The sequence below is a fragment of the Xyrauchen texanus genome, chromosome 48, assembly GCF_025860055.1.
Source record: "Xyrauchen texanus isolate HMW12.3.18 chromosome 48, RBS_HiC_50CHRs, whole genome shotgun sequence".
Lineage (NCBI taxonomy): Eukaryota > Metazoa > Chordata > Actinopteri > Cypriniformes > Catostomidae > Xyrauchen > Xyrauchen texanus.
In genome coordinates this window covers 16,699,873-16,844,051 of record NC_068323.1, presented here as the reverse complement: position 1 = coordinate 16,844,051, position 144,179 = coordinate 16,699,873, and the positions used below count along the sequence as shown (strand labels likewise).

Below are 144,179 nucleotides of genomic sequence, written 5' to 3'. Positions count from 1 at the left end.
CAAAGAAAGGTCACTAGCTGGCTGTGGTTACATACTAGATAGATCCCAAATCTGATATGTTAGTGCCATTGAAGGTGAGCAGTTGTGTATGTACAGTATCTCGGGGTACCATTTGGAAATTGATTTATCTACTTCAAAATGAGCTTACTTTAACAAAGTATGGTATGGTAATTGTAGAACCATTTTATATACAATTTTTAAGCCCTATTTGGAGTGGATTCGTTTTCTAGACATACATCTGTAAAATAATGGTTACTGTGGATATCTGTAAGGTTTATGTCAATTTGTATGGGATTAGCAATGTCTGATAGCCTTGTCTAAGTAATTGATACATTGCCAAGATGATCAAATGGATTACTTTTACAGCAATTTGTTTATTAGATATTTACATTATGAGTCATGTATGTAGGAGGTGCATATGTACGAAGCAAGGATAGTTACCTAAATGTTACCTAAATTTGCTACAAGCCTAAATCCTCTGATAAGTGGTTTGCGTTTTCTTAATATTTAGCTTCTTGATAGGCAGCGTTTAAACGTATGAGTTCAGTTTTAGTAAGTTGTATATAACACTATTGTATGATGTCCTCTATTTAATATTATTATTTGTATATAATTAATAAGAATAATTATATGCAATAATAATAATAACAATAACAACAACAACGTGTCATTGAAGTGGGTAGTTTCTGCAAAGCTCTTTTGGAGCGCTTTGTTCGCCACGATTCTCTGATTGGAGGATTTTTCCACTCAGGAACATGGGTAGTGTAGTTCTTCACCAGTAATTTCAATTTTAAAAATGATAATAATAAAATAATAATAATAACTTGAAATTACATGGGCTGATGTCTTTGGCAGAAGCATATGCCATCTGAATAACAACCTCAGAGCTCACGGTAGGTCTGTCTTTAAGGGTTTATAAGTTATTGTTAAAAACGTATTCCTCTTTGGATAAAATTAATAATTTATTTCTTTCCAGAACCAGACTGTTGCATTCTATTGCAATGTGTAATATTTAAAATCTCATTTCCATCAACATCTTTTCTACCGCAAAATGAATGATACAGTAGATGTGTAGGAAATTTAATTTGTTCATGATGGTTGACAATACAAATGGCAAATATGAAACATATTATCCTGTGGTGCATGTATATCCACTTGGACATTGTTAGTATATAAATAAAACATACCAGTGCAGGTGTAAAAAGTTTATTATCTTGAACTCAACAAGGCCAAAAGTTTTGTTGTATTTACTTAAATGACTAAATATGTCACTAATCTTAGGGCCATCAGTGCCTGGCAATGGCTCCTTTAATTTTCCAAGGCCAAAAATCAGTCGCCTCATTGGGGAAGGTGATTAAGTTCCATTTCTGAGCCCTATCACACCCCAGTAAGACCCAACACTATACTTTCCTCTCTTCTCCGACTGGCTCATCTCTCTGCTTATGGGGCATATGCTTCCAAACCCCATCTGAGGTGCAGCAGCTAATGAGCCATGTGGAAAAACCAAGTACAGTCATTCATTTAGAAATGAAATTACAGAAGCACTGCGCATACACTGCCTAGTCATTGCCTTTTCTACTAATAGAACCAAAATGTGCCTTTCATTTCCATAATTGGATTATTCCCCTACATATTCACACCCACTTCCCCAATGTGATATTACATTTGAGCTTATGGTCACTGCAGAACTGCAGGTTGCATTTGGAGAATGTGAAAGGAGTAGGTCAGCCAGCCCAACATAAACATTTTGCCATAATTTACTCAATCCAAGCTCTGATGCTGTATGTTTCCTTTGGAACACAAAAGGAGAATATTTTGAAGAATCATTCTGCAACTAAGTAAATAATGACAGAATTTTCATTTTTGGGCGAACTATTCCTTTAAAGTAGAGATGCTTGGTTTGATCCATTTCTAAAGTGCAACAGTGGTGGTGGGAAGGACAAAAGTGACAGTCTGGCATTGTATGTGACATCGCCATAGGTTTTCGAATCCAGTGCTGAAATAAAAAGATATTTATGTTGTTGTTGTTGTTGTTATTTTCCTCTTTTCAAATCAGAACATGATATTTGTTTTTATTGATGTGTTTCTTTCCGAATTGCTATGCTCCCATTGACTTCACAGTGGCAACAGTCAAATTTCATCTGAATAATTCAAATAGAGCAGCTCGGAAGGCCCTAAAGAGGTTTGCTTGAGATTAAATGTGTCCATGACACACTGTGTTCAGATAATGACCTGTAGCATAATTGTGGCCATATTTGATGTTGCACACATTGATGTGCTAATAGCAACACTTAGTAACTTACAATTTGGGAAATTGGGATTTAATATACACACAGAAATCAAAATAGTGTTAAAGACCACAATGAAAACAAACAAGCAGAAAAAACATAAAACTGAAATTTCAAGACTAAGGCAGAAAATTGCCATTTACTCCGAATTCATCGGAAGATGTGAATGGATTATGATCACTTTTCTACATCGTTATTGGGTTAAAGTCAAATAAAAGCAAGATTGCCTGTGGTTTATAGTCACATCGTTCCAAGGAATGAACTGTGATGAGAAGTGTGTGATTTATCCCATTTTCAGTATATTCCGAGTCTGGTGCTAAATGCAAGAGCCTGTCTTCTCCCTCAAAGATAGGGTTGCCAGGTCTGCATTACAAACATATTCCAATGACCAATCAAAACTGGCCCAAAACAAGCCCATATCAGAATTCAAAATATGCCACTCTTCTACCTAATATTTTATTTTTTTACAGTCCCTATAATGCACTTTTAGGGTTCCCTTTATTTGTAGGCCTATACAGTGCACAAATTCAGAACTTAAAAAATAGACCTGGCAACCCTGTTAATGACTGACAATAACACTTAAAACTGAGGTATTATTTATATATATGTATGGATACATTAGAAGCATGCCATGCACACTACCTAAATCCTTAGTGAAACTTTTTGTAATGCATATACGTCAAATGCGTCCATATGCATTTTAAAATCAAAAGATTAACCTAGGTAAATCAACCTACAAATAGCTTACTCATAGTCAACCGCAGGCGCATGTACTGATGACACATAAATGCGGACTGTACGTGCTTCTAGAAAAACTAGGGTTCTCTGGCCAGGGTACCTCAGCGAGTACTACCACTCCTGGAGTCATAAGTTTGAATCCAGGGTGTGCTGAGTGACTCCAGCCAGATCTCCTAAGCAAACAAATTGGTCCGGTTGCTAGGGAGGGTAGAGTCACATTGGGTAACCTCCTTGTGGTCGCTATAACGTGTGGTTCTCGCTCTTGGTTGGGCATGTGGTGAGTTGTGCGTGGATGCCGTGGGCCTCCATACGCCCTACATCTCCGCGGTAACGCGCTCAACGTGATAAGATGCGTGGATTGACGGTCTCAGATTCTGAGGCAACTGAGATTTGTCCTCCGCCACCCGGATTGAGGACTACAAGGACCTAGAGCGCATTGGGAATTGGGCATTCCAAATTGGGGAGAAAAAGGGGAGGGGGACAAAAAACTAGGCTTCATGCCCATAGTCCATAATTACTGTGCTGATGACGGAATTTGCAGCACGTGTACTTTGTGCAAGACGTACCAACATGCAGGATACCAAAGTATACTTGGACTGTAAAACTGTCTCTGTGCAGCTGTGTTTGTCTAAGCGGCCCATTTAGCCTTACACAGCAACACTGACTCAACCAATGCTGTAAGTTTGGTGTGGGACTATCTGTTTGTACAACCAATGGTAGACCAGGGAAGTTTTTTTGAATCTGTTTGAAAACAGTGATTATTTTTACAATTCCATTTAGTGACACTAGTGGCACAGAAATTACACACTTCACCTTGAACCAGCATCTAAGTAGCCTGATTAACTACCCCCAGTTACAATTGCTGATAACTTTAATTTTCTGATATCAGATCACACACATCAAGCTATATGGAAACCAGAGGTTTTCATATGGCTTTCGCCTTCATTTTAGTTATGTTTGGTAGCATTAGTGTTGCTTTCTTGTACACATTTCCTAAACAAGTCACACAATTTGAGGTTTCATTCGACATGGGAGGTATCAAATGGTTCATAATGTGTAGAGGTTTAATTCTTAATTTTGGGATTTGGTTCCGGCAGCTGGACTGGCAGAGTATGGTGACGCCAAGGTCATAGCTTTTATTCACAGGGAATGCATGTAGGCTGCTGTTAAATGTATACCTTGCATAAATTTGACCCCTATCCCTAAGTTTTAAAATTCAGAACATAACACCTCTAATCATGCCTCTTACTTGTTCTTACTCCACCATTTTAACTGGCTGTTTGATGAAATGGGTGAAATACTTCATAGATTTACATTGAAGGAGGGACCCAAGATACATTTAGTGACCAGAATATCATAGAGACTTGGGGGTGGGCTCTTTTGACTTGGTTCAGAAAGTAACCAATGCCTCAGACTCCACACTTAGCACCGTAGCATACGCATAACAATACCCCTAGAAACCAACTTTTCGTAATGAAAAAACTGGACGCTTTAGCATGTTGACCACTGAAATATGGGACAGAGGTCCCCCTCAAGTGGTTAGCCATCTGACTTAGTGCATCTTGGCGCAGAAATACAGGACAGTAGGCATCCTGTTTGGGGCGTCTTCATTTTGTCCAAAATATGAGATGTTCTGGCTAATATTGGACAGTTGGCCCAAGCTCTAAATTAATGTGAACCTTAGTACTCAACAAATACGTAAATGACCTTCACATTCAATCATTCAAGAAACACCCATCGACAAAAAACCACAGCAACACAGCCGTGAGGGGATTGGCTCAGATCTCAATTAGGTCAGTTCTTGAAAAGGTTTCAGCAAACCATTGTGAAAATAAGCTAGTGGATATTCATATATTCTCTTTGATGTGCAACCCTTGGGGAGACGCAAACCCCATGATGGCATATTTTGAGTTCACTGATGGAATGTTGTGTGTGTTTTCTGTAACCCTGGAAGCTTATTGCTGATGAGTCACAGGTGAGCTCATCCCCAAGCACCTACACCGTCGCACGTTACCATGGTTATTTCGGGAGGTTAGGGCACAGAGCTGTACGCAGTCATTCCTGAATTCTCACACACACACACACACACACACTGCAAAAAAAGAAAGAAAATGTTTTCTTAATTAGTATTTTGATGAGAGTAACATTTTTAAATAATAAGTAAAAATGAAGTAAAAGCATACATACATTTTTAAAAAGCTACGTTGTAGATTGTGTTTTCAAAAAACACCTCTTTAATTTCTTTAATCTTTCATTTGATTGTCTTACCCCATTGGCAAATTGTTCTTTCTTCTTTTGATCTTAAATCTAACACAATTCAGTTAGGTATAACAATTACAGAAACATTTTTGCATTTTTAGATTTTCATAAGACAATATTTTGTATGTTTATGAGGACAATTTCATCATGGCTGCATGAATTCAATTGCAGCAGGTAGTTCTTCAACTGAAATCGGTCTGTGCTGACTGAAATTTGATTAATTGCCCTCCAGTGGCCGAAAGGGTAAGTGTTTTAGAACGTGTTTCTGGGTGTAACAGAAGCCAGATGTTACATGATAGCTGCACGGTATTTGTAAACCTCACTCCCCTGGCCTTATAAGGTGCTCTAGCGACTGATGCTAGAGGCTATAGCTTTTAGCCTTCTCATTAGTGAACCCGCCTCCCATGCTGGCTGATGGCAGTTCAAATCAGCTCGGAGCGTGTCAAACAGGACTGGTTACAGTGGTGCCATGACCTGGACGGGAGTGAGGTTATGGGGTGAATGTAAAAGGAGCCAGCTGGTACGTGATAGCTGAGCAGTTAAACCTCACTCCCCTGGCCTCAAGAGGTGCACCTGCGACTGACGTTAGAGGCTGTAGCCTTTAGCCTCCTCGTTAGCCCGCCCGCCTCCCGTGCCAGCTGACGCCGGTTCGAATCATGGACACCAGAAAAGCAGCTTATTGTGAGAAAGTGGCAGTCCTGTTTACATGCACTGTAAAAGTTCTGTACACTTTAATCCCATATACATGCGGCTCAGTCAGTAAGCAGCTTTATCCACAGCAACATAATTTCCCCACAACGCTTGTGTAAACAACAAACATAGCATCCGAGGAAGACTTCACTATTTTATTCTCCATTGCTTCACTATATTTCCAGATATTCCAGAGTTTCTCACACAAAAATGTAGAGTTCTGTAACCAGCTTTAACCAGCACTACATATACACTCACATAATGCTGTTTAATTACTCTAACATGACTGGCTATTGAATCTTCAGACATCATTACAAGGTGCCTTTTGTAAAGTTGTCTCACGTTTCAAACCAGGCTAATTGATTTTCAGGTGCAAAGAGAGACATCTCAGATCCCTTTCACAGAATTCTACCCACAAATTCATATTTCAAGAGCATTCGGAAAGCATAAAACTTGCTGTAATGATTTTCACATCGACCTCTCTGCTTTTTTAACTTTTTAAAAACCTCTCAATGACTTGTGTATTTGTAGCTAGTATTGCCTTGTTCTTTCAGATCTCACAGAGCATAGGTGTAGATTTACTGAAGGTCATCAATTTTGGACACCACATTTTCTTTAGATATGTATTTACATATGTTTGTATATTAAATACAGTATGAACTATAAATGTTCAAATCAAACCTATGATCTTGTCACAAAGAGTTTATTTTCTTTTTAATAGGCCCACTTGTTTGAGTTTTGGCATTCATTTAGTTTATTTAGAATAACCAAGATGTTCTAAGCTTGCTAGTGTACAGTATGTTTCACAATGAGTTTCCCTCACTTCTGAGCAACATTGAGTAATATCAAATCAAAGTGTCTGGTGTTACTTTGTGACTAGCAGAATCGTCTAGGTTACGTATGTAACCTCCGTTCCCCGATGGAGGGAACGAGACGTTGTGTCAGAGAAGCGACACTAGGGGTCTCTCTTGAGCGCCGATACCTCTGAACTATGAAAAAAGGCCAATGAGAGCTGGCAACCAGTATTTGCATGTCCCGCCCCCGGACATACGGCTATTTAAGCGGCGAAAATACGGGAGTTCATTCAGGATTTTTCTGAGGAGCCGGAAATGGAGCTCGGCTCAGCGATGTGGCAGGGGAGACACAACGTCTCGTTCCCTCCATCGGGGAACGGAGGTTACATACGTAACCTAGACGTTCCCCTTCTGTCGCTCTCTCCACGTTGTGTCAGAGAAGCGACACTAGGGGTCCACTTATAAAAGCGCCACGCGCTGAGCCGTGTACGTGAACTGCTGATACAGGAGCGAGCAGGTATTCTTACGTGCAGGACGACCAGCTGTATCAGGCCGCACGTACCCTTCCCCAATGCCCCATTTAAGCCATCAGGATTCCTTATCGTTACCCTGGAGGGGGGAACAAGGTGCTGGCCGCCAACCTGGGAACGGGCCAAGCCTGGCCGGGCCTCTTTTCTCTCTATGTTTCTCGCATAGAGCAACTTAGGCCAGGGCCCTTACACACATTGAGGGAAGGGGGTCTTAGCCCTTATTCAGGGCGGAGAAGACCCTGCGGAGGCCACGCCTACCCGAGAGGGGAGGCAAGTTTAAGTGGCAAAACCATCAGAGGCCTGACTTGGAAACCACATAGGGCCTATGTGGAAAAGTCGGTGCGGTGGTGGATCCAGCCTATACAGGGGGGAACATACAGCACAGCAACCGAGGCAGCCGTGGCTGCCTAAGGGAAGCACGGGAGTCCACTCGCCAGAGGGGACAGAACCGTGGCGTTACACACAGGGGGAGTCCGAAGGAGGCCTTACCTGTGGAGCACCTATACCAGTGCAGGGTAGCTTGCGGTACCCGCAGTGGCTTGGGTCGGCGAGTTCCTCTGCTGAACTGCGACCCACGAGGGCTAGGGAGGAATCAACCAGTGTCAACATGCGATTCACCTGGTCAGATCGTGGGCGTGCCACCGAGTTCTACGGGCTCGGTACCTGAGAGAACACAGGATGATACTGACTCAACTCGGAGATTGTAGAATCTCGTGAAAGTGTTAGGTGTTGCCCAGCCCGCTGCTCTACAAATGTCTGCTAGGGCAGTGCCCCTAGCCAGTGCCCATGAGGACGCAACACTCCTGGTGGAGTGGGCTCGGACCCGCAAAGGTGGGGGCACGGCCTGGGTGTGATAAGCCAGGGAAATGGCGTCGACAACCCGGTGGGCGAGTCTCTGCTTGGAGACAGCATTTCCTTTCTGCTGTCCCCCAAAGCAGACGAAGAGCTGCTCAGAGCGTCTAATGCTCTTTGTGCGGTCCAGGTAGATACGTAAGGCACGTACTGGACACAGCAGTGAAAGGGCTGGATCTGCCTCCTCCTGGGGCAGCGCTTGCAGGTTCACTACCTGATCCCTGAAGGGTGTGGTAGGAACCTTGGGCACATAGCCCAGTCACGGTTTTAGGATCACGAAAGTGTCTGCCGGACCGAACTCCAGGCAAGCGTCGCTAACAGAGAATGCATGCAGGTCCCTGACCCTCTTGATGGAAGCGAGCGCGATCAGCAGGGCGGTCTTGCTGAGCCCTGAGTCCAACTGAGTCAAGTGGCTCGAAGGGGGGTCTCTGGAGTCCCGTAAGGACGACCGAGAGATCCCAGGAGGGGAACAGGTTAGGCCGGGAGGGAGCTATCCTCCGGGCACCTTTTAGGAACCTGACGATTAAGTCGTGCTTACCAAGAGACTTTCCGTCTACCGTGTTGTGGTGGGCCGCGATAGCGGCGACATACACCTTGAGGGTGGAGGGGGACAGCCTCCTCTCCAGCCTCTCCTGAAGAAACACGAGCACTGACCTAACTGCGCACTTCTGCGGGTCTTCAGCTCGGGAAGAACACCAGACGCCACTTTAGGGTGTAAAGATGCCTGGTAGAGGGGGCTCTGGCTTGATTGATTACATCTACAACGGCAGATGGTAGACCGGCTAGATCTTCCGCATCCCGTCCAGGGGCCAGACGTGGAGGTTCCAGAGGTCTGGGTGTGGGTGCCAGAGCGTGCCCCGTCCCTGAGAAAGAAGGTCCTTCCTCAGGGGAATTTCGCCAGGGAGGGGCTGTCGTGAGGAGTGTGAGGTCCGAAAACCAAGTCCGGGTAGGCCAGTAGGGGGCTACCAGAATGACTTGCTCCTCGTCCTCCCTGACCTTGCATAGCACCTGTGCAAGAAGGCTCACTGGGGAAATGCGTGCTTGCGCAGCCCGTGGGCCAGCTGTGTGCCAGCGCATCTGCCCCGAGGGAGCCTCTGTCGGGCATACCAATGCGGGCAGTGGGAGGTTTCTTGGGAGGCAAACAGGTCTACCTGGGCCTTGCCAAACCGGTCCCAAATCAGCTGGACCGACTGGGGGTGGAGTCTCCACTCTCCGCCGGGCAAGCTTTGTCTTGACAGCGCGTCCGCCATCACATTGAGGTTGCGGGGATGTGAGTGGCGCGCAGTGACTCCAGTCGCTGCTGACTCCATAGGAGGAGGCGGCCAGGCGAGCTGTGACATGTGGAGGGAGCGTACTCCGCCTTGGCGGTTTATGTAGGCTACGACCATGGTGCTGTCTGTCCTGACTAAGACGTGTTTGTGCCGAATTAACAGAAGAAACTTCTGCAGGGCCAGAAAAACAGCCAGCAGCTCTAGGCAGTTGATGTGCCAGCGCAGCGGGCCTCGGTTCCACCGGCCTGCGGCTGCGCGCCCATTGCACACGGCACCCCAACCCAATTTGGAGGCGTCGGTCGTGACCAGAACGCGTCGGGACACCTGCTGCAAGGGTACTCCAGCCCTTAGAAATCCAATCCAAGCCCACGCTGTTGGCTGCTCGGGAAAGCATGTCGGACATCTGTGCATCAGCCTCAGCCTGGGCGTGCAAGCCCGAAGGCGGCAGCCCAGGGGAGTCCTCTGCATCAGATGCCGCGCCCTCCGATGCCGCAGCGAGCTCATCGGCTTCCATCACAAGAGGGTCGGCTGACTGGCTGTGAGGCGAGTCGCCGGCACCTCGAGCACGGACGGGAATCAACGAGCGTGCTGGGGTGCGGGTGGTCCGAGGGGACGTACCCGGCGGAGCTGCACCCGCTGCCATCCCCAAATCACCTCCATCTCCAGCCGCATCGTCCTCAATCCCGTGGGAAAAAGGAGCAACACGGGGGGCGGCTGGAGTGGCTTGCTCATGGTTGTAAGCAAGCCGCGACCGCAACGTTGCCATGGTCATGTTCTCACAGTGAGAACATGAACCATCCACAAACGCAGCCTCGGTGTGATCGCTACCCAGACACACGAGACAACGCCTGTGGCCGTCTGAAGCGGAGAGCACTCTACCGCATCCAGGAACAACACAGGTGCGGAAGGGCATCTTTATAAAGACGCGTCCTTAAAAGGACGTTCAACGCCGCTGTGTTTTGTTCTTTTAGTGAAATTTACTCTTAATAAAAGTCACTCTTTTGTGAAAAAAACTCGTGAGAGCTTTTTAATTCTGCACTGTCGATACGCCCAGGGGCAGGAATGCACAGTCGTGCAAACAGGAGAAAGCCGCTGTTGTACGCCGTGGAATCCAACAGTTATGCAGCAGAGGGATGACAGGAACTCGGTGTGTAGTATGCAGCAGTTGCAGACACGACCATCGGCTCCGAATAAATTTTCTGAATGAACTCCTGTATTTGCGCCGCTTAAATACCCGTATGTCCGGGGGCGGGACATGCAAATACTGGTTGCCAACTCTCATTGGCCTTTTTTCATAGTTCAGAGGTGAATATCGGCGCTCAAGAGAGACCCCTAGTGTCGCTTCTCTGACACAACGTGGAGAGAGCGACAGAAGGGGAAGGATAATTATTTGTAAAAAATATAAAAATACAGCCCTGGTAAAGGTGCAGATTATGCAGCTCATCAGCGCCGCCAGCGCTGCTTGTCTGGCATCTCGGTCAAATGTGTGTTAGGCCCATACGTTACACCATGTGTAATGAGTGGTTCTCAATGATTTTTTATTTCATGGCCCCCCGTTTTTCACAGCCTGATCTCACAGTGAATTTGTCTACAGTTGGTCAATAGTTCTGCTGAAATCGGTCTGTGCTTACTAAAATTTTAACCACTGCTCCCAGTGGCCAAAGCTGGAAGTGTTTTTGAACCTGTTGGCAAGTGTTAGTTTCAGTTTATGGGTGGAATGTCCACAAAGTGGCACAAAAATCGAGTTGTATTTTAGTTGTAAATGATCAAATTCAGTCTACAGGAATGCATATTATATTAACTCTATCCCCTAACTCAAACCCCCACCAAGGAATGTATTAACCACCAGGCCAATTGGGCCGTTGCCCAGGGGCCTGTAAACCCAAAAGGCCCAAGATCTAAATTAATTAATTATTTATATTTTTATTTTGAGATATTTATGTAAATGTCAGCCTTATGTGAAATACCATTTGTTCGGCCTAATGCGTGCTGGACTACAGCAGCGCAAACACAGACACTCGTGTGCACGCTCAGGAAATCTGCATCTCACAGGTGCAGCGCGTTTATTTGAAGGACTACAAAGAACAGTGCCTGATTTACAAAATGCTTCTAAAGACAAAGATAAGGTGAAGTTTACCTTGGCTGTGTACCAACTGATGGTTTAAAATATATATAATTCACAGAATTCATGCAACAGTATGGAGGACTTTAAACTGTTTAAGTCCTGCATGCATTTACTGTTTAAATCTAAAGTGAAATATGGTAAATGGTCTGCACTTATATAGTGCCTTTTTAAAATTTAGGTTATACAAATTTCTTACATTGTGTCTCATTCACCCACACACTCACCAATGACAGCAGAGCTGCCATGCAAGGAGCTAGCCTGCCATTGGGAGAAACTTGGTGTTCAGTGTCTTGCCCAAGGACACTTCGGCATGTGGAGTCATGTGGGCTCTACATGCCGAACCGCTAACCCTGCGATTAGTGGACAACCCACTCAACCACCTGAGCCACAGCCACCCAAATACACCTTAATGCAGGTGGACTCTGGAACTGCCAGTCAGCTGTGAACAAAGCTGACTTCATTCCAGCCTTTGCCACACAGTCCACCCTCAGCATCCTGGCACTGACACAGACATGGACCTGCTTCTGTCTCCAACAACTTCTCCTTCTCTTACACCCCTCGACACACCAGTAGGGATGGGGGATCAGGTTTGCTCATTCAACAACTGGAGTTTTTCACCACACTTTTCTCTATGTAGTAATACTGCTTTTGAATTAAATGCTATTACTACAATGCAACCCACAGAAATACATGTTGTTGTCATCTATCTTCCTCCAGGCCAGCCTGCAAACGTTCTTGAGGAGTTGGATGTCCTGCTGTCTTCCTTCCCAGAGGATGATAAGCCACCCAGCCCTTGGCTCTCTGATGTCCTTTATGAACATCGGACTGACCTCAGGGCAGCTGAGAGGAGATGACAGAAATCTAAAGATCCAGCAGATCTAGGTAAGTATCAGTCTCTGCTTGCAACTTTTTGAGATAACGTTAAATCTTCAAAAACTTCCTACTACCACAACAAGATCAACAGCACCACAGACACTTGCACTTGTTTAGAACATTCAACACACTTCTCTGTCCTCCCCCTCCACCACCTGACTCATCACTTACAGCAGATGTCTTTGCAACATTTTTTACTAATAAAGTTACAACCATCAGCAATACATTCTTGGCATTTCACCCTGTCAAACACCCATCTCCTGTATGCAACTCCTCTATCTCTATGTTCTCTCTGACTGACACTGAGGTCTTTAAACTCCTCCTCTCCAACCACCCCACCACCTGTTCCCTTGACCCCATTCCAACTCACCTTCTCCTGGCCATCTCTCCATCCATCCTACCTGAACTCACACACATAGTTAACACATCTCTACTTACAGGCACTTTTCCCACTACATTTAAGCAGGCTTGAGTAACCCCTCTGCTGAAGAAACCTGCACTTAACCACATACAAGTAGAACACTACAGACCAGTCTCTCTCATCCCATTCATGGCTAAAATACTTGAAAGGGCAGTTTTCAATCAAATCTCTCATAGAACAAGCTGCTGGATGACAATCAGTCAGGCTTCATAAGTGGACACTCCACCGAGACTGCCCTGCTGTCTGTCACTGTCACTGAGACAGGCGAAAGCTGAATCCAGATCATCCGTACTGATTCTGCTAGACCTTTCTGCAGCATTAGACACAGTCAACCATCAGATCATTCTCTCCACCCTCTCTTCGCTGGGTATCACAGGAACTGTGCTTGATTGGTTTAATTCCTATCTCTCTGGTAGGTTCTTCAAGGTAGCCTGGAGAGGTGAGGTCGCCAAGCCACATCAGCTGCTTACTGGGGTACCTCAGGGTTTGGTGCTTGGGCCACTTTTCTTCTCTATATACACAACATCACTGGGAGCCATCATTCAGGCACATGGTTTCTCTTACCACTGCTATGCTGATGACACGCAACTCTACTTGTCTTTCCAGCCTAACGACACCACAGAATCGGCTTGAATCTCTGCCTGCCTGGATGAAGGAACAGCACCTGCAACTTAATCCAGCCAAGACTGAACTTCTTGTATTTCCACCAAACCCTGCTGTTGAACACAACATCACTGTTCAGCTGGGTTCAACTACAGTAACGCCTTCTAAAACGGTCAGAAATCTAGGGGTAACTAACGATAACAAACTTAATTTCTCAGACCACATCTCAAAGACTGCAAGATCATGTAGATTTACTCTCTACAATATTAGGTAGATAAAATCCTTCCTCTCTGAAAATGCCACACAACTTCAGTCACTTGTCATAACTAGATTGGACTACTGTAACATTATCATTGCAGGCCTCCCTGCATGTGCAATTAGACTCCTGCAAATTATCCAGAATGCAGCAGCACGTCTGGTCTTTAATCAACCAAAGAGAGCGCATGTTACAGCACTCCTTGTCTGTCTTCACTGGCTGCCGGTTGATGCACGTATCTAGTTCAAGGCTCTGCTGCTGGCATACAGAACAGTCACTGGGTCTGCTCCAGCATACATAAAATCATTTCTGCAGAGCTATGCTCCCACTAGAAGCCTGTGGTCGGTTAAGGAACGTCACCTTGTTGTACCAACACAAAGAGGCATCAAAACACTTTCACTGATGTTCGGCTTCCCAATGACCTTCCCAACTCCACCCGTGATTCTGACTCACTTTCTGTCTTCAAAAAAACAGCTAAAAACACATCTTTTCCATGAGCACTTAACCAGTCACAAAAAATTACATTAAAATTACAAAAATTCTTGTTGCACTTTAATCTGTTTTTAATACTATCTGATGCTAGTGAAATTTTGTAATATGGCACTTTTCATACTGTCTCCCTAAGATTATTCACGTATGTTTTCCTATTTTGTAAGTTGCTTTGGATAAAAGCATCGGCCAAATGAATAAATGTAAATGTGAATAAAGAATGTTTATTATTGTTTATTCAAATGATAAAATCACTTAAAAGTCAAACAAAAATAATCTCTGTCTCTGCCTGCATCATAGTAGGCCTATTCTTAATCAATGGAAAATGCTTAATTCTGCCCAGGCAGGTTCACATTCCATGTGGCAGCAAACGCTATGGATTATAAGACTTCTTTGGGATGCTTTGATTTTTAAATTATTCAGCATTTAACTTGTGTAATTATTGTCTGCACACCAGAGCAAAAGGGGGAAAATAAATTGGCTTACCTTTTATCAAGCACTGAAACTTTACCAGGGGAAGAACAATCTGAAATCATGTGTAACATTCACATAAAGTCTTCTTTGCAGCCCGAACTTCATCAGAATGTTGATTTGTGACACCAGTGCTGAAAAAGCTTGATGCAGCAAAACAAATGATGAAACAGAACACAGTTGTCACATAGCCTTCTTGAAAAACTGACCCTAACCTGGTTCATAATTAAAACGTATGCATATTTGGCCATGTAAGACATAGCACCAAACTTTTCTTCAGTCAATTTTAAAAATCCAACCAAATCTACCAAGCGTCCTGCAGCGTATAAAGGTAAACGTAGTCATGTCATGGGGGGGCCTCCATGGTATTCTGGCCCATGGGCCTCACAGTTCTTAATCTGTCCTTTCCCCCACTCTAAACCTAACCATCAGTGGAGGAAACATTTACTTTCAGAGCAAAAATGAAGCCTCAGAATAATGCTAACGTTTGAATAACACCAGACCCGATGTCTCTGAGACTGCTCACATAACACGCTATCAGTGGCAACACAGGAAAAGGTAGACATTTGAATTAATGCAGAAATGTCTGATGGGAGATGACACTTGTCAGTAACTCAGCAGGAAAGGGTTGATGCAAGGGAACTGGAACATTCGGTAGCAACATATCAATTTCACGTGTGATCATATTGTTTTCCAATTCAACAAGTTTTAATGTGGCAGTTTAATGTAAAAATTTTACTATTTTAAACAGAAATTTGTTCTGCATGTGTTTCATAAATGTGGCACATCAATTCAAATTCACATAGTAAAGAGGATTAGTAATTTATATATATATATATATATATATATATATATATATATATATATATATATATATATATTTATTTATTTATTTATTTATTTTTTTTTTTTTTTTTTTTTTGCCAGAAATACTGTTCTTTATTTATTTTTTATTTCTTTATTTTTTATTTTTTATTTGACTGTGAAGTTTATAAAATGATCAACCACCTTCTAAAAAACACTTTAAACTTACTATAAAATTTCACATTCCAAAATTTGTATTTGCTATTGGGTGTTTTATGCTAAATCTGTTTAGGAGAAGGTGGGTTCGCTCTTCACAGTACATCATTCGCTCAGTATGCCCACATTCACTACATGACTTACATGATTATTAGGTTAAATAAAATTTCTGTTTTCCATTTTTTACTCATCATGCCCATGAATCATAATAAGGCGAGACTTTACTCAGAGCCAAACCCTCACAAATTCATTTTCAAAGGAAATTGGACCAGCTGTTTAGGTTTTCAATTGCAATGCTATAAATAATTCATGAGACATGAGTTTTTTCATGAGATTTGCTATCTATATGCTGTCTGTTTGCATGCACAGTATGTGTGTGGGAGAGTGTATTACAAGAAAGGACCCATAATGAAAGGAAAGTGTTCAATGCTGATGAAGAAAAAACAACAAATATAACAGTGACAGAATTGACTGTAATAACTGGTTTTGCACCAGGGAACTGTTTGAAATGGTATGCTGTTTCTCGCATGGTAATGTGTTCAACTGAGTCAAGTTATGAGTGACGGAGCAGTCACACTTTCACATTTCTGCACCGAATGGCAATAACGCACTGATTATGCTAAATAATCAAATGATGTATTCAACAACCAACCGCTATTGGCAGCAGATATGTTTTTGTGTACCATAAGGATACAGCCTTGGGCAAGGTTACATATTTGTGGACTAATCACATGATTATAGAGTATATGCAATGAGATGATATGAACAATCAAGCTTTGGTAGCTGACACATAACTTGTCCAAATGAGATATTCATTCGGAAAGTTAGTATTCAAATGCTATTACTACTGCTACTCATAATAATAATAATAAAATAGTTATTAATATGAAATAGCTATTTATGTACAATTACATTAGGTACATTATGTGCTGAAACTAATCACTATTTCTTTTATGTTCTTTACTACATTTTAGTACTATTTTAGTAGTCCTGCAGTGTGATTTAAGGGAAGAAATATGCCATGATGTATCTCAATTAATATGAGGTGTTAAAAGATGCATGCATAATGGTTATAAAAGACAAAATGCTAACAAATTATGTTTATCACAAAATACTGTTTAAAATAGTGTTATATGGAGTATAGGACATGCCAATTTCAAAAGTATTTCATAGCTACCCACTGATAACTTTTCAAGGTATTAAAACTTAACATGCAAAAACAATAATAACAATAATGTTGTCTAACTAAATCCATTATTTATTCTCTAATCCTGAGGGTACATATTGGAAGCTAAATTTAATTTGCATTTCTCTCAAGTCTCCAGTGAGTCCTGTACTTTTTACTGATCAGTAAAAAGTATTTAATTGTACACCTTTTACAGTGCCAAGAATACAGCCAAGGACCCATTTCCTCATTTTGCAGCTTCACATGTCTGCTTTTGAATTTCTGTGAGTTCATTGTGGCTTTCCCTATTCAAGTGTTTGTTCATTTTGAAGGCACTTTCTCCAGGCAGACTGGATGCTTGGATGGTGCCATCTGTTGATTCAGCAGCACAAAACACTGAAAATGCAGAGGTTGCAGCTCACAGCTCATCAAGTGGAAAGCTGGGAAGCTAGGCAACATTACATCAGTATGATTAGTTTAGAATAATTTCCTTTGGTAAATGTGGGACACCCCGAATGATTTACCTTTCATTGCTCTGTAATGAGAAAACAAGGTTTTCTCTGCCTGAAAGGGAATGTGAATGAAACCTTACTAAATCCCTCAGTATCGCAGTGCATTTTCAGACTACATTTGATCTTATATTTTCTTCTAATGTCATTTTACTCAGGTGGTTAAGTGGGTCATGTGTAGTAGCCTTCATATTAGTGGTCAAGGTTTATCTGGTTAGTATGGGCCAATTAGCTGGTACTCTAGTTGCCATATATGGGGCATCTGGATCTAAATAGCATCTTTCTCCATCGATTTCTCCATTAAGAAGCAGCTGTGTATTCAGATGTAATCATTTTGTTAGCAATTTATTATATTCCATTACTTAATATAAAATAACTAGCCTCCTTTGGGAATAAGGTATTCAAAGGCCAAAAACCCATTCTGGCAAATTACATTTCAGAGTTTATTTTGGTGCTAAAATGCTAATGGTAGCAAAATGAATAAAGGACCGAACCCCATTGCATGTGTGAATATCAGATGTGGGATTTTATTGGTTTCATGAAGCAAAGATGAGATTTCAAATTGATTCCAAGGGGTCCTACTTGCAAATGTCTGAAACATGGATGGCTGAAGAAGTCTCATTCATATTAATGAGGAAAGCCTTAGCTGATTGGACGAATCAGTAATATCAGGAAAAATCTTGGTTAGAGAAACTGTAATGCAACCCTTACCATACCCATTAACCCATCCTACCCATAACCCTAACCAATCAAGCAGTGCTGTCCTTAAATCTGCATCCTGCACCAGCCGAGCAACTGCCAACAGTCCCTCTAAAAATACATTGATTTTTTGAAACAACAAAAAAAAAAAATAGTTCTTCTTTCTCATGCTGAACACTCATATGCCACTGTGTGTACACACACAGTCCATCTCCCCATTGCTGGTCTACAGGTTATTTATAATTCATTGAAAAAGCCCACAGTTGTTCATTAATTCATATGTTGTTGTCATGGCATGATAAACAGAAATATATGGTATGTCTTGTGTGATCAAAATTTAGATTTTTGAAGTGGCTCCATCATGCATCGTGGACATTTCCAAGTGAAACATATATACGTATACACTCACCTAAAGGATTATTCGGAACACCTGTTCAATTTCTCATTAATGCAATTATCTAATCAACCAATAACATGGCAGTTGCTTCAATGCATTTAGGGGTGTGGTCCTGGTCAAGACAATCTCCTGAACTCCAAACTGAATGTCAGAATGGGAAAGAAAGGTGATTTAAGCAATTTTGAGCGTGGCATGGTTGTTGGTGCCAGACGGGCCGGTCTGAGTATTTCACAATCTGCTCAGTTACTGGGATTTTCACGCACAACCATTTCTAGGGTTTACAAAGAATGGTGTGAAAAGGGAAAATTATACAGTATGCGGCAGTCCTGTGGGCGAAAATACCTTGTTGATGCTAGAGGTCAGAGGAGAATGGGCCGACTGATTCAAGCTGATAGAAGAGCAACTTTGCCTGAAATAACCACTCCTTACAACCGAGGTATGCATTTGTGAAGCCACAACACGCACAACCTTGAGGCGGATGGGCTACAACAGCAGAAGACCCCACCGGGTACCACTCATCTCCACTACAAATAGGAAAAAGAGGCTACAATTTGCAAGAGATCACCAAAATTGGACAGTTGAAGACTGGAAAAATGTTGCCTGGTCTGATGAGTCTCGATTTCTGTTGAGACATTCAGATGGTAGAGTCAGAATTTGGCATAAACAGAATGAGAACATGGATCCATCATGCCTTGTTACTACTGTGCAGGCTGGTGGTGGTGGTGGTGGTGGTGTAATGGTGTGGGGGATGTTTTCTTGGCACACTTTAGGCCCCTTAGTGCCAATTGGGCATCGTTTAAATGCCACGGCCTACCTGAGCATTGTTTCTGACCATGTCCATCCCTTTATGGCCACCATGTACCCATCCACTGATGGCTACTTCCAGCAGGATAATGCACCATGCCACAAAGCTCGAATCATTTCAAATTGGTTTCTTGAACATGACAATGAGTTCACTGTACTAAAATGGCCCCCACAGTCACCAGATCTCAACCCAATAGAGCATCTTTGGGATGTGGTGGAACAGGAGCTTCGTGCCCTGGATGTGCATCCCACAAATCTCCATCAACTGCAAGATGCTATCCTATCAATATGGGCCAACATTTCTAAAGAATGCTTTCAGCACCTTGTTGAATCAATGCCACGTAGAATTAAGGCAGTTCTGAAGGCGAAAGGGGGTCAAACACAGTATTAGTATGGTGCTCCTAATAATCCTTTAGGTGAGTGTACATACAGTATATAGAAATTAGGTGCAGTTATTTTTATTCATGTTTTTAAATACAATTGGTGATGATCTGATGATCCATGTTATCCATGCATGATTTGAGAATGTTCTAAGGAGCATCCTGTGTGCTTAATAGAGAGCAAAGAAATCTGACCTGTCATATAAAGGTCACAGTCACAAATGTGCTTTTTTTATTTCTAAACTAGAAAAGGTGCAGAATATTAAATATTTTGTATTTATTTTACATCACTTTTTTCTTTGTTTTAAATTCGTTCTATTTCCAGGTTTAAATTAGATCTTAAATCTTAAGATTTTCAAAGTGAGCTGAGACTATTGAGCCCCACTCTATAATGGTCTCTAAACCTAAGATGTTCTTATCTGTGTTAGCAATACGTTTAAATAACTCTGCTTCATAGTTAACCAATTGAATGTTGTTTAGAGCTGCTTCTCTGAAGTAATTACAGTTCTGTCTGCAGGTTTATCTCTGTGCTTCACCGTTTGTAGCATTAACTATGTTTTTAATTACCCTGATACTTTCATTCTACATCGCTTAAAAAGCTTGCATTAAATAAGTCTTCACTGCAGTTATTCATAAACAAATCATGAGACCATTTTATATTCATAAGAAAATATACAACAAAGCTACTGAATATAGAAAACGAGCCAAAATAACTTGACAGGTACTGAACTCAGTAGATAACCCTGTGTGATTAGACTAGAGGTATATTTTATTATGTGGCAGGTTGAGCGTTATGTATATCTCCATTTTTATGACTCCATGACATAAAAACATAACTTCAACATCAGTATGTTGTCTTGACTTAACCTCTTAATGAGGGGTGGGTCAAAAATGACCCAACTGAGCATTTATTTAAATGTATGTTTAATGCATGTTTAAACTGAAATTGTAAACTATTGTCATCCAATATATCATTAGAAATATCTGGGTCTGGATTTGATATTTTAAAGAGATTTTGATGATCACAAAGTTACAACAAGAAGGTTTTATTAAACGTGTCAGGAGTGAAAAATGAAAACATATAAAATTATGTTTGACCTTTATTGTCAACAAGCCAAACACAGATTAACTCCTTACATTTATATTGCACTTTTCTAATCACTGAACCACCACCAGTGGGCAGCAGCCACCTGTATGATGCGACAGCAATCATAGCGCCACGCACACACACACACACACACACACACACACACACACACACACACACACACACGATGGAGAGGAGAGAGATGTAGCCAATTCAGGCATAGGGATTAGGAGGCCATGATAGATAAGGGCCAATGGGGTGAATTTGGCCAGGACACTGGGGTACACCCCTACTCTTTACGAGAATTGCCCTGGGATTTGTTTTAATTACCACAGAGAGCCAGTACCCCGGTTTAACATCTCATCCAAAAGACAGTGTCTTTTTACATTATACTGCCCCCATCACTATACAGGGTGAGCACCCCCTTCTGGCCTCCCTAATACCTCTTCTAGCAGCAACTTTGTTTTCAGAGGAGGTCTTCCATCCAGATACTGGCCAAACTCAAACCTGCTTAGCTTTAGTGGGCAACCAGGCAAGAGCTGCAGGGTGATATGGCTGCTATATATGAGCACAATCATCCAAACTTCAGTATGGTCCAATATATAATATCCATTAGAGATTTTAGTCCAACAATTTACAAATATAAAGAAATATTGATCAATCTGTCTTTGTTCAGGTTTTATATATTCAACACAAGTTATCATTCATGTACATTCTCTGCTAAATGTTGCACTCTGTGTAGTGTTTCAGTAGCAAAACACCCAAACATGATATTTGGGAGGGTCTTAATAACATAATGAGGCCTCCCTCAAAATTGTATGTGCAGTTGTGATTGGGTAGTCATTCAAAATGGCCAAACAGGACAGTCAACATGAGTGACGTAAAGATTTGCGTCGTCCATATTTGTCTCTGGATAAAGCCGGCCAGTGAAAAGCTAGATCACTTTTGACAAATGTGTCGTGTAGCTAATGAAAAGATGGAAACAACGATATGAGGGTTGTATATATCCCTGATGCCGATTCGTGAAAGTTCTGACTGTGTTCGTGTGGGTTTTGTGCTTTTACGCATGGTGTGCAGTTATACTGTGTTACTGCTGTACTGTTGACAAAGAACTCAGCATTTGGACCCCCATTCTGATCCACCCTCCTCAGCTTCATTCACCATCAGAACAGAAGCATCATTATTGTATTTAAAAGTTTATTTCCATTGCAACATTTCAAATGAAGAACACTTACATAAATCTTTATGGAACAAAGGTTTTTAGTCATATCAACTTCAAAATTGTGTCAGATCTTCATCAGACATGTGGCTTTGTATCAGATGTGTTTTTGGGGCACTGCACAAAGTCTTGCATATAAAAAGAAAAGGATTTTATAAATAATATTTGTGGTCACTATTCAAAATATTTGAATAGCTTTAACTATTTGTTTTTATACCAGAATGATACATTTTTAATCTTAAACAACAAATGTCTAAGTGTCTACTTTCAAATGAGAAAGAGGTTATTTTCCATTGATTTCAGTTTGCTGTTGAACACAAACCTCAAATTCAGGAAAAAGTGAGGCTTTCTAAAAGTCCTAGACTTCGTATCTGGGCATAGACCCATAATGGTACCTCCGGCTCCACTATTCCTATACTGAAGTACCCCAGGGCTTAGTTCTGAGTCTAGTGGTATTTATTTTCTGACCTTGACTGCATTGCTCAACATTAAAGCCGTTACATTTGACTTGAAGCATAAAATCTGGTCCTTATTGCTGCTTATTCTGGACAAATGCATCTTTCATTGTCTTAGTGAACAAAGTTAATTTTCTTCACCTCCGTTGACCCTCATTCCCTCTTTCCCCTAGGTGTAACATGTGCTAATTAACAACTGCATGCAGCCCTCAAGAGATCTACAGGTGTACACTTTTGACTTCACACACTTGTTTTTGCCTGATTTATTGGTGGTGGGGAACAGGCTTTAGGTGGGTCCGGCAAATTAGAAATCCTCTGTAAGCTTAATAATTAGCTGTGCACCCTTGAACCTGAGGAAAGCTCCTCTGTGACATGACTAAATTGATGTTATTTCCAGAATTCCTCCCCAAAGAGTGTGAGGCATTGGAGAGGGAACAGATGCCAGTCAAGATTGAGCTCACTGAAACATTTCAAGGGCATCACAACAGCTTAGAGACGGTATATAGAACACATTGTCTTGTTCACCAGCATGAAAATTGTCATTCTTGTGTAAATAGAAAGGAGGAAAGTGTATTAGAACTAATCGGATAAATGGGCCTGTAATCTAAAATTAATCTTTCCAAATGGTAAGTGGGGCAACCAAAAGTGGTTTACATGTTTACATTCTAAATTAGATTCCAAAGAAATGATGTAACTAAGGGTAGGTTCAGGGTTGTATTTTTATTAATAGGCTCTAAAATCTTCAATATCTCTGCAATAAAATGCACTAATGGTTGACAACTGTAAATTGATAACTTGATTTGTTTAATCCTTAAAGGAACGTTCCGGGTTCAATACAAGTCAAGCTCAATCGACAGCACTTGTGGGATAATGTTGATTACCACAATAATTAATTTAGACTCATACTGCCTTTTGTTTAAAAAAGATGAAATCGAGGTTACAGTGAGGCGCTTACAATGGAAGTAATAGAGGCCATTTATTTTTATAAAAGCACTTACATACATTTTTCTGTTAAAACTTGTGTATTATTTTAGCTGTAAAGTTGTTTAATTTGTAAATTTGACAGTAATTTTAAGGTTTTAGGGTTTGTTGGCATTAAGTCATGACAGCGAAGAGGTAAAATTGGCAATAACTTTACACAGAAAAGGTTGGTAAGAGATTTTATCACACTAAAATCATGTTTACATGCACATTCTTTATGTTTTGTAGATATACTTTTGTAAACAATGATTAAAAAATTGGCCCCCATTCACTTCCATTGTAAGTGGAACCAAGATTTATGCTTTTTTTTTTATGAAATGGAGGGACTTGTGGTAATCATGTACATTTGTGGTAATCAGTATTATGCCACATATGCTGTTGATTGAGCATAACTTGTATTGAACCTGAAATATTCCATTAAAGTAATAGTTCACCCAAAAATGAAAATTTCATTTTCGGGTGAACTATTCCTTTAAACAAGAAGTGTGTAATTGCTGTGCTCCTTCAATCACCAAATGGAATAGCATTTCATGAATAATCTAGCCATTTTCCATTGGTTGGACAAAGGGATAGTCCCGCTTCAAACTCATGCCATTGGCTGATCCAATGACCCTGTTTACATCTGGTAATAAGATGCATCAAAAATGCACCAAAAAAATCACATATGGTCAGGAGAGACACATCGCTGTTAACACCTGGTCACTTAAATGTGTCTCCTGTGACCACTTGTGTTCGAATTTCGAGAACATACCTCAATCACATAAAATTTAGTATGTTACTGCATGATAACAAACCGTAAAATAGTTTCTTGAGGATGCAGTTGATCTTTAATCTAAGCACAAACGCAATATTTCAAGCAGAATCATCAGTTGTTTAAGTAGATTACCTGTAATAAAGGAGATTCAGATGTTCGTGCTTATCATCTCTGTTCGTGAATATTGAGATCAGACACACTGATGAAGATCCATGAAGTTCTCGAAGTAGTCGAGTAGTCTAACCCACAAAAAACAAATACTCGATTGCTCCTAAATAAAGGTAAACAGGTAAAACACGTATGCAAAATTTATATTTATGTTTTAAAAAGCAACCTGCAGCTGAATTGTGCTACAATAGTGGGGTTTCCCTCTTATGTCAAACTCTGGGATTCTCCCCATTGTGTGCATATATACAAACACACACTCTGCAAGAACATGCTTATGTGTTTACATGACAACATAAACTGTTCTCCGGGAGAAACTCAGGTGTGTTAAACCACTTTCTCTGAATCCCTTAAGCGGTGTAAAGAAAACGGCATTCTTGTTTACATGATTTTTCACAACACTGCTTTCTACAAAAAGGTGAAAATATTTGAACCTCGAAAAACTGCATCACCTTTAAAGGTCTTAATGTTCAGTTTGTTGTTGGAAATCACTTTCCTAGATTACCAAAATGCCACTGAGGTGTGCTTAGAGTTTTATTTTAGTTCTTCATCAATGTTGTCACAGGATGCTCCCCAGGTACTTGACAGTCATTACTGTGGACGTGGACAACGGCTAAGTTTCAGACTTGGTTGTGGATGGACAGGCCCATTCTGTAGCAGATACATGTACTGTAGTGTCAGAGAGATCCAATGCCAAGGAGGTGGGATTTGTTATGTGTGGCCATATGGTGGCATAGTAAGACACTTAACGCTTGGTTTAATTTTCAGTTGAAAATCCTTGAAAATGGTCACAATACACATCTGTGAAAGAGACGTTTATTATTGTAGGATCAATCTCTTGTGTAGAAAAATGTATATATATATATATATATATATATATATATATATATATATATATATATATATACAGTACATACCTATACATGCAACATATATGGCATTTAAAAAATAATAAAGAGCAATTTAATTGTTACATATATTTTCAGAAATAATAGAGGAATTTAAATAAATGACAAAATACTACATTTTAACTAAGCGTGTGTGTGTGTGTGTGTGTGTGTGTGTGTGTGTGTATACCAAATATGTGTACATGTACATTTCAGATATATATATATATATATATATATATATATATATATATATATATATATATATGCACAAATTTCATATGTATATTTTGCATGCCTACATTGGTGAATATCTCATTTCTCTACCTGTTAGTAAAGGTCCTGTTACAGCCCTCTTATGATCATTATATACTGTATATTTTCTACCAACAGCTGAAGAAATATATATACAGTACATATATATTTGTGTGTTCCACTACAGATTACAGAATACATGCTGTAAAATGTAATTTTTAATGTATTTCATTAGATTACTCAAGGTCAATAATGTATTCTAAATACTTTGGATTACTTCTTCAGCACTGGTAGATTTCTTTAATTGTTTTGACAGTAAAATCTCTTCCAGTACAGTCAGACAAAATACACATGTTAAAAATACATTCTCTGAAAAACCGAAATATCATATTCAGTGTTGTTTCTAAAACAAGATTAATCTAATTTATCCTGTTTTAAGGATTTTTTGTTATTTTTACAGGAAAGCAATTCAAAAAATATTATCAAGAATATGATTGTGCCCTAATATCAAAGATCTTACTAGAATCATAAAATAATGATCTAACGTGAATATTCTTGACAATTTACACAAGGTTTATTACTATTTCTTCTGCTCCAAACATACATCAAACGTACTTCTCTGTCTGCTCGTATGAATGTAACACATCATAAGAAAGTGTTTCACCGCTGTTCAAATGCACTTTGGATCACATCATTTATATGTATTAATGTTTTCCATCTGAAAGGACTAAATATTAAATAAAAAAGACAATAAAATGCTAAGTAATCTCTTCAGTAATCAAAATACTTTTTGAATGTAACTGTATTCTAATTACCAATTATGTAAATTGTAACTGTAGTGGAATACAGTTACTTATATTTTTATTTTAAATATGTAATCCCATTACATGTATTCCGTTACTCACCAACCCTATATATATATAAACATTATGTAGCCTCTTGCCAAGTTTACGCATATTGTGCATTTTTAGATGCAGCAAATTATAACTATTTTCCTTGTGCTAATCTCTTAATTCAAAGAACAGACTTTCAAAATTCACTGAAAATTATTCAATTTAACACTATTCGTCCACTAATGAAGGCAACATTATGCATTTGACTCTTTATCAAGAACAGTTATAATGTTCAGTGTATCAGTCTTGAATGATTCTTTATATATCATTTGTTAGTTACACAGATGGGTCTCTGACTCTAATCAGTCAGAAGTTTCATAAATTGTCAGCTTACAAATATAATGCAATAAAATGTGTGTGCAATAATTGTGCAATATTTTAAGGAATCACTCTGTTGCCAACCAGATTAAGTAAATAAATAAGCAACAATTATTATTATTATCATTTGTATTATTATTTTTATTATTGTATTGTTATTATTACTACTACTATTAGTAGCAGTAGTGTACTCTTGATGATGATTGCATAAAAAGTTAGATTGTCATGCTTCCATTTAAGCGCATAAGATGCTTTTTTGGGAAAATTCTAAAATCCTGCTTGGTGGCATGATCATCAGGTTTTGCACAAACTTCTGGGGTTCATGCCAGCTTGAGTGCATGCTGTCATTAAAGCTGTAATTAAATTCTATTAAACGTTGTTATTAAAAAAAGATATATTAATTTAGAAAATAATGCATATAGAAACATTTTTACTGGTGCTCTCAGACTTTCAGACCCCATTGTGTATGATAAAAAATAAAAAATAAAACCGTTAGGATACTGAAAATCAAAAAATCCAGACCTCATCGCTTTATATTCTGTATGAGACAGATAAAGTAGCAGGCTGCCATTTGCACCACTGTTTTGTTCTGGGTCTGCTGGACCTTTTCATCTGATGCCATAAAATTCTAAATTGCCATGGCAATAATGGCAGCAGATACAGCAGTTATTTTCAAGTAGACTTCCACTTTTTAGGGATGGTGATGCTTGCTAGGAATGTGACTACTCAAATAGTCATTCAACTCACGATTCTGGAGGGCTTTTGATCGCTAGGCTGTGGGCTTGCAGGTCACAGTGTGATTTAAAATCTCTTTCATAGTTTAAAACCTCCCGGCACATTTGAATTTAGTTCGCTGAGTGTTGCTTGAGGTCATCTGTGTGAGAATGGCCTGTGAGCTGATTTGTGTCAAATATGCAACAAACACACATCATATCGAAATCCAGTTTACATCTCATGGATGAACTTTCATACTTACTTGAGGTAAAATTCAAATTAAAGTGGCTCATGGCTTTTAAAAAATAGAAGCAATGGCAAGATAATGAAAGACAGCAACATTTATTTCAATACTAATCACAATAAACAATTCTTCTGCCAAGTAATGAAGAACATAAGCCTAATCCAGGCTACTTACGGTTACCAGGCAATGTAGCAAAATGTCCCATTACTGAGCTAAAAATGATTTATATATTTTCTGTCTGGGGCTTAAAGGGAAAAGTATAATGTGGTGTAATTATCTGGAGACATTAAGTCTCATTAAAACCTGAAATTCTTAAAAAAAACAATGTTGGCATGAATAGAGCAGAATAAACGGTTGTCCATCAAATCAACAAACATGTAGGTTGCTATTTTGTTGTCATGTTGCAGGAGGAAAGGGTGTGCCCTAACTGTGTAAATCATGTTTATTTATGTGTAAATCTATGTTTTTGCCTACTTCTTTGAATGGAAGTGAGTAGTGATAACACTAATATAACCTAAACTAAACCCTAACTCTAACAGTACTAAGACAACAACAGTCTTATTTCACTTACTTCCTTGCAAATGTAATATGTCACTAGCCGCACGTCAAAATGGATGTAATGTCAAAGATACAGCATGGGCGTGAACATTCGTCACATTGTGATATTTCAGCACATCTCTGAATTTAGATGGAACATTGAACTAACACGCCAATTTCCCGTTATCATATTTTCCCAATAACGATCATTACAACATGATATCAAGGTTGCACGTGACCCGGACAGTTTTAATGAAATTCCTCAAGTCTAAAATATAATTGACATTGTTGTTTATTTTATTGATAAAACCGTGGGAAGCACTTTAATGGAAGAGCCAGGAGAAGAGGGCCTCTGTAGTGACAGAGATGTGAAAAAGTCCCTGACAGCTTATGATGATTTTTGTCACACTACAGAACATAAAGCTCATGGGACTGGAAGCCCACTGAAGTGCTCAGCAGGCCAGCATCACGTTCAAGGAGCAGTTATCTCACTTGTGTTCTGTAACATGCTGTAAGTAGACACTTAGCTGTCATCTAGTTTGACAGTAATCCCTTATAAGAGCCAATGTGTTTGTGTTTGTATGTTTATCTGCCACTACATGTGTCAAATTGTAGAAACTCCCACCATGTATGTTTATGTTGCTGTAGCTCTTTTTAGGGATTCTACCTTGACTTCTGCAGCGAAACCAGTTGTCAGGACATAAAAGTCTGCTGGAAAATATTTGAATGACATCCACAAGGCACATACTCCACATCACAAATTTCCTCATATTTTTTCACCTCTTGAAAACAGTGATTTAGCATTTTGTCACGCTACACAACTACTCATTGGGAAAAGTTGCTGGTCACACTTTATATTAGGTGGCCTTAACTACTAGGTACTAACATTAAATACATATAAGACTTTGTATTTACTGTGTAGCTTCATGTTGTTCTGCAAAGTTCCCACATTTGCTGCTACTGGTTGAGGTAGGTTTGGCGTAAGGGTAGGGTCAGGATTAGGTGTTAGTGGTTAGAGTTAGGTTTTGGGTTAGGGTTGGGTTAGGGGTAAAGTTAACAAAGTGGTACAGTAATGTTATGTGTACTAGAAATGTTATGTAGATTTACAGTATAGAGTGGTACAGTAATGTTGTGTACTAGAAATGTTATGTGGACTTACAGTATAGAGTGGTACAGTAATGTTATGTGTACTAGAAATGTTATATGGATGTATATAGTGGTACAATGAAATGATGTTATGTGGACAAGAGCACTTAATACTGACAAACTGTAATAAAATTACTTTAACACCACCTACTATGTGGCCTTTTTACCCTAAACTGATAATATTTTTTTAAACCAATATCACTAAGTAAATAAAAGTAAATTAGGTAATCAACCCTCTCTGGTCTCGGTCTCGACTCGGACTCGACCCTCTCTGGTCTCGGTCTCGACTCGGACTCGACCCTCTCTGGTCTCGGTCTCGACTCGGACTCGACTCTCTCTGGTCTCGGTCTCGACTCGGACTCGAGTGAGTTGGTCTCGACTACAACTTTGTTATTTCAGATGGTTAAGTACATAGTAGTTAAGGCCACCTAATATAAAGTGGGTCCAAGTTGCTAGTTACAGGAAAATCTTTTCTCTTACCAACTTATGTTACTATATCTATATTTTTGCCAAATCCCTTCATGGCTCTTTGTATATTTTGCGGCAGTTCCATTGTGAAATGAACACTAGAGGCGCTAAAACAATTTATTTTCACAAAAGCACGAGTAAAACGGCACATTATACACATTTCCTCACGTAATGCTATCTTATGACATTAACACACTTTTACTATGAATGTGGATGACTTGTACAGCAACATTTTAATGTTTACATTACATAACTAACTACATGTATAAGCTTATTCAAGTGTAATCAAACTGCATGGTAGCTCAACTGATAGAGTGTTGCACTTGCGAAAGGACTGAGATACGAGTCCTGAAGAGCACGTAAGTCGACACAGAAGCCTGTATATGTCATATCAGCGCCAAAATATTTTGTAGTTGGGGGTTTGGATTAAGTTGTAGGTAATTTTTGTTGATTTAAAACTCAATAGAGCATTAACCTTTAAAACCTCATCTGTTTTGTAGAAAATGTAACTCGCATTTAGCGCCACTCAGTGGACATTTTACCTTTGGAACTACCGTGACCCATATAAGGAGCCACGCAATATAATTTTGTTGAAATGTCCAGCCTGGTCTCATAGAATCACACCACTATACTTACATTTTTGCAAAAAAAAAAGCTTTTTACGTGCATCGATCTTCGTATCACAGCAGTTTCTTGGTGGAATCTCCAATGAGTGGCACTAAAAACAAGTGTAATTTTCTCCAAAACAGATTTTTGAGAAGGCACAGGTTAAGGTTAAAGCTCTATCAAGTCACTTAATTTAACTTAATCGCTCTGTTTTTCACACAATGTTATCTTATGACATCAAAACACTTTTACAAAAGCACATAACGAGTGGACATGTGAGCTGAAAGTATTATAGAAGCACCATGAAATTATGTTTTTGCTTTAGCAATTGCCCCTTTGCTAAGCTCCGCCCCCTCTTGGCTACCATTATGCAGTCTAATGAGCTCTGCAGAACTACCCATAGGAATAAATGAGAGATTGCTGTGAATGGAACGGTATTTGGCTAAATATTCTCATAAACGGAATGGATAATATTATTACATGGGCTGGAATGAAGAGTGACAATGTAATGCGTATTTATCAGACGTTTTTTGTCAACTAAATTATTCAGTTACACAGTAATTTGATTGAAAACTCTGTAGACAGAATTGAGGCAAACGATCATCACAATCACATAAAAAGATAAAATCGTCACTTGATAGCGATTACAAACCTCATAACATTAGTGTAAGTGAAAAGTCTTATAACACACTCATTTTGATGCTGTTAACTTTTTATTTACTATCACCTGTACTAAGAACTCAATCAATATATAAATTAATTAATGTTAGGTTGTTAACTTTAGTTGTCCTCGTTGATGTTATACATGCTCATTTGGGAAAGAGGAATGACACTTAAAGTCATAGCATGCTCTTCGCAATGTTTATTTAAAGATTTCGTTTTAAAAGAAAGAAAAAGCACTGCATGTATCCTCTCTAAGTGCCTCGTATCACTATTACAAGTGACCCAGCCACAACGTTTTTTACATTTGTTGGTTAATTTCGATAAAATCCCTCTTAAAACTACTCCAACACACATTACTCCCATAGGCTCTTATTGTAAAATGGCAAATGCTTGTCATAGTAATGGCGGCAGGGCAACAGTTGCTAAGACAGGATGCTCTATCTGTCACATATCCACTGGAATCCCTCTCCCTCATGTCAGTCACCTGCTCTCACTCACCCGAGTTTCAATCACACACACCTGCAGCTCATTATCACCTCATTTGGACCTGCACTTAAATAGCACTCTCACCCTCAGTCAGCGTTTAGCCTTGTTGTAGGTACCAAGGACTCGCCATCTGTGCTGACACGGTGACTTTCTGCTTCTCTGTGTGTTGTCAGCCTGTTTACCTACGTTCTGTTCAGAATTTGCAAGATAAGTGACTTTGAATATTCAGAGTGTATGGCATGCAGACTTACCAATATTAACCCCACTTGTGTTTTGAGGAGCTGTTCTGGATATGCAAGATTTACAATTAATGTGAAGCCCGAGTTACCCCTATGTATGTGAATATCTCCTCGCCCAAGTGATACTTCACCCCACTGTGTCTGTGCTGGAAATGTGACTTTGTGAACACAGCCTGAACTTCATGTCTTGTGATGCAGACCTGCTCCCCTGTAAAAGGAATGCACCTTTATACCTGTTTGCAGCTTACGTTTCCTGTTTTGGCAAGTGTTGTGTAAGATTTGAACATTTATGGATCTGTGCCTTCAGCCATTGTTCTGTGTTTAACTGAGGATTGGGATCGAGGACTTAATGCCTAACCTGTAATACACCGAGCACTCTACTCGCCTGTTTTACCAGCGTTTCTTTGAAATAAACTGGGTCCATCACTGCTCCCAAGTTGGTGTTACACTATCATCTCTCATTTGCTTTTATGACACTATTGGTTTGGTTTAGGTTAGCGACATAGATTTTGTTCATTTTAAATGATGGATCATTAACCTGAAAGCTAACGTGTGTAATTTGAGTACTGTTTTCAATTAAACCTGTTTGGGTGTAAAAGAGTTCTTTTTTTTTTGCTCAAGTAAATACATCAAGTCCATCCATATATGTGGGTTTCGGAATATTATTCCCTCAAAAGTTGAATTCTTTTTCAACTAATTTTGCTTCATTTTAATACATTTTGTAATTTTATTTTGTTAGAACTGTACAATAGTTCTTTTAACATTTACTAGTACGCATTCCTGTATTTGGCATCATTATTCTCATTTAGAATCAATGGGTTCATCCAAAAGCTGAATGTTGCTTTCAGAGGCTTAATATGGAGTTCGAATTAAATTGAGGTGCATTTCAATCTGTTCTGAGACCAGTGTAGACAGACAGCACACTGGAGGTTGTCAATCACTAAATAGGGATCAAGGGCATATCCTATAGCTTTCCTATGCAATAAGTGCAAACAGGATGATATTTGGATTACTCCATGTGTTTGGCAGACCTGGGACAATGATAATCAATGCATGGATTCAGTATTTGTAATGTACAGTTTTACTTTAACATGGTTGGCAGTGATTGGATGATGCTGGCCATTAATTTACACCGCTTTACAGAGAATCAGCTGTACAGTTTCTATAGCTTATTATGAAACATTCCACTACATAGTCCTGCTGTCCACAAGGACAATTTCTTTTTTAGGAAAATGATTTGCTCTAGAATGTGTTTATCTATTTGTGCTTGTTTATTAGGTGCTGCTAGTTACAAATCAAAAAGGGAAATGGAAAATTCAACACAGTAGGTAGTAAAAAACTATGGAAACGGTAGCTTGTATACTCCACGTCTGTGGCATGTCAAATGGCTCTCTCTCAGATCGGTTTGAAGGAGACTGCTGGGAAAACGACAGTGGTGTTAACTGTTTTAGCATAAAAAATTGCCCCAAATGACATTGTCATAGCAAGACAGCAGTATATTGCCTTGCTCTCATAGGTAGTGCTTATCTTGTGTTCCTGAAGCCTCACTGAATGTTGATGCCGTATTGTAAATCTGACATTCGCAGTGAAATGGTTTAGATCATACCGCAAAAAAATAAATAAACATTTTCAATTCCCACATGATTGGATTCTGTCATCAAACAGCCAGGCAAACTGCACACCTTCAAAACCCTTGTAACTTTAAAAATATTTCTCTTTTCTTTTACCTGTCAAGCTGTTTTACGTGAACCCTGGGTTCTCTTACGAGAGGTTCTCTCGTATTGCGTAAGCTAGCTTACGCTACGGGAAAGATTCATCTTTTCTGAGATATTGAAGCCAAAAAATTATCCTTAATTTTGTATCCATTGTCAACGCAGTGCGGCAGCTGCAGACCTTGAGCGGGCTAGCTAGCGAGCTCATTGGTTGCTCTGCGGCAACTGCTGCAGCCTATAGACGAGCTTGGGCGAACTCGCATCCAATGAGAGGCGTCCGCGCTCACTGCATCAAAGCCCGCCAAAAAGAGCGTGACTAGAGTGCATATAAGCGTAGTTCAGTAGGCTGGAACCCTGATTTTCATCTCTTCAGCGAGCTCTTCGCATCACTGAACCGGAAGCCGCGTCGCCGTTCGAGGGGCATCAAGCAAGCGTGGACAGCGCTCGAAGAAGCCGGCCGTCTTCGCCACCTTCAGCCGTCCTGCGAGCTACGCCATCCGGCGACGTATCCTTTTAAAAGCAAGCTAGTTCTTAAAGAACTTCACAAAAAGTACTGAGCGTCTTTTTAAGATGCCTCGCTCCACTTGCGCCTCATGCCGCGCTCCTCTCAGCACCGGAGACCGCCACATCATCTGCGCTCTCTGCCTGGGACTGGGGCATGCAGAGCTCACCCTCGCCGGCGGATGCGATCTCTGCGAGGAGCTGCCGATGTCGACCCTGCGGGCTCGACTTCAGCGCTCAGGACCGAAGCCGCCGCGCCTTCCGTTCAGCCGTGCAGAAAAAAGCGCCGCTCTCATAGGCTGCCGGAAACAGTGGTAGAAGCGATTGCCTCGCCGGAGCCCATCCCTCGAGCATCGCCTTCACCCTCCCCGCCCACCTGGGACGCGCAGTTGCCGCCGAGTGGCTGCTCTGCTGCCATCTCGGACGAAGAAGCGGAGGATAAGGGCTGTTCCATCATGGCTTCGGACAGCGAGGAGTGGTCAGGCTCACACGCCTCCTCCTCGGCCCAGGAATCCAGCAGGACCCGCGCTGGAGTCGAAGGGGAACTAACACGCCTCCTCACACAGGCCGTCGACCGCCTTGGGCTCGAGTGGTCACCGCCCCTTGAGCAGGCACCCAACAGACTTGACGGCTGCTTTCTACAGAGCCACCGCCGCGCAGCACCCGCTACCGGGCCGCTCCCTTCCTGCCGGAACTCCACGCCGAGCTTTCCAAATCATGGAGCAGCGCCTTTCTCGACCAGGGTCCGATCCCACGTCTCCACCTCTCTTGCTTCGGTGGACGGCGCCACTGAGAAGGGCTACACTTCCATCCCTCCGGTCGAGGATGCGGTAGCAGCACACCTTTGCCCGCCCTCCGCGAGATGGCGGTCTAAACCAGTGCTCCCGTCTAAGGCCTGCAGAACAACTTCCGCCTGTGTTGGCCGTGCCTATTCCGCCGCCGGCCAAGCTGCATCTGCTCTGCACTCTATGGCCGTCCTACAGATCCTCCAAGCGGACCTTCTGCGGGAGTGGGATGAGGAAAGCAGGCATCCAGAGGCGGTTGCAGACATACGGAGTGCTACGGACCTCGCCCTCCGCGCTACCAAAGCTACAGCCCAAGCTATAGGGAAGTGCATGGCCGCGCTGACTGTGACCGAGAGACATCTGTGGCTAACGCTAGCCGACATGGGAGAAGCAGAGCGTTCTACGTTCCTCAACGCACCGCTCTCTCCATCCGGTCTCTTCGGCTCCGCGGTGAGTGGTATCATTGACCGGTTTTCAGAGGTCCAAAAAGCCACACAAGCCATGAATCTCTTTCTGCCTCGTCGCGCTAGCTCCTCTGCAGGCCGCCCACGTGAGCCTCCTGCACGAGCCTCTTTACAGCGCCCAGCTCAACAAAGCCATCTTCTCAGCGTCGACAGGGCGGCCGCCCTCGATCGCACTCAGACCGCCGCCCCCCCGCGGGCCTCGGACTAGAATTGCGCTGAAACCTGAAAAACCGAAGTCCTCCTAGCTTTGTTGACAAAACGACGGATCAGTCCCGCTGCAGCCGGACCACCGTCAAAGCTTCGCCCCCTGTCAGTCCCCTTCCTTCAGGCTACTACAGTGGTAGATTCAGCAGCCAACAAGCCGGTGTTAACGCCCGCTTGCCTGCGCTCAAACGCCGTTTTCACGGCGACCCAAATAAATCTGGTAAAGAGCAAGCATGCCATATATGTAGAAAATGTGCCCACAACCCAGTGTTCACCTCTACACACACGCATTACACATCCCGTGTCCATACCAGAGAGCAAACATGTCTTATGTGTAGAAAATGTGCCCACAATCCAGTGTTCACCCCTACACACAAGCATTACACATCCCGTGGCCCTAACACGGCACACTCACATAAAGCGGTTACGAACCGCTCGAGTGTTAGGGTTAATAAACGCACCCACGAATCCGTCGTGCGCCCATTCTCTGGCCGCTCTGTCACACGACCAGCCTTATGTGTAGAAAATGTGCCCACAATCCAGTGTTCACCTCTACACACAAGCATTACACGTTCCGTGTCCCCATCAGAGCACACTCAAAAGCGGTTACGAACCACTCGAGTGTTAGAGTCAATAAATGCGCTCACGAATACGTCGCGGCGCCCATTCTCTGCCCGCTCTGTCACACAGCCAGCAAACACTTCTCTGTATGTAAGTCCCGTGCCCATGACTATGCTTGTGTATCACTTAACAGACGTGACTCTTTCCCCATTCACCTCAATCGGGAAGTCGCTCACAGAACAGCCTGTCCATGCTGTCTGCGAGCAGTCCAGCATAAGCACAGTAAGCGCTCACACATTCTGTTCAGCTGCTGTAGCGGCAATCAGAGCGATTTGGCCACTCACCCTCTAACATTACGCTTCAAAGCGTGGGAAGATATTCCAGGGATATCCAAACGGGTGTTAAGCACAATAAAACAGGGCTATTTGCTACAGTTCAATCGCCGTCCTCCTCGCTTCAGAGCGCGGCTCGAAACTACTGTGAACATGGAAGCAGCGTGCATGCTTCGTTCAGAAATAGCAAACCTTCTGTGCAAAAGGGCCATAGAGAGAGTGCCGCCTCCCCTGAGCTAGTCGGGGTTTTACAGCCGTTATTTTCTTGTCCCCAAGAAAGACGGCGGCCTCAGACCAATATTAGATCTCAGGGTTTTGAACAAAGCGCTTGCAAAAAGACCGTTCAAAATGCTTACAACCAGCAAACTCCTCGCGCATGTGCGCCAGGGGACTGGTTTATTTCTCTCGATCTGAAAGATGCATACTTTCAGATTCAGATAAATCCCCGTCACAGGCCATTCTTGAGATTCGCCGACGGCCAGGTTTATCAATACACCGTCCTTCCGTTCGGCTGTCCTTAGCACCCGTACTTTCACGAAGAGCATGGACGCTGGCGCTCGCACCCCTCGCGGAGTCAGGGTTTGCGAATTCTGAACTATTTGGACGATTGGCTGATTTTGGCACAATCACATACGGAGCTTCTGTCTCACAGGACAGTTCTCCTCAGTCATCTGAACAGTTTGGGCCTTGCAGTCAATTGGACCAAGAGCTCACTACAGCCCAGTCAGACAATTTCCTTCCTTGGAATAGAACTAGACTCAGTGGCAATGACGGCTCGCTTATCTACACAGCGTGCGCGCCGTGTGCAGCGACTAGCCGCGTCATTTCAGATGAACAGCCTCACACCTCTGAAGAAGTTTCAGAGAGTGCTAGGCTACATGGCCTCAGCCGCAGCAGTACTTCAACTGGGTTTACGGCGCATGCGCCCGCTTCAGCATTGGCTAAACAACCGCACGTCTCGCCGGGCTTGGGCCACAGGCCGCCAGCCAATCAGAGTGACTCAGACCTGTATTTCAGCTCTGCAGCCCTGGACAGTGGCCGAGTGGTATCAGCGGGGAGTGATGATGGGAGCTGTATCTCGCCGAAAAGTCATCTCGACAGACGCGTCCAACACGGGTTGGGGCGCGGTCTGCGAGGGCTCTCCGGTTTTTGGCCTATGGTCAGTTCAGGAAAAGCTCCTTCACATAAATTGTCTGGAAATGATAGCGGTCGAGTACGCGCTCGTGCGCTTCCTCCCGATCATTCAGGGTCACCACGTCCTGGTCCGCTCGGACAACAGGTCTCGGTTCTCTCTAGATGAGGGAACAAGTATTGCGTAAGCTAGCTTACGCTACGGGAAAGATTCATCTTTTCTGAGATATTGAAGCCAAAAAATTATCCTTAATTTTGTATCCATTGTCAACGCAGTGCGGCAGCTGCAGACCTTGAGCGGGCTAGCTAGCGAGCTCATTGGTTGCTCTGCGGCAACTGCTGCAGCCTATAGACGAGCTTGGGCGAACTCGCATCCAATGAGAGGCGTCCGCGTGCTCACTGCATCAAAGCCCGCCAAAAGGGCGTGACTAGAGTGCATATAAGCGTAGTTCGTAGGCTGGAACCCTGGTTTTCATTGAATGAAGCGAAAAATCGCTCGTGGCGCGAGCACGGCCGGTTACGCAATACTCGTTCCCTCATCTAGAGAGAACCAAGGTTACGTTAGTAACCGATTCGTTCTCTTACGAGAGGTTCTCTCGTATTGCGTAAGCTAGCTTACGCTACGGGAACCCTTTGTCAACGGTTACTGACCAGAAGGTCGGGGGTTCAAGCCCCAGAACCACCAAGATGCCACTGTTGGGCCCTTGAGCAAGGCACTTAACTCCTGGTTGCTCCAGGGGGGGATTGTCCCTGTAATAAGTGCACTGTAAGTCACTTTGGATAAACACGTCTGCCAAATGCTTAAATGTAAATGTAGTTAAAGAAATATTCCAGGTTCAATACAAGTTAATCAATATTATGAAACAAATGCTGTTGATTAAGCTTATCATAAAAATATATTTTGACTTGCCCTCGTTTCCTTAAAGCAAAAATTTGAGGTTACAGTGAGGCACTTACAATAGAGGTGAATGTGGCCAATTTTTGGAGGGTTTAAAAACCGAAATGTTCTTAGAAGAATTAATGCAAGTGCTTTTATAAAATTGTTCAAATGTAGTATTTGAGTTGTAAAAAGGCAATTTTTACAGTCATTTTAAGGTTTTAGTGTTTGTTGACATTACATCGTCATGAATACAAAGTTGTAAAATTGTTTAACGTTACACAGAAAAGGTTAGTAAGCAATTGTATCACACTAAAATCATGTTAACACATATTGTTAATGTCCTGTCCCAATTTTTTGTTTTTTTAAAAGAAAAGGAGGGGCAAGTCAAAATAAAAATTTGTGGTAATTAATATTCTGCCACAAATGCTGTTGATTGAGCTTAAAGGGATGGTTCACCCAAAAATGAAAATTCTGTCATTTACTCACCCCAAGTTGTTCCAATGTTCTGCACCATTGACTTCCATAGTATGAAAAAAAAAAAATACTATGGAAGTCAATGGTGCCCCACAAAGGTTTGGGGGGTTCACAGTAAATATAACAGAGAGAAAAAAAATGCCATGTTCCCTAATGTGACCTAATAGTTGAGTTTAATTGCACAGACACACAAAGCACAAACGATGCTATGAGCAACTCTAAAACTAAAATGATCAATCACACATTTTATTCATTCCGTGGTAACCCAGAAAAAAATACAAATTTTTAATCTTTGTTATTACCTTGCGCCAAAGCATTTAAAAGGTACAATCTAAGAACGGCAGAAGCCACATTTGCAAATTTGAAGCAATCTTCTATTTTAATTTGAACTCCATTTCCAAGACATTGTTGCATATTTAATGTATGTCCTCATTCTGAATGAGGGGAATAGCTAATCAGGATATGAATATTTAATAGCTTCAGTTTATTCACCTTGAATTCCAATTTACAGGGCAAGGAAATACATTAATATGTTTAACAATGTATATAATTTCTGATCTTTAATAACATTCATTTTGTCACATATTTAGGTTAAAGTGATGCAATGAAAATGAATGGTGACTGAGGCAGTCAGTCCCTAAAATTATGCATTTTGTGTTCTATAGAAGAAAGAAAATCATACAGGTTTAACATGAGGGTGAGTAAATTATGGAATAATTCAAATTTTTGGATGAAAAATCTTAAAGATAAAAAGAAAGAAACATAAATGAAAGACGGTAAATGAAAGTGCATTTTGCTTAGTGGGAAAAAAATCACAAGCTATCTGTACAACAGCCAGGTTACGGGCAGCTTGCCTCATGCACCTGCTGTTTCCATGGTGATTGTGATTGGCTAGGTAGTAGATAGTTAGCACTAGGCCCAATCAGGGTCTATTGGCAAGGAGGGGTGCTGTAAGACAGTTAGCAAACATGCGGATGACACATCGATAAATCCAATGCTGGACAATCAGAAAACGATCTGGAACTAATTGCTCTTGGTAAGAAAGGGACACAGAGAATCAATGATCTCTAACGAACATTGTGAGCCGTGTTAGATCTTAGTGACGTTATCTTGGTATGATACTTGTTTTTTATTAATAGTAATGTTTTTATAAAGTGTGTCAGAGTATTCAGCATGGAAATTCACGATTATCTGCAAAGTGGGGACAAAACAGGCCACAGAACTGTAATATGTTCAAATAAAATATAGCTCAACTACATAATATACAAAGCTTTTTTTCAGCTACTAATTGGACCTGTTCTAAATTATGAAAGTTATCTAAAAATACCAAACAATGTGACGTATCATTATTTAAAATGGTGCCTTAAAAGAATTGATGCCATTAATTCAAATGGAATTTTCATGCCATTGGAGCAATTGAAGTTGGGGGCAGTAAGCACAACTCCAGTTGAACATACAGGAGTTTTTGTAAGTTTCAAACTATGTTTAACTTGCCAGCACATCCTAAAAATGCTGAGTTGTGAGGCAACGCAACCAAAGTGAGCAAGCATATATACTACAATATAATTTTCATAATGTAACTTGTAATGTAATTACTTGAGTGTTTTTTCTGAAAACTACTTATTTACTCTTACTTGAGTCCTAGTATTTTCAGTACTTCTACTTGTACTCAAGGGAATTATTTCTTCCGTAGCAGTACTTTTACTTTTGTAAAAAATAATCAGTACTCTTTCCACCCCTGATATTTACATATAAAAATTATTACAGTCACCTGGCACTGTGTAGCCTTGTTTAACATACCTGGTGATATATGAACATGTCATATATGATAGCAAAATCGTAACCGGACATATTACAGTTTCTTATCAATATATATATTCATATTCTTGTTCTCAAGTTTGATATATACTGTATTTCAATCTATATGAAGTATTAAGTTACATTCTAAAGAGAGGTAGTTTTTGGGTGTATTAATGTAATGTCATAATTTCGATTAAAAAATGAGTAATAATTAATTAAATAATTTCAAAGTGGAAATTTTGCTATTTACAAAATTATAGAAAAGATTGTGGGGGGAAAAAATTGTCCCACGTCTCAAGAATAAGTAGTATAATTAAGAATCTTTTTTGAAGAACATTAGCTGACTTGAGGGTCATATGGTGGATTAATACAATTAAACCCACAGAGAACAAATCTGTTCTGTACCATTCTTATCAAGTGTAAAGTGTTCTGTTTGAGACCTAAATATTAAAGCAATTATAAGCTGTAGCCAACACCAACACAGTCCAATGGATGGTCCAATTCAATGTGCAAAGGCAGATGGCAGAGAGGTCTCTCTGCACAGCGAGAAACAGACAACTGACCCATAGTAGGCTCTGATATCCCTATAATGAGAAGCATCCATGTCAACACTAGTGAAGAGCACTTGACTGTCAGGGTGACTGAACGATGGCCCCGGGGCCCGTGCCAGTGCAGTGCTTTTCATTTATCTAAATGAACAGCGGACATGTCGTGCTCTCTGAATTTGCATTCCTGCCCATTTCTGCTGTTCATTAATGGCTGATGAATGCAGCTGTGTATGAAAACGGTTTGTTAAAGTCCTTTAGTGCGCCTCATGAATACTTGCTCCCTGTCGTTTGCTCTCCCATCCTCCCTGCAGTCGTGGCAGTATCCAATGCTGGTCATCTGTCAACCGTCCACCCATGATTCTCCTTTAACTTTATGACTGGAATGAAAGCTTGAGCTTTCTCTTCGCCTCCAGCCAAAGGAAACCTTTAAACTGGGCCGGACTCGGAGGACCACTGTAGCCCAAACAGTGCGCAAATACCTCCCACCTCCACTGCTGTCTGGACTTTGATGAAACTATTAATCTTGGCATGCATTTTGCTTTTGCCCTTACTGTGTATTACTTTCGCCCCTGGTTTTAAAGGAATATTCCAGGTTCAATACAAGTTTAGCTCAATTGAAAGCATTTGTAGCATAATGTTGAATACCACAAAAAAAATATTTTGTCCTTCCTTTTTTAAATAAAGCAAGCATCTTGTTTACAGTTCTTCACTAGCAATCAGTGATGGGCAGTATCATCGCACAAACAGCAAAGCTAGCAAATGCTAACAAGCGAAGTGCTAGCTTTGCTAGTTATTAAATCAAGTAACTTTTCAGTAGCAAAGCAATTTTGTTGATAAGAAGTAGCTTAAATGTAGCAACCTACTTTTTTTGTGTAGCTTGAAGAGTAATTTGCTACTATCTCTAGAGTGCAGCTTTCAGCTTCACTTAAATTTGAGCTGTTTATGGTCTAATTCATTGTGAACTTCGTTTACTTCAATAAAGTTGAGCCATTTCAGATAGTGTTCCGACATCAGTTCAAATATCAGTTAATTTGTTTGTAATATCCTCCTACAAATACATTTGACAACTTGCTTCTTCTTTTTCAGCAGGCTTTCAAGTTGAGACTTCAACTAGTAAACATAATCAGGTAATATATTTCGTTTTCAATTACTTTTTCAGGTATTACAGTCAAAGATGGCACATCAACATAAAAAGAGATTCACAACATAGATAACATCGATGTAGATTGCTAAAGCATAGATGGATAAATCATTAATCATTTTAGACATGCCTTTGAATGTTGCACAGATTAAACCAAGTGTTCTAAGGAACATCTTCCAAGGGTCATTCATGCCTTCTAGTGGCTGCTTTAAAGAACTACAGATTGGAGAGAGCACAATTCAGAATTCAGAGTCCACATTATTATTATTATTATTATTATTATTATTATAACACCAAGGACCACCTAGTGGTGTATTTTTTTCATTAATCTCTGGTCACCAATGAGCAGGGCTGTTTAGGTTGTGTCATACTGATACTCTGGATCATTGTGATGGTAAACGAGATGGTCCAATTGACTATTGTACAAATTGTAGCATACTCATTAGTTCCCCAAACAAACCCAATGTCTTGTGCCTATGAACTAACTCATCTGTAATATTAAGGAAGAATGGCAAGGGTGATCAGGACCGACGTGAAGCAGAGGACTCTTGTATCACCTCTAAGGGTTTCTTTTGTGATAACAACCGGCTGACTGTACATTTTCCTGCTTATTACACAGCTACTAACCAAATAAATAAATACATTTACATTTTATATTGATTTGTGTTCAAATTAACTGATATAACTGAACAGCAAAAATTCACCTCCAGTGTGTGTGTCCGAGTTCTGTTGGTGGTTATTCTGTGCAAATGAATGAATGAACATACAAAATGTGAGCCAGGTTAAGGATGTTTCTTGCTGGTTTCTTATTATTGAACTCAAAATTGACTATTTTCAAAGAATTGGCGAGCTGCTTAAAATACATTCTTTTACAGCATTTGTTCACCATTCACAAGATTCAACCATGCACAATAAAATGTTATGATATTTTGGGCAGTGAAATGTTTTGTTTATAATTTAATTATAGACTATAAAATAAATTTATTATTCGATGACAAAGTTTGTGTATGAAGCTAAACTTCATGTTGCAAGATGAATGTAGTTGGTTATGACGTTTTTATTTTAAATGTTTATTTTATTTTTATTGTAAACCGCCTGGTAACTTATGCACGTCTTTTTTTTTGCCTATATATCTGACATTTTGAAGGACAATTCTGTTCAATTTATGACTCAAAATTATTATTCTCCGTGTTTTTGTGGTAAGAAAAATGCTCAATGAAAATTTTATTTTGGTTGGTATTTAAAGATTTCTGACTGATTGCAGACCAACGTGGCTGCCGCTCAAGCAAATATAAATTATTATAATTTTTTATCTACTGCGGCAGCTGCTGCGATATGCACATGGATGCATCAGGGATTTAGGTACACTAGCAGCACGCAGAAATGCCCTGCAATGTGCGGTTTCACACAAATTAAATCATGTCCATGACGACATGGCCCTAACTTCGTAACTTCTCAGCGAGTGCTGATTAATACTGTGTTGATTCATTTGTACAGTATGTATTTTTCCAAACCAGTTGGCAGATAGAGAAAAAGATTCAGAAAGAAATCTCATTATAGACTATTAATTCTTTAGATAGGGATCATTTTAAATAAAACTAAATTAAATTGATTTGACAAATTGAAAATAAATTAAAATTAGAAATAATAATAACTGGTTGTAATGACTAACGCAGCTTTCAATTTCTTTAGTCTTTATTTGAGTGGAGGGAAAAGTAACAAATAAGTGAAATGTCAACAGAACACAATAAGAATTGTGTTGAAGGACAGTTTTGTCTTGAAGTTTGTTCAGCAGGATACTAATCATAAAATGTATATATGAGTTTTTTTTTTTTTTTTTTGTTACATTTATATTGACAAACTGTTTTTCTTAGTTGTGAAGTTTAAAATCAGCTTAAAATATTGATGTTGAGTGTATGGTTACAATTTTAATTAAGATACATAAACAGATTAATTCAGACTCAGACTCGGCCTGTTATGGTAATGGTTTCTGTCTTGAGTCCGACTCTGCCCTTTTGGAATCGGACTCGATTTTGGTGGACTCTGACTTGATTAAGGTGGACTCAAATCCAACACTACTTTAAACCATCATCTATTCATTAATACTGCTTCTTTAACATATCTTGTGTGAATTCTACTCGTAGAATGAGGCAATGATAACATATTAATGTCATATTAGTTGATGTTTTACATGCATTCTCGAGTGTCCTCATATTTAAGTGTACCTCTAAATGCCTCCCACAGCAACTTGGCGGGTATCTGATTGTCTGCAAACAGTATGCTGTTGCTCAGCTGTTTCAAACTTCTTTTAGGCACGGAGTGAAAACAAAGAATCCCTTTGCTGTGTGTGCTGGGGGCTTAAGTTCTCTCCAAGTACAGTGAGTGCCATGTCTTCACCAGCTGGTTGTGCAGCTTGGGAAAGAACAGCCCAGGACAGTGCAATGCACAATTACGCCAGCTCTGTAAAAACCATTCATCCAGCCAAGAGCGCTCGGGCAGATCAAGCATGAGCCACTCGAGCTGAAGTCTCTCGACTGCTCGACTGATCATTTCGATCAGCTCAGTCTCTGAAGCAGATATAGTATTGTTTTCCACCCCACAAGTTTAAATACACACATTCTGCTCATCATTTGGGCATGACCAGGTCTCAGCATCAGTCATCCCAGACACAAAACGTGACTGTGACAGGGCGGAGGGTGGGGCCGGGTCGTGATCCTACACAACCCGGTCCTGTATTAGGCTAATTAAGCCTCCGAGAGGGATCAAGGTCGAATCCAGAGGATCGTGTGGGAGAGAGAGAGATAGTTTACGGACATGTCCGTCATGTGTATTTGTCTGTTAAAGTTTAAGTTTAATATTAAACCATTATTTATGTTGAAAAGCCGGTTCTCGCCTCCTCCTTTCCATTGATCCCTTTACACTGGTGCCAAAACCCGGGAAGGAGGAGGGATAAGCCGTAGTAGAGTTCTCGCCACTACCGTCCACCCCAGCGGTGCAGCCGTGGCCATCTGCCGGGGGACGAGGAACCCAGCCGCCTGGAAGAGGACGATGGCCGCCGACCGCGAGGGGAGAAGGGGCTCCTAACCGAACGCCTGGAGTGGTCAGGGCCGCTGCCAGGGGCGCAGGAGTCGCCTACCGGCTGCTGAAACGTGGCAGGGTTTGAGACCGCAAGCTCGCTGCTGACCGCCTCTCTCTCCTCTCTCACTTGAACTCTGCATTGACCTTTTCCCTGTCGTTTAAATTTTAGTGTTTTTTTGGGGGGGTACTACACTGTTACAGGAAGTTACCCCCCCCCCCCCATTTTAATTATTTCTGTTTCCGTCCCCTTGTTCCCTCCCTCGTCCAGGTAGATGGGGATGACCAGGCTTAAAAGCACGCCCTCCCCCAGGGAAGGGGAGGGGGGGGTGTACGTCAGGCTGGGGGATCCCCAGCCTGAGAGAACGAGGGAGGAATGTGGCAGGGCGGGGCCGGGTCGTGATCCTACACACCCGGTCCTGTATTAGGCTAATTAAGCCACCGAGAGGGATAAAGGTCGACTGCAGAGGATCGTGCGGGAGAGAGAGATAGTTTATGGACGTGTCTGTGATGTGTGTGTGTGTGTGTGTTTGTCTTCTGTTTTAGTTTATTATTAAACCATTATTTATGTTGAAAACCTCCTTTCCATTGATCCCTTTACAGTGACCAATCCATGCACATCACTTGAATGGCGAAGGGTGAACTGAATGGGAGAAGGTGCTTTCCCTCCTTTAAGTGGTCCCTCAGGAGGCACAGAAAGAGCAAAGGTGCACTTTATCAATGAAAGCGAGCTGCGAGTGCAGCATCAGTGCCTCGCCACAAGCACTTCTTCAGTGTGAGCTGACCATCAGCACCAACAGCAGAGATAATTGTAGGAGTTGCTCTTACAGCGTCAGCTACTGACACATTGTCAAAGTTACTTTCCTAATAGGGAATTCTGCTGGTGTGAAAACACAAGCATTGCTTGTGGCTAAATGTGTCCCTATGCTCTGCTTACGGTCTGAAACAGATGCATCAGCGGAAGCTGCACACCTCTCGCGCTAGTGATTACAAAATGCAGGAGCATCCTCTTTAAAATTACCCAAAAAATGTTTTATTGTGCTACATGGAAGAAATGCTATCAAAAAATTATATTTAGCCAGAGGACGTTATTTAAAGGAATATTCCAGGTTCAATACAAGTAAAGCTCAATCAACAGCATTTACTTCTTTTGTAAGTGCCTTACTGTAACCCTGATTTCTGCTTATATAACACATTTTAAGGAAAGGAGGGAAAGTCTAAATAAATGTTTGTTCTAACTGACATAATGCCACAAATGCTGTAGATTGAGCTTACCTTGTTTTAAACCCAGAATATTCCTTTCACATGAGAAAGTCAAACAGGTTTGTAACAATATGGGGATGTGTAAAAGACCTCATGCCATAGTGTAACTCATTGATATGTACAGGTTTACCTACATATACCTACAGGTTTAGTTATACAAGGAAAAAGAAGAAAATGTGCATACTCTTTTTGACATCTGAAACCAGGGCTTCAAGTGTCTGCTCTAAAGTACTACGACAGCAGAGATGGGAAAAAGCCACAATTTGGCCTTTTTCAAAGTGGGTCCACACCAAAAAAGAATTGTGTATATCAGAGGTTTAATTCTTATATTTTTGTGAGGGGACACCAGTTGCTGTACTCGCTCACTTGGAGTCCTAGCCTGGTTTTCTATTCTGGTCCTGGAGTATCCCAGCACTGAAAATTTTGCATATCTCACTTACCATACTGTGACAGGGCGGAGGGTGGGGCCGGGTCATGATTTTACACACCCAGTCCCTTATCGGGCTAATTAAGCCTCTGAGAGGAATAAAGGCCGACTGCGGATGGTGGTGCGAGAGAGAGATCGTTTATGGGCAGCTGACCGTCATGTGTTTATGTTTGTGTCTTTTGTTTACGTTTTTCATTAAACTATTATTTATATTGTCAAGCCGATTCTCACCTCCTCCTTTCCATTGAACCTCTTTACACATACCTTACCTCAAACCTTAGTAGAAGCCCAGAGACCTGGGCTGCATGCAAAGGCTGGAAAATGCTGCATTCGCGGGCTGTATTAGGAGGTTGTAATGCATCAAGACATGCCTGAATCCAATATTTGCATAACAGCCTGTCTACCAAGTTGCCCTCATTAGGTCATCAGAGGCATCTCTAGGGCATGCTAGGGCATGAGCCCCGAATGATTTTTGTTCTGAACTCACACAAAAACCAGGCTACAGCCATGCAGCACAAATGCGTCTTTCAGATAAATTGCCACGGTGTTGAGTGGATAAAATTATATTTATCCCACTTTCGGTGCTTTGCACGGGCTAAAAATGCTTCTCATCAGAAAGGCGCATTCTTGTCTCCACTTGCCCATGTAATGTGATCTGCTCATCTCCGTCCTACTGTATTCCTGGAGCGCACATTTGTCAACCTGGAAGTATTACACAATTAACACACAGGGCTTTTGCTCGATATCACAGTGAATATGACAAAATATATGCAACCTATTTTATTTCTACTGAGAATTTTCTAGTTTTTAGAGCTGTGGAGGAAGTCAAAGCTCTTGAACAGCCCCGACAGCACTGAGGAGGAAAGGAGAGGTCAAGTTTTCAACACATCACCCTTCTTAAAATGTATACTGATTTTACAGCAGTAAAAGTAACTGTGGTATTTTGATATAAAATTTATAAATATTGTATAGTTTTGTATTAAATAATCTATAAGAGGAATCTATTAATCACAGTAATGAGAAGACATACATAGTCTTACCTGTACTTATATGGCATTGCACTGTAAATATAAGGGCAAGTACAGAACAGACTTTTAAGTCTGGACCTCCTAGACTTACGGACAAATTATGGGCAAAGTTTTCCTCATGTGCAATTTATTTTCTGTTCTGTTTGAATGATGGTTGATTTATAAAATGGCATTGTTGGCTTCAGACTATTAAGAGTCTAATGGAAAGGAAAACAATATCTGTTATGGAGTATTAAACCAAAATCTTCACTAGCATATTCCTCAGTAAAGTGGTCCTCTACTCATGGCTACACTAACTAGTCCCATAATAAGTAACTAGTCCTAATAACTAGTCCTAATAAGGTGTTAATTAAAATAAGTTTCATTTAAAAGGTTCCAGATGGTTAGATGACATAAAAATAACTCTAGATAGATATTTTAGATACCTGTCATTTAAATACTACTTAATACTACTAATATATCAAAATACCATAACATTACCATCACTTTATCAAATGGTACTGTCACAGCGGGCTTCTTTTTTGAAGGTCACTGTGTGAAACTTCAACAACTTTATGTGACTCCTTTTAAGTCTGTGGAATGCTTTGAAAAATGCTGCTCCAAAGTCACCAGAATCATATTGTAAAAATTACGAGATAAAACATCTCAAGGGGCAGCATGTCACCGAATCCCCCTACATTATCAGGAAGCACTATGTGATTTGATGAGAGAATAATGAAAGGCTAGAAAACCCCCATTAATGTAGAAAACAAAATATAGGCATTTTTTTCAATAATTTTAAAAGTTTGTGCTTGTTTTGGTTTTCATATTTATTTTTATATAGAAACGGGGGGTGTCATGGATAGTGGATACACTCAGCCCATGGCAAAGATGTATCCTTTGCTGATTTTGATATCCCTTAGTTCTGTGGATCGGTTGTTTGTTGAAAAAATTAAAATGGCATCTGAAGGAGCAGTTGAAAGCAGTAAATTAGTCTACAAATGTCCAGTTTTGTTTTGATAATTATACATTTACATTGCCTTGGAAGGCTGTCCGTGTACCCCAACGGTGCAGCCGCGGCCATCTGCCAGGGGACGAGGAACCCAGCCGCCTGGAAGAGGACGATGGCCGCCGACCGCGAGGGGAGAAGGGGCTCCTAACCGAACGCCTGGAGTGGTCAGGGCCGCTGCCAGGGGCGCAGGAGTCGCCTACCGGCTGCTGAAACGTGGCAGGGTTTGAGACCGCAAGCTCGCTGCTGACCGCCACTCTCTCCTCTCTCTCTCTCTCACTTGAACTCTGCGTTGACCTTTTCCCTCTCGTTTAAATTTTAGTGTTTTTTTGGGGGGGTACTACACTGTTACAGGAAGTACCCCCCCCATTTTAATTATTTCTGTTTCCGTCCCCTTGTACCCTCCCTCGTCCAGGTAGATGGGGATGACCAGGCTTAAAGCACGCCCTCCCCCAGGGAAGGGGGGTGTACGTCAGGCTGGGGGCTCCCCAGCCTGAGAGAACGAGGGAGGAATGTGGCAGGGCGGGGCCGGGTCGTGATCCTACACACCCGGTCCCGTATTAGGCTAATTAAGCCTCCGAGAGGGATAAAGGTCGACTGCAGAGGATCGTGCGGGAGAGAGAGATAGTTTATGGACGTGTCTGTGATGTGTGTGTGTGTTTGTCTTCTGTTTTAGTTTATTATTAAACCATTATTTATGTTGAAAACCTCCTTTCCATTGATCCCTTTACAGTGACCAATCCATGCACATCACTTGAATGGCGAAGGGTGAACTGAATGGGAGAAGGTGCTTTCCCTCCTTTAGGTGGTCCCTCAGGAGGCACAGAAAGAGCAAAGGTGCACTTTATCAATGAAAGCGAGCTGCGAGTGCAGCATCAGTGCCTCGCCACAAGCACTTCTTCAGTGTGAGCTGACCATCAGCACCAACAGCAGAGATAATTGTAGGAGTTGCTCTTACAGCGTCAGCTACTGACACATTGTCAAAGTTACTTTCCTAATAGGGAATTCTGCTGGTGTGAAAACACAAGCATTGCTTGTGGCTAAATGTGTCCCTATGCTCTGCTTACGGTCTGAAACAGATGCATCAGCGGAAGCTGCACACCTCTCGCTTAGTGATTACAAAATGCAGGAGCATCCTCTTTAAAATTACCCAAAAAATGTTTTATTGTGCTACATGGAAGAAATGCTATCAAAAGATTATATTTAGCCAGAGGACGTTATTTAAAGGAATATTCCAGGTTCAATACAAGTAAAGCTCAATCAACAGCATTTACTTCTTTTGTAAGTGCCTTACTGTAACCCTGATTTCTGCTTATATAACACATTTTAAGGAAAGGAGGGAAAGTCTAAATAAATGTTTGTTCTAACTGACATAATGCCACAAATGCTGTAGATTGAGCTTACCTTGTTTTAAACCCAGAATATTCCTTTCACATGAGAAAGTCAAACAGGTTTGTAACAATATGGGGATGTGTAAAAGACCTCATGCCATAGTGTAACTCATTGATATGTACAGGTTTACCTACATATACCTACAGGTTTAGTTATACAAGGAAAAAGAAGAAAATGTGCATACTCTTTTTGACATCTGAAACCAGGGCTTCAAGTGTCTGCTCTAAAGTACTACGACAGCAGAGATGGGAAAAAGCCACAATTTGTCCTTTTTCAAAGTGGGTCCACACCAAAAAGAATTGTGTATATCAGAGGTTTAATTCTTATATTTTTGTGAGGGGACACCAGTTGCTGTACTCAGCTCACTTGGAGTCCTAGCCTGGTTTTCTATTCTGGTCCTGGAGTATCCCAGCACTGAAAATTTTGCATATCTCACTTACCATACTGTGACAGGGCGGAGGGTGGGGCCGGGTCATGATTTTACACACCCAGTCCCTTATCGGGCTAATTAAGCCTCTGAGAGGAATAAAGGCCGACTGCGGATGGTGGTGCGAGAGAGAGATCGTTTACGGGCAGCTGACCGTCATGTGTTTATGTTTGTGTCTTTTGTTTACGTTTTTCATTAAACTATTATTTATATTGTCAAGCCGATTCTCGCCTCCTCCTTTCCATTGAACCTCTTTACACATACCTTACCTCAAACCTTAGTAGAAGCCCAGAGACCTGGGCTGCATGCAAAGGCTGGAAAATGCTGCATTTGCGGGCTGTATTAGGAGGTTGTAATGCATCAAGACATGCCTGAATCCAATATTTGCATAACAGCCTGTCTACCAAGTTGCCCTCATTAGGTCATCAGAGGCATCTCTAGGGCATGCTAGGGCATGAGCCCCGAATGATTTTTGTTCTGAACTCACACAAAAACCAGGCTACAGCCATGCAGCACAAATGCGTCTTTCAGATAAATTGCCACGGTGTTGAGTGGATAAAATTATATTTATCCCACTTTCGGTGCTTTGCACGGGCTAAAAATGCTTCTCATCAGAAAGGCGCATTCTTGTCTCCACTTGCCCATGTAATGTGATCTGCTCATCTCCGTCCTACTGTATTCCTGGAGCGCACATTTGTCAACCTGGAAGTATTACACAATTAACACACAGGGCTTTTGCTCGATATCACAGTGAATATGACAAAATATATGCAACCTATTTTATTTCTACTGAGAATTTTCTAGTTTTTAGAGCTGTGGAGGAAGTCAAAGCTCTTGAACAGCCCCGACAGCACTGAGGAGGAAAGGAGAGGTCAAGTTTTCAACACATCACCCTTCTTAAAATGTATACTGATTTTACAGCAGTAAAAGTAACTGTGGTATTTTGATATAAAATTTATAAATATTGTATAGTTTTGTATTAAATAATCTATAAGAGGAATCTATTAATCACAGTAATGAGAAGACATACATAGTCTTACCTGTACTTATATGGCATTGCACTGTAACTATAAGGGCAAGTACAGAACAGACTTTTAAGTCTGGACCTCCTAGACTTACGGACAAATTATGGGCAAAGTTTTCCTCATGTGCAATTTATTTTCTGTTCTGTTTGAATGATGGTTGATTTATAAAATGGCATTGTTGGCTTCAGACTATTAAGAGTCTAATGGAAAGGAAAACAATATCTGTTATGGAGTATTAAACCAAAATCTTCACTAGCATATTCCTCAGTAAAGTGGTCCTCTTCTCATGGCTACACTAACTAGTCCCATAATAAGTAACTAGTCCCATAATAAGTAACTAGTCCTAATAACTAGTCCTAATAAGGTGTTGATTAAAATAAGTTTCATTTAAAGATGGTTAGATGATATAAAAATATCTCTAGATAGATATTTTAGATACTTGTCATTTAAATACTATGGAACATATATCAAAATACCATAATATTACCATCACTTTATCAAATGGTACTGTCACAGCAGGCTTCTTTTTGAAGGTCACTGTGTGAAACTTCAACAACTTTTAAGTCTAGAGATGCTTTGAAAAATGCTGCTCCAAAAGTCATCAGAATCATATTGTAAAAATTATGAGATAAAACATCTCAAGGGGCAGCATGTCACCGAATCCCCCTACATTATCAGGAAGCACTATGTGATTTGATGAGAGAATGATGAAAGGCTAGAAAACCCCCATTAATGTAGAAAACAAAATATAGGCATTTTTTTCAATAATTTTGAAAGTTTGTGCTTGTTTTGGTTTTCATATTTATTTTTATAGATAAACGGGGCTGTCATGGATAGTGGATACACTCAGCCCATGGCAAAGATGTATCCTTTGCTGATTTTGATATCCCTTAGTTCTGTGGATCGGTTGTTTGTTGAAAAAATTAAAATGGTATCTGAAGGAGCAGTTGAAAGCAGTAAATTAGTCTACAAATGTCCAGTTTTGTTTTGATAATTATACATTTACATTGCCTTGGAAGGCTGTCCGTGTACTCATGAGGTACCAGTTGTCATTACATTATTGAAAAACCATATGTCAATTTTGAATCTCCTGAATCTACATATCATCTATTCAAAGAGAAAGAATGATGTTCATATTCAAATGTTTAGAACAAACCTCTCACTACAGTATTTCATGTTGCAATTGCTGAGGGGCTTGTCATGAGGGCCACTTGGTGGTGCAGTTGCTCCATGAAATATGTGATCACTAACAAGTATGCCTGCTCTGGCTGTGGCATTCTTAGACTCATGACCAATGTGAAGGAAAATATGCTAGAGTCCCAATTTTGACAGGTGTAAAATGAAAACATATTTTTCTAAAACTCAGTAGCAAACCACTAGGTAGAGATGCAAATGCAATGTTAATTATCGTGATTATTTAAAGTGTGTACACTATATATTACATTGTCCATAAATGTCAATTGTGACTTGCAGCATTGGATAAGAATTCCTTTCTTCTTCTTTTTTTTGTACAGTGTGGTCTGATGAAACCTCTTTTTGACTTTGGTAAATGATTAACTTTTTGATCCCCAAGCATGGTAGAGTTTCAGAGACAAAGATGAAAAAAGCTACAAACCTTTGTGAAGTGAGATAACACTCTCAAAAATGTTTCTGCAAAAATCCTCGACTTTGCCTGTTTGGTTTTTTCCTTTACATATGTGCGAGCTCAAGTTTACACACCTTGGCAAATCTTCCTTTTTCCTTTTATTCATTAGTTTTTATTACTAATTGTAATATTGCCCTTCACGTTCATATTTCATTGACTTTAAATTTTAAAATCTTGTTCAGTTTCAGAGGGTGTTGACTATTTGAGAATGTTCTTTAGCCTGTCCTGAACAAGATATTTATGTCTTCGTGCGTGCATTGTTTGTGCTTTTCAGAATGGTATAACAAAATATATCTGCCAATCAGGCTTTACCGGCACGTACAGATTGAAGTGTGTCAATGAAATTGGGAGGAAAACATTGCACGAATCTGCAAAAGTAAGAGAATTGTCAAAATGTTGATGACACCATTTTTGGCTATTTACTCCAAATTTCTTGAAATAACATTTCATCATGAAGAATAAAACTTGTTTGATGTCTGCAGAGACAAAATGTGGTCACCCAGGGTATACACCAAATGGTGATTTTAAGCTTGTAGAGGGTTTGTTTTTGGAGCAACAGTTGAGTATACTTGCAAGAATGTGGATTCTATCGGGAAGACACGCAGGCTTGAGTGAGGTTTAAGATGCCATTTAGTTGATGAATGTAAAACAGAAAAGTAATGTCTCTCTTTGGCGTAGGCCCCGTCTGGCGGTCCGAGGGAGTTGTACTCGGAACCGTCATATCCTGCCGAAGATAGGAGGCAGAGGCGAGGAGCCTACCCCCGTGCGGGACGGGGCTCAATTGGTGGTGGTGGGATGGTGGAGGTTGCCATGTTAGCACACTGAAACAGCAATGTGATAGATTGTGAGCAGACGTATAAAGCAATGGCTTACATGCGATTGGCTACGAGTTACCCAGCTAAAGATGTGATGATGTACAGCTGCTAGTCTTCCCGCTAGAACTACGCTGCGCTTCCATTTCCGTACTTTTTGTTTGTTTGTTTAGTTCTGAAAGGTTTGTTCTGTTCTCTTGTAAGATTTAACTCTCCTTGCACTTCAAAAAGGAGACCTTCTTTGTGTTTACAGGTATGAAATGGCAAGCAGGATTACTAGGCGTAACTGCAGAAGCCAAGGGTGGGATAATGCTATCCTTATCTCTGAGGGTAGGCTTGAAAATCACTGTTTGTTTATTGTCATTTGATCTCTCTGTGTGTCTCTCACTGTCTCTGTACCCTTCCCAAAACTTACCACTGCAAAATCAGTATGTCTCAAGCATTTCACAATTAAATAGTTATTTATTTTTTTTAGTCATTTTGGCTCACACTGACATCTAGTGGTGTGAAGGCAAAAGATTTATCATTTTATAATGCAGTGTAGAGTTAAAGCATTTCATTTTTGGCATTCCACGGAAACAGGAATTCTTTAAAAATATCTTCAGAGCTTAAAGGGTTAATCAAACACAATTGTTATTAATTATGATGCTATTGTAGAAATTCACAGTCAGCCTTAAATAATTTCATCCATGTGTGAAAGTGTCCAATAACTGGGCGGTTGACAGCCCTAGATTTTATTCATATACATTCATATTTATACGTTTCAAAATGTCATTCTTTTCAGTGTACCTTTCACTGATTTTGAAAGTTCTTATTTTAGAGCTAATGCTCCAGAAGTTAGGCCTTTTCACACATATGCATCTGTGAGAGTTGAGTTACTGTCATGTCATGTGTACATATTGCTTTCAATCTGACAAAATTTTTGCTGCATAACAGAGCTGTGGGTATGTACAGAAATTACAGTTACCATTTAATTTGTTGTTGTTGTGGTTGTTTTATGGCTATAAATTCTATTATAGCTAGTGGGAGTGGGCCACTGAAAACTATTTCAGCCTTGATGGTCATAAAATCTCATTTACATGAGGAGAACCACATTTACGTCAAATGGTAATTAATGAATGTAAATCAGAACCCAACCTTCAAAGTGTACACTATAATCTTGCTTAATTCAGATTTACTATATAAATGGTGTTTGTATGTTATTAAATGTGGAACTTACACTTATTTCAAACAATGGGAGAATCGTTTGCTCCATTGTTTTATGTTGTTTCATAAAAGCCCCTCTATTACAAAAGATTGTATAGATAAATATTAAAATGTGTTTTCTGCATGTGTTGCACAAAAAATAGGCTTAGTCCTGAAATACTACTTAGTGGAAATTCTACTTTTTTTCTTGGATGCAGTACCACGAGGCTCAGTCACCTGTTCACATGGGCGCCAAAATGAATACTCGCTGCTCACCAAGCACAGTATGTGTGAAACAGGTCTTAGAGTTAGACAAGGGAATAATGACTAAATTAGTTTATTAATCTCCTAGTGGTAAAGTGTGGTGCGATTCACACTGAAGGGGGTGTGACTGCATCAGCCAACACAGAGGAGGGAAGTTATGGTGATGTCATTCACTTTGAGTGTGTATCTCCTGACAAAACGGTAGATGGAATTAGCGACATTCATTGCAAGGAAAATGCATTGAGGTTTAGAGATTATCGTCGTAATCTCTAAACCTCAAGAATTTTATCCTGAAGGCTCTTATGTAATGTACAATTGTGGAAACTCATACACTATGAGTGGGGATGGAAAAGTTTTCTGCAACAATGACACTTGGGAAAAAGTTCCTGCATGTGAAAGTGAGTTTTAGTCAGTTTGGATAGCTATGTTTTAATAAACTTTTTTAGAAATGCCATGATACAGCATTATAAGCAACAACAAGAGGGAATATTTCCCTTTACAGAATTTTGAGTGTCTTTCTCACTAATAATTTGCTCCATATTTTATAAATGTTATGCAGGTTATATATTAAATTATATAAAATTGATTACATTTTTATAATATTTTATTATTAAAACATATTCTTAAACATTTATACAACCCTTTTTTGTATAAAGGATGATCCTTTGTTTTCCTTTTGCAGTTTTCTGTTCAGAACCTGTTCAGATGGTAAACAATGCCACACTGGTAGACAATATCCACATTGTCCATGTTTATCTTAAGGAAATGTCGGGCATGTATACATATTGTACAGTCAGTATATTTTATTTAAATACTATCATCTGAAAATAGATATTGTTCAGTATACACTAAACTTGTATTGAATTTTACATTGTTTCTTTAGAAAAATCTCAGTGTTCCAAACCAACAAATTACATGGAGTTTGTGACACTGTTAAATGAGAAAAATGTGTACAACAACTTTGAAAATGTGACATATAAATGCAATCATCCGTATGATGAAATTCCTGAAGGAACTTGGATCTGTAAAAATAAAAAATGGCATGGAACGTTGGTCTGCACAAGTGAGTCCCATTAAAATCTTAGTCACATTTGCTTAGCCATAGGGCAAAAAGTGGTTGGATCCAAGATGATTCAGCATCAATATATAATGATATAATAAAAAATAATACAATATATGAATGTAAGGCTTCTCACAGGAAGGAGGACAGGAAACAGGTCTTCAGTACAAGGTCCATCCATCCATCCATCCATCGTCAACCGCTTATCCTGTGTACAAGGTAAACTTTTTAATTCCCTTTGTTTTTAACACACAATATAATACAAGCGCACTGAGTTGGCTTGTCGTCTCTCTCGTACTGGAGGCTCTGTGTCTGCTTTTATGCCGCTCTCCTCGTGCTCACTGGAATTAGAGACAGGTGTTAGGCATAATTTAGCTCAGGTGTAAGCGCCCTTACCGCTTTCCTCTCCCGGACGGGCGCTTGACCACACCCCCGCTGCCACATACCCCCAACGCCCGACTCAGGCTGGGGCACCATCCGGCCTGTCTACCACTCCCCCCCTATTTCTGGAGAGAAAGTCAGCGACAGCCATCTGCACCCCCGGTCTGTGGACCATCTTGAATTTAAAGGGCTGGAGAGTCAGGTACCAACGGGTGATCCGGGCGTTAGTATCTTTCATGCGGTGGAGCCACTGGAGTGGGGCGTGATCCGAGCAGAGGGTGAAGGCCCGCCCCAGCAGGTAATACTGGAGGGTGAGGACTGCCCACTTGATGGCCAAACACTCCTTCTCCACGGTGCTGTACTTAGTCTCCCTCAAAGAGAGCTTCCGGCTAATGTACAGCACTGGGCGCTCCTCCCCCTCCACCACCTGCGAGAGTACGGCCCCCAGCCCTCTGTCTGAAGCGTCCGTCTGCAAAATAAAAGGGAGAGAGAAGTCAGGTGCATGAAGACGCAGCCCCCCACAAAGTGCGGCTTTAATCTGCATAAATGCCTGTTGACACTGCTCCGACCATTGAACCGGATCTGGAGCCCCCTTTTTAGTGAGGTCAGTCAGCGGGCTGGTGACGTCCGAATAATTAGGCACAAACCTTCTATAATAGCCAGCCAGCCCCAGGAACTGCCTCACCCCCTTTTTGGTCTTAGGTCTAGGGCAAGTCGCAATCGCCGCGGTCTAATCAATTTGGGGACGCACCTGGCCATGACCCAAGTGGAACCCCAGATACCATACCTCCACACGCCCAATCGCACACTTCTTAGGGTTTGCTGTGAGCCCCGCCCGCCGCAGCAATCTCAGGACGGCCCTCAGATGTTGCATGTGCCGCTGCCAATCATTGCTATAAATGATAATATCATCTAAATAGGCAGCGGCGTACGCGGTGTGAGGTCTGAGGATCCGATCCATGAGTCGCTGAAACGTGGCCGGAGCCCCAAACAAACCGAAAGGAAGCATCACAAATTGGTGTAATCCAAACGGCGTCGTGAAGGCTGTTTTCTCACGGGACATTGGTGTCAAGGGGATCTGCCAATAACCCTTTGTTAAATCCAAGGTCGAATAAAATCGAAAGCAGTACCTAACCGATCGAAAGCAGTTCATCAACACGGGCATTGGGTATAGCGCCAAATTTAGAGACCGCGTTGACTTTTCTGTAATCCACACAGAATCGAACAGACCTGTCGCTCTTCGGAACAAGAACAACCGGGCTGGACCAATCACTGTGGGATTCCTCTATTACGCCCTTATCAAGCATCGCATCTAATTCCTCCCGTACTATCTTCTTTTTATACCTTATACTGGGAGAGTACCTTATCTCCCAGTGCAAATTCCCGTAGCCGAGCACCCCTGTCATACAGCCGGCGTTGGCGTTCTTGAGCTTGGAGCAAATTCTCCTGTGTTAGTCGCCCCAGTGTGTGGAGTTTTGCTCTAAGATCGAGAACGAACTGAATTTCATTTTTGCTATTAGAAGGTCCCTCCTCCCAAGCTTCACGGATGACGTCAAGGACACCGCGGGGGCGTCGCCCGTACAGCAGCTCAAACGGGGAGAACCCTGTGGAGGCTGGTGGGACCTCTCGTACTGCAAACAACAGGGGGTCTAGCCACTTATCCCAATTTCTAGCGTCCTCGTGTACGAATTTACGAATCATATTCTTGAGCGTTTTATTAAATCGTTCCACTAGACCATCAGTCTGCGGATGGTAAACGCTAGTGCGAATCGACTTAATGCCCAAGAGCTCGTAAAGTTCGCGAAGTGTTCGTGACATAAAAGTCGTACCTTGATCGGTGAGGATTTCTTTCGGAATCCCCACCCGGGAGATTATCTTGAAGAGTGCCCCTGCAACACTACGTGCGGAGATGTTGCTCAGAGGCACTGCTTCCGGATATCGCGTCGCGTAATCCACTAGGACTAACACGAAGCGATGTCCGCGTGCCGACCGTTCTAATGGCCCGACGAGGTCCATCCCAATTCTTTCGAAGGGGACCTCGATCAATGGTAGAGGGCGCAATGGCGCTTTTGGGGTGGCCGGTGGGTTTACCAGCTGACATTCACGGCACGCCGCACACCACCTGCGGACGTCACCACCAATGCCCGGCCAATAGAAACGGGCTATTAGACGGAGAAGTGTTTTCCGTTCCCCTAGGTGACCGGCCATAGGATTATAGTGAGCCGCCTGGAAAACCATTTCCCGGCGGCTCTGCGGAATCAATAATTGTGTTACTTCCTCCTTTGTTTGAGCGTCCTGCATCACTCTATATAACCGATCTCTAATCATGGCAAAATATGGGTATGCAATGGCGATGCCCGGCCGGAGCTGTTGACCATCAATTACTCTCAATTGGTCAAGAGCATGTTTAAGGGTTTCGTCCCGCGACTGCTCTAGAGGGAAGTCCCCCTCAGGGAATTCCCTGAGAGGAGGGGCGGCCACCTCGCCCCTTCCCTCGTCATTCCAAGCAGCCGAGGACGGCCCCGGCTCCGCCTCCCCTGCCAAAGCATCGCACACCGCACACCTCTTTATGCAGGAACCCTCCGCACAAATACCCTCTAAAATATCTTTAAAATTCGGCCAATCAGTACCCAAGATTAGCGGATGGGTGAGGCGGGAACTAACCGCTGCCTCCACACTATGGTTTTTTCCCCTGAATTTAATCGCCAAAGTCACCATGGGATACTTGTGAACATCCCCATGCACACACCTCACCCTCACCAGTTTAGCTAAACCCAAAGCCCCAGGTTGAACCAAGCGTTGGTGGATGGTGGTCTGATTGTAGCCGGTATCCAGCAAAGCTTGGTAAATACCCCCCCTGATCCTTACCAGAATCCGGTATGCTCCAGCCCGATAGGGGGAAGCCTACGGGACGTCGGAGACCCGCACCACCGTCCCCACCTCCATCAGCGGACACTGATCCCGGAAGTGGTCCGGGTCTCCGCACCTCCAACAGGCCGGCCCAGGCGTTGCGGCCGCACTTGTGCTGGCGGGCGCCCCCACCTGAGGAGGACAGCAGCTGAATGACGGGGAATGGGAGGGTACATTCTCCCAAGGCCGGGAAGCTGGTCTCTGGAACCCTCCACGCCTGCGCGGGGCAGGAACGGGCCTTGGGGATAAAACAGAAGGAGAGAACATAGGGGATGGGGCGAGGGCATGGGCAGACACAAGGGTAGGGGAAAGAGAGAGAGACGAAGAAGAGGGCTCGTCCGCCCTCGGGATCGCCGCCAAGTGGTCCTCCGCCAGCCGAACAGCTTCCTCCAGCGACGCCGGGCGATGGCACTGGACCCACCCCGCCGTCTTCCGAGGCAGCCGTTGAACGAACTGTTCCAGTACCACCTAGTCGATTACTCCCTCGACGTCGCGGTCCCCCGTGAGCAGCCACCTCCGACAGGCGTCCCGGAGCCGTTGAGCGAACGGGCGATCGGACATCCCTAGTTTCATGCCCCGGAAGAGCTGGCGATTCTGTTCCGGGCTCCGACCGACCCGCTGCAGAATAGACCTCTTCAGATCGGTGTAGGCCAGGAGGTTCGACGCCGGCAGCTGCTGTGCCGCAAGTTGAGCTTCCCCGGACAGGAGGGGAATCAGGCGGGCTGCCCACTGTTCGCGGGGCCAGCCCCAGATTTCTGCTGAGCGCTCGAACAAATCGAGGAAGGCCTCAGGATCATCTGCTGTCCCCATCTTCTGTAGCATGGGGGGGGGCAGCATAGCGCGGGTGTCCGGGGTCGCTGTTGTGGGCGACGCCTCCTCCTGGCTGAGGAGGCTCTGGATGGCGAGCCGGTCCTCTGCCTGAGCCCGCATGATTTCAAAAAACCGGCGATCCTGGTCCTGCCGGAGCTCAAGCAAGCATTGCTGGTGGCCTTGATGCAGCGTCGCGAGGGACTGGAGGACTTCTGCCAGCTGGGAGGACTCTATGGGGCGACCACTTTCCATGCTTCCTTTAAAGTCCTGGGTTTCGGCACCAGTGTAAGGCTTCTCACAGGAAGGAGGACAGGAAACAGGTCTTCAGTACAAGGTAAGCTTTTTAATTCCCTTTGTTTTTAACACACAATATAATACAAGCGCACTGAGTTGGCTTGTCGTCTCTCTCGGACTGGAGGCTCTGTGTCTGCTTTTATGCCGCTCTCCTCGTGCTCACTGGAATTAGAGACAGGTGTTAGGCATAATTTAGCTCAGGTGTAAGCGCCTTACTGCTTTCCTCTCCCGGACGGGCGCTTGACCACGCCCCCGCTGCCACAATGAAAAATTAGACAAGTATCACCCCGACATTTGAGACCAACACATGACATCTATGAAAATGTCATAATGTTTTCTTACCATTTGAAAGAAATATATATATACAGTAATGCTCTTATGTAAGATGCCACCATTTCTAGTGTGTTTTATGCCACACCATCTTGTTTGCTTTTCATAATCTGCTGTAATACTCCTAAGGATTGAGTCAAGAGGACAAAGAAGAAGAAGAAGATTAGCTGAGAGTGCTAGATGAGCAGACAAGATGCTGCTGGAATTGATCTGTTGAGTGAAGAAAACTTTGATTATATGTTTGAAACAGTTGTTCTTAAGTGCTATCGTTTTGAAATCCTTTCATATACACCTGTGGGATTTAATTTATTCATGTTTGTGAATTCAAAAGAAACAGATTTGGCATGTTCATAAAATCGTTTTTTTTCTTTAAAATATGTATTTTTGTAACTCTTATTGATGAAAGTCAGTGTTTTGGTTCTTTTATGTGCGGACGAGATGTGGATTATATGTCAATGCTTATCCAGAGTCACATACTATGCTGTGTTAATCAATATCAACATGTGCAGCCACCATTTTGAGAAAACCCTATGGTTGTTAGAGACTGGGAGAGTAATTTATGTTTCAAGCAAATATTTCATTTGGTCAATTGTGGTAAATTGTGTTGTATTGTTAATGTATGTGCTCTTGTGTGTATGGTACTGTTTATAAAACAGGACCGGTCTTTTGAACATCTGATAATTCATTTCAGTGAGATGGCGAGCCACCCAACATACCACTAAGGGGGATAGAAATTGTTTCATATCAACCACCTGCAGAAAAGTCAACTTTAATGGGTATCTTCCATACTGGATGGACTGTAAAAACTGTTCTACTTTTTTTCCTGCAGACAAATTTGACTGAGTTGATTACAGAGATCTGACATTAGCCAGAGTTATGTACTGCTGATGTTTTGTGATGTGAGACTAGCTTGGATCAGTGGCGATTTCTCAGGGTCAGCAAAGCCTTCTCTGCTGGTGTAACATGCCTATTAATTGTTTTTTCATCCTTTCGTTCACATTGACCTCATTGCCATGTATTTTCAATCACTTTCCACTCCTAATTCGTCTACAAATGAATAGCAAAAAACAAAGTTTATACAATCAGAATTTATTCCTTGATGCTTACAAGCAAAATCTGACAACTGTTTCACAAATCGCATGCCCGACGCCAAAGCAGCGTGCGAGTTTGAGCTCCACGCGTAAGAATTTCTGCAGAATCCCTCAATAGTGCAAATGAATGAGCAACTAAAGTCAGATTGTCAGATTAATCAGCCATTTCATGTGGGTGTGGTCTTTAGCAAATGTCCCAGTCCAGGCCTTCTAACTGGCCTTGAGTGACGCAATCACGCTTTAAATGATGTAAGTAATTTGAAAGCAAAGAGTTGCGAGATCTTGCTGACGAGTCGTCTGTTATCACTGCTGGCATTGCCGTTGAGAAAGAGATCCTTGTGGATTTAGAAACACAAGATGTTCTGCATAATCGTGCAATTGATTAATGAAACAATAAAAGAGGACTGATTTTCACTTCAAGTAAAGTGGTAAGTGCTTTTATCATTGTTATAGCAGCATCTGGAGTTTTCTAAGTGTAAATTATGCTGCTGGAGCACTCAGTGTTGGATCAAGTTTTGAAAAGGAACCACATACCCTGATGAAACAAAATTTATTGCAAGCTAAATTTAAATCACAAATATTATTAGAGCTTTTTCTTAGTATTAGACCTCCTTGGTTCTGGCTTTGGTGCATGGACATGTTTTTAAAATGTCAATTGGTATTATTAGTTGACTGCCACGTAATGAATGCAAACAGTGTCTTATTCATTGTGAAAATGTATTTTAATGATGGCCTTTTTTTATAAATCGACCACTGCTTATATGAAACAATATATTGTTGTTTCTTCATTTGACTAAATTATGGGCTTTAAAGTACATTTTCAACCTAGATCTGGCCACTGCTTGTCCTGCTTTTCCTCATAGGGGAGATTCAGAGCTATATTGTAGATGCCAGACAGGGAAGTTGTCACAAGTTTGTATCTCAGTAACTAAAGCTCTACACTAGCTAATGATTCCAATGATTTACATTAACATAGGGTGCATCCCAATCAGTTCCTAAGTTAAGTTGTCAGGTCACTTATCAGGGAGTCAGCCATTTTTAGGGCTGTCTCATTCGCAAAATCGTTCCAGTGCACTGAAATGTTTGGTCCCTAAAAAATCCCACTATGCACCATTAAAAACTATGGGGCATCATTGCTCACAATGCTCCTGTGGAAGCAGGGATGTGATCGAGCACTGATCTGTGGAGAGTGAGGTCCAGGAAAGCTGAGTGGTTAAGGATTTACACCTGTGCTAACACCTGTTTGTGTTTTTAGTGAGCTGTAGCAGAGATAAAAGGGGAGGAGATGGCGGCAGATGAGAGAGAGAGCCAGGCTTCAAGGTGTGTGCGCACGTGTGATTTTGAGAATGTTCTGCTGAAAAGAGAAATTTGCCAAATGAAGACTATTATTTTGGAACGTAGAACACCGTCTTCCGCTTACTCATTCCCTGGAACCAAGGGATTTGTTACAGTGGTGCCAAAATCCGGGATCGAGGAAGAATGCCATCATGGAGTCCTCACCATTGGCAGCAGCTGACAGCGGTGCAAATGGAATCCTCAACCTGGTGGTACTGGAGCAGCTCGTAGACCGACTGCCAAAGGGGACAGTGGAGTGGGTCCAGTGCCAGCGTCTGGCATCGCTGCAAGAGGCAGTCCAGCTGGCAGAGGACCACTTGGCAGCATATCCGGGAGCCTGCAAATCCTGTTCTCTGTCTCTCCAAATCTCTCTCTCTCTTCCCCTTCCCCATCCTGTACTGTGCCTATCCCACCACCCGGTGATGGGGGTTCTTTGCCCCAAAGACTTCTCCCTGGACTTGGGATGGTTCTATTGCCCTGTCCCCCTCTTTTCCTATTCCTTTTTCCTGCCAGGTTGGTGAATACAGGGCCGCAGCTGTGGGGGTAAGGTCTGGGCTGGTGTGCTGGCACTGCAAGGAACTGGGACACATTCAGGATGAATGGCCGGTGATGGATGTTGGGCCGTGGGTCCAGATCCCTGAAGTGACACAAGCTGCCCCTGATTGAGCGGGGATGTACTGCATATCAGTGAGTATACAATGGGGTACATACCAAGCGTTGGTGAATTCAGGTTGTAATCAGGCTTCGAGTCACCAAAGCTTGGTTCAAGGTGAGGCTTTGGGTACAGCACACCAGGTGAAGGTCAGGTATGTGCATGGGGATATACACATATAACCTTTAGTGCCTGTTACTGTTAAATTCCAAGTAAAAAACATAGAATAGAAGCAGCGATTAGTCCCCGTCTCACCCAGAAATCCAGAGGGAAGTGAGGGCCCCTCCCCAGTGATTTCCCTCTGGAGCAGGCAATAGACAAGTCTCTCAGGCACACCTTTGACCAAGTGAGAGTAATTGAAATCAGTGCTCATGGAACGTCTCTCATCCAGTCCTTGAATCTCTTTGGATGAGAGACGTTCCATGAGCACTGATGATCGAAATCTAAATAACTTTACAAATCTTTATTTTAAAGTCTTTAAATAATGTTTTCCATGCTTGTTCAATGAACCATAAACAATTAATGAACATGCACCTGTGGAACAGTCATTAAGACACTAACAACTTACAGGCAGTAGGCATTTAAGGTCACAGTTATAAAAACTTAGGGCACTAAAGAGACCTTTCTACTTACTCGGAACCAATCAGAATACCATTGAATTTTTCAAAGTTTTTGGTCATCACAGATAACAACCCTCTGTGCCATCTAAAAATGGCTAAGCTTGGTGCAATTAAGCAAAGAGGGCATATATATATATAATATATATATATATATATATATATATATATATATATATATATATATATATACACTATATGGACAAAAGTATTGGGCCACACCTCTAAATAATTGAATTCAGGTGTTTCATTCAGTCCCATTATCACATGTGTATAAAATCAAGTACCTAGCCATGCAGTCTGCCTTTACAAAAAAATTTGAAAGAATGGGTTGTTCTAAAGAGCTCACTGAATTCGAGCGTGTTACTGTAATAGGATGCCACCGTTGCAACAAGTCAGTTTGTGAAATTTATTTCCTCCTAGATATTCCACGATGAATTATAAGTGCTATTATTGCAAATTGGAAGCATTTAGGAACCACAGCAACTCAGCCACACAGTGGCAGACAACGTAATGTTACAGAGTGAGGTCGCCGAGTGCTGAGGCGCATAGTGCGTAAAAGTCGCCAACGCTCTGCTGACTCAATAAGTGCAGAGTTCCAAACCTCCTCTAGAACTAACATCAGCACAAAAACTGTGCGCCGGGACATTAATGCCATGGGTTTCCATGGTCGAGCAAGCCTTACATCACCAAGCACAATGCCAAGCGCCAGATGGAGTGGTGTAAAGCATGGCGCCACTGGACTCTGGAGCATTGGAAACGTGTTTTGTGGAGTGACGAATCACGCTTCTCTATCTGGCAGTCTGATGGATGAGTCTGGGTTTGGCAAATGCCAGGGGAACGTTTCCTGCCTGACTGCATTGTGCCAACTATGTGGTTATTTTTCTGGGGTTGGCCTAGGCCCCTTAGTTCCACTGAAGGGTAAGGTTAATGCCTCAGCTTACCAAGACATTTTGGAAAATTCTATGTTTCCAACTTTGTGGAGACAGTTTGGGGAAGGACCTTTTCTGTTCAGGCATGACTGTGCCCCAGTGCTCAAAGTAAGGTCCATAAAGGCGTGGTTGGATGAGTTTGGTGTGGAAGAATTTGTCTGGCCCGCACAGAGCCCTGACCTCAACCCTATCATGAAGGAGGGAACAAAACAAATGTATTCACACACAAAGTTCAAAGTTTGAAATGAAGGTGTCTTGCTTTATTGTGTAGGCTTAACTCTAACCCTGATTGATTAAAGTTACCCCCATAGTACCACCTAGCATCCAACCAGCAGTAATACCAGTGTTGGTCAGTTTGAACGTAAACCTTTTGTGCCCTTGTGTTAACTTTGTTCCTGAGCCAAAGGTTACTGAAACCCATTCTCCCACAACACCACAATCGAGGGGAGTATTCTGAACCTGATTTTGTTGTGTTAGAAGAGGTCACATATCTTAGTCTGCAATGGACAGAGAATGTGGACCCTGAAAACCCTGTGTCAGCCACTGAAGCCCTGATAGCTGAACATGTACTGATTTCAGAGAACATTGAACAACAAGGTTCGGTAACAGAGAAAGCTAGCAATGTCATGTCTCCTAGAGTGTCTGGTCCCGAGATGAAAAACCTTGTAATAGTGCCAAGAACAACTAAAAGAGCCAATGCTGGCATACATAAACCCATTTCATGAGCCAAAATCAGCATGCAATGCTGTTTCACTTAGTCCTGAAGTCTTTTCTCAGGTGTTAAAAAGCCTGAGTAGTGTTTTTTTTTAGAGAAGCTGTTAAAGAAGTGACAAATATGTATTACGTAATATGGGACAATAACTTTTAGCCAGGGAAAATGTAGTCAAGTGGATAAATTTCATGTGAATTAACTCTGGTTGTTAATTGGACGTGGCCCCTTTAAGAACTTCTCGTGTTGCGCATGCATGCTGGTTAGAGCCGTGAAAACAGACATTGCACTAGTGAGCTCCAGATTTTGTTAATTGTAATTAATTGGGTAAATATAAAAATTCTACTCAATTTTGTTGAATTGCATAAAAAAATGTGTTCAGAAGAGTTGTATGTTAAAACTGAGTGTTTGTTATTGGTTATTTTTGAAGGATGCTTATGGATTACATGTGTGGAGTTTAACCACATTCTATGCACACATGTCAAAACAGGATATGTAAATTCAGTATAAATCAAATCTTATTTGATGATTATAGCCCAGAGTGTTTTCCAAATAAGTGTTATACACTAATCAGCCACAACATTAAAACCACATGCCTAATATTGTGTAGGTCTCCCCTCGAACTGCCAAAATGACACCAACCTGCATCTCAGAATAGCATTCAGAGATGCTAATTTTTTCACCACAATTGTACAGAGCAGTTATCTGAGTTACTGTAGAATTTGGCAGTTTGAACCAGTCTGGCCATTTTCTGTTGACCTCTCTCATTAACAAGGCATTTCCGTCCACGAAACTGCCGCTCTCTGGATGTATTTTGTTTTTGGCACCATTCGTAGTAAATTCTAGCGACTGTTGTGCATGAAAATCCCAGGAGATCAACAGTTACACAAATACATAAAACCATCTGGCACCAACAATCATGCCACGGTTCAAATCAATGAAATCAAATAGTTCTCTCCATTCTGATGGTTGATGTGAACATTAACTCCTAACACCCGGATTGAGGCGAGTCACTATGCCACCATGAGGACTTAGAGCACATTGTGAATTGGGCATTCCAAATTGGGGAGAAAAAGGGGATAAAAAACTAAGACACGAATATATAAGCATGTTTGCTGAAAAACCCAAGCATTTAAGGTTAATTGTCAATGTGCAAGGACAGCCTCTAATATATGTATAATGACCTACACATTATTGAAGCTTATTGCACATTTAATAAGTTAATTTATAAAAGGTTTTTGCATTACATGAAATTGAATACCATAATTTTATGTTAAACTAGTTCGCATTTTGTACATTTTGTTCATTTGTTTTGGATTTTTTTAAATGTTGAAACTGGGGTTGATGACCAGGCTAATACAAGTTAAAAACACATTGCAACAGTACAGCCTTTGGTCTCATCAACCACCATGTGATGGAACATTCTTTGAGCTGTGTCGAAATTATTACCACGTGGTTTCCCCATTTTCATCTTTTATCACACATGTTTACTGTTAATCTGCAAAGAGGCGGCTTGGTCAACCAATATTTGCAGATAATAAAATATCAATGTCATCCTGTTTGACCTCAAGAAGACACTCAAAGCTGGACAATGGAGTTATATGCAATAATTTTCTCTCTTCTTTTATGTTTTATGACATATGAGTCCTCGAATGCAGCAGGTAAAGAAAAATGCTCTTTTAAATATGACAAAAGACAGTTAAATTGTATTCTTGACAATATCACACTTGTTTAGCAGGTTATGTTGCTGTTAGCTTGCTTTACATAAAGCAAGTATTGGCTGGTTAAACCTTATATGCATTTTAATTTAAAAATATTTCTTTTTAACATTTAAAAAGCAAGTAAACGTGTATATGTACAGTTCTAGTGTAAAATAAATAATCAGTTGAAGCCTATTACATATTGAAGACATATATAAGCAATATCATAAACACTTGAATAATTGTCCTATTCACTTTGCAGAGTATTTAAAGTAGTATTTAATCAGTATTTTATATAGACAGCAGCTCAAAAGGGCCTGTGTCCTGATTTATAATAATATAAAGTACATTATAAAATAAATCATATAGCTTTTTTTACATTTGGGTTCTGGGTTGGCTGAAAGTCTGGGTGTGATTGGTTGAAGGTTGAAAAATCCTGTCTGGATCAGTTGAAGCTTGATATGAGGAAATTCATTGCAAAATTGTTTCCTTTAGCTTAAATTATTCATTTACCACCACCATATTTATTGATCTGCCACGGTTCCCATTACACTCATTTTAAACATCTGAAACGTATTTACCTATAATATTATTTCATTCACTTTAATCTCTTTTTTCTGAAAAGAGGCAGCTTCTAGTGACTTATTAGATTTAACAATCTAGAAAAAGGAGTTATGTAATTTTGTCATAAACCATTAATATGATCTGCTCTGATTTGTACAGATGTCATCACATTACGGGGTAGCACAAGGTCCAGTCAAATGTGTGTTTTTTGTGTCTGATCTTCTCATACAAACACCAGTTTTTGTTGGCACACAATATTTGCTTATCAGTTGATCAATTTGCTGGTTACATAAAATAGTATTTACGCTGATGACAACGGCACCACAAGCCCTGAGTCCACGTTTGTTAATGGTTTGTAGTTGTAGTACAAGACACATTGTAGCGAATCATTACAGAACTCTCCCAAGTGGTTGTTAATATCCGTCAAGTCTGTCTTTGCTTTAGTTTTGTCTCCCTCTGCCTTGGTAATGTCTTCTATATATATATATATATACATATACAGTATATAAAGTATATGTATTAGTACTACTTCTATGTACTAGCTTTTATTATTTAATTTTTTTATTAAGTAACTGAACTACAGTACAACTTGTCTTTTTTTCTCTCGCTCTCTCTCTCCCCTTTTCTCCACAATTTGGAATGCCCAATTCCCAATGCGCTCTAAGCTGTCATGGTGCTGTAGTGACTCGCCTCAATCCGGGTAGCGGCGGACGATACGTAGCGTGTGTGGAGGCTTCACGCTATTATCCACGACATCCACGCACATCTCTCCACGTGCCCCACCGAGAGCGAGAACCACATTATAGCAACCATGAGGAGGTTACCCCATGTGACTCTACCCTCCCTAGCAACCAGGCCAATTTGGTTGCTTAGGAGACCTGGCTGGAGTCACTAAGCACACCCTGGATTCAAACTCACGATTCCAGGGCTGGTAGTCAGCATCAATACAAGTAGTCTTAACATCTCAAATGCAATTTGAGAAGAATTCTTAGCATAAATGGAATTAAATATTGATCTGTTTGTTTCTCACCCACACCAATATTATTACTTCTCAAAATATGCCATTTGATCAAATCTAGCTATTTTATGTCTGTGGAAATGCTTCAGTGTTGGTGCTCTCAACACAGAATGGTCTTTCTAAATTTCTTTACAGTTCTTTTTAAATCGCACGCACAGTTACTAAAAGGTAGCAGTAAATATACATGACTGATATAGAGAATCAAGTTTAGGTGAATTGTTGTGACAAAAGCAGCTAAATACAGTATATGGCTTTGTTGATGACTTTTGCACTGACTATATGATGTGCCATCGTCTCACAGGTTGTGCCGAGGTCCCACAATTAAGTAATGCAGACGTTTCTCCTGGTTTATTGAAAAGCAACTACTCTTCTGGTGATAAACTAGAGTACAACTGCAAGCATGGTTATTTCCCTCTGCGAAAATTCGTCTACATATGTGATGGTAAAAAATGGATTAAACTGAATAAGACAGAATGTACAAGTGAGTACACAGTTCAATTACATTTTCCCTCACAAAACTGCTACAACTAAGAGCTAATTTTTACAATGGAAAGCTGTAAAAATACATAATATATTTAAGTTACAGCCTTTTAAAATGTATTCAAAAGTAATTATAGTGATAGGAACATCTGTGCATTTCATGTAATTTAATTCTACAGAATTCTATGGGCCCATTAAGACCAAATGTTTTCTATATGCAACATATATCCTCTGATTGCCGTTGGACTGTTTTCTGGTTTCTCCATAAGAGGCAGTTCAAACTACTAGTAAAAACTGATAAAAAATATATATATAATTTAACAAGCAAACCAGATGGAGACCAACAACTATTTTAAGTGTTAGTTGGGGTAAAAATGAGATGAGACTTGAGCAGTTATTGGCTTTCATAACTTATCCAATGCAACTAACCTTGGGCCATCGCTTTATGTCATATACCCACTCCTTAAACTTTGACGGGTGAGGCACTGTCAAAAGATGGTCATCACAAATCTGTAAAGAATCAGCACTATGGATCCACATGTTGTTTTTATTTGGCAATTTTAAAAAATGTAAAATGCTAAATATCGCAATATCCCCTAAAAACATAAGCGGATGCGAGTGAAAACACTGGAGACCAGAAAACTAAAAAGTCTTCATGGAAAAACAATGAAAATGCACCGTAGTATATGGAGGGAAAACCTGTTCAGTGTAAATGGCCCCGAAGACTTCTAACTCTGAGAATTACTAGAATTACAAACTCTGATTTTAAATTCGAAATTATATCTTTTGTTTCTGTTTCACCATTAGTCAAACGCTGTGAGCTGCCTACAGATATTCCAAATGGCCAATATAGTATTGTGAATGGAAATAGCTTTGTTTTTGGAACAACCATCAAGTATACCTGCAATAAGGGGTAAGCGTGTTGAGAAGATTTGTTAACATTCAGAAAGAATTTCATGAAAAAGTACTATTACGTTAAAAATATACATGTTTTTTTTTTCAAGCTTCCAGATGCAGAGTCGGTTTGTCGACAGAACATGTCGCCTTGACGGTTGGGATAACCGTTTACCTGCTTGTGAAGGTACTGGAGAGGTCAACTAAAATGTTTTATATCTTCCAGCAGCCTGCAATCATCCCCTTTCAACCCTTTAGAAAACAGTGACAAAATGGGGGCAGAAAAGTTACTCAAACATTCTGTGATCGGTCTGTGGTCATAGCCAATGAAATCTCAGTATCATGTTATAGCTTTATGTTTGCATGTGCGTATCACAGGAACATTTTTCAGAGACATTAGAAGGACGAGACGGGTCACTCGTAGGCTATACATATAACTGATGAAATTGTAATGGTGCTTGATTGTTGTTTGAATTGAGCTAAAGAAAAAGCTACATTTATGACACCGCTGATGACAGATTATATTGTGGATTTGAAATATGTTATTTGAAAATTTTATTGACCAACAGTTTTGTAGATTTAGGTCTTTCTACATTAAAGTATATATGAGTTTGACCTGTACTTGCAAATAGTATGTAAAGGTGGCTGTTGAAAAGAGTTAAAGAGTTAGTTCACTCAAAAGTTAACCATTTTTACTCACCGTCATACCGTTTCAAACCTGTATCACTTTCTTTCTTCAGTGGAACACAAAAGAAGAAAACCTGATCGCTTAAAATCACGTTACTATACCTGCATTTTTGCTTAATCATTTTTACATGACTCATTGTATGTATCACAATTTCCTTTCACACAAATTCCAGAGTACAACGGCAGATTATCAGTTCACAAACACCGGTACCTTTTAAGTTTTGCATAACAGAATCAACTACATTTACAAGCTTGCCAAGTGAAGTTAAAGGGTTTGTTCACCCAAAAATGAAAATGATCCCATAATTTACTCTCAAGCCATCCAAAGCAAACGGCCATGACGTAGGCGTAACGTAATCTCCGGTGAGAAGTGAAGAATGCGAAAGCACAGAGGATAGAGGAAGCCAGTGATTATAGTTTATAAAATTATAAATATGGATATTATTCTTACAAAAATGCTTAGCTTCAGAAGGCCTTTATTAACCCCCTGGAACTGTATGGATTACTTTTTTGATGGATGGATGTGCTTTTTTTGGGCTTCAAAATCTAAGGTACCATTCATTCCCATTATAAAGCTAGGAAGAGCCAGGATATATTTTAATATAACTCTGATTGTGTTTGGCTGACAGAAGAAAGTCATATACACACCTAGGATGGCTTGAGGGTGAATAAATTATGGGATAATTTTCCTTTTTGGGTGAACTAATCCTTTAATCACACTTTAAATTGACTCAACTGATTATATTGATATTGGCTCAAATTCAAAGGGCCGCTGTACGAATTGTGAAGAGTATGCGAGTCGACACTTGAGCCGAAAATGTCATAGAAGCACTTCAAAATGACATAGTTGCTTCAGCAATTGCGTTTTTCATGTCACATTTGCTTTAATGACACTATCGTTTAGATTTAGGGGTAATGTTTAGGGTAGGGAGGTAGGTTTTTTAATTTAAAACTCAATTGAGCATTAACCTTGGAAACCTCATTGCACCAGAATTTTATTTTTGGATGACACAAATTCTGAACTGTTTCAGCTGTTATGCATTTTGCACTTTGTGCACATGAAACCATGCTTTTTCCTTTCTTTAGAGGTAACATGTGTTCCAGACAACATAGAGAACAACATCAAAGTGGAGGGACTCCCTGATTATGGGGATTTAATCAGATTTGGGCACAGGTTGAAATTTTCATGTGATGATGAAAAACTTCTAATTTTGAGGGGAGCAAAAGAAATTATGTGCCAGTCAAATGGAAAATGGAGCAGTCCCTTTCCTAATTGTGAAGGTAAGGACACATCATGTTTAAGGCAGTACCTTTTGAATTCTGCTACTTTAAAAGGGTATACCAGACATTTATAAATATGCTCTATTCAAACTCTGGCTTTTAAAAAATTATGAATTATAAATAAATATTTATAATTATATTGAAGTACTGAAACTATTTAAAATCTTTGCTCTATGATCACTTAATTGGAATAAATTAAAACTAACTTGTATATTTAAAATATTTATATGGAGTTTAATATTTCATCCATACATACAGTGGCTCCAAAAGTATTTGGACAAAAAAATGGCTATCCCAATGACCCATAAATAAGTGAACTGCCTAGGTGGAGAACATGAAGTGACCAGCATGTCTTGTTTCTCTAGAGGTAACGTGTCCTAAAAATGCAACAGAGGACAACATCATAGTGCAGCGAATCCCTGATCAAGAGGGTTCTATTAAATATGGACACATGTTAAAATTTTCATGTCTTGATGAAGGGCTGATTTTAAAAGGAAAGAGAACCATCACCTGTCAGGCAAATGGAGAATGGAGTGACCCATATCCTAAATGTGAAGGTAAGATCATAATAGATTTATTATAGTTGTACTTATTTTCAATTTGTCCATTTCAGTTTAGTTTTCTATGACTTTAGAGAGTTTCAGTGTTTTCTAGTTTTAGTTTAGTTTTTCACTATATTTGTTTTAGTTTTAATATTTTAGTTCAGCCAAAGATAATGTTTTATATTAACAACATGATCGCATGGAAACTCAATATGTTGCCACCGAATGTTCCAGAAATCAGACATGGACCCTATTCTGCTGAATTACTGACAAGTGCCATCTCCCATCAGACATTTAAGCATCAGTTCAAATGTGTTTAACTTCTCCTCTGTCTTATCAAAGCCATCATTTATTTTATTAAATGTAGTAATATGTAATAACTTTCAGAACCGCAACAAGATTACACACAATTTCCATGTTGCTGTATTTCTGCACTATTTTCAGAGGTGATAAACTCCTGGACATGTTTGCCAAAGTTCCAGCCTTGGTTTAGCACTTTTGGTCTGTACAAGTGATCTACGAGCTAAATATAATAATAATTAAAAATGTGCTATAATGACCAGACTACTAGACTCTAGGGGCTCGATTCCCTGCCCTTTTGCTGATGTGCCCCTCATATGCCACCAAAAATAAAACTTGCGCACCCAAATGAAATAAAAAAATTAGATTGCACGTGCATTCTCTCAACAGACATGGGTCACGTGACTTATGTTACATGCTTTAGCAATAACGCTTTTTCAGACTCAATAAAGTTCTTGATTTGAAGTTCTTAACCATGATGAAACGCAATGCGAGCACCTTCTTGGCTGCACAAATGCCATGTGCAATTTTACCAATCCTAATGTCCCGTGCCATGCAAAACTCTCTTGTTCCTAGTACATTGGCTACATACCTGGCTTTATGTTTTCGTCTTGCCAGCCACTTCGGTAATCAATGTGAAACAGTAGTCTCCATAGTAACATTTAAGCGTATTGGTTGACTGATGAGTGTACCGGAGCATGTGCGTGTTTGCTTAACACGGTGAAACAAACTCTGACTACATCTATGACTTCAGGGGGGGCTACAGCTGTATGCAGAAAGAGATGTGTTCATTTATTTCTGTTTCATAATTGTATTCTTCATTGCATCACAAATGCCATGGACTCAAGGCCGAATAAAAATGCATCCGAGTCCGTGACAAGTCCACACTCGAGTACCTCAACTCTAAGCAAGAATTACTATCACTATTACCCATATAGAATAATCAGATATGTTTCTGTTCTTTAAAAGCAACATGTGTTCCGAACGTCCCAGTGGACTCCCTCCTCCTATAGATTTAATCAGATCTGGACAGAGTTTAAAACTTTCCTGTGCTAGACAAGGGCTGATTTCACAGGGAAACACTGAAATCGCCTCCAGTCAAATAGAAAATAGACCCGATTTCCTAAATGTGCAGGTAAGACTACGGAGGGTAAAAGCTTCTGAGTGTTTTGAATTATGCTGCAATATTTTAGTAGTGTCGTTTGCTTTGACATGCATCACTAATACCTTTACTTAGGGTTGGAGATTTGAACAAGCTCCTAACCCTAAATATTAAAATTAGGCACGTTACTCTTCCTGCACCATTTGTGCTAAGGACATAAATGATACCACAAATTGCGCTGCTAGTTGAGGAGAGCAGTGCTGTCAGCATGATTACACAGGAAGTATGTGTAATCATGCTGTTTCTGAAAGATCCATTATACTAGGATCGGCCACATCAGTGACAAGCATGATTCAGAGGTTTCATTTTTTCCCCTTAACATTAAATTTTTACTCCACTGATGGTTAGGTTTGGTTTGGGGTTGGGGGTGGGGGTACAGTCTATAAAATATGCATTCCTCTTCACTGTATTACATCCTGAACAGCTGAATACAACTTGCCCTTTTTACTTGGGCTAGTAACCAACTACCTAGCAACCACCCAGGATACCTTAGCAACCGTTGAGGCAAGCTTTGCATCTATAAGCACCACTTTATTTTCTACTTTTTTTCACAAACAAAGTGTACAAATCTAATTTATTACTCTCTAGAAATAGCAGAAAACATCTTTAAAATCTTTCATCTCCTCTATGAATAGGCCTATATACAGTGCAAAATCTATATACAGTGCAAAATCTAGCCAAAATCAGAGCAGGTAAAAAAGAAAGAAGATTTTGCTGGCTGACTTTCTTGATCTCCCGGAGTAAACCAAAAACTCAAGCTATTTAATGTTTTTCAAATGTTTCATAAGTGGCACTTCAATGAAGAATGTCAAGGGCCTTTTCCTTAAGCATTTTATTAGACTTTCTTGAATTATCTCTATGCATTAAAGTAATGTGTTTATTATAATTATGTGTGGTTGAACAATTGAAAAGACATATTGCTAATCGATATCTAAAAAAAGATAGGGAAAAAAGAAAGAAAAATCAAGACATTTCTGAGATGTCTTTGCTTTGCCTTCAGTGAGAATTCCATGTGGGAAACCACCAAGCATGGTCCATGAGAATGCAGATACAAAAGAAATGACAAGGAATAAGTACAATTCAGGAGAGAAGGTTGAATACGTGTGCTTTAATAAATACGTAATGGAGGGGGACAGTTTCTTGACCTGTGTGCAAGGCAAATGGAGAGGACATTTTACATGTTTAAGTAAGTACTTTTAGACTTTTACTACATTTTATTTTTCTTTGCAAGCTTGACATAATCTTGTAATATTAAGTCATAATTTTGCACAGGTTGGGGTGACGGTCATGTAATGGATTTGCATTGTAACACTGAGAGTCACATGTTGTTGTTTTTTGTTTCAGAGCCCTGTACAGTGACAGTAGATGATATGGACAAAAGGAATATACAATTGAAGAAGGGTGGAAGGAATAAAATATTTGCACCACACGGGGATTATATCTCGTTTGTGTGTCAGTGGTTTCATTATCAAAAAGGTAACACTTCCTTTAGACAAATGTGTCGAAATGGTGAGATGCCTCTTCCTGAGTGTGCATGACAATGTGAATACATTGCTGAAGCATCTGTTGCACCTTGACCAAGCATCAACAACTGGAGCAATTTTCCCCAATTTACTTTTTTTTTTTTTACATATGACACATTTGTCATATGTAAATGACACATTTTACCACAAATGAATACATGTTAGTGACAGAATGAAGTATTAAACTCTTAATTGTATGGGGATAGAAATCCAACGATTTAGCACTTATTTTTGTCAAAGATGTTTGACATGTAGTTTTGGGGAAATGATGAAATGGTGCATTGCAATAGTTGAAGAGGATGTAAATTATTTAAAATGTTACTTTTAAGTCCACAGAAGTGTGTAACATTATAAATCAAATTTAATCATTTTAAACAAGCCTTTTAAAATTGTAATATGGTTAAAGTAAACTATAAATACCACACACACACTTGTACTGGCACTTGCACTTATATATGTTTTACATATATTGTTAAATAAGGTTTCTGTGTGAGTTTAACCTAAAAAGGATTCAAACTCTGAGATGGCCTTCTCATTTCAAAAGTCCACCACACACCACTGCTTTGCAGCTTAAATGTATGAGAGATTTGAAATCCAACATTAGTTAAAATAGTTCAAATGTGATTCTTCTCTGAAGTGGGTTACTATTTTATGTACATGTCATTTGAGCAAAAAAATAAATAAATACAATTATAATGAGCATTAATTATTTATTAGATTTTATAAATGTTACTGAATGATTTCTGAAATAATCTCATATTTGCAGTACAATAGTATGTCCAGTATGTTGTTCCAAGTCATTTTGCAATGAAGCCTACTGTAATAATAAAAGTCAGCCATTTCATTGGAACATGAACCGTTTCACTTTACTGCATTAACTATTGCTTGGGTAACTTCCAATTGATGAAATTCGATTGGGAGTTTTCATTTTCAAGTCAAGTGGTTTTTATTGTCGTTCAACCATATTGTCACGTTCCTGTGTTGTCTGCCCCGTGTTGTCTGTTTCACATGCCACCTTTCACGTTCCATGTCACATTTCCTTGTCTGCCCCGTGTTTTCCGTTTCACCCTTCACGGATCACATTCCATTTCATGTTTTCCTTGTTGTCCACCCCGAGTCTCACTGTCCTTGTAGAAAACTACAATTCCCACAATTCCCGGCCTCCCTCACTGCCTGCACACATCATTGTTCTCACCTGTGTCTCGTTTAGTCTTTATTGTGTCCTTGTGTATTTAAACCCTGTTTGTTCCTCCATTCCCTTGTCGGTTGTTGTATGTTGATAATGTTTTCTAGTGTTTCCTGATGTTTGTTCATGCCTGTTCATGTTTTCTCCTGAATGTTCGTTCGTGGATTACCTTGCCCTTCGTGGATGTTCTTACGTGTTTTTTTTAGTTTCATTTTCCCCTCGTGGACCTTTCATTTGTTCCTGTGTTTGTCTGATTATTGTTGCAATAAAAAAAACGCATTTGGATCCGCATCTCCCGTCTGCCTTCTCCTGACTTCCCTTTCATAACACATATACAGTTATTACAGTACACAGCAAAACGAGACAACCTTCCTCCAGGATCATGGTGCTACATAAAACAACATGGGACAAACACAGAACCACATGAGACCTCACAGACTAAATAATATTTCTACATAAAGTGCACATGCAAACGTGTGCAAAAACGTATGGGACAGTGCAATAAATTACTAAAAGGAACAGGACAATAGGCACAGTGAGAGACAGTGCAGCGCTGACCAGTACACATTTGTAATCTGAGTAGGGCAAAAAGATGACACTTTCTAAAATGCTGTGTGTATGTGTGTGTGTGTGTGTGTGTGTGTGTGTGTGTGTGTGTCAGTCCAGTCTCTGAGTATTGAGGAGTCTGATGGCTTGGGGGAAGAAGCTGTTACACAATCTGGCCGTAAGGGTCCGAATGCTTCGGTATGTGTGGGGTCATCCATAATGCTGGTTGCTTTGTGGATGCAGAGTTTTGTGTAAATGTCTTTGATGGAGGGAAGAGAGACCCTGATGATCTTCTCAGCTGTCCTCACTATCCTCTGCAGGGCTTTGCGTTCCGAAACGGTGCAAGTCCCAAACCAGGCAGTGATGCAGCTGCTCAGGATGCTCTCAATAGTCTCTCTATAGAATGTAGTGAGGATGGGGGAGGGAGATGTGCTTTTCTCAGCCTTCGAAGAAAGTAGAGACGCTGCTGGGCTTTCTTGATGATAGAGCTGGTGTTGAGGGACCAGGTGAGGTTCTCCGCCAGGTGAACACCAAGGACTTTGGTGCTCTTGACAATATCCACAGAGGAGCTGTCGATGTTCAGCGGACAGTGGTCATTCCCAAGCTTTTCTTATACTATACTTTTTCTGAATGCTTCTTTTGGACAACTGGTAATTACAGCCTTTATGTTTTATCAGGGTACACCACAGTTTTACACAGTTTTATGAGTTTATGAATTGAGATTTAAAGTATTGCATCAGTACATTTAATTTATGTTAAAGATTTAGTGGGAATTCAACTGATACTATTTATTAGCTTTATAAACTGTCAAAATGTTTTACAGCTAAAATGAAACACTGTGAGCTATTTCTCCTTTTCATGATCATGGACAGCTCAACAAATGCTGAAGGTAAGACAATATTACACAAACTTGGCTAAAACTAATATGTTAAACATAGAACAATATGTTTTACAGCTTACATACAAGTGTACTCATATGCAATATACAGAACGTCTGCTTAAAATAAACACTGGAGTGTGATTTCTGTGTCAGACAGTATTTACAATACAATTTGAGCACAATATATATACTGTATATATATATATATATATATATATATATATATCTTTTAATAATGACAGCTGCTACAAAACTGCTATGTATCACAGCAAAACTAGAACAGCTAAAGTTCTTTTTAATCATGGTTACATTTTATTTCTATATAGTTCTCAAATATGAATCTGTAGATGACAACCACTTGTTGTATCATATAGCAAACGTTCAGACTGCCTATCATTGTTAATATATTGTTGCATGTTTATAAATAGGTTCAAAATAAATGCATATCTGCTTCTTTTCTACAGAAGTGACCTGTCAGGAGGAAGAACTCAATAACACTCAGATTTTAGTTGGACATCCAGGTATCACTCCACCATATAAATCTGGACAAATCTTAGTTTTCCGATGCACGGATGTGAATATGAAGATGTCCGGTCAACGACTAATTGAATGCCAGTCAAATGGAAAATGGGATAACCCATATCCACAATGTGAAGGTATAAAGATATACTGCACTAATATAATCATTTTAAATGTTTAAGGATTGATAATCAATGTTTTTAATGTTTTACGGTATTTTGTTGGGTACAGATTACATGTAATCTGGATAATTTAATCATATTACAGTTACTTTTTATGGATTACACGAGTCATCTACTAGTGTGTAATTACCTGATTAGTTTCCTAAATTTCTGCATCTGAAAAATGAGATTTGAGTCTCATTCATCATTTAACCACATACAAATATAATTTGACTTTCAAATAGACATGGGGGGTAAAATAAAGGAGCCATGCAATCTTTGCCTTACAAAGAAATGTGCATTGAAAAAGACTCCACATCAAATCTTAAGAAGCACTTGGTGGTTCTTTGTTCATGTTCTCTATTGGGGCTTTTCCACTGCACGGTACAACTCAACTCAACTCAACTCAACTCAACTCTGCTCACTTTTTTGGGGTTTTCCACTGTGGATAGTACCTGGTACCTGATACTTTTTTCGTACCACCTCGGTCGAGGTTCCAAGCGAGCCGAGCCGATACTAAATGTGATGTCAAAATCCTGCAGATCACTGATTGGTCAGAGTGAATCGTCAATAACAGCGTCACTTGATTTCCGATGCGCGAAATAAGCACGCTACTTTTAAAGCTAGCTACAGATATAGCAGTATCATTTGTTCACGCGACTTTCGAGTTGTGAAAAAAGAATTGGCTGTGCGCAAAACCACGCCATGGTCAATAAACGAGGTGCAGACGGTCCACTCGTTAGCGATGAGCGAAATGCAAATGTCTCTCAGGAAGTATCTCAGCTGTTGGCCGCACACGGCTATCACCGGACCCACCAACAGTGCAGGGAAAAGTTAAAAAAAAAATTAAAAGTGACTACAGAACCATCAAGGAAAAGTGGAAGTGGTTCGACCAAATGGACGCTATCTAGACCGGCGAGCAATGGGAGGGAGAGTGCCCTGGACTGCCATTGATCCATGATGGAGGATGGTATGTTCTGTTATGTTAACTCTATACTCTGCTTGAAAGATTCACTTTATTTAGTTGACGAGATACTGGAAGCTTGCTTCTAAAACAACCAGGCAAATTTAACTATGTGTAAAATCACCGTGCAGCAACTGCTTTATGCAGCACAATGAGCTAGTGGCTAACAGCTAGCGGTCGTGTTATTGTTTTAGTCAGTTTGTGTCGCGTTTAAGATGATGTCACAGCAGTAGAGGTGGTGCAACTGTGACGATCAGCCTATAATCCCACCCATGCTGAGGAGGCACTAAACTGCAGTGGAAATGCAAGCTCAGAAAAGTAAAGTGAGTAGAGTTGAGGTGAGTCGAACCATAATGTGCAGTGGAAAAGTGCCATATATTTATATGAAATAAAAATTACAGTCAATACATCATGAAAACAGATTATTTGAATAATAATTATATGTGTCATCTATCCATGTGTGCACATACCAAAATCGATACTGTATATTGAACGCTCATAATGCATATCTCAAATGCACACAAGACAATTGTTTTTAAATTAATATACAAATTATTAATTTAGTCTTCTATAAAAAATAAAAACATTTAGCAAAAATCATTGCTCCAAAAAAATCACACAAGTCATTATTAAACTATCCATAATACTCCAGTGGTTAAATACATATCTTCAGAAGTGATCTGATTGGTGTGGGTGAGAAACAGATCAATATTTAAGTCACTCCTCCCTTCTCAGTCAATCTCCACTTTTCAGTTTCATTTTATTTTTGGTGACTCATATTCGTCATGCATATTGCCCCCTACTGGGCAATGAGGAGAATTTATAGCAACAACAATAAAAATGACTTAAATATTGATGTTTCTCACCCACGCCTATCAAATCAATTCTGAAGATATGGATTAAAACACTGGCGTCGTATGGATTACTTAAACAAATCAAATAACCCATACCAGAGGTAATTAAAATCTTTATATCTATGTTTTTTCTCCTTCTTCTTTTTCTTAAAATACATCCACCATTCATACATAAAACATTAACATTAAAATCCTGCCCAGGACTGGCAAATATTAAATTTTAAGAACTTTGTTCGATGAGTTTCTGAGTCAGCCTTCTAGCTTGTGGAAAATGTTTATTTTTTTATGCTTTTGGAAAAAAAAAAAAAAAAGAGTACAACAGAGTGCAGTGGAAAAACTTGTTTAAGTCATTTCTTTAAAGTTCATTAGAATGAATTACACAAAATTGCCAAAGGTAATTCTGAATTTAAAACAGAAATCTAATGTCTCTCTTTGGCATAAGTCCCGTCTGGCGGTCCAAAGAAGTTGTACTCTGAACTGTCATATCCTGCCTGAGATAAGAGGTGCTGGAAGGGGCTCAACTGGTGGTGGTGGGGTGGTGGAGGTTAGCACACTGAAACAGCAATGTGATAGATTGTGAGCAGACTTATAAAGCAATGGCTTACATGTGATTGATTAGGAGTTAACTTGCTAATTGTGCGATGATGTGCAGCTACTAGTCTACCCGCTAGAACTACGCCACACTTACATTTCTGTTCCTTATCTAGCTAATTGTTGCCTGGTGGGCGATGATACGTACAAAAATCTCAAGCTATATCTAGGGACCAAAATATCATAGGAGACATAATAATAATAACAATAATAACAATAATAATAATAATAATAATAATAATAATAATAATAGCCTAATAATACAAAGAATTAAACAAATATAAGAGATGTCTTTGCTTTTTCTTTAGGAAATGTTCAGTGTAGGCGACCACCAAGCATGAGCCATGAGAATGCAGATACAAAAGAAATGACAAGGAATAAGTACAATTCAGGAGAGAAGGTTGAATACGTGTGCTTTAATAAATACGTAATGGAGGGGGACAGTTTCTTGACCTGTGTGCAAGGCAAATGGAGAGGACATTTTACATGTTTAAGTAAGTACTTTTAGACTTTTACTACATTTTATTTTTCTTTGCAAGCTTGACATAATCTTGTAATATTAAGTCATAATTTTGTACAGGTTGGGGTGACGGTCATGTAATGGATTTGCATTGTAACACTGAGAGTCACATGTTGTTGTTTTTTGTTTCAGAGCCCTGTACAGTGACAGTAGATGAAATGGACAAAAGGAATATACAATTGAAGAGGGGTGGAAGGGGAAATTTGTTTGCACCACACGGGGATTATTTCACGTTTGTGTGTCAGTGGTTTCATTATCAAAAAGGCAACATTTCCTTTAGACAAATGTGTCGAAATGGTGAGATGCCTCTTCCTGAGTGTGAATGACAATGTGAATACATTGCTGAAGCACCGTGACCAAGCATCAACAACTGGAGCAATTTTCCCCAATTTACTTTTTTTTTTTTTTACTTGTAAAATTAAACAAATGCTAAAAGCAACAACAGTTGTAAAGATAATCTGAAAGGAAGGTAGATAACAGATACAGGTACATGAAATATGCTGTACTATTGTGGGTATTATTTTTGAAGCTATGTAAAAAAAACTAAAAACATATAAACTTAACTTGATTCGACTCGTTTATAATCCGTTAATATGAACACACAAAAATGTTATAGTATTGTATGCTTGTTAATAGTTAATAGTTAATATAGAAGAGTGTCTTCTCATGCAGAAATATGATATATGGCCATGAACATATAAACTATAATTCAAACATTTGGGCAATGGGCTATACACATCAAATTACACTCTGATTTGGGAAAATATATGTTGTATTTTGGCATTTACATTTTTAAAATAAATCATACGTTTACAAGTATCTTGTTTCATCATTACATTGACATGGTAAAGATTGTATTAGTCATACTGGTCAAGCTAATTACAAAAATAAAAATCAGATGTACAGTACAGCCAGTTAAATAAGCAGCATCAAGGTGGAAAATAACAGGTTGGACAATCAGATAAATTAGCCACAACATGGTCTGTGATTGATATCTAGCAAACATATTTGTAAACTTATAATGATGATTTTATTTCTGTTAACATAATGATATTTATAGATTAATTTCTCATATATCTTCCCATAAAAGGATGGACATGTTCAGCTTCACCACATAAGACCACAAAATCAAAAAAAACATAAATAAAACAAAAGAGTTCAAACTTCAAATAACTCAAAATAATTTTGCAGAATGGATGATGTCAACCTCGAGTGTGTGTGTGATGTCATTTCATAACATACAGTATATCTTAAATAAAAGGTCATAGGATTGTGACATAACAGCGTGAAAAATAAATCAATGGCCACACAAAAAACCTCCACTGTCAGTGTTAAAATGACACATTTACCACAAATGAATACATGTTAGTGACAGAATGAAGTATTAAACTCTTAATTGTATGGGGATAGAAATCCAACGATTTAGCACTTATTTTGGTCAAAGATGTTTGACATGTAGTTTTGGGGAAATGATGAAATGGTGCATTGCAATAGTTGAAGAGGATGTAAATTATTTAAAATGTTACTTTTAAGTCCACAGAAGTGTGTAACATTATAAATCGTCTTTATTCATTTTAAACAACCTTTTAAAATTGTAATATGGTGAAAGTAAACTATAAATACCACACACACACTTGTACTGGCACTTGCACTTATATGTGTTTTACATATATTGTTAAATAAGGTTTCTGTGTGAGTTTAACCTAAAAGGATTCAAACTCTGAGATGGCCTTCTCATTTCAAAAGTCCACCACACACCACTGCTTTGCAGCTTAAATGTATGAGAGATTTGAAATCCAACATTAGTTAAAATAGTTCAAATGTGATTCTTCTCTGAAGTGGGTTACTATTTTATGTACATGTCATTTGAGCAAAAAAATAAATAAATACAATTATAATGAGCATTAATTATTTATTAGATTTTATAAATGTTACTGAATGATTTCTGAAATAATCTCATATTTGCAGTACAATAGTATGTCCAGTATGTTGTTCCAAGTCATTTTGCAATGAAGCCTACTGTAATAATAAAAGTCAGCCATTTCATTGGAACATGAACCGTTTCACTTTACTGCATTAACTATTGCTTGGGTAACTTCCAATTGATGAAATTCGATTGGGAGTTTTCATTTTCAAGTCAAGTGGTTTTTATTGTCGTTCAACCATATTGTCACGTTCCTGTGTTGTCTGCCCCGTGTTGTCTGTTTCACATGCCACCTTTCACGTTCCATGTCACATTTCCTTGTTGTCTGCCCCGTGTTTTCCGTTTCACCCTTCACGGATCACATTCCATTTCATGTTTTCCTTGTTGTCCACCCCGAGTCTCACTGTCCTTGTAGAAAACTACAATTCCCACAATTCCCGGCCTCCCTCACTGCCTGCACACATCATTGTTCTCACCTGTGTCTCGTTTAGTCTTTATTGTGTCCTTGTGTATTTAAACCCTGTTTGTTCCTCCATTCCCTTGTCGGTTGTTGTATGTTGATAATGTTTTCTAGTGTTTCCTGATGTTTGTTCATGCCTGTTCATGTTTTCTCCTGAATGTTCGTTCGTGGATTACCTTGCCCTTCGTGGATGTTCTTACGTGTTTTTTTAGTTTCATTTTCCCTCGTGGACCTTTCATTTGTTCCTGTGTTTGTCTGATTATTGTTGCAATAAAAAAAACGCATTTGGATCCGCATCTCCCGTCTGCCTTCTCCTGACTTCCCTTTCATAACACATATACAGTTATTACAGTACACAGCAAAACGAGACAACCTTCCTCCAGGATCATGGTGCTACATAAAACAACATGGGACAAACACAGAACCACATGAGACTACACAGACTAAATAATATTTCTACATAAAGTGCACGTGCAAACGTGTGCAAAAACGTATGGGACAGTGCAATAAATTACTAAAAGGAACAGAACAATAGGCACAGTGAGAGACAGTGCAGCGCTGACCAGTACACATTTGTAATCTGAGTAGGGCAAAAAGATGACACTTTCTAAAATGCTGTGTGTGTGTGTGTGTGTGTGTGTGTGTGTGTGTGTGTGTGTGTGTGTGTGTGTGTGTGTGTGTGTGTGTGTGTGTCAGTCCAGTCTCTGAGTATTGAGGAGTCTGATGGCTTGGGGGAAGAAGCTGTTACACAATCTGGCCGTAAGGGTCCGAATGCTTCGGAATGTGTGGGGTCATCCATAATGCTGGTTGCTTTGTGGATGCAGAGTTTTGTGTAAATGTCTTTGATGGAGGGAAGAGAGACCCTGATGATCTTCTCAGCTGTCCTCACTATCCTCTGCAGGGCTTTGCGGTCCGAAACGGTGCAAGTCCCAAACCAGGCAGTGATGCAGCTGCTCAGGATGCTCTCAATAGTCTCTCTATAGAATGTAGTGAGGATGGGGGAGGGAGATGTGCTTTTCTCAGCCTTCGAAGAAAGTAGAGACGCTGCTGGGCTTTCTTGATGATAGAGCTGGTGTTGAGGGACCAGGTGAGGTTCTCCGCCAGGTGAACACCAAGGACTTTGGTGCTCTTGACAATATCCACAGAGGAGCTGTCGATGTTCAGCGGACAGTGGTCATTCCCAAGCTTTTCTTATACTATACTTTTTCTGAATGCTTCTTTTGGACAACTGGTAATTACAGCCTTTATGTTTTATCAGGGTACACCACAGTTTTACACAGTTTTATGAGTTTATGAATTGAGATTTAAAGTATTGCATCAGTACATTTAATTTATGTTAAAGATTTAGTGGGAATTCAACTGATACTATTTATTAGCTTTATAAACTGTCAAAATGTTTTACAGCTAAAATGAAACACTGTGAGCTATTTCTCCTTTTCATGATCATGGACAGCTCAACAAATGCTGAAGGTAAGACAATATTACACAAACTTGGCTAAAACTAATATGTTAAACATAGAACAATATGTTTTACAGCTTACATACAAGTGTACTCATATGCAATATACAGAACGTCTGCTTAAAATAAACACTGGAGTGTGATTTCTGTGTCAGACAGTATTTACAATACAATTTGAGCACAATATATATACTGTATATATATATATATATATATATCTTTTTAATAATGACAGCTGCTACAAAACTGCTATGTATCACAGCAAAACTAGAACAGCTAAAGTTCTTTTTAATCATGGTTACATTTTATTTCTATATAGTTCTCAAATATGAATCTGTAGATGACAACCACTTGTTGTATCATATAGCAAACGTTCAGACTGCCTATCATTGTTAATATATTGTTGCATGTTTATAAATAGGTTCAAAATAAATGCATATCTGCTTCTTTTCTACAGAAGTGACCTGTCAGGAGGAAGAACTCAATAACACTCAGATTTTAGTTGGACATCCAGGTATCACTCCACCATATAAATCTGGACAAATCTTAGTTTTCCGATGCACGGATGTGAATATGAAGATGTCCGGTCAACGACTAATTGAATGCCAGTCAAATGGAAAATGGGATAACCCATATCCACAATGTGAAGGTATAAAGATATACTGCACTAATATAATCATTTTAAATGTTTAAGGATTGATAATCAATGTTTTTAATGTTTTACGGTATTTTGTTGGGTACAGATTACATGTAATCTGGATAATTTAATCATATTACAGTTACTTTTTATGGATTACACGAGTCATCTACTAGTGTGTAATTTACCTGATTAGTTTCCTAAATTTCTGCATCTGAAAAATGAGATTTGAGTCTCATTCATCATTTAACCACATACAAATATAATTTGACTTTCAAATAGACATGGGGGGTAAAATAAAGGAGCCATGCAATCTTTGCCTTACAAAGAAATGTGCATTGAAAAAGACTCCACATCAAATCTTAAGAAGCACTTGGTGGTTCTTTGTTCATGTTCTCTATTGGGGCTTTTCCACTGCACGGTACAACTCAACTCAACTCAACTCGACTTTGCTTGCTTTTTTGGGGTTTTCCACTGTGGATAGTACCTGGTACCTGATACTTTTTTTCCGTACCACCTCGGTCGAGGTTCCAAGCGAGGCGAGCCGATACTAAATGCAGATCACTGATTGGTCAGAGTGAATCGTCACTAACAGCGTCACTTGATTTCCGATGCGCGAAATAAGCACGCTAGTTTTAAAGCTAGCAACAGCTATAGCAGTATCATTTGTTCAAGCGACTTTCGAGTTGTGAAAAAAGAAATGGCTGTGCGCAAAACCACGCCATGGTCAATAAACGAGGTGCAGACGGTCCACTCGTTAGCGATGAGCGAAATGCAAATGTCTCTCAGGAATTATCTCAGCTGTTGGCCGCACACGGCTATCACAGGACCCACCAACAGTGCAGGGAAAAGTTAAAAAAAAATTAAAAGTGACTACAGAACCATCAAGGAAAAGTGGAAGTGGTTCGACCAAATGGACGCTATCTAGACCGGCGAGCAATGGGAGGGAGAGTGCCCTGGACTGCCATTGATCCACGATGGAGGATGGTATGTTCTGTTATGTTAACTCTATACTCTGCTTGAAAGATTCACTTTATTTAGTTGACGAGATACTGGAAGCTTGCTTCTAAAACAACCAGGTAAATTTAACTATGTGTAAAATCACTGTGCAGCAACTGCTTTATGCAGCACAATGAGCTAGTGGCTAACAGCTAGTGGTTATTGTTTTAGTCAGTTTGTGTCATGTTTAAGATGATGTCACGGCGGTAGAGGTGGTGCAACTGTGACGATCAGCCTATAATCCCACCCACGCTGAGGAGGCACTAAACTGCAGTGGAAATGCAAGCTCAGAAAAGTAAAGTGAGTAGAGTTGAGGTGAGTCGAACCATAATGTGCAGTGGAAAAGTGCCATATATTTATATGAAATAAAAATTACAGTCAATACATCATGAAAACAGATTATTTGAATAATAATTATATGTGTCATCTATCCATGTGTGCACATACCAAAATCGATACTGTATATTGAACGCTCATAATGCATATCTCAAATGCACACAAGACAATTGTTTTTAAATTAATATACAAATTATTAATTTAGTCTTCTATAAAAAATAAAAACATTTAGCAAAAATCATTGCTCCAAAAAAATCACACAAGTCATTATTAAACTATCCATAATACTCCAGTGGTTAAATACATATCTTCAGAAGTGATCTGATTGGTGTGGGTGAGAAACAGATCAATATTTAAGTCACTCCTCCCTTCTCAGTCAATCTCCACTTTTCAATTTCACTTTGTTTTTGGTGACTCATATTCGTCATGCATATTGCCCCCTACTGGGCAATGAGGAGAATTTCCTGCAACAACAATAAAAATGACTTAAATATTGATTTTTCTCACCCACGCCTATCAAATCAATTCTGAAGATATGGATTAAAACACTGGCGTCGTATGGATTACTTAAACAAATCAAATAACCCATACCAGAGGTAATTAAAATCTTTATATCTATGTTTTTTCTCCTTCTTCTTTTTCTTAAAATACATCCACCATTCATACATAAAACATTAACATTAAAATCCTGCCCAGGACTGGCAAATATTAAATTTTAAGAACTTTGTTCGATGAGTTTCTGAGTCAGCCTTCTAGCTTGTGGAAAATGTTTATTTTTTTATGCTTTTGGAAAAAAAAAAAAAAGAGTACAACAGAGTGCAGTGGAAAAACTTGTTTAAGTCATTTCTTTAAAGTTCATTAGAATGAATTACACAAAATTGCCAAAGGTAATTCTGAATTTAAAACAGAAATCTAATGTCTCTCTTTGGCATAAGTCCCGTCTGGCGGTCCAAAGAAGTTGTACTCTGAACTGTCATATCCTGCCTGAGATAAGAGGTGCTGGAAGGGGCTCAACTGGTGGTGGTGGGGTGGTGGAGGTTAGCACACTGAAACAGCAATGTGATAGATTGTGAGCAGACTTATAAAGCAATGGCTTACATGTGATTGATTAGGAGTTAACTTGCTAATTGTGCGATGATGTGCAGCTACTAGTCTACCCGCTAGAACTACGCCACACTTACATTTCTGTTCCTTATCTAGCTAATTGTTGCCTGGTGGGCGATGATACGTACAAAAATCTCAAGCTATATCTAGGGACCAAAATATCATAGGAGACATAATAATAATAACAACAACAATAATAATAATAATAGCCTAATAATACAAAGAATTAAACAAATATAAGAGATGTCTTTGCTTTTTCAGTTCAGTGTAGGCGACCACCAAGCATGGTCCATGAGAATGCAGATACAAAAGAAATGACAAGGAATAAGTACAATTCAGGAGAGAAGGTTGAATACGTGTGCTTTAATAAATACGTAATGGAGGGGGACAGTTTCTTGACCTGTGTGCAAGGCAAATGGAGAGGACATTTTACATGTTTAAGTAAGTACTTTTAGACTTTTACTACATTTTATTTTTCTTTGCAAGCTTGACATAATCTTGTAATATTAAGTCATAATTTTGTACAGGTTGGGGTGACGGTCATGTAATGGATTTGCATTTTAACACTGAGAGTCACATGTTGTTGTTTTTTGTTTCAGAGCCCTGTACAGTGACAGTAGATGAAATGGACAAAAGGAATATACAATTGAAGAAGGGTGAATGGGGAAAAATATTTGCACCATACGGGGATTATATCTCGTTTGTGTGTCAGTGGTTTAATTATCAAAAAGGCAACACTTCCTTTAGACAAATGTGTCGAAATGGAGTGTGATGCCTCTTCCTGAGTGTGAATAACAATGTGAATACATTGCTGAAGCATCTGTTGCACCTTGACCAAGCAAAACTAATGGAGCAAGTAAAAAAGTATTTTTCCCCAATTGACTTTAGTCTCTTTTTGGATTTCTTACTCGTAAAACTAAAGCAATGCTAAAAGAAAAATGTTAAGATGATTTAGAAGGAAGGAAAGAAATACTGATCCTTGATTTAGTAAATTTACACTCATAAATATTTTATGAGAGATTCAATGTTAATGTACGAAAAATATTAGCATGGACACATGGGAAATTGACATGTTAATTCTAAATGTTTTTCCACCCAAATTCAGCCTCAATGTGCCAAATTCAGGACAAGCACCTCCATTTAGTGAATTTTCATGCCCGTAAATTACCTACACTGTGCCTATGATCTCCTGCTATCGTGATAGCACATTTGCAAAGTGAAAGAATGCTCTTTTGATCTCAGCACTGTTAGGGTTAGTATTAGGTTCTTTACTTTTTTTCTGTGTTAAAAGACAGTATTCCTTTAGATACTCCATAATCAGTAGAGGATTCAACAATATTTATTACCTTTGTTGACTGTCCTTAGCCATGAACTGTTATCATGTTTTACAGCTTAAAATTAAATATTGCGAAATGCTTCTCTTCCATTAAAGATCGTGGACCTCCATGTCAGAAATAAGCATTTCCATTAAGGAACAATATTTGCACTCCGGATTTGAATTTCAGTGGCATTTTTTGCTTTTATTATCATTAAAGAGATACAAACTTTTTATGTCAAACATTTCCAATGAAATAGTCTGCTGACATACATTCTCAATCTGAATAATTATATGTAATTGGCTATTTTATGTCATAATTTGGAAACCTAGGCCTATAGAATTTGAAGCAGTATGTCAGATCTTGCTAATAAAATACAGAGGAATTCAGTACGCTGCAATTCAATTTTTGCCCCATATTTTGAATTACAAGGGCATTTTTGTCTCTTTTGGAGGTGCTTTTGCCCCCAAATCCCCATTAATTACTGACACTGGAGGACATCTCATCAGTGCTGAAGATAAGACAATTAGCCACTTTTCCACCAACTGGTCAAATACTTTTTAGGACTGCTTTTTACCCTGGTTTTATTTTGCTGACAACCAGCAGACACTGACCAGGTTGCAAAAAGGAAAGTAAAGAGGAAAAGGCGAGAGGTTTGCCATAATTTGCTGAGGGCTTGTATTTACCACCGAACATGAACATGAGAAAGATTCCAGACTAGCTAAAAAGGAGATTTATTGAGAAAATATTATAAAAGTATTATATGAAAATAGTATATGAGAATACATTGATGTATTTTGAGTTTAAATGAGCTAGAAATCTACTTCCCTGACGAAAAAGGCATGTAGATAAATAAATGTAGGCTACAATTAAACCATCATAATAAAATCATGAAGATAGACTTAAATCGCCACGTACTAAAGCCATTCTACCAGCACAGTTGAGCAGTTTAGTACGGTTATAACTAGTCATGCAGAGAATTCCAGACTAAGAACAGTTTAAAATCGTGCCGTCCCGAACAGTGTTCCAGTGGAAATGCTACTGTAACCGTTCCATATCTGTAGATAACAGCAGCTTATATGTTTCCCACAACACACTATAGACCCTCTATCACTGTAAAAAGTAATTATTGGAAAAAGCTAATAATAATAATATTAATAAAATGGCAACATGACCCATGAATCTGAAATTCAATGAATCAGACATGTGCATTGACGGCTTTTCTGTCATCTGTTCTTCAAAATATTATAATACATATAATACAGAATCTATCAATATTGAAGGAAACAGATTTGTGTTTGATATAAAATCAATACAGGATGTGGTTTATAATGTATTTTAGCAACACCTAACATCCAAACAGCTGAAATAATTTCAAAATCTAAAGGCTGTACAGTAAATACAGTACTGTGCAAAAGTCTGAGGCACTTAAGATGTTTCACAAAAACATTTGTTTTAAGATGGTCATTTATATCTTCAGCTTTAGTGTCAATAGGAAAAATAAATGTTATTCTCCCAAACATTACATTTGCAAATAGAAAAGAAGGACAGGGCAATCTGCAAGAGATGACTTTGCACCCACAGAGCCCCTCACTGAACATAGTGTCAGTCTGGGATTACCTGAAGAGACAGAAGCAATTGAGACAGAACTGTGGTGAATTCTCCAAGAAGCTTGGAACATCCTTGGTACATAGGAGAATTGGGGCTGTTTTAAAAGGTAAAGTTGGCCACACCAAATATTGATTGATTTATTTTTTTCTGTTTACTGGATTTGTATGATTTTAATTGATAAATAAAAACTATTTATGTCATTATTTTTGAAGATCCTCACTATGTAACATTAAGAGCCCTTAACCTTACCACTACTTGACCTGCATGCATGCAAGATGAATAGAGGACATTTTACGTGTTTAAGTATGTATTGACACTGCCCCAAGGAAAAGTTAAAAGGTCTTTGATGTAATCTTAGGGGTGAAGTGTGTCATTTTTAATGTAACAATACTTTTCTTCCATCCCAGATTAATACACAGAAACAACTATTCTAAAATTATGTCAAAAATAGCACCAGGATATTTGGTTTGGCATTATTTTTAATGTTCAGTATGAGCACATTAAAATACATGAAATTCCAAACTGCACTATTTGTATTTACAGTAGCAAAGGTAACATTGCGCCATCTTAAAGAATATATAAAATGCACCAATAAAACACTTCCCAACAAAAAACAAGGAGATAACATTTTATACATTATAAAAATGTTACATATGTACAAGGCAAACTGGCTGCACAAAATTGGAGCTAAAATCCGACACTATTTTATTTGCTGCAAACATTTAAGGCACCAGAGAAAGCGCATTAGCAAGCATCTGAATAGCACGAAGAGGGTCCACAATGTCCTTCATTTTGTCACGCCGCAGAACCCAATCTGGAGCAAATCTGAAGGAAATCAGAAGGTTGGGGGGGATCAGTGTATATCACATAGACCACAAACTATGCAACATTACTTTTCTCCTCTTAAAGTCTAACTCAGGGAAAACACATATTAGGTAAAAAAAAATATACTATGAAGAAGGCTTCTTCACTGAACTCAATAGAAGTCACTGACATTAGCATCTACATCAATATACACTCACAGGCCACTTTATTAGGTACATCTGTACATCTACTTATTCAAGCGATTATCTAATCAGTCAATCATGTGGCAGCAGTGTAAAGTGTAAAATCATGCAGATATGGGCCAGGAGCTTTAGTTAATGTTCACATCAACCATCAGAATGTGGAGAAATTTTTTTTTGATTTCGACAATGGCATGATTGTTAGTTCCAGATGGGCTGGTTTGAGTATTGACCTCTCTCATCAACAAGCCGTTTTCATCCACAGAACTTCCGTTCGTTGGTTGTTTTTAACACCATTCTGAGTAAACTCTACAGACTGTTGTGCATGAAAATCCCACAAGATCAGTTACAGAAATACTCAAACCAACCCTTCTTGCATCAACAATCATGCCATGGTCTAAATCACTAAGATCAAATTTTCCCCCATTTTGATGTTGCTGTGAACATTATTATAAATATAAAGTAAATATAATTCCTTACCTGGCCATTGGTTTTGATTTGCGAGGGGTGGCTTGAAGGAAACTTCCATTGAGAGAGGCGTTCATTTTCTGCTTGACCCTGGACCTCTCTGCGTCCATCTTGCATTTTCGAAGTGTGAGCCGATAGATGCTGCGAATGCGATCTGAAGTCTTGGGCTGCTTTCGCACATCCTACGGAACAAATAATGACTTAAATTTCAGTACTATTTTCACGCAAAATAGTCAAATGGACTATTTTAATTGTGTTTTATTGTTATGGTTGTACGACAAGCTGCTTAACAAGTCATCAACAATTACAAAGACATTTGTATTCCAAAAATAACAGCATAAGGGTTCAATACAGAACTTTTCCAGCAATGTTACACCTTATGGTGGCAAACAGCTGGAGCTAATATTCCGACATTTCAACAATAGGTCCGGTTCACATATTACTTCTAAACAGAAAAATGTCAAACATTTACAGAGATGATGTGTGATGGTACCAAATTACAGATTTTTAATTGTTAGGTGAACTATTGTTTGAGAAAACCCACCATTGCTCTCCTTTCATCCTGGACCAAGAGAACCAAGAGAAAACAAGCCTTGGTAAAGATGCTGCCCCCTTTATCTGCAACTTTATCGCCAGCCTTCTCCCTGTAGATCTGCAGGAGATCCAGTAGAGTTTCTACAGAGCCGTTCACATCATAGACGGCATCAATGGTTCTGTTGTACTGTAAGAGCAACAAAAAGAAAGAAGTTTATACACCTTGCTATTATAAATCTAAATTAGAGCTCCTAATGTCACTTAATATGTCTGAATATTATGAGACAACATACTTTTGACAAGTTAAGAAGGACTTGGATGGATAAGGTGATTATCTCCATTGAAGGCACACTTCGGTTGCAGCTCCTTATCAAAGTGAAGATCGTGAGCATGGCTCCACTTTCAACAAGTCGTTCACAGCATTCTGGTGAAAGTCTGGTGGCGGTTTCTTTAACCATGACAAAAGATGACATCAGTTCGCTTTTGATTCATATATATTATCTTAAATAATTTGATATTTGTTTTATTTTCCTCTTCTTTTAAAAAAAATAAAGCATACAACTTTATTTTTGTTTGTATACATTTTATACACTTTGTTCTATACTCAGATCCACAAAGCACTTTGAGCATCTTATGTATGAAAGGTGCATTACAAATTATTAGTAGTAGTAGTAAAAATAAACAAAATAAAAATATCATTTACTTAATTATATTAGCATTTACTCCCAAAAATATTATTAATAATAATAATAATAGTTGTTGATTGTACTATTTTTATAAAATGAATAACATATTTATTTTATAATAATAAACAATTAAAACAACAGCAACAAATGTAAATGTTTGTAATTTATTTACTACAACTAATAATACAAATGTTAATTCTATAAATGTAATAACATGAATATTTCTATTATAATAAGAAAAATAAATAATTAACATTATTTAATAAAATGTTAAGCATTATTACTAGTACTAACACTAATAATATAATAATAATAATTATATTATTATTATTGTAATAGCAACACAAATTTTATAATAATACTAATAAATCAACATAATCAATTAAATATAAACATTGATTATAATTAATAACAATGTTTTGTATTTTATTTACTACTACAACTAATAACAATAATAATCATAATAGTATTTGTATTATTTTATAATAGTATGAAAATTAATATTTATTTTCATAATACTAAAAAGAAAAGTGTTATTATTATAACAACAACAATTATTCTGATGAAATTGCCAACCTTCCAAATATAAAACAATCATCTTACCTAAATGTTTTAAGGCTGCAAGAATGTACGCATAATTTTGGTATCCAAGCAGGTAACTCAGTGCAGTTGTGGTCTTGTTACACAGCTTGTCTTCTTCCTTAACCATCCGATTTACTTCCCTGAAACGTTGCCTGATAGAGACGACTTTGCTTGAGTCATTAAGCTTTCTTGAACAGTGTCCCCGCCAGAGTGCCTTAAAACAGTTATGGCTCACATTAGACAGTTTGAGTCAACAAATGTATCCAGATCTTTTGTTAAATATCAAATGTGTGGTTCACTTATTTTAGCTTAAAACACATTCAGGTTTCCACACACACCAACCTTTCCAGTAATACATGATTATTGGATAGGATGTTTTTTTTATTTTATCATTTCAAATTGAAGCCAATTCTGTAAAAAATCACTCCAATTGATTTGTGAATTGGCTCGACTTAAATCACTGAAAATAGTAAACTAAAAAATAAACAACATCAGTATGGCTCACAAATCAGACATCAGTATGGCTTGTAAACACATTTTACTCAACACAAGAGCAATACCAAGCAGAAAGTATTTTAGAGTGGAGCATAACTAGGAAAATGTATAATCATAATAGAAATCCACCATCCACTTTTCCATCATTTTCATGATTTCATTATATTTCCAGGCCTGATTTTTCTTTTTTTATCTGACCGTGGGAATCTTGAACATATTTTAAGTTCCATCAAACAGAATTTTAAGACACAGTTAGACACGACATACTGTAGAAGTCAATAGTTTTACCCCAATATAATTTTACTTTATCCACCATACCTGCGCCTTTATTATTCCTTGCTGCAGCCTCTTCATGCGACATCTCAGAAGAAACCTCTTGACTGCATGTTGGATAGTAGTGGCAGCTTGGTTGCGATGATGTAACCAAGTTCTCACTTTTCTCTGGACTGTGATGATATCCTGTCTGTCTTTAAGATATCTCTGTCTCTGCAGCTTTGCCCTAAAACATTGCTAAAAAGGTGGTGGTGGGGGTGTGGGGTACAGTTGAGGTCAGAAGTTTACATACACTTAGGTTGAAGTCATTAAAACTCATTTTACCTCATTTCACATTAGCAAACTAAAATTTTGGCAAGTCATTTAGGACATCTAATTTTTCCAACAATTGTTTACAGACAGATTTTTTTCACTTTTAATTGACTATGGCTGTGTCTCATTTCGAAGGCTGTGATTGAAGTTTCATACTCGCGTTTCTGAAACAAGACAGCCTCGATGACTTATGCGGCCGACAAATGCAACACAGCCTATAGCACAATTCCAGTGGGTCAGAAGTTTACATACACTGAGTTAACTATGCCTTTAAGCAGCTTGTAAAATTCCAGAAAATTATGTCAAGCCTTTAGACAATTAGCTTCTGATAGGTAGTGTACTGAATTGGAGGTGTACCGGTGGATGTGTGTTAAGGCCTACTTTCAAACTCTGCTGATTTTTTTTTATTTTCCAGTGATGTCAAGCAAAAAGGCACAAATACCTCAGAAAAACAATTATGGACCTCCACAAGTCTGGTTCATCCTTGGGAGCAATTTCCATATGCCTGAAGGTACCATGTTACAAACAATAATACGCAAGTATAAACACCATGGGACCACACAGTCATCATACCACTCAGGATGGAGATGCATTCTGTCTCCTATAGATGAATGTGTAAAAAGTAAAGATCAATCCCAGAACAGCAAAGGACATTGTGAAGATGCTGGAGGAAACAGGTATACAAGTATCTACACTGGTGGCTAAACGTTTGGAATAATGTGCAGATTTTGCTCTTACGGAAAGAAACTGGTACTTTTATTCACCAAAGTGGCATTCAACTGATCACAAAGTATAGTCAGGACATTACTTATATAAAAAGCAGCACAATCACGATTTGAAAAAAGTAATTTCACTTGCCATTATATCAAACACAGCTGAAAGCTATTTGGTTTGTTAAATGAAGCTTAACATTGTCTTTGTGTTTGTTTTTGAGTTGCCACAGTATGCAATAGACTTGCATTATATAATGCCAATATTAGGTCAAAAATGGCAAAAAAAGAAACAGCTTTCACTAGAAACTCAGTCAATAATTGTTGAGGATTGAAGGCTATACAAAGATTTCATACAAAGGTGTACACTACAGTCTTCAAAGGCAAAGGACAACTGGGAATTTATGTGGATAAATTGAAGCAACACCTCAAGACATCAGCCAAAAAGTTAAAGCTTGTCGAAAATGAGTCTTCCAAATGGACAATGACCCCAAGCATACCTTCAAAGTTGGGGCAAAACGGCTTAAGGACATCAAAGTCAAGGTATTGGAGTGGCTATCACAATGCTCTGACCTCAATCCGAAAGAAAATTTGTGGGCAGAACAGAAAAAGCATGTACGAACAAGAAGGCCTACAAACTTGACTCAGTTAACCCAGTTCTGTCTGGAGGAATGGGCCAAAATTCCAGCAACGTATCGTGAGAAGCTTGTGGAAGGCTACAAAAAATGTTTGACCCAAGTTAAACAATTTAAAGGAAATGCTCACAAATACTAACAAAGTGTATGTAAACGTCTGATCCACTGGGAATGTGATGAAAGTCATTAAAGCTGAAATAAATAATTCTCTCTACTATTATTCTGACATTTCACATTCTAAAAATCGTAATTCAAACTGACCTAAGACAGGGAATGTTTTCGATGATTAAATGTTTAAATGTATTTGGCTAATGTGTATGTAAACTTCTGACTTCAACTGTACATTTAAATTGAGAGTATTTATTTTAGTTTGCTAAATAAAATTGGCTAATGTAATGTAAGCCGGAGGTTAAGTGTACCTGGATGTAAAGGACCAAAGAGATCTGCCTCTTGGCTGATTTAAGAGCCCAGTGTGCACGAACGGCTCTCTGAATCTTTATTGCGCAGAGATGATGGTAAACAGCAGCAGTGAAATGATGGCGTCTTGCAGCACAAGCCATTTCTTTTATCTATAAGGGGGAAGATTCCAAAATTAACACTCACCAAATGCCAAGTTAGAACTAAATATTGTTATTTTCAAATGATTGAACAGAAGCCTGGCCTACAGTGAAGGGCAATCCACCTTGCAAAGGTTTTTAAAGCTGAGGTAGACTTGGGCCGTTGACAAAAGACACATTCTTTGTCACCATCTGCGCTATTTTATTCATTGTTGGTCTATGTAAACATGTGCTAGACGGACGTCTTTGACAGTTGCGTGAAAGATTTTTCCAGATCTGCGCACCATGATTGGCACATTAAGATGTCGTTCAAGTTAAAAACAGTTCAACACCTTTCAAAGCACCATTTAATTGCACGCCGCATAGTTGCTTTTAACTGTGTGAAAGGACTAACATTCATTCTGTTCCACCTTCACTTCTAATGTTATTATGGTTTTGCAGGGTGCATTGCCTGTAGTTGTGTACGATTCTTAGTCGAAGTAAACATCAGTTGTCCGGGTTGCTGATCGCTCCACGCACAGTATATGATGCAAATTTCAGAATTAGCACGGTCCACGTGTGGCCCAGATTTGATAGACTTTTGATTTACATTTGCATAACCTGTTTGTTTTTTTAAACATTACATTTAGCTTGAATTGTAAGAATGATATACTGACTCTTGCTGATGTAAGTTACATGTAGTTCAAATCAAAGACATACAAACAGTCAACAAAAAAGAAAATCTGTTGGGACCTGTGCCTAGTCACAAATTTAAAGGGTAACTAAACCCTAAACCAACTTTTTTTAGTTAATGATCTGTAAGCATGGGGCTTTATTAGTACTGGTCATTGATTCAAGTAATTTTTTTGACATTTGTGTATAAAGTGTTTTAATTCTACAATATATGGTGTAAAAACGTCTGAGTGCTGCCCTCTTCAGGTTGAACGGTGGCTACTGCAGTTGAATTTTCCTATTGGCTGTTGCGGTACTTCGTGACGTAAGCGGTGACAGCTGACGTAAGCAGGTTCCAGCTCACCACGCCAGATTCATGTACATGTCGTCTTGCGACCGTGTGAGGAATAATAATAACATAGAGTCTGACAATTAATCCGTCACTACGAGTCTCAGGTGCCCCCGCTCAGCCCCGCACTCGGTTCGTTCCCTCTATCCCCGCCGGGGTCTGCCCACTTTTCCTGCATTTTCAAATATTTCTAGTGGGTGGAGTCAGACTCTGAGCAGGTGTTTAGTTACCCTTTAAGTGATTATGATGAACTTCCATTCAATGTTATGCTATGATGATGAAATTCAAACAAATGTATTTATAAATGTATGCTTCCATGTTCAATGCATTGTTATATGTATTAATTTTGGTTTTCAATAGATATTATACTAAAGTAATTAACTTGTTTTCTAGCAATGCCAATGCCCATATTTGAACGTATTGTTTTTTGAATGTCCACTAGGAGGTTTATTCCTCTCTATCTTTCTATGGTAAAATGGTTAGGTAGTCCCCTTTCTTCTGATTGGCATTGGCCATGACGGTTTGTAACTACTTTTAATCAGCCACTCTATATTTAAAATTTTGCAATTTATTCATGGCTTTTAGATATCTGAGCAATGTTGCATGATTGAAACAATGTATTAATAAAATGTATACTAGTCGCATGCAGCAGTTTTGTGCTGAGCTTTTTTTCTTATCTCTTCTTAATAAAAAATATTTTTATGGCCGTTACATTTTCTAAATTCGACAGTAATCGGAAGGTTTGGTATATACACTATACATAAAAAAAATTATTATTACTTACCCATTGTCTTGTGAGCCAACCACGACATACAGACTGCAGATGAACAGCAGCATTCCATCGTCGTCTTTGATTCTCTTTCTCAACTCTGGCTAGCTGCAAGGCTCGGAAATGCCGCTGTAGAACTATAGCAGAGGCTCTCTGCTGTTTGTAGTGTAGTCTTTGGGTAAAACCTCTGAAGGCTGACTGTATCTTCACAGCAGCTTTTATTTGCTATTTAAAAAAAAAAAAAAAGTCAACTGTAGGCTTAGAGTGGTGCTCTCAAAAACCAAGTAAAAATGTTTTAATATCTATACAGCATCTACTTATACAAAATTAATAAATGCCATATTTCAATGCTTAAGTATATTAATAATGGGGCAAATGAACTAGTTTTTTTAAAAACTCGATCAAGGACTGGTTACAGGGTTCCCACAACTTTTGACCAACTAATTTCCTTGACTTTTGCATGACTGAGTCATCTGTGATTTAAAACAAATTTAATTGTGAAAGCACTTACAAAAGAGTCATTTCTTATCTAACTCATGAAAATATTTTAGAGGCAGACATATTTTATAACTAGGAAAATATTTGGTTACAAAATAAATTTACAATACATTTCCATGTCTTTTTTTTATTTATTATTGTATTCATTTCCCTGTGGTTAAAAAACCCTGTAGTTAGCAGACTCAGAAGAAATACTTGGCAAAACAATCAAACCACACACCATAATGAATAAACATAGGTTATCAAGCATCGGACAATAACCCCTGAATGACCTAATGGACTTTGAAAAATGTTATCTAGAAAAGTAATCGTATCAGAGCATCATGTGGCTCAGCAAACTTTAGTTAGTGTTTACTGAACCTCATTGCACAAGCCCATTTCCTTACTGGAAATGTGGGACATTTCTGTGCATAATTGCCTATAGTGCATACAATTGTAAGCTAAAGTGTGTAATTCTGTCAATGTTAAATACTTTCTTTAAGAGTAATATACAGAGACTAATGTAGACCTTAATAAGGGTAGATGCCATATGCAATATTTTGTGAATTAAAATGAGTCTGAGGGACACAGCCTGGTATGGGAAGGACTATCTGTTAGTCCAAACAATAGAAGTTAGCGGACATTTTGGAAATATACTGCAGAAATATTCTGCAAATTCCTGTATGATAAATGTTTATTATCACAAAGATGAAAATTACCTTTTGAATGGAATATCTAATCCTTGAACCTCTCCATAATGCCTGGATACATATAACAGACTTTCTATACATCATGAAGTCAGCTCGCTGTTTCCTGGCAATCAGAATTTCCCTCCATCTTTGTTGAATGATCTGGACACTGTGCTGAATAGCTAGAAATCTTGGACAGGAGGACAAATAGTCATACTGTGACTGCAATCAATTAATGGGTGGCAAACAAGACTTAAAACAAAAGGAAACCACAAAAATATACTTTAAGTTACCTTGAACGTTGGCGTCTTGTTTGAATACATCGTCTAATGGTTGCAATAGCAGCCCGTTTTACTAAGTACCTTTGCCTAGCTTGGCGTCCTCTGAACCAGGCCTGAATTTTCCAGGCAGCTTGTGTTTGCACAGCATGTTGTCTTGTTTGATAAGCACGAAATGCTGTCTAACCAAAGATAAACCAAACAGGAAATTAAAATATAAACACTTAAATTAAAAAGAGGAATAGAAATATAGAGTGCATGTGCAGGGGAAAGCAGACACTTAAGACTAGATTTGTGTTCCACCAAATTCACCATATTTTAGGAATATTACTAAGGGATCAACATCAATGTTGGGGATCCTTGGTATTAAACTGTTTGAAAACTTCTGCTTTAAAAGTATTCCTTGTAGGTTAATCCTACAAGATTACTTTAGAGATAAGGGATAATTCTATCTTTATAAAGCCCTGTACTGCGCATATCATAAAAAAAATATTCAGATGCCTGAAATGTTGTGGCCTTACTTGTATCAAAACAGCAGATCTTCGCAGTTGTAGGAACTGTGTACGCTCTCTCTGACAGATTCGGAAAGCTCTATAATGCTTCTGTATGACGCAAACAGAATCCTTCAGTTGCTGAAACTTGCGTCTCTCAATCATTCCTCGATAATGTGCCTGTTTGAGGGGAAGAAAAGAACAGTTTGACCAAGCCAGTTTACCTAGAGAAAGCAGAAGGCACTAGGTAGAATTTCCAGAGTTAACGACAAGGTAATACAACTGCATGGTGATCACCTGAATTATGATGGCACTTGTCCTCAATCTTTGAAATCTTCTGTACTCAATGCTTCCACGCACTCTGGCCTGAAGGATCTTTATGCTTTGAATTTTCTTCAGGTAACAGCATCTCTGCTCTATTTTCGCCCTATGAGCTCTGTAATGCTTCTGTAGCGTAACAGCTGCAGCCTGCCATCTGTGGTATCTTCTTTGGGCCACAAACATTCTGTAATGTGCTTGCAACTTCACAACACTTGAGCGGAGTGTCATGTAGCGCTTGCGGTGTACATGCATGCACAACACAGACTGAATCTTGATTGCAGCGCGCCTCCGTTTTGCAAGCCTTCTCGACAGCATTCCACGCAAGGCAGATTGCAAGGTGAGCGTAGCTTGCCTAAGAGCTACAAATCCATTCCGTTCTTTCAGGACGAGTTTAAGCGATCTGTACCAATTCTGGATAAGCACTGCACTTTCTTGCATCTTAGCATGCACAACTCTGGTGCGGTAACCTCTGTACACAGACTGAATCACAATTGCTGCAGCCTTTTCTTTCAGGAAACGCTGTCGTTGGACTGACGTCCTCAGGTAGGATTGGATTGTTCTTACGGCTTTGGTTTGTCTGGCACATTCTCTTCCCTTCATGCCTCTGAAAGACTTCTGTAGGCATATTGCGGCAGTCCTCACCTGTTGGTATCTCTGCACTTGCTCGTCTCGGAGTTTCAAAGCTCTGAACCTCTGCTGGAGTACCCTGGCCGCCCAGGACTGTCTCTTGAATGCTGACTTTTGCTGGTGCATTCGGAATGCAGCTTGTATGATAATGGAAGCTTTGTGCATTTCCTTTAATCGTTTCCTGGCAGAGAGTCCTCTAAATGCTGCTTGAATGACTATGGTAGACCTTCTCAACCGTAGATAGTTCTCCTGATCTGCTCTGGCCTGGATGTATGACCTGTAATGGCTCTGGATAATGATAGCGGACAATCTCATGGCCTGGAACTTAACCATCTCTTTGTGTTTTCTAAAATAAGACTGAATCAAGACAGCTGCCTGATGCTGAAGTAGTAAAGTCCTCCTAACATTATGACCTCTATAGCATGCTTGCATAAGAAGTGCACCATGGCGCATTTTCAGAAAGTGCTTTCTTTGCTCTCTGGCAGCATTTCTGGCACGATATCTCTGCTGAATAGCAATGGCAGCATTTTTCAGGGCTAAATAACGCTTACGAGCACTACAACCCCTAAAAGTTGTCTGGATGACGGTGGCACCTTGATGCAATTGCTTCAAAGTCTGTCGGGACTTCATGCCACGATATGCAGCTTGTAGAACCACAGCAGCATTCTTCTTTTCTTTCAATGCTGCCATCTCTTGCTTCATTATTTTGTTAGCTCTGAAACGCAGTTGAACAGCTTTAACTGCCCAACAAAGTCTCTTGAAGCGTACCTTGAATATGTGCTTTCTCACCTGGGACTGAATGATTGTTGCAGCTTCACGTTCTTTGCAGACCTGTTGGCGGACCTTCATTCCTTTGAAAGCTGCCTGGATTGCAACAATAGCATGCCGTTTAGCAACATAATCTCTCCGATCTTGTTTTGCTACCAAAATGGATCGATAGTGCCGTTGACAGAATTCAACAGCGGCTCGGATGGACAAAAAGTACTTCCTTTCTTTGTAGGCAAGGTACTTCCTTTGAATGACTGTGGCAGCAAAATGCATTTTAGCAATATCACGTCGCGTACAATTTCCTCTGTAAACAGCCTGAATTACTGTTGTGCTATGCCGCAGCAGCAAAAAGTTCTCCCTTGCCTCTCTTCGGAGTAGATGGCACCTGTATTGTCTCTGTATGACCATTGCAGCTAGTCTCATGGCTTGGAATGTCACTCTAGTTCTGTACATTTGGTATTGTGCCTGAATCACAGTGGCCGCTTTATGTCTTTTATTGATCTCATTTCTTATCTTCTTTCCTCGATACACAGACTGCAAAGTGATGGCAGCTGCTCGCAAGCAGCAATACCTTTTACGTTGTTGCCTTGCACTTAAAACTGCTCTGTACTGTTCCTGAATACGGATGGTGGCACTTCTGAGAGAAAGGTAATCATGGCGTTGTTTATACACTCTGTAGGTCTTCTGGATAATTATTGCAGATTTGTACTTTTCTGCAATCTGCTTCCTAACCATCATTCCCCGGAAAGCTGACTGGATACACAGTGAAGATGTTTTTATAGCTGCATATTGTTTCATGGCAGCATTTTTAGTCATGATTGCCCTGAATCGCTGTTGTAAAACCAATGTGGCCCACTGTTGTCTTCTGTACTTTTTGAGTTGGGAATGCCCTCGGAAATGTGTCTGAATCACTGTTGCAGCTTGGTGTGATTTTCGCAAATGGTTACGAACTTCCATTCCCCTGAATGCTGCCTGAATTACTACAACAGCATTTTTCTTCTGCCAGTATGTAGCTTGTATGCATTTTCCAATTCTGTATGCTCTGTATTGTTGCTGTATAACGATAGCTGCAAACTTTGCTGCAAGAAAGGCAATGCGTACTTTATGCATTCGGAACTGAGCTTGAATGATAGTAGCAGCTTGATGGTCACGTCTTAGATTTCGTCTCACTTTGGAGCCACGGTATATGGCCTGGAGCGTTACAGTGGCCTGCCTCAAGTGGACGAATTGGTCTCTTTGACACTGTCCAACCGCAAAAGCCCGATAGCTTCGTTGAATGGCAATAGCAGCACTTTTCTGAGCCAAGAACCTCTGCCGGCAACTATATGCTCTCACTGCTGACTGAATCATAGTGGCTGCTTTGTTCTTCTTCTGCAGCTCTTGTCGTAATCTCTTGCCACGATAAGCACTCTGAAGCACAACGGCTGCATTTTTCTGCTGCAAGTATGCAGCTTGCGTGCATTTTCCAATTCTGTATGCTCTGTATCTTTGCTGTATAACGATAGCTGCAAACTTTGCAGCAAGAAAGGCAATGCGTACTTTATGCATTCGAAACTGAGCTTGAATGATAGTAGCAGCTTGATGCTCACGTCTTAGATTTCGTCTCACTTTGGAGCCACGGTATATGGCCTGGAGCGTTACAGTGGCCTGCCTCAAGTGGACGAATTGGTCTCTTTGACACTGTCCAACCGCAAAAGCCCGATAGCTTCGTTGAATGGCAATAGCAGCACTTTTCTGAGCCAAGAACCTCTGCCGGCAACTATATGCTCTCACTGCTGACTGAATCATAGTGGCTGCTTTGTTCTTCTTCTGCAGCTCTTGTCGTAATCTCTTGCCACGATAAGCACTCTGAAGCACAACGGCTGCATTTTTCTGCTGCAAGTATGCAGCTTGCGTGCATTTTCCAATTCTGTATGCTCTGTATCTTTGCTGTATAACGATAGCTGCAAACTTTGCTGCAAGAAAGGCAATGCGTACTTTATGCATTCGGAACTGAGCCTGAATGATAGTAGCAGCTTGATGCTCACGTCTTAGATTTCGTCTCACTTTGGAGCCACGGTATATGGCCTGGAGCGTTACAGTGGCCTGCCTCAAGTGGACGAATTGGTCTCTGAGACACTGTCCAACCGCAAAAGCCCGATAGCTTCGTTGAATGGCAATAGCAGCACTTTTCTGAGCCAAGAACCTCTGCCGGCAACTATATGCTCTCACTGCTGACTGAATCATAGTGGCTGCTTTGTTCTTCTTCTGCAGCTCTTGTCGTAATCTCTTGCCACGATAAGCAGTCTGAAGCACAACGGCTGCATTTTTCTGCTGCAAGTATGCAGCTTAGCGTGCATTTTCCAATTCTGTATGCTCTGTATCTGTTGCTGTATAACGATAGCTGCAAACTTTGCTGCAAGAAAGGCAATGCGTACTTTATGCATTCGAACTGAGCCTGAATGATAGTAGCAGCTTGATGCTCACGTCTTAGATTTCGTCTCACTTTGGAGCCACGGTATATGGCCTGGAGCGTTACAGTGGCCTGCCTCAAGTGGACGAATTGGTCTCTGAGACACTGTCCAACCGCAAAAGCCCGATAGCTTCGTTGAATGGCAATAGCAGCACTTTTCTGAGCCAAGAACGTCTGCCGGCAACTATATGCTCTCACTGCTGACTGAATCATAGTGGCTGCTTTGTTCTTCTTCTGCAGCTCTTGTCGTAATCTCTTGCCACGATAAGCACTCTGAAGCACAACGGCTGCATTTTTCTGCTGCAAGTATGCAGCTTGCGTGCATTTTCCAATTCTGTATGCTCTGTATTGTTGCTGTATAACGATAGCTGCAAACTTTGCCGCAAGAAAGGCAATGCGTATTTTATGCATTCGGAACTGAGCTTGAATGATAGCAGCAGCTTGATGCTCACGTCTTAGATTTCGTCTCACTTTGGAGCCACGGTATATGGCCTGGAGCGTTACAGTGGCCTGCCTCAAGTGGACGAATTGGTCTCTTAGACACTGTCCAACCGCAAAAGCCCGATAGCTTCGTTGAATGGCAATAGCAGCACTTTTCTGAGCCAAGAACCTCTGCCGGCAACTATATGCTCTCAGTGCTGACTGAATCATAGTGGCTGCTTTGTTCTTCTTCTGCAGTTCTTGTCGTAATCTCTTGCCACGATAAGCACTCTGAAGCACAATGGCCACTCTTTTAATTTCAGTGTATTCTGCGTACACTTTCTGTCCTTTTTTAAGAGCTCTGTATTGTCTTTGAATGGCTATGGCAGCCTGTTTCATTTCCAAAAACTCTGTCTGAGCCACATATCTACGATAGTGTGACTGAATGATCTGGGCGCATGTGTGGAGCTGATCGATTTTCCTCCTCTCAGCTCGTCCTCGCCAAATTGCTTGGATTGTCACTGAGGCAAGTTTAAGAGCAATATACTCCTGTCTTATCTTGACTCCAAGTACTTTAGCTTTGTATCTTCGTTGTAGAATGATGGCCGATCTTTTCAAAGACATAAAGTGCCTTTGAGCCAAAAGCCTCTTGAAAGCAGTTTGAATCAGAAGTGCAGCTCGCTGGCGTTGAGCCACTGTTCTGCGGGCCTTCCATCCACGGACAGCTGCTTGCAGAGTGGTAACTGCATATTTAAGCTCCAGATACCTCTTTTGCTCTGATTTCATAAGCATGCAGGCATGAAACCACCTCTGAATCAAGACTGTACTTTGCTTCATTTTAGATATCTGTTGCCTCACAAGGTACGCCCTGAATGCACTCTGAATGACTACTGCAGCATGATGCATTTTCTTTAATGTCTCAAACTTGCGTTTTTGATGGTGACCTCTAAACCATGCTTGAATACGGATTGCTTTGCTTTTCATCTCAAGGTAATGTTTTTTAGCACAATGCATTCGGTACCATGATTGAATCCGCAAGGCCGCAGTGTTTCTTTCCATTTGTTTTTTTCTATGCCACTTCCGGAATGCCACTTGGATCAGAGAAGCAGCATGATTTTTCTTCAGGAGAGTTTGAATATTCCAAGCTTTGTATTTTTTCTGTTAGAGGCAAAAAAAAAACATGGCAAATTACATTAGCCTTTTGAGGTCTATAAGTTTAAAAATATTTTTTAGTGTATGGAAATAAGTAATGCTATAAAAAAATTCCATTGGCATGATAGTAGTGTATTAGTTTTTAACTGGTTAATTTATTTGGTGAAAATGCTGCAGCCAAGCAACTTAAGGCAATAATGAAATGCTTTCTCTCACATGTGAGGCGCTGGAATGCCTGGACTCATTCTAGTCTTTTGGTTCATTCAGACGGTTCATGTTAATTAAGTGGTTAAAAAAATAATTCACAATTCGTTTGAGCCCCTGCTTGCAATTTTTGAATAGCAAAACAAATTATAATAATTATTATTATTTTGTATCAAGATGTTTTCTCTAGTTTTATTTTGTGTACATTTTTCTGTTAAGGTTTAATGCTGCCACACTCTTTGCAACTTTCATTGTTTATTGCCATTTTTTTTTTAATCTGAAATAAATTATATCATCTCACTTAAAAATATATTGTAAACTTACACTGCTTTATGAATTATTAAACATTACACTTTATACAGAATAGCTCTTTTCTGGAGTTTTAGGCCAATCCATGGATGGGGATTATGAGGAGGCCATAATTGATAAGGGCCTAATGTTGTGAATACTCAATCTTTAATGTACTTAGGTACTTTTCTATTAATAGTTTGTGGTATAGCTAAATACTTCTTTGTAAAGACTAACTTCATTATAGTTTAACTACTAATAAGTAGCATGCAAAGCAACGGTTTCAAAACATCATCCCCACCACTGGTTATTTTTCAGTTTTCCTAATTTATCAATTATTTAAAAAAAATCCATTAATAAGGAAGTTCAAGTTGTCACCTAACAAAACCCTGAATTTACCTGAATTACAGTTGCAGCTGCATTTTGAATAGCAAAATGTCTCTCTTGTTTCAGCACTCTCAACTTCTCTCGTGCAGCATATCCTCTCCAGAAGACCTGGATCATGACAGCTGCCTTTTTCTGTCGGATCAGCCTTTTTCTCACAATGAACTTCCGCACAAGGGCCTGGATTTTACTGGCAGCCAGGTTCTTTTGCTGGGCATACAAAACATATCCAAAATAAGAAAACAATTTAACAAGTTCTAAAAAGCCTTAAATTATAGAACAATAGTACCCGTACATGAATAAGTTCAATGTCTTTCTGTAGCTTGTATCGCCTCCATGCGCCCTGGATCACACGGGCTGCTCTAGTTTCATTGCGGAGATCCAGGAGACGAGCACAAAGGAAGGAGAGGTAACATGTGACCACCTGAAAATAGCAACCACAATATTCATTAAAATTTTATAAATATTTTGGTATCTGGCTATTAAATTAACACAAGGCAGTATGTTAATATCCACAATGTCACAAACACACACACACACACACACACACACACACCTCGCCTTAAGACAAGATCTGGTAGTTTTAAACAACCATAAAAGTTTGACCTACAAGCATGTCCTGTTCCTAATCAAACACATGAAAGGGGATACAAATTATTTTACCTTTTCATTTGGGATTGTGTTGGACATATCCTCTGGATTTATCATGGCAGGAACTCCTCCAAGATAAGACACAGCACTGTTCACTAAATGAAAGTTATTTCTTTCATTCTCAAGAAGCTCTCTGAAGTCCACTGACAGGGATTCTGAACCAACACAAAAAGCACACAGTTCTAAGATATTTACAGCATTAAAATGAACAAAATACCACAATATAAATAAATTGTAGGATGTAACAGGCAAAAAAAAGTTTTCAGAAAAAAAAAAAAGAAAGAAAAAAGCATTACCAGATTGCATCGTGTGCAAGGTATCAAAGGAGCTGTCGGAGTCGCTAGAGGAGAAATTAAGCTCCACTCTGCCACGATGACCACATTCAATGGTCTGTGTCGTTCTCTGTTGAATTTCCACAGCAGGGAGGTGACCGGGGTGGTAATGATGAATGAGATAGCAAAGAATACGACCATCTGAGAATGACACTGTAAAGTTTTCAGCCTGCAGAAGAATGGGGCAAGATGATTAGGTTCTGATGAGGTACAGATATGCCTACAACAATGTATTCAGTAAAATTTATAGACCATCAGGCATGTCACACTAAGAAAATTGTTGCAATGCATCAAATTGGTATTTTTGAGAAAACTGTTCTTGTAATGTGCCTCACCTTTAAATCGTAGAACTCACAAACAGCATTGACCCAGTCCAGCAGCAGCGTTACTTTCTGGCTGGAATGTTCAAATGCTTGTCTGGCCTTCATTCTCTTCACTACAACACCTTTGTTAGCCATTAGTGAGGCCAACTTCTGTTTTGTCCTCCAGGTTTTCCGAAGGAAACTGATTTCCTCTTTGAGCTTATTCTCATCAAGAAGCATTTCCACCTATGAAATTAGAAGTACACCAAAATTTTATTTTATGGGGTATTGTTTGTAGAATTTTGAGGAAAATTTTGAATTTAATCAATTTGGAATTGGAATAAGGCTGTAACATAACAAAATTTGGAAAAAGTGAAGTGCTGTGAATACTTCCAAGATGCACTGTATACCATACATCATTCTAAATTTCACTGCTTTGAGTAACTAAAAGACTCTTTTGAAAATTAGGCTTCATTCAACAGTGGTTACTTCAGTTTATAGTCCGTATTGTCAGTACAGAATGGCAGACACAGCCACACGTAGCCTCTCATCCCACCTCGAGAAGTTGAGGTGTGAACATACCTGGAAGGTGAAGATGATTTTCCACAGAAGGTTCAGGGTCTTATCCCTGTGTCCATCCACAATGTCTCTGGAGTCAATGGTCGTTCCTTGAAGGCATTGAAGAAAAATGTAATACTCATTTCAGAGTCCACTATTGATGAAGAATCATAGCCATTTATTTTGCCATCAGGAAACCGTGTATGTGAAAGATGAATTCTCACCATGTTCGTCTTTAAGGTCTACACCTTTGCTTTTCAGCACCTGCAGAGCGACGTCAACATTGTGCACCTTCTGTAGGCGGCTAATAGCAGGTATCCGGAGCTTTCTAGACAAAGTCCAGTCCAGAGTGAAGAGCTCCATGACACGCCTGAAAATAATTTAGCAACATTTAGTGAAGTCATAAATTATGTCATTTCAAACATCACTGCATTTGGGTCCATGGAACACAAAATGAGAATTTAAGCATTTAACAATAGTCAAGCTCCAAAATGGACAAACTTTTATGAATTAATTCACCATAAAAGTAGTCAATGTGACTTATGCACTATATTTTAAGTCTTCTGAAGCCATATGATTGCTTTGTAAGAATAATGGACTGGAAATGATGCTAATATACACAGAAACATTATTCTGCTGTAGTTCTCAGATTAGTATTAGTATGGCTCCAGGTTTGATGTCAGTGAACTTTGGTAACAAAACATACAAGAACCAACAACATTTGATGATGTCCTCAACATCCAAACTCACGTAATGCACAAAAAGGCACAGATTTCTTTTGAAAGCTACAGCTGAGAAGATTTTCCATAAGTAAAAACAACTTAAAGGGATAGTTCACCCAAAAATGATAATTCTCTCACCCTCATGTCATCCCAGATGTGTTTAACTAAACTTCTTCTGCAGAATACTTACATTTTTAGAAGAATATCTCTGTAGGTCAACACAATGCAAGTGAATGGTGACCAAAACTTTGGAGCTCCAAAATGCATTTAAAGGCAACATAAAAGTAATCCATCCAACCAAAGTGCTTTAATTGTTACAATTACATTTTGCATTACACTTCCTAGTGCTTGACACATGCACAGAGTGCAGATGTGTATTTAATGTAAAGTTTAAAGTATTAGTTCACCCAAAAATGAAAACACTCATTTACTCACCCTTATGCCATCCCAAATGTGTATGTGGTGTAATCGAGCTTGAACTCATGATCACAGAGGAGAACGCTGATGCCAAAATTTATATTGAAAAGGGAGTTATATGTTGCTCTGTCCTCAACCAAAATTGACCTGATCGCTTCAGAAGACATGTATTTTACCACTGGAGTCGTTACCACTTTTTGGGGCTTCCAAGTTTTGATCACAGTTCATTTGCATATTATGGACCTACAGACAAGAGCTGACATACTCTTAAAATCTTTATGTTCTGCAGAAAAAGGAAAGTCATACACATCTGGGATGGCATGACGTTGAGTAATTGATGAGAGAATTTTCATTTTTGGTGAATTATTTCTTAAAATTTTAGTCTCAATATATGGCTTCAGAAGACTTGTAATATAATAGCCCAAAGGTCGCACAGACCATTTATTGATGGTCCTATGGTGTTGGTTTTTTTCTTTTTCTATTTGTCCTTTTTGGAGCTTTATAGATGTTGTCATAATGAAATATATCATACAACTATATAGGGAGATTTTTCCAAATCTCCCTTTGTGATCCACTGAATACAGCAGAAGAATGACATGAGGACCAGTAAATAAATATTGACCATTTCCATTTTGTATTTATACATTCATTTTCAGCCAAAATGTTTTCACATTCAGTAAGCTTTTCAAAGGGCAAATATACATACTGGCCTGGACAGCAACACCATGATATATGAACAACAAACAGGTAATGAAATGAAACGTGAGAACTTTTTTCAAATCCAACATACACCAAACGAATGCCACATCTCAAGTCAACAGCAAGATTCTTCACGGCAAAGTTGAACTCATCCAGAGGTGTCTGAACATGGGACACCGCTAAGCCCAGGTAGCTGACGTGACGTGACAAAATCCCTTCACCACTGAGGAAGTCTCGCGAGAAAGCCAGGAGCAGATCTTTACTTGACTAATAGGAAGAAAATAAAAGAATTATTCCTCTGTTTGCACTTCAGACTAGTGGATCATGATCAAAAATGGGTTGCAGATCTGTTCTGATAAATAATAAAATGCAACCAACCAGGACAGCAAAATAAACAGGCTTTTAAACTTTTAAAGGGAGGAGAAAATACTTCCAATATCTACATAAATTCATCTGTGACTTGGTAGAAGCAAGCCAAAAATAGGCAGATGGCAACATGAACAGTTTGTGTGACATGCCTTCATCCTCCAAAAATATGAACAAATGACAACAGTAAAAAGAAAATGTCACAAAAAGAGTTAGTTTTTGTAGTGGTGTTGGGTCCCACTTTATTTCCAATGCAAAATGCGTCATTAAGCAAAACCAGTTAAGAACCACTAGTTTAGACAAACCCCACAGTAGATGGTTACTTCATATGCGTTCCCAGATGTTTTAAACTGCCTTTATTCAACATGGTTTAAATTAGAAACATGCATACACTGCAAAGAATTAAACCGCACCTTAAATTCAGCATCCATGCAAAACAAACAAGGGTCATGCTCAATCAGTCTGGACTCTTTGGCTTTATCCAGAAAGCAGACCAGCAGAATAAGTTTCTTTAGAGTGAAGCGAGAAAGCGCCTCCTCATGGCCTAAAGAAGAAAAAAAAAAAGCAGCTTGTGATTTTGGCGTGTCCGTTATTAAAACAGAAAAAAAAGATTTAGGATAACAATTTTTTTTTATTAAATTTAACTGTACCATCTCTGTACAAATGGGGAACTTTAGGGTGTCTGAACTCTGCGGCCAAGTCTGGATTCCACAGCAGACGTCCAAGAATGAACATGGCCAGTCCCATAACATCACTGTTGCTTTCAAGTGATATCAGCTCTCCATAGATTGTCTGAAACAAGCAATGGTTTAGATCAGACAAGGCGAACCTCACATCTGAACTCTCCATGTAGGAGTGCATCAAAAAATAAATACCTCAAGTCCTATTCGTAACCAAAGTGGATTGTATGATACAAGCCAATTGAGAACTTTTTGACGCTCACCTGCAAAATGAGAATGAATAAAATGGAAGAAAAAGAAGATTAGCCAGTAAGAGTTGGAAATATGGGCGAATCGCTCATGAAACATGTCAAGGTCACATTCCAACAAAATCAAAATAAGAAAATATGAAACATAAGAACAAATATTTGAACAGAAGCCTCTAAAGCTGAAGTAAAAACAATGACTGACAACTCGTGGGGATTGACAATCATTGACGATATTCATCCATACTTTTATCCTCACTTCAATGCATATTTTGTTGTTTTGATTAGACATGTGCCCCCCTGTTACAAAACAGACATTTTGACTTTCAATCTAACAATATGATATTCAAAGAGATTCTATATTCATCCTAAAATCAAGTAATTGCACCACAAAGCTTGTTGAAAATCAGCTCTTATACCTATGTCCTTCCAGAGATGCCGGTCCTTCCGCACAAGGAGCCTCTTGGCTTCGACCTCAAGTTCCAGTCTCTGGATGGCCTTCACCATGGTGTCTGATGTGAAAAGCTTGCAAGCTGCTCTCCGTAGACGGTTTAGTCTCTGACGGGCTGTGTATGTTCTAAAAGACATCTCCTCCTTTGTTGGTGCCTTGGGTATGTTGAATTTTTCATTTCCCATAGTTAAGGACAAAGCATTAACTAAGAAAAACAAAACGTTTGTTATAATACAGTACTAATAATTCCATCTATGATGCCAAGTAGTAGCTAAGAATTACAACTAAATTAAAAAAAAACTTTAAAGGCATAGTTAAAAACAAAAAAAAGTGTTCACCTTTGGTAACTTCAGTAGCAACTTTGAAGTCATCAGGAGTGAGAACATAATTCATCCACCAGGTGAAGCCCGTTTCCTGCTTCTCAATCCATCGTTCATCATAAAACATGTTCTTTGCAGCAAATGGCATTGGATGCCTTGGTATGGCTGTCAGTATGGTATAAGTTAGGTAACTTGTCTACTTGAAATGTATCTGATACAAAAATATACAAATGCTACTGTAAAAATATACCTGTCTGGGTTGGTTTCATAAAGGTCAGTTTGGCCTGCGCCACAGCCACTATCTTTGCAGGCTTTCGGGTTGAGGTGCTGAGTGACTTCACAGATGGACCGTCTACAGCAGACAAATACATAGATTTAAACATACAGTTCATGAACTATACTGTATCTAGTTATAGAATGTCACGACATTCATACATTTTAAGCGTGGCTTAAGCATCCAAAAGTGACCGAATACTTTATGGCAGTGGTCCTCAAGATCTTTGACCCCAAGGCCCCCCCATTGTCAGAGAACTTATTCGAAGGCCCCCCATGTAGGTTATTAGATATTTATATTATATCTATTATAAGATATTTTCTTAAAACTTGTGATTCCAGAAATGTCTAGAACTGTATATTCTAGACCACTGTACTCTCTCGACAAGCAGTTCAAATTTTAATTCAAGTACATGCAATGTTATCCTGAATAATTTAAAATGTAAGAATGCAATGTTTTATTACCATTTGGAATGGTATTTGGACATGATGTCTTAGGTGGAGGTTTTGTGAACTTTCTTGAGCTTGGTGGAGCTTGAAAATAAAGATAAGGGAATATATTAGAACTTTAATTTCCGTACAGGTCATTCTCAACATTGAGAACATCCAAAGGATATATTTGATGATATGCATTGAACATATGCAATATGTCATCTACACACTTTGTGATATGCACAATGAATATACAGTACTTACCTATAGGTTTTCGATGTTGCTGTCCAGACGTAGACTTTGAAGTAAACGTTTTCTTTCGGCTCGCCTTCTTAGGCTCTGTCCCACGTGCCTGGGTGTGGCACTTTTTTGCTTGGAAAGTTGATGTGTCTTCGGAATGATCTATCAAAAATTCATCACTTTTTCTTTTTTTACTCTGCACTAATGTCTTGAAATGCACAGGACATTGATCCAAACAAAGACTTGAAGGCACTTTGTCAGAGACTTTATCATTTGCCAAATCCAGACTTGAAGTTTGAGTCTGACTAAAGGAAGGCAGAACTTCAGGCTGAGAACGTATGGGTGAAATGGATGACAAAATGTGTTCAGAACATGGAGATAAATACAAGGTCGGCTTCTCTGTTGTAACCTGCATTAAAGTTACAGGAGTTTTGGATTCAGTGGCCACATCTGAACTCGAATCAGAGCAAATGATGGGTAGAGCGGAGATGCTCTCCGGAGAGCTTGTGTTGGATTCTGCATAACTAGGTTCCGAGAGCTCCACAGTCTTCTCTAGGAGTCTGCGCCTGGAGGTCTTCTTTTTACGCAAGTCTGGACTCTCAGAGACTTCTGCCTTGCCTTTGGTCACTGTGGTAGAATTAATTGGAACCTTCTTGAGCCTCAAATCTTCAGGCTCAATGGCATAATCCCCTTTATTCAACTTGGTCACTGTAGAGGTGTTTAAAGGTAACGCCTTGAGCCAAAATTGGTCATGATTTGATTCTGTTCCTATGGCTTTGTTGGGTTTCACACAGTAAGTTAACCTCGGGTGAGGAGCTTTAACTGGTGGGGAAATGTCCACTGTTGCTCTAAATGATGTTTCACGAACAGATTCTGGATCCAGCTTTTCAAACTCAAGAGAATCAGAAAAGTCAAAGCTTGAGCATGCATTTGGAGGGCTCACTGCATGCGAAAGATTTGATCCTATAACATCGAGAGCATCTTTAATAGACAGTAATGGTTTCTCTGGTTCTTGCCGTTCATCCTGTGCAAATTTTCCAGTCACAGGAAGTGGACTCTGAAAGCGCAATGCCAATGGATTTCTAAACCTCTCTGGGGTGCTAATAGGAGAAAGCGTTTTATTCAAAACCCTTGCGATCTCTTTGCACTCTGCTTTACGTGAACAAGGAGCATCCTTTTTATCAGGTGTATCAAACAATTTGTCAGCTGGTACTAAAACGACAACAGGAGAGTTCTTTTGTAAATGCAGATCATCAAAAGCCTCTGTTACAAAGAGCGGCTTTGAAATGTACGGAGTGGACAATGGCGTGTTCACAACGACAACACTGCCGCCTTTGGCAGGCATTTCCCGGTTTAATGGGGACAATGGATTTGATGTTCTATCCTTACTGTATTGCGACTGGCGAGACACGTGAAATGTCTTGTTTGCTGACTTTATTGACATCGAATCCACTCTTTTTTCTTTTGAGGGTGCAGGGAACCCCCTCTTGGATTTAATAGAATCCCACAGGGTTTTCTGAAACACAGACAGATTTGTTAGCAAGGGACAGCTGGGTCAATTGCAACACTCAATACATGTATTATTGGTAATAATGTAATGCACAATACAATCACTGTGACCATATCAGGTATATGCATGTATAATTCAATCATCTACTGCCTACATTGACAAAAGAAAACATTTTGCTAATTCAAATGTTGTGTATGTTTTTGGATTCAGGGTTGTAATTTTATTTACAATACACTAAATCATGCATTTTAGATAGTTATGGGCTCTTCAAAAGTGGCATGCATTTTTCAAATTTATTTGGTAGCCATTATTACAAAAACATCTGTGATGATCATGTCTGTATTAATATCAGCAATGCTGGGCGGATTACTTGTGAATTGAAATCTAGAACTGATTACAAATTACATGATAAAAAATACAATCAGTAACAATTTCATAGATTACATTTTTTGGGTAATCTAATCGGATTTCATTTGGATTCTTTAAATTGAACTATTTAATGTCACATGCATTTGAGTAGGATAATATTTTTTAACATAAAAGTACAAAGAGGAAGAAAATGTGTTCCATTCTTTATTACTAACAAAAAAGTCTAACAAAAAGAGCTCCTTATGACATTTTTTAAAAAGTGCATTAAGCATTAAATTAATGAAAAACATTAAATCTAACAGCAATGACAGTGCATGGTCAAAGAATATAATTCAAAACAATATAATTCGAGACATCTAAAAACACTGAAACACATTTAACCCTTACTGCTTACTGATAGTCCATCACCTATTCCATGCAAGGGTGCAAGATATTATCTTTGAACAGCAAATATATTCTAAAAAAAGCAGAATATTTTAAAACAGCCACCGATTGCTGTTATATATATTAAAACGAGTTCCACAGAGTCACACAAGGAACAAATGTGCCAAGTTTTATGTCAATTTTCATTCGGTGGACTCCACCGCATCAGCAGCAACAGTTGAGCGATGGGCTTTGTTCCATAATGCTGCACATTGAACTATTGTGTACCCTGCGGGCAAGGCCCTTTAGAGACAGAATCCAACAGATCCTTCGAACCGGCCATTATTAAAAATGTATCTCTATAGATCCAGTAGTTAAATGCTAAGGTTGACCGCTCCATCTTCACCTGGCTGGCTAGTAGCGAGTATCAGTTGTGAGTGCAATACACACAACCCACCCCCCTTTTACAAAATCACATAGACTTAAACTGCGTTCACACTGCCAGCGACACGCAGCGACAAAACTACCTCATCTCATTAATTTTCAAAGAGAGCTGGCGACACGAGCAATGGCAACCGGATGTGGGCGTGTCCAGCGATGCGACAAAGTTGAGAAATGTTTACATTTATGCAAATGAAGAGCAATTATTGGGAGTGACAGCCAATACGAGAGAAGATGGTAGAGGTCATATAATCCTTCTCTCTCTCAGCTCCTGTAATGACAGAAAGGCTACTCTCCACACACACCACTAGCGACCTAACCGTCATCCACTGATGACATGCAGCGACAAAGTAGCTGGCAGTGTGAATGCAGTTTTAGCAAACATATATCAGTGGTGAACTGATTTAGAATGACCAATGTAAAAGACACAAAAAAGAGAATTATCAGGATGATCAATAAATTATCAACAATTTACTGCCATTGCCTTGTTGATATGTAATCGTATAATCTATGATCTAGTAACTGTAGTTCTAAACTGTACTGTAATCCAAAATTCTTGGATTTGTTTGTAATCTGATTACATAATCCATATTACACTTAATCCGTTTCTACCCAGCACTGAATATCTGAAATGATGGTTCAGCACAAGAATATACATGAGACATCAGTGTCAGAAATTTACATGAATACGTTTTTACATTTATTATATAAAATAAGAACTAGTTTAGATGTTACTTACAAGTAAAACCGTGTGAATCATTAAGGGGAACTTTTATTTTTACCCAAACATTTTTAATATTGGGGGCACTTTTATCACTTTTTGGAGGCATTTTCGGGTATCCAAACATACTTAAATATTAATTAAGTGAGGATGAAGGATAAAATTTAAACTACTGTTGTATTTCACTTGTATTTTTATCCATATAAAAGTGTATCAATAGGGTTTAAAGTTGAATTTATCTTTTAAAATAACTATGTTAAATCTGTATGTTCCATTGCAGTGTTTTTACATGTAGTATGACATCATAAAGGCTTTCCTTTGAAATTGATAAGTCTAGTATGAGAATTCGTTTTGTATAGACATTGTTAAAATGAAAAATAAAAACATTCACATTATACCTTGTGCTTCTTCATTTACTGGAACATGTATCATACCACCATTACAATTATTCAACAAAAAGTCAAATGTTAAGAAAAAAATGTTTTTTTTTTATAATTGAGCAAAAAACAACTAATCTTTACCTTTTTCTTTTTTGTCACATCTGCTTTTCCAAGCAGTATTGCTTGATGTTTGACAATCCCATTTGCAACAAAGGTGAGGAGTTCTCGAACCCCACCTTCTTCAACTGGTGTCCAAGTGACAGTTAAAATCACACTGTCCTCAGGCTGAAAAACAAAGAATGCATTTTATATACTGACGACACAAATTAGATAAGCAGTTTTGCACTTGATTATGGGCAACTTGGAATATAAATGTACACTGACAAGAATTGTAAAATATTCAATACATTGTGCATTTGCAAACACAGCATAAATAAACATTATTCACTATATGCCCTCATAAACACTCATTCTCTGGTATTTTAATGTACATTTAACATGAATGTGTTGACACTTTAAGGGATCCCAGTGCATTTCTTAGCCCAGTTGTCTTTCATGCCCCCAAAAAAGATTTGTATGTACCCTAGATTGAGACACAGATGCACATTCACTCTTACCTGTATTGTAAAAGAAGTCTGATCAATTGAAAAACCTTTGGATGCTGAGATTTTATCCACTCTGACTGTCGTTGTTGCATCCTCGGTGGGATTTTCGATTCGTAAGGGCAGAGATTTTGATGATCCTAACTTGATCGTCCCAAAAGACACGAAAGGAGCTCTTGAAAACTGAACCAAACTCAGGACGGGAATTGAAATGTTGTTTTCTTTGTCGGTTTTAGCGCGACTACAATGAGGACTGAAATCCGAACATTGCGCTTTCGCTGTTTTAAACGACATGTTTATAACAAATACAAATCAACGGCGATTTAGTAAAGCCATGTGTCAACGCTGCTGAGCTGCACAGAAATGCCGTTTAAAAACAGAGTCGCACATTTTGAATTTGAGTGCAGAGCAGGCAACCAATCAGCGCGTCGAATCTGATGCCATTGTCCAATAGTTGCAAAGCAGAGCAACCTCAGACCAATCAAAGAGCTATACATTCTTTAAAAACCTGTGAACACGCCCACAATGCAGGAAAGAATATTTTCGAAATGCTCTGCTCGTTGTTATTGGCCATGTTGCATGATTGTTCTCAAATGAAGATATTTAGAATTAGAAGAATTTCACGAGAGTAGAATACTGAGAAATAATACTGTAATTTCACAATTACAATGTTACAATGTATGTTTAACATATTTCTGCATGTTACTTATAATGTGGTCTGAGCTTATCGTCCTTGAGCTTAAAATGAGGAAAGCAATTTACTTTTGCTTTGAGTGATGATATTCCTATATTCTTAAACCCCTATCTCATACAAATGTATATGTATATATTTAATTAATTTCTATCATATGTATTTATTACTTTAGTATTTATTCAGTTTGGAGTGGCTACAGAAGCCCTGAACCGCAAGGTGCAAAAAATAAAATAACAAAAATGTAAGGGCCTTAGAGCAGAGGTTTTCAATTGGTGAGGTGCGCCTCCCCTGGGGGGCATCAGAGAGTCCCAGGGGAGGCGCAGCGCGGGGAAAATAAATCATAACAGTTCACGTCTGTACACATCTGTCCTGCTAGCTTGCATGTTAAAGTGCGTGTTTTGCATATGCGTGTTGCGAAATGGATCACTTTGTAGTGTCTACAAAACAAAAGTCTACAGGAGAGGAGGCAGATTCTGGGCCAAGCAAAACACGGAGGAAGTATGATCACGAATATTTAAAGTTGGGATTTTCCTGGACCGGCCCTGATGATGCGCCGCTGCAACAGTGTGTTATTTGCAAAGAGGTGCTAGCAAATGATAGTATGAAACCCTGTAAGCTCCGGCGCCACATTGAGGCCAAGCTCTAGTCTGGTGGCCAAGCCACTGGAATTTTTTGACAGAAAGCTGAAAGAATTGCAAACACAAAAGAGAGTAATCCAGACTTTTAGCTCCGTTAATATTAAGGCAACTGAAGCATCATATCGTGTTACTTTACGTATAGGACTGAGTTTCCCCACCTCTCTCGCAAGGCAATAAAAGTACTCATCCCCTTCACCTCCACTTATGTGAGTGTGGGTTTTCCACTATGAACCTTCTTAAAAGCAAATACCGATCAAGGCTGCAGGTGGAGGATGATTTTACGTTTATTCCTTTCTACTGCACAGCCTCGCATCGATCACCTGTGCGCATCTGACTCTGACTCATTGTTCCCACTGATATAGGGGTGATGAAAATGAAGAGGCAAAATCGGCAATCCGATTTTTTTCCTATCTTATCTTATCTAGGCCTATATGGAAGTGATTTTTATGCATTTGATTCTGTGAAAAACAGCGTGGCCCATAGCTGATGTTGTTTGATGTCTGATGTTGATGTTTTCAAAGTTGATTACTTTAAGTAGCCTAAACTCTCCAAAATAGCTCTTATTCAATTTATATAACATTAGTAGATTGTGGCTGTTAATGAACATGTTCCCATCTTAGTTATTTGACCATTGAGGTTTTCTGTTCAGTGATGGCATCGCATCATTTATATGTATTAATGTTTTCCATCTGAAAGGACTAAATATGAAATTAAACAAATGACAATAAAATGCAACTTTTTAAATGTAACTGTATTCTAAATACCAATGATTTAAAATGTAACTGCTGTGGAATACAGTTACTTATATTTTGTATTGTAAATACGTAATCCTGTTACATGTATTCCGTCACTCCCCAACCCTGAATATAGGGCGCAAAACGAACTCTCTCAGAAAAAAGTCCCTGCCCTGTCCTCTAAGGGGCTCTGAATTTTTCACAATTTATTTATATTTTCAGTTTATAACAAATCAAAATCTGTTTATTTTATTTAAATTAATATATTAAAAAACATTTGATTATTTATTTTAAGTATTAACCTATTTACTTTTTACATGTAAAATATAAAATAAAAGGTTAAAGAAAAAAATTTACGTTCACCAGAAAAACAAACAAACAATGAAACTAGACTCAATATGGTCCCTTGATCCCACCTCAGATTAATAAAAAAGGTTCAATCTGACTGTATATCTCACTACTGCAACTTTAATACTTGTAATTGCATGTTTATAAAGTATCAATTGCTCGTAATTATGATATACAAACTTGAAATTGCGACTTGTAATTATGAGGAATAAACTCGCAATAGCAACTTAATTGCTCGTAATTATGAGATATAAACTCACAATTTTATGTAATTATGATATATAAACTTGCAACTGTGATTACAAGATATGTACTTGGAATTGCGAATTTTATATCTCAAAAGTGCAACTATTTCTCACAGTTTCAGGTTTATATCACCCCAATGCCGACAATATATATTGCGATTGTGAAAAATCAAGTCAGAATCACCTCTTTTAATTCTGTGGCAGGATCGGCTTTTATGGGATTCAATCATGAAGGCACTTCAAAAAAGTGGATGAAAAAGCTTTGTTTTTAAGCTCCAACCAAAAGGCAAAAGTCATGGTCTGGTTTGCATGAAATCAACCATAAGAGGTTTTTGAGAGAGGTCATTACACTGGAGTGGAAGTAAGGCCATGATTACAAGAGGGGGAAAGGACCTCACAGCAGTATTTTGCCTGCTATTCCTTATTTAATACCCAGTGTAATCATCACCTGCTAATTACAATTCAGGCAGCATGCCTGATCGCCCATCTCTCTCTCTCTCTCTCTCTCTCTCTCTCTCTCTCTCTCTTCAAGTCTTCACCAATCCCAAGAGGCCTCTTTGTATTAAGCATGCAGGTTTGCGCCTCATTGGTGCGTGTGTGAAAGAGAGTGCACTAAGACTCAGAGAGGAATACACACTGACAGACAGTCACAGAAGGATGCTTGAGTAACACACCGTGATCATGTCAGCTAGACTACTATCACAATGACATCTAAATATGGATCCTACTCTTTTGGATTCAGTGAAGCTCAGATTAGTTGCTTGTGTCTTGTTTCTTCTTCTGCAGTGGACAGGAAGTAAGTAGTCCAGCCTGTTGCTTCAATGCAGTCATGACGTAATGGTTAGTCCACTTGTTGAATATTGTTTACAAATGTCAATGCACACGTTAGCTTAAAATACTGATCTAAGTGAGGTATAAAGTTATACTATTCATTGTTTATTTGTTTGTATGTAATTTTACCTGTTCTTACATTGTTGAAGTAGTATTTGGAATGTAGATTCACTTTCACATGCAACTAATTACAATTTTGTTTTACTAAATGAAGAAACAGCATTTAAGTAAACCTAGTTTGCATTTTGACTATGATTTTCTGATCATATAATTCAGTCATATATACACTTAAGTTACTGTATATAGTAATCAGAAGTATGTGATCAGAAAAATCATAGACAAAATACAAAGAATAAACCCTTATGAATATATATCCATTAGGGTTTATTCTTTGTATTTGTGTGTACATACAGTATTTACTATATGCTAAAAGTTACCATTTTAGATTTTACATTTTATATAAAATGTTATATTATATTCCATACAGTATATATGATATTTTTTGATATTTTGAAAAACATGAAAGAGATGAAAATGGCAAATCAGTCTACCCAGATAGCTTCAAATGATTCCTTTTTTCTTCAATATGGCTTCACATGAGTGTGGTCAGGTGTATCATAAACCTGGATGCATCAGCCGCAGTGGCACTTAAGAACATAAAAGGCTTTGCATCAAAGACAGTCAAAAATAAAGCTATGCTTTTCATTTTCTATGGCAGATTTAAAAGGATTGTTGCTTGCTTTCATCAAAAACAAATAAGGCCTGTGCATTTAAATGTGTGCATCTCACCTTTTTGGCATAGAATATAATAAATATAGTAATAACAATAGTATTTGGTTTGCACTGTAAGATCTTTAGAGGATTTCAAAAATCCTGTGCATATGAACATATGGTTTGGCATCTTCATAGCTTGGGGATAACCCAATCGTGTGGAGTCATGCTGAGCAGTGGTCTAGACTTATAAGCTGATCTTGCCAAAATCCCCCAAAAAACTGATCAGTTTGACTGAGTACTGGTCAACAAGTTGAGGCAATTGTTTGATTTGATAGCTCTCACATAAGTATTATCTTCTTCTACAAGACTTTTTGGGTCACATTTTCTTAGCAAATATCTTCATCTAGAATGATTTACTCACAATGTACTCAGAATTTAAATGAGGGGCAATCCAGATCTCCATTGCAAAATTAAAGTGAATCAAAGCCATCATGATTGCTTGCACTATTAGCATTTGTCTCAATGCATAGTTTGTTATAAAAATAAATTTTACACTGCAGGGTCTGAATAGGGTTTTTAGACACCCCCTAAATGACTGACTTCTGATCACCATGGCAACCCCTGCAAACGGAAAACTAGAAGCATGTAATTGGTTGCCATGGGGACATAACTTGATGCGTGCTCTGTTAGAAGGAAGTGAATAGGGCTGTCACAGGGGTTAAACTGTTTCTTGGATAGATAACGGAGTATTGTTGCCACTGGCATTTCCCGACTGAATGCAGGTTGGAGGCTTTTATATATGTTGTTTACATAATGCTGTGCAGGCCGTGGGTGTGTAGATGTGAACAGGCAGGTATGCATAAACTGACCCTTATCAAAGTCTTTTGTCGGCCATCTTTGGAACACTCTCAGGAGGCTATTTCTAGTCATGCTAGTGCAGCTACTATCTACTTGAATGAAAAAAAGACCAACATCTAAAAAATATGGTTGGTCAAGATTACAATCAAAGAACATATTTCAAATCAGCAATAAAATCTTACAATAATGGAATCATAAAGTGTGATTCTTTACCTCATATTATGCAAAAAAAAAAGTTGATTGACAAGTGATGTCAGTATCTAAAAGCTGATTGGCTCTTTTAACTGTAAGGCAGAACTTTCTTTCTACAGTGGGTCCTTTGTTGAGCGTTCCAATTTCTCCCATTAATTTTAATATAAGTGGCCCATCTCTGCTAAATAATCTTCCCTTTTTACATGGCTCTCTGGCATTCTTAATTTGTGTCCGAAATGAAGCACCACACTATGCATTTACAATATATACTATGCACACAGTCATGTTGTCTTGAATTTTCAAAGCATCCCCTGTGACTAACTAACATTTGTACTACACGGAAGAATTTGCAGTGTTTCAGTATTTCTGACAGAAGTAACCTTTTAAACACACATGATGCGTTGCTGCTAGCTTTAGCATGTTAGCCAAATCCAGGTCAACACTTTTATCAAGACTTAATCTCAACCCTTACAAAAAATTTAAAGTTCTGACAAACTTGCTGCAAATTTCACACTCATCATTATTTTCACATACAAACGAGCTTGCGATTCGCCGCAAATGTTCAGCAGAAGTTTGCAGCTTTTTACCGGTAGTGGTGAACCTGCTACAAACCTTTGTTGACAGTTAAGAGTTTGTGGCAAAGCTCATTTGCATGTGAAAATTATAAGTGACGAATTTGCAGCAAATGTTGCAGCAAGTTTGCAGCTAGTTTGCCAGGACTCTTGATTTGCAAGGTGCTGTCTTCATAGATGTTTTGGCAATTGACACATTTACAATTAATTACCATTGTTTTGTCAGGCTAGCACTGTGGAAAACTAACTCCGCCTCTTCCGCTATGTTGGGCATAGACGGAAAGTCTGAGTGCATAAAGTGTCCAATGTTCCACACAAAATGTTTTTGTACATCATCTGGGTACTCGTAGTACACTTCAATTTTAGAGTAAACATACTACTTGCACTACATACACTACAAAACTATATTGGAAACTAGATTACTTGTACTCAGAAACTACACTAAATTGCTGAAGTGTGCAATTTGGGATACACTTAGTGTTCTGCGGTCAAATATTCTGTCCCAGGCAATTGATTTCTCACATGGCTGTGCCACTTTTATGTCATTCAGACATTTTTGCCAATGTGTGAAAGGCTTGTAACGCAACTTAAAACATGAGCTCTTCCCGGACTTCCTAGGTTGCCTATTAAAGCCTGTAGACTGATTTTCATGCAAAGGGAGCGGGTCACTTTTGCCGGGATACATCCAAAGGATGTGACGTTTATGCGCACTCCTGAGAGCCTGGACTCAGTGCTTCTCTTCTGCTATTCAACAGCGACAACAAAGTGCAACACTAGGTAACGTTATCTTAGAGATGGAATACAGCAAACGTCCGACTTCCAGCACAACACCAACTCTTACACAAACTCTAAGTAAGCCACAAAAAAAAAAATTTATCTACTGAATCCTGTTTGGCTAAGCGGAAACGCGATCGTGGTCGAGCAAAAACTAGAGTGAACATCGGCTGGGCATTTGATTCCTGGAGGGACCTTCGTTCGGTTTTGGGGATCAAAACCGACCCTGAATTGGCGTTCTTCTTATTGGACAGTCAAGCTTACTTAACTGCAAAGCATGTGAAATACAGTGCCGTAAGGATTGATCTGTGTAATTTTAGCTAACTTGATCTTGCCTGCAAACTTTCAAATAATTTCAATGATCTTCTCTTTATACTAAAAGTCAGGTATACAGGATACATTTAAGCAAACATGCTGGTTTCTTGATCATAGCACAACATATGACATACAAAACATACAATAGGGCAACATAACAGTGCAGTGCAAGAGTGAACTGTCTGGTATAGTTCGGTAGTATGTAGCTGTATGTGTGTATCAGTATGCTATGTTAGCTGATAAGTAGTTTTAGTTTAGTCTCAAAGTTTGTAGAAAAACAATCATAACTGTGTAATTTTAATTATGCAACCTCATCTGTCAGCATGATGCCAGTGAATCACGTTCAGTCTCTTTGTATGTTACGTCATTGTTTTGGACGCTCATTTGCATCCCTATGGAGTGTGTGCACGAGTACGACCAACAGGTTCCAGTTCACTTAACGGCCACAGGTGTCATTAATAACAAGGGTTTCTGAATCTAACATACTACACATTTAAAGCAATGTTCCTGGTTCAACACAAGATAAGCTCAATCGACAGCGTTTGTGGCATAATATTGATAACCAAAAAAAAAACATTAATTTGACTGGTCATTTGTTAATATAAAAAAATCTGCGGGAGGCCTGTGTAGCTAGTAAAGTAGTAGACCACCCCTGGAGTCATGAGTTTGAATCCATGGCGTGCTGAGTGACTCCAGCCAGGTCTCCTAAGAAGGATGGCCCGGATGCTAGGGAGGGTAGAGTCACATGGGGTAACCTCCTCATGGTCACTATAATGTGGTTCGCTCTCTGTGGGGCACGTGGTGAGTTGTGCGTGGATGCCGCAGAGAATAGCATGAAGCCTCCACACGCGCTATGTCTCTGTGATAACGCGCTCAACAAGCCAAGTGATAAGATGCACGGATTGACAGTCTCAGAAGTGGAGGCAACTGAGATTCATCCTCTGCCACTCGGATTGAGTCACTACGCTACCACGAGGAGTTAGAGTGCATTGGGAATTGTGCATTCCAAATTGGGGAGAAAGAAATTGCCAATTGTCACATTTACAGGTAGGCATTTACAATGGAAGTCAAAAAAATAAAAATACACGAAAGTAGTTTCGAAAGTAAAGGCATAAGTCCTAAACATTAAACGTATTAACATGATTTTAGTGTGATAAATTCACTTACTAACCTTATCAGTGTATAGTTACATCCAATTGTACAACTTTGTTGTCATGACGACATGATGGCGGTAAATGCTGTAATCTCATTAAATCATTTTAACACACTCATATTGTTTACATATTCTGGCTATACTTTTGAAATAGTGAGTATTTTAATGTTTCTGGACTGGCCCCATTCACTTCCATTGTAAGTGACTTTCTGTAACCTTGATTTTTTGCTTTTTATTTTTAAATAAATGAGAGATGAGTTTATTATTGTCACGATCAGCCACCGGAGATCGGGTTCACCTGAATTCTAATCTCCTCCTTACCCACATACCGGGGCTTGATTAAGGTACAGCTGTTCCTCATTCAACTCCCTCTACATAAGCCACGCACAGTGACAGTCACATTGCGAAGTCTTGTTTGTTCCGGCTACACTACTGAGCGTTCTAACTACTAAACCTGATTGATTATCTACCTACCGACCTTGCTTACCCCTTGACTACGATTGACTGTTACCTGCCTGCCTGATACTCTTGCCTGCCTCTCCGTATTGCCACTTGCCACCTGCCCTGACGTTCTGCCTGCCTCACTACACGCTCAGCCTGTCTACATTTGCCCAGCTTCCCCACTGCTTGACCATTGCCTGTTTATCTCTGTGAGTTCAATAAAGAAACTGCTGATGGATCCCAACTTACCTGAGTCTGTGTTACAGAAGACTTCGCCAAACATCGATCCAGCGGTAATATCACGCATGGCCGAAGAACTCACCGCCCAAGCGAGTCAGCTGTCAGTACAACACCAACAACTCGGGCGCCTCACGTCTGCCATGGAAGAGATGATGCGGTCAGTACAAGCGCTACACCAGCCCGCCGCCGTTCCTCACTATCAGCCGATCGCCAGCTCACGACTCACACACCCCGAGAAGTTTGACGGTACGCCCTCGAAATGCAAAGGCTTCTACATGCAGTGCTCGGTCTTCCTCTCTCAACAACCGGCACTTTACCCCACCGACGAAAGCAAGATCCTCTTCGTGTTTTCAGTACTCACAGGCAGGGCTCTCGACTGGGCAAACGCGATCTGGACCAACCACGGTTTCGCTCAAACGACCTTCGAATCTTTTATGAGTAACTTGAACACCGTCTTTTACCACCCCGAGAGCAGTAAGAGCCCAGGCGAACAGCTGATAGCCCTGCGTCAGGGAAATCGCACAGCAGCGGACTACGCGCTTTCCTTCCACACCCTCGCCACACAGACCGGCTGGCCGGAAAGCCCCCTCAAGCTTCACTTCCGTCAGGGTCTGAATGCCGAACTGCAGTCCGAACTGGCTTGCCGCGATGAAGGAATTTCCCTCGACCAATTCGTCACCCTGGCGATCCGGCTCGACAATCTCATTCGCTCCAGACGCCCAAACCGGTGGTCAGCACCAGCACCTCCAGCTCGCCAGCTCCAAGAGGAGCCCGAACCCATGCAGGTCGGACGGACACACCTCACTCAGGAAGAAAGAGAATGCCGCTTTTCACGTAACCTCTGCCTCTACTGTGGTCAACCAGGGCACCAATGCGCTAACTGTCCGACACACCCATCGCAATCCGGGGTGAGTCAACCACTTAACTCTATCCTCACTGTCTCTTGTCTGGAAGTACCTATCAAGCTCACTCACGCCTCCATGAATTTCATCACTCGCGCTATGGTTGATTCGGGAGCGGCAGTCAATTTTATTGATGAGTCACTATGCAGACGTGTCAACATTCCCTTGATCTCTTGTGCTTCTCCCTTGGCAGTGGCGGCGCTAGACGAATGCCCCCTGGGGACCGGTCGCGTTTACTACACCACCACCGACGTGATCCTATAGGTGGGGGCACTACACACTGAGACCACTCGCTTCTTTGTTATCTCCTCACCCCATCACCCAGTTATCCTCGGCCATCCCTGGCTACAAGAACATAATCCACAAATCTCCTGGCGGGAACACCAAATCACACAGTGGGGCGCTGACTGTCCAACGAGGTGCCTAAAAGCCATCACACCTACCGTGGTAGGATCGACACGAATCTCATCAGCTCCACACAGCTCCCCCCTGATACCTTCTGAATACGCTGATTTAAGCGTAGCATTCAGCAAGTCCAAGGCAACACAGCTCCCGCCACACCGCGCGCACAACTGCGCGATTGAACTCGTTCCGGGCACCTCACCACCTAAGGGCCGAATCTTCCCTCTGTCAGATCCCGAATCTCAAGCCATGAAGTCGTACATAGAGGAGGAGTTCGCCAAGGGGTTCATTCGCCCATCCACCTCCCCAGCTGCAGCCGGGTTCTTCTTCGTGGGAAAGAAGGACGGAACCCTATGCCCCTGTATCGACTACCGTGGCCTCAATGATGTCACTGTGAAGTTCCGCTATCCGCTTCCCTTAATCCCTGCGGCCCTTGAACAACTACGGTCCGCCAGGGTGTATACCAAACTGGACTTGCGCTGCGCCTACAACCTCATCCGCATACGAGAGGGGGACGAGTGGAAGACGGCCTTCTTCACCACGAACGGCCACTATGAATATTTGGTGATGCCTTTCGGCCTGTCCAACAGCCCCTCCGTGTTCCAGGCATACATCAACGACATCTTCCGGGACATGCTTAACCGGTGCGTCATCGTCTACATCGATGACATCCTTATTTACTCCAGCTCCCTAGAAGAACACATTACGCAGGTCAGAGCAGTACTTAAGCGCCTAGCGGAACATCAACTCTATGCCAAGGCCGAGAAGTGCGAATTCCACTTGACCACGGTCGCCTTCCTTGGTTATATCATCAGCCCTGAGGGGGTAGCTATGGACGAAAGCAAGGTGCGAGCTGTCCTAAACTGGCCACAACCTAACTCCGTGAAAGAGCTCCAAAGATTCCTGGGATTTTCGAACTTCTATCGACGGTTCATCAGGAACTTCAGTACCGTCGCCTCGCCACTCACCGCCATGGTAAAGAGGGGGCAAACCAAACTGCACTGGTCTTCCGACGCACTCCGGGCATTCCACCAGCTCAAGGAACGATTCACCTCTGCTCCCATCCTGCATCACCCTAACCCAGACCTCCCCTTCATTGTGGAAGTGGATGCATCCGGCTCAGGTATCGGTGCCATTCTCTCCCAACGCCAAGGCGACACCCTCAAGTTATTTCCCTGTGCGTTCTACTCCCGAAAACTCTCGCCGGCAGAGCAGAATTATGATGTGGGCAACCGCAAGCTCCTGGCTGTGAAGGCAGCCCTGGAGGAGTGGCGACATTGGTTGGAGGGAGCTCAACATCCGTTCCAGGTGTTCACCGACCACCGCAACCTGGAGTACTTGCGCTCCGCCAAGAGGCTCAATCCCCGACAGGCCCGCTGGGCGCTGTTTTTTACCCGCTTCCACTTCACTATCTCCTACCTCCCAGGAACCAAAAACGTCAAGGCAGACTCACTTTCCCGTCAACACGATGCCAGTCCTTCGAGCCCCATCGCCGAGCCCATCATACCTCCCACATTGATCCTGGCCCCCATTCAATGGGACATTATGGCTGAGATCGCACAAGCCCACACGACCGATCCTCCTCCGCCCGACTGTCCGCCCAATCGGACGTTCGTTCCACCTGGCCTCCGAGAGAGGGTGCTTCACTGGGTCCACGACGCCACAAACTCCGGGCACCTTGGCATCTTCACCACCATACGCCTCCTGCAGAATCGTTTCTGGTGGGGAACCCTGCAGGAGGACGCCACCGACTTTGTGAACGGCTGCCCCACCTGCAACGCAACCAAGACCCCGAGGCAACCTCCAGCTGGGCTCCTTCAACCTCTCCCGATACCCCAACGCCCCTGGTCTCATATTGCCGTCGACTTCATCACCGACCTACCGGTCTCCCGAGGTCATACCACCATACTGACCGTTGTGGATCGCTTCTCCAAGGCATGTCACCTAATTCCCCTGTCCAAGCTCCCCACAGCCCTCGAGACCGCTGAGCAGCTCCTCCACAGTGTGTTCCGCTACTATGGCCTGCCCGAAGACATCGTATCGGACCGTGGTCCCCAATTTACCTCCAGGGTGTGGCGAGCCTTCTTCCGATTGCTGGACATCAATGTCAGCCTCACCTCAGGGTACCACCCTCAGTCCAACGGCCAGACGGAGCGGCTAAACCAGGAGATTGCCAAGTTCCTCCGCACCTACTGCCACCACAATCAATCCGATTGGAGCCGCTTCCTCCCTTGGGCAGAGTATGCCCAGAACTCCATCCTGAAACCCTCAACTAACCTAACCCCCTTTCAATGCATCCTAGGGTACCAACCTCCTCTGTTCCCCTGGTCCGGCGAGCCATCAGAGGTCCCTGCGGTCAACGACTGGCTCCAACGCAGTGAGGCGGTATGGGACCAGGCTCACGTCCACCTCCAGCGGGCCGTGAACCGAACCAAGAGGCAGGCGGATCGTCGCCGCCGCCCAGGCCCTACCTACTCGCCGGGTCAGTGGGTCTGGCTCTCAACCAGGGACCTACGTCTACGTCTCCCCTACAAGAAACTCAACCCCAGGTATGTGGGCCCCTTCAAAATTCTCAAGCAAATCAACGCTGTGTCCTACCTTCTTCAACTACCCACTAATTACCGCATATCTCCCACCTTCCATGTCTCACTACTCAAACCCGCCGGTGGCCCGAGGTCGGAGGAGAGGGAAGCGAACCCCGGCCCCCCTCCCATCACCGTGGGCAGCGAAGAAGCTTTCCTGGTGCGAACCCTGCTAGACTCCAGACGTCTACGGGGTCGTATTCAATACCTGGTGGATTGGGAGGGGTACGGCTCTGAGGAGAGGTCCTGGGTCGGAGCAGAGGACATACTCGACCCCAACCTCATCTCTGAATTCCACCGGACCAATCCAGGGAAGCCGGCACCCCGACCTCGAGGCCGACCCCGACGCCGATCAGGTTCTCGCTTCAGGAGCCGCTCACAGGAGGGGGGCTCTGTCACGATCAGCCACCGGAGATCGGGTTCAGCTGAATTCTAATCTCCTCCTTACCCACATACCGGGGCTTGATTAAGGTACAGCTGTTCCTCATTCAACTCCCTCTACATAAACCACGCACAGTGACAGTCACATTGCGAAGTCTTGTTTGTTCCGGCTACACTACTGAGCGTTCTAACTACTAAACCTGATTGATTATCTACCTACCGACCTTGCTTACCCCTTGACTACGATTGACTGTTACCTGCCTGCCTGATACTCTTGCCTGCCTCTTCGTATTGCCACTTGCTGCCTACCCTGACGTTCTGCCTGCCTCACTACACGCTCAGCCTGTCTACGTTTGCCCAGCTTCCCCACTGCTTGACCATTGCCTGTTTATCTCTGTGAGTTCAATAAAGAAACTGCTGATGGATCCCAACTTACCTGAGTCTGTGTTACAATTATTTGTATTTTTGGGGGTAATCAACAGTATGCAGTTGCTTTTGATTGAGCTTTATTGAACCTGGAATATTCCTTTAATGAACAGTTAAACTCTGAGATCCAGCCCATTTCCTCAAATGCGTTGGGAAAATCCGCTACCAGCAGATATTCAGTTTAATATTATTGCTTTCCAATAAAAAGTGAAAAGAAGAACATTTAGCATTTCATGTAATTCTAATACAGATGCATCACATGCATCACCCTTGTTATGGATTATGGAAGACGGAACAAGGTTAAAGAGCTTTGGCTTCTGTTCTCATACACCTTTGAACAGGTTGATGACTTTAAATAATGTCTGAGAAAGATTTTGCCTGCTTTCATTAAAAGGGTCTGACAAGCACAGCTATCCTTAGTAGGTAGGACTAACACGTTAATCCAGTGCAGTCAAATAAACCCCATGATCTGATTAGTGGTGCTCAAAGCTCACATGCACAATCACAGATATATACATACAGTAACAGTACAAGATGATCAGTATGATCTGAACTATAACTGCACAGACATAGAAGATGTTTTTGTTTACAAAAGATGCAGTATGTCTTTTTTAAAGAGCAAGAATTAGATTTTAATCTACAATAGTACAGTATGGCAATCATGTGGGACAATGCACAAACTGGACATGGGTCCCTAACCCTAGATTATCTCTGCACAAATCCATCACCAACACCATAGTGGTTCTTATATCCTATTTTAGGATGGGTCAACAACAATGCAGATCCAGGCTCCGGATGTTTAAATGGCTTAGCATAAGGATCACTGATTCTTTGTTTCATTGGCCGTTTCATCTAATGCTGATTGGCCTGTTGTTCTAAAGCTTGTTGGCCTTAGAGTTCTTTGTTTGAGGGGCATTATATAAGTCCTTTGAACAAGGACGTTGGGGCACAAGACATTCAACTAGCTTAGTACAAATATCCTGAAATCTTGTATTCGTTTTGTTATGCTCAGTGATTTAATGAGACATACAATAATGGAAAGCAACAGCTAAAATTAATATCGAAAGAATCGGTTAATCTAATAACTAATGATCTTGCAGTTTTTTTCTTGTGTGAACCACCTGAAACAGGTAAGAGCATTATGCTGTATCATCAGCAAGTCATTTCAAGTCGCGCTTGCAGTTTGCGCAGCTGGGAGAAAGTAACTGCGCTGTCTGACTCTAAAAATGGCCTGCCTCGCTCTCACCAGAGTATTTTTGATCGACTGCGCCATGACATCACAGCAAGTTGGACATATTTCCAACTAGCATGCACATATCAGTGATATCAGGTGATAGGTTCTGTGCAGAACTTAATTGCCACAAATGAGCCCATTGACTAAAAAGCGCGGGGCATCCTTACACCCCGTGTCTTTCCTTGTCACTTTTGCATGCACTTTAAAAGTTTGATTTCAGTCGTACTAAAAATGTGGTCACACAATTAAAATATTCAAAAGTAATGGACATGCGCTATCTGAGTTACCTTCAAGGTCTAGTTAATGAAATAAAAGTTCAGCGTTAGGGATTTACTAACTAAAATTAGCGATGCTACTAATATAAGTTTTTCAGTGGCTTGACAGTATAGCACAGTGTCGATTTTCCAGTAGCAAGATACATTTTCCAGTGAGTAGCGGCTTAGCATTACAAAACGCAACATTTGTTCCATTATATTGTACATGTAGCAATGGAGACATGAGAGTAATGAAATGTGCTCACCTTAACTGTCCACTTTTTGTCTTTTAAGTGAATCGGTTTTGTTCAGTCAGTTCATATGAAAGAAACAATTAAAATAAACGATTAAATTATATTTAACATTGGCAAAGATTATTCATTTTAGTGAGTCGAGGAGGGTTCATGTAAATGAACTTGTTCACATAAATGATTAACTTTTTTGAAGCTAAATATTTATTTAATTGCTCCAGTTTATCACTATATGTGTCTCAATTATTTATAAAAAGGGTGTTTTCTTGTTGTATTAGTATATATTTAGTTTCAATTTATATATGTTTAATTTAATGTTGCCGAATGGGAGTTGAATGTTTTTTAAAACCCATAAATTAAAGACCTGAGATATGTAATAGTGTTGCTTTTTTTCTTGCACTTCCATAAATCATATATTAGTAGTAATTAATATCTATAGAAGTTTAATATCACAGGATATCTCTTTCTTTGTTTATTACAAGACAAATGAGTACTATGTCAGGTTGATTTTCTGTGTGACAATGGTGAATTATCAGTACAATATATGCATGTACACATACATATTATACATGCTATTTCTTAGTTAAGGTGGCACTGATGTTTGATTTAAATTAATCATTGCTATTTGATGAAGAAACAACATGGAAGTAAACTATAGCAAGTGTAACACATGAACAGAATGATTTGGCTAAGTTGTGCATCTCTTTAGACTCAATAAGTGCCTGAGAAAATAATTATATCATGTAGCTTATGCGTTGTGTTGCTCAATATGTGCTTCATAGCCAGTTGCGTCTCATGAAATTTCAGTGTGGAAGTAACAAATTCTGTTCTATATTTATACATATCTCTTTGATGTGAAAAATAAAACTATATCAGAATATATAATATTATATTATTTTATAATTGTGTTGAAATGTTTTAAAAATGTTTTACTGTCTGCACATTTTTTAGAGTCATTTGTAATAGATGTACATGTTGGGTCGCTAAAGACCCGAGGTATGTAATGTTGTTTGGTGAAACACCCATTCATTTAAAGGTTAAATGTTACATTGCATTTGTTCTCCTGTACATTAAGGAGAACTTTCAACTGATGTGTACATTTTTGTGAATCCTTGAAGGTTTAACACCTCTCAAGACCTCAGCCCTCTGCCTGGACAAGCCTTGCCAAAACAGGGCAGAGTGCAGGGAAGGCCCGTCTGACTTCCTGTGCCAGTGTCCGTCTTCCGTGCCAGCCCTGCTGATCAACCAATGCCATTCTTCCAGTGCGCTCTGCCAACTACCCGTCTGCCAGGGCAATGTGACATGCCAATCCACCGGCACCCGCCCAGGGGAACTAGTATGCCAGTGTGAGACAGGCTTGTTGGGGCATGACTGTCACTCCAGTGCCCAATTGTGCGCTCAGGGGCTGTGTGGGGATGGTGCCCGCTGCATGGCAGTGCAAGACAGGAGCCCAGGGTATGCTTGCATCTGTCAAGAGGAGTACACCGGGACATTCTGTGAGAAAAAGGTGGATTATTGCTCCCCCAACCCCTGCCGCAACCGTGCCATCTGTCGGAGCAGAGGGGGCGGCCCCACCTGCTTCTGTGTGCCAGGATTCCAGGGCGAGCGCTGCGAGATCGAGGTGAATGAATGCGTGTCGTGGCCCTGTAGGAATGGAGCCACTTGTGTAGACAAGATCGGTCAGTACATCTGCCTCTGCAGGCCTGGATACACGGGTGAGTGGAGGGGAGGGTTTTATGCACGCATGCCAACTTGAGCCAAAGGTAGCCAATGCCATCTTGTGGATGAATGTGAAATATTGCAGCATGAAATGTTCCCTTAGTTGAGTTGAACAGTAAGCAAACGCATGCACATCCAATGGCAAAAACGCTCAGTGTAAAGGCCAGATCAAAAAAAGGGGGGTAGATCATTTATTATATTCGGGATTATAATAAATTGTCTAGGAGTCAAAATGAGTCATACGTTGCAAATAACAATTTTTTTGTCACACTTTACAAGGTGGTATATATGAACATTATTTAATACAATATTGTTCAACTAACAATGATCAGTACTATTACAGTATATTCATTTTGAACTAATATGAACTAAGAATGAACAATATTTGATTAATAAATCAACTTAAATCTCAGTAAATGCTGCCTTTTTTATTTATTGCTTATTGTTATTTTTATAGTACTTTTTATTTTGAGTCCATTTTGGAAAAGGTACATATAATAAAATTTTGACAAATTTGACTAAAAATACATAGTTAAAGGAATAGTTCACCCAAAAATTTTAATTCTCTCATCATTTGCTCACCCTCATGACATCCCAGATGTGTATGATTTTCATTCTTCAGCAGAACACAGATTTTTAGAAGACTAGCTCAGCTCGGCATGTCCTTACAATGCAAGTGAATGGATGCCAAAAATGTGAAGCTCCAAAAGCACATAAAGGCAGCATAAAAGTAATCCATATGACTCCAGTGGTTAAATCCATGTCTTCAGTAGAGGTCTGCACAGGCCTTAAAATGAAACCCGACCCGTTTCCGAGGCCGTGTCGCACGCCCCTACACGGCCTGCATGATACCGTCAGATTTTAAGCCGAACCTGACCTGAAATCGCTTACTATCTAATTTCTTCTTCTAGCTAGTACTGTTGCAATTGGCTATGTTTTATCTAAGCATATTTAGGCAACATTCGTAACAGTACTGAAACAGTAAACATACACCGGTTTAACAAGGCACGGCAGCCCCTCAGTACACTAGAACAGAATGGGAAAAAAACGTTACTTACCGTTTATTTGCTGAAACTTCAATTGGTACAGAACAATCTGGTATGTGAGAAACAAGTTCGGTAAGCCTGTTTATTTTTTCATTAATTACAAACCCAACCCGAACCTGAACCCCTACTTGAAAAACTGACCCGGGCCCGGCTGGGTTCGGGTCAATTAGGTGGGTTGCAGACCTATAGTCTTCAGAAGGGTAATGATAGGTGTGGGTGAGAAACAAATCAATATTTAAGTCATTTTTAACTATAAATCTCCACTTTCACATTCTTCTTCTTTTGTTTTTGGCAATTTGCATTCTCCATGCATATCGCCACCTACTGGGCAGGATGGAGAATTTATAGTAAAATAAGGACTTAAATGTTCAACATTTAAATTTTTGGGTGAACTATCCCTTTAATTTAACACATAACCTGCCCCTATGGAGCATATTGTCAATATGAGAACCTTCTATCTATTTCTCTAAATTATGCAGTACTTTGGCAATTTAAAAAGCAATCATATGTGATTTTAACAGTTGTAATTAAAATGTATTATTGGGTTTTTAATCACTTTTCTGTAAAAAAAATAAAAATAAATGTTTTTCTTACATACAATTACAAAATAGAAAACGCATGTGAAACTTGCGCCAACTATTACATAAATGACCAAATTTAATTGTAATAAACATAAATAACCACTGCTAGAGAAAACAAGCATTTATGTATTAGCAATTTTGACTCAAATCTTTAAAGTTACTGAGATATAGCCTTTTGTGACAACTAGCCCTGGTCTTCCCCACAGTAAAACACACATGTGCGCAATAACATTAAACAGTTGCAAATTTGGCTTTTTTTTAACAAAAGAAGGAAAACCTGTGCGCTGCATATCAATAACCCTAAAGACTGATGGAAGTGTCTACAGTTACAGTCTGTTTAATCCACAATGTTTTTCCCTCTCTGGCTGAGGCCTATCCAGATGGTATGTGTAATAAGCCATCTCGACAAAGAGCGGATCGGCATCTTTACACTCGACACCATTGAGCACCATTGTCTCTGATGTTCCAGGTAGCAGCTGTGAGGTTCAGATTGACGAGTGTCAATCACAGCCCTGTCTCCATGGTGGCAGTTGCTATGACCACATCAATGGCTTCTCCTGTACCTGCCTGGCGGGCTTCCAGGGGGAGAGATGTGAAATCAACATAGATGAATGCAGTGACCAGCCGTGCCTAAATGGGGCGATGTGTGTGGATGAAATAAATAGGTAACATAGATATTCATGGTGGTTGTTTATTTCTACATTTGTCTCCTACCACTTCTTAAATCATTCATATATATATGATTAAAAAAGAAATCTTTTTTTTTAATTGCCTTCAACATTGTAACTGTAATTGAAGATAAACAATCATGTTGTTTTTGTTTAGTAACAAATATAATGTCAAGATATACCCACTTTTATTGGCAAAAACTGAATTGTAAATGTTATTATTTTGTAAGTCATAAAGTCAACATTTTGTGAGAGAATGACCCAAGTACTTAATTTACTAATAGAATAATATTAAAAATATAATTCTGTGGACAAGGAAGACAACAGTACTCAAAATGAGATAATTAAATATTTAATTCAATAAAAAAAATCAATAATTAAACAATATCTTATATATAATATCTTATTAGTACCAATTTATTTTAATAGGTACAGTTGTGATTGTTTGCAAACTGGCTTTACTGGCGTTCATTGTGAAATCCCACTTCCGCCCTGCTGGTCTCAACCCTGCCTCAATGGCGCCCTCTGTAAGGATGAAGACGGGAACTACACCTGCGATTGCTGGCCTGGTAAGTTACATGGAGCTTTTTGTGTAAACTAGAATATAATGATAGATTTTCACTTCATATCAGCTGACCGACCTGTCTTTCTGTGCTTTGTCCCAGGGTTCGAGGGTCGAAACTGTGAGACAGACTTGAGTGAGTGTGAAAGCAGTCCCTGTTTGAATGAAGGCACTTGCATTGAGCTCTCTTGGAAGACACTTTATGGGACTGAGTTTCTGCTGCCTACTCGATACGACCCCAGGCATGCTGCTGGCTTCATCTGCAAGTGTCCACCAGGATTCTCAGGTAACTTCAAACTCACAGGCCAAGAAATAGTTGCAGGACAGAAAGTCAAGGGTGTTGGGTTATCTCCATAAGATTACTTTTCAGGAGGTGGTGCTACTTTTATTTATGTAGCTCAAGACATATCATTCAGCATTAGGTTTAAAACAAATCTGGACACAGGAAAAGGGTATAAAATGCAGGACTGTCCGAGGAAGTACAAATATCTGGTTAGCCTAGATGCCACCAAGTTCTGCTGGACAACTGATCTTTTGGAGCCAATGATCAAAGAAATCCTGCATTTAATTGCTTAATTTCATGTATTTGTAATTGCTTTTAATATTCAGCTGAATTGTTTTTAGATATTAGGCCGTATTATAAGAGTGCTAGCCTTAAACGCAGCACTATGCCATAAGTCAAAAATGGGCATGGCCATGAAGTTTGCGGAAAGCTCTGTTCACAGTATGTGTGGCGCAAATTGTGTCACTCTTTCTCAATGGGAAATCGGTTGTGATCACAGTAAGGCCTAGTAAAAAGCATATCTGCAATATTTCAATGCAATACTGTGTTTAGTTCATGGTTTTCATGGGTTGTGCTTTTCAGAGCTTAAAGGTATATTTTACCCAAAAATATGCAATTATTAAGTCATCATCAGTCATTCAAAAAAGACACAATGAAAGTAAACTCTTATTGAGGCTGTCAGACACTAACATTCAAGTCTTAGGGGCCGTTTACACAGAATGCTTTTTTCCATTTTTTCTGTGCCGTTTTTAAATTATTTTTCAATGTAAACATGTGCTAGATGGACGCCTTTAAACATTACGGCATATCTAATTTCTTCAGTGTTTCGCACTGGAATGTCACGTTTTTTTTAAACGCTGTCAAGTTAAAAGGAACTCTAAAAGGGGGCCTGGGTAGCGAGTAAAGACGCTGGCTACAACCCCTGGATTCACGAGTTCGAATCCAGGGTGTGCTGAGTGACTCCAGCCATGTCTCCTAAGCAACCAAATTGGCCCGGTTGCTAGGGAGGGTAGAGTCACATAGGTTAACCTCCTCATGGTTGCTATAATGTGGTTCGCTCTCGGTGGGGCATGTAGTGAGTTGTGCGTGGATGCCACGTTGACCTAGCCTGTGGCTTCACGATATTCTCCGCAGTAACGCACTCAACAAGCCACGTGATAAGCTGCGTGGGTTGACGGTCTCAGACGTGGAGGCAACTGAGATTCGTCCTCTGCAACCCAGATTGAGGTGAGTCACTACGCCACCACGAGGACTTGGAGCACATTGGGAATTGGGCATTCCAAATTGGGGAGAAAATTAAAAACATGTCTTGAGATGCCTGCATTCTATTCCACTGGATGTGCTGCATCTAGCTTTTTTTAGACACAAGGATGTGGTCCATCTGAATGTCCCTTTACTAGTTTTGGAATAACATAGAGGGTATTTAAATAATTTATAATAGATATAATAATATAATAGATCTCCCTTTAATGTGTCATCCTGATGTTTTAAAACCATTAAGTAAAATGCTTACGACCATTAGAAACTTTTTTTTTTTGATGATGACACTTGTTATTTTCGAAAGTAAAGTTCGTATGCCACTTATAATGAGGTTTGCTCTCATAAAGTTGTGTGAGTGTTATGCATTTAGCTTTGCATGTTTGTTTGCCAGGAGGATTACTGACTAAAACATGCTCGCAATATTCCTGCTATCAGCTGTAAGAGTAGATACTTCCCATATTGTTACATCGTCACAAATTCCTCGGATAGCTTTGTGGATAAAGTTTTTAATGGGGAAAACAATTTGTTAAACAATTGCAGTGAGAACAGTTCATTCTTGGACAATACTCCTTGTTAAATGTTTATTTGCTAGAAACTTGACTAAGCTTGTGCTTTTCTACATTGGCTCTCCCATTTCCATTCAGGTGCCTTGTGTGAACAGAACATTACCGACTGTACCACCAACCCGTGTCATAACAGAGCCACATGTGAATACTTCCTGGGCAGCTACAAGTGCATCTGCCCATCGGAGAACCAAGACGTTTTCCTGTATGGGGGCCGCAACTGTAGTGAGCCCCTGGTGGGTTGCCAAGGCCATGAGTGCCAGAACAGGGCTGCCTGTGTGCCCATCCTGAGCGAGGGTGTACATGGCTACAGTTGCACTTGCCAGTCAGGTTACACTGGCTCTTACTGCCAGACGCCCACTGCATTCTCCTTCGAGACAAATGGAAGCTACTTGCAATTGCGGACACCGATTCTGGGTGCAGAAGCATATTTTAATATCACGCTAGGATTTCGAACAGTTCTGAAGAACACAGTGCTGTTCCGGAGAGGCAGTGGAGGAGCTACAATAAGCCTGGAGCTGCAAGAGGGGTGCCTGCTTCTTGACTTTAGTAGTGACCATCAGCCAAATGCCACCAGCTGGACATTGACCCTGCCTCAGGTGGTATCTGATGGCGAGTGGCAAACCGTAGAGGCTGTGCTTGTTGAAGGCACCCTGGTGTTGAAACTTCTGGACCCCTGCCAGGACAGAGATAACTGCGGTACAGTAACCCAAGTTGATATAGGCCCCCTTGAGCTGGAGTCGGCTCTACAAGACACCATTGTTGGAGGATTGAAGGAGAAAGGGGGATCTGGATCATTCATCGGGTGCATGAGGGACTTGTTGGTGGACTCGCAGCTGATGGTACCAGAGGACTGGTTGAGCAGCTCAACAGTTAATGTCACACAAGGCTGCAGCCATTATGACCAGTGTCTTTCTGGACCTTGTGAGAACCAGGGAAAGTGTGTTAACCTTTGGCAAGGTTACAGATGCAAGTGTCTGCGACCGTATAAGGGGCAAAACTGTGATGAGGGTAAGTGCGCTAGGATTAGACCTTCCATAACCTTACAAGATCTTAAAATGAGCCTTGGCAAGTTTCATCTCAGAATTTTTGTTTTTTGGTGAACTATTCCTTTAAATCCTGTGTGTTTTGTCTTTCTCGAACAGAGTATGTAACAGCGAGATTTGGGCAGGGCAACTCTGCAAGCTATGCTGTTTTCACAATCAATGACACATCGGAATCAAACGCACTCTATCTCTCCATGTTCTTGCGCACACGGAAGGAGTCCGGTCTGTTGGTGCTGCTCGCAAACAACACACATGAATTCTTGCATCTGTGGCTTGAAAAGGGTCAACTTAATGTTCAAGTCAACAACATGAAGATCATAACTGGTGAAAGTTTGGTTAATGATGGTGAGATCCATTTTGTCGGAATTAACATCGTGGAAGGTGTACTGATTCTGGAGTCGGATCGGGAGTTTAAATCGATGAATGTTCAACCTGTTTCCGTTCAGCTTGTGGATGAGGTCTATGT

At 40.1% G+C, this 144,179-nt stretch overlaps 4 protein-coding genes across 6 annotated transcripts in view; 3 read left to right on the top strand and 1 right to left on the bottom strand.

The window, feature by feature from the left end:
* Positions 1 to 68,403: 68,403 nt before the first annotated feature.
* LOC127639910 (complement factor H-like) lies at positions 68,404 to 84,126 on the top strand. Of its 3 annotated transcripts, XM_052122244.1 has the most exons (9): positions 68,404 to 68,597; positions 70,520 to 70,699; positions 71,506 to 71,611; positions 71,703 to 71,779; positions 73,366 to 73,560; positions 73,926 to 74,117; positions 80,164 to 80,355; positions 83,097 to 83,282; positions 83,441 to 84,126. In XM_052122244.1, the coding sequence occupies exons 1-9, from the start codon at positions 68,528 to 68,530 to the stop codon at positions 83,632 to 83,634; spliced, it is 1,392 nt and encodes a 463-aa protein (XP_051978204.1). In that variant the 5' UTR covers positions 68,404 to 68,527; the 3' UTR covers positions 83,635 to 84,126. The 3 variants fall into 3 exon arrangements, with proteins under 3 accessions (XP_051978204.1, XP_051978203.1, XP_051978202.1); XM_052122243.1 differs by lacking the exons at positions 80,164 to 80,355; positions 83,097 to 83,282 and adding an exon at positions 76,565 to 76,750 and having other exon boundaries at positions 68,406 to 68,597; positions 83,441 to 84,122; XM_052122242.1 differs by lacking the exons at positions 80,164 to 80,355; positions 83,097 to 83,282; positions 83,441 to 84,126 and adding exons at positions 76,565 to 76,750; positions 76,909 to 77,937 and having other exon boundaries at positions 68,408 to 68,597.
* A 2,497-nt stretch (positions 84,127 to 86,623) lies between these two features.
* LOC127639911 (coagulation factor XIII B chain-like) lies at positions 86,624 to 91,118 on the top strand. Its single transcript, XM_052122246.1, has 5 exons — positions 86,624 to 86,779; positions 87,097 to 87,162; positions 87,609 to 87,800; positions 90,489 to 90,668; positions 90,827 to 91,118. The coding sequence occupies exons 1-5, from the start codon at positions 86,701 to 86,703 to the stop codon at positions 90,997 to 90,999; spliced, it is 690 nt and encodes a 229-aa protein (XP_051978206.1). The 5' UTR covers positions 86,624 to 86,700; the 3' UTR covers positions 91,000 to 91,118.
* A 2,507-nt stretch (positions 91,119 to 93,625) lies between these two features.
* aspm (assembly factor for spindle microtubules) lies at positions 93,626 to 121,098 on the bottom strand. Its single transcript, XM_052121901.1, has 31 exons — positions 120,820 to 121,098; positions 120,344 to 120,487; positions 116,443 to 117,934; positions 116,212 to 116,280; positions 115,724 to 115,825; positions 115,492 to 115,638; positions 115,122 to 115,358; positions 114,653 to 114,720; positions 114,428 to 114,569; positions 114,191 to 114,321; positions 113,503 to 113,678; positions 111,798 to 111,943; positions 111,598 to 111,683; positions 111,049 to 111,261; positions 110,678 to 110,882; positions 110,394 to 110,536; positions 110,026 to 110,154; positions 109,746 to 109,940; positions 107,893 to 108,860; positions 103,412 to 106,139; positions 103,145 to 103,294; positions 102,639 to 102,805; positions 102,376 to 102,535; positions 101,195 to 101,404; positions 99,273 to 99,422; positions 97,242 to 97,433; positions 96,450 to 96,642; positions 95,454 to 95,608; positions 95,171 to 95,347; positions 94,639 to 94,808; positions 93,626 to 93,979 (listed from the first exon to the last, which is right to left on the bottom strand). The coding sequence occupies exons 1-31, from the start codon at positions 121,096 to 121,098 to the stop codon at positions 93,877 to 93,879; spliced, it is 9,627 nt and encodes a 3,208-aa protein (XP_051977861.1). The 3' UTR covers positions 93,626 to 93,876.
* A 3,020-nt stretch (positions 121,099 to 124,118) lies between these two features.
* Positions 124,119 to 144,179, top strand: part of LOC127639916 (protein crumbs homolog 1-like) — a 36,554-nt gene continuing 16,493 nt past the window's right edge. Inside the window, exons 1-7 of the mRNA XM_052122252.1 lie at positions 124,119 to 124,259; positions 137,104 to 137,700; positions 139,801 to 139,996; positions 140,429 to 140,568; positions 140,665 to 140,847; positions 142,749 to 143,678; positions 143,813 to 144,179. The exon at positions 143,813 to 144,179 is cut by the window's right edge and continues 184 nt beyond it. Of these exons, the coding sequence (XP_051978212.1) occupies positions 124,181 to 124,259; positions 137,104 to 137,700; positions 139,801 to 139,996; positions 140,429 to 140,568; positions 140,665 to 140,847; positions 142,749 to 143,678; positions 143,813 to 144,179 (2,492 nt within the window). The 5' untranslated portion in view covers positions 124,119 to 124,180. The remainder of the gene's footprint in view (positions 124,260 to 137,103; positions 137,701 to 139,800; positions 139,997 to 140,428; positions 140,569 to 140,664; positions 140,848 to 142,748; positions 143,679 to 143,812) is intronic.

Coding starts and splice junctions, on each gene's coding strand:
- LOC127639910 (XM_052122244.1), top strand. CDS start 68,528: ATGGAGTTATATGCAATAATTTTCTCTCTTCTTTTATGTTTTATGACA. Junction 73,561..73,925: donor TCCCTTTCCTAATTGTGAAG/GTAAGGACACAT, acceptor TTGTTTCTCTAG/AGGTAACGTGTCCTAAAAAT. Junction 80,356..83,096: donor CCCATATCCACAATGTGAAG/GTATAAAGATAT, acceptor CTTTTTCTTTAG/GAAATGTTCAGTGTAGGCGA.
- aspm (XM_052121901.1), bottom strand. CDS start 121,098: ATGTCGTTTAAAACAGCGAAAGCGCAATGTTCGGATTTCAGTCCTCAT. Junction 113,679..114,190: donor GCATGGATGCTGAATTTAAG/GTGCGGTTTAAT, acceptor TCTTCCTATTAG/TCAAGTAAAGATCTGCTCCT. Junction 94,809..95,170: donor AGGATGAAAGGAGAGCAATG/GTGGGTTTTCTC, acceptor TTTGTTCCGTAG/GATGTGCGAAAGCAGCCCAA.
- LOC127639911 (XM_052122246.1), top strand. CDS start 86,701: ATGTGCTTTTCTCAGCCTTCGAAGAAAGTAGAGACGCTGCTGGGCTTT. Junction 86,780..87,096: donor AGCTGGTGTTGAGGGACCAG/GTGAGGTTCTCC, acceptor AATGTTTTACAG/CTAAAATGAAACACTGTGAG. Junction 87,801..90,488: donor CCCATATCCACAATGTGAAG/GTATAAAGATAT, acceptor TTGCTTTTTCAG/TTCAGTGTAGGCGACCACCA.